The 128684-nt window shown below is 31.8% G+C and overlaps 8 protein-coding genes, 1 non-coding gene and 2 pseudogenes across 20 annotated transcripts; 3 read left to right on the forward strand and 8 right to left on the reverse strand.

The window, feature by feature from the left end:
* Positions 1–6569: 6569 nt before the first annotated feature.
* Positions 6570–7995, forward strand: LOC107614151 (uncharacterized). Its single transcript, XM_016316379.3, has 2 exons — positions 6570–7159; positions 7253–7995. Exons 1-2 carry the CDS (start codon positions 6617–6619, stop codon positions 7385–7387), a joined length of 678 nt encoding a protein of 225 aa, XP_016171865.1. The 5' UTR covers positions 6570–6616; the 3' UTR covers positions 7388–7995.
* Positions 7996–19195: 11200 nt separating this feature from the next.
* On the reverse strand, positions 19196–55560 carry LOC148547422 (purple acid phosphatase 3-like; annotated as a pseudogene).
* Positions 22087–24104, reverse strand: LOC148547423 (uncharacterized). Its single transcript, XM_088496629.1, has 4 exons — positions 24021–24104; positions 23842–23899; positions 22664–22749; positions 22087–22293 (listed from the first exon to the last, which is right to left on the reverse strand). Exons 1-4 carry the CDS (start codon positions 24102–24104, stop codon positions 22087–22089), a joined length of 435 nt encoding a protein of 144 aa, XP_088352755.1.
* Positions 37275–40571, reverse strand: LOC110262480 (universal stress protein PHOS34). The gene is made up of 3 exons (XM_088496812.1): positions 39741–40571; positions 37915–37958; positions 37275–37591 (listed from the first exon to the last, which is right to left on the reverse strand). The coding sequence occupies exons 1-2, from the start codon at positions 40480–40482 to the stop codon at positions 37951–37953; spliced, it is 750 nt and encodes a 249-aa protein (XP_088352938.1). The 5' UTR covers positions 40483–40571; the 3' UTR covers positions 37275–37591; positions 37915–37950.
* On the forward strand, positions 40933–43424 carry LOC148547424 (uncharacterized). 2 transcript variants are annotated; one of them, XM_088496814.1, is made up of 2 exons: positions 40933–41073; positions 41440–43424. In XM_088496814.1, exon 2 carries the CDS (start codon positions 41507–41509, stop codon positions 41942–41944), a length of 438 nt encoding a protein of 145 aa, XP_088352940.1. In that variant the 5' UTR covers positions 40933–41073; positions 41440–41506; the 3' UTR covers positions 41945–43424. The 2 variants fall into 2 exon arrangements, with proteins under 2 accessions (XP_088352940.1, XP_088352939.1); XM_088496813.1 differs by having other exon boundaries at positions 40937–41077.
* Positions 43595–43668, reverse strand: TRNAT-AGU (transfer RNA threonine (anticodon AGU)). The gene has a single exon. It is a non-coding gene; the product is annotated as a tRNA-Thr (tRNA).
* Positions 46060–53182, reverse strand: LOC107612568 (uncharacterized). 11 transcript variants are annotated; one of them, XR_015896288.1, is made up of 15 exons: positions 52590–53161; positions 51977–52046; positions 51624–51894; positions 51098–51159; positions 50483–50762; positions 50319–50380; positions 50122–50175; positions 49868–49985; positions 49315–49361; positions 49145–49171; positions 48844–48919; positions 48609–48742; positions 48256–48513; positions 47296–47925; positions 46060–46474 (listed from the first exon to the last, which is right to left on the reverse strand). XR_015896288.1 is itself a non-coding variant. In XM_088496626.1 (13 exons), exons 2-13 carry the CDS (start codon positions 52022–52024, stop codon positions 48400–48402), a joined length of 1305 nt encoding a protein of 434 aa, XP_088352752.1. In that variant the 5' UTR covers positions 52025–52046; positions 52590–53182; the 3' UTR covers positions 48026–48399. The 11 variants fall into 11 exon arrangements, 4 of the variants coding, with proteins under 4 accessions (XP_088352752.1, XP_088352753.1, XP_088352751.1 ...); XR_015896285.1 differs by lacking the exons at positions 46060–46474; positions 52590–53161 and adding an exon at positions 46533–47192 and having other exon boundaries at positions 47296–47584; positions 47804–47925; positions 48256–48525; positions 51977–52064; XR_015896283.1 differs by lacking the exon at positions 52590–53161 and having other exon boundaries at positions 48256–48525; positions 51977–52064.
* LOC107610249 (pathogenesis-related protein 5) lies at positions 46751–48390 on the forward strand. Its single transcript, XM_088496628.1, has 3 exons — positions 46751–47222; positions 47329–47590; positions 47718–48390. Exons 1-3 carry the CDS (start codon positions 46751–46753, stop codon positions 47851–47853), a joined length of 870 nt encoding a protein of 289 aa, XP_088352754.1. The 3' UTR covers positions 47854–48390.
* LOC107612569 (universal stress protein PHOS34) lies at positions 55218–58841 on the reverse strand. Its single transcript, XM_016314251.3, has 3 exons — positions 57887–58841; positions 55834–55877; positions 55218–55527 (listed from the first exon to the last, which is right to left on the reverse strand). The coding sequence occupies exons 1-2, from the start codon at positions 58635–58637 to the stop codon at positions 55870–55872; spliced, it is 759 nt and encodes a 252-aa protein (XP_016169737.1). The 5' UTR covers positions 58638–58841; the 3' UTR covers positions 55218–55527; positions 55834–55869.
* Positions 58842–71318: 12477 nt separating this feature from the next.
* Positions 71319–80184, reverse strand: LOC107612912 (Met-10+ like family protein). Its single transcript, XM_016314697.3, has 11 exons — positions 79733–80184; positions 78999–79097; positions 75530–76458; positions 74603–74701; positions 74122–74241; positions 73857–74023; positions 73645–73715; positions 72690–72832; positions 72211–72322; positions 71913–72025; positions 71319–71702 (listed from the first exon to the last, which is right to left on the reverse strand). Exons 3-11 carry the CDS (start codon positions 76352–76354, stop codon positions 71559–71561), a joined length of 1794 nt encoding a protein of 597 aa, XP_016170183.1. The 5' UTR covers positions 76355–76458; positions 78999–79097; positions 79733–80184; the 3' UTR covers positions 71319–71558.
* Positions 80185–98040: 17856 nt separating this feature from the next.
* Positions 98041–102001, reverse strand: LOC107610696 (uncharacterized; annotated as a pseudogene).
* Between the last annotated feature and the right edge of the window lie 26683 nt (positions 102002–128684).

A 128684-nucleotide genomic window follows, 5' to 3' on the forward strand; every position in this document is an offset into this window, starting at 1 on the left:
TACCGATTAATAAAAATTGATAATTAAGTAGATAGATAAATGATGAACAAAAAATGATAAAAAAATTGATAATAAAAAAGATTGATAAACAATTACAATTATAGAATTGGATAATTAGAAAATAAATTAATAATAGATTATGAGCTAATTATTAATCTTAGTATTAAAAAAATAAAATTAGGATATCTAAATTAAAATAAAATTAAAAAAATTAAAGATAAAATTCTAAAAATAAAATAGATAAAAAATAAAATAAAAATTAAATTTTATAATTAAATAATAAATAAAAATTAATTTATAATAAAATTAAATAATAATTATTTAATAATTATTAAAAAATAAAAAAAATATATTTTATTATTAAAACTATTTAATAATCCAAACATTATTAGAGCATTAAATCCTTTCTCCACTTAATATCCTTTTCGCAATCTTCTTTAACAGTATCATAAAAAAACTACCAAGAGATTACACTTAGTTTGGCTTTCGCTAAATTTTGAATAAAATATTACTTAAAAAATCCTCCTACCTTTAAAATATGGATAAATATGATTTAAAAAATAAAAAAATGTAAAAAATAATCAACTAACATAAATTTTGAATATGTAATTTTAAATGAATAATATTAGAGAGCTAATTCTTTTAATAAATATCAGTTAATTTATTTTATTTATTTTAAATTTTAAATTTTAAACCCTTTAAAAAATTATAATTTTTAAAATTAAAAATTAATTTCTTTTACTTTCTCCTTTTTAATGTACGAAATTTTTTTATTCGTTGATTACTAGTAATTTATGGTGTCTCCTTAATAATACTATCAAAATAAATGCAACCAAGTTTTATATCTTTATCATTAATATTTTTACTCTTTTATCTTTTTTTTAAATTTTAAGATAACTAAATAATTAATAATAGAAAAATATAGGGTAAAAAACGTAAATAAGTCCAGGAAGCTGAGAAATTACGCAAATCCGCAAAACTGAAAATTGCTTCACAAATGAGCCAAAGCATATTACTATATAATTCGAACCAGGTTGGTTCGAACTACAAAAACACATAATTCGAACCAAGGTAGCTCGAATATTGATGGAACAAGTGATGCATGTAATTCGAACAAGTGATGCATGTAATTCGAACCTAGTTGATTCGAACTAGGATTGAGAGTAATTCGAACTAGGTGAGTTCGAATTACACGTTTGGATGCTTTAGCAAGTAATTCGAACCTAGTTGGTTCGAATTAGTCAAAGTTTGCCTCGAATAGTAATTCGAACTATGCTGTTAAAAAATTAATAATTTATTAAAAAAATTAATAATTTAAAAATTAAAAAAATATATTTTTTATTCCATACAAAATAATTAAAAAATATATTTTATTCTATACAAAATAATTTTAAAAAATAGCTTAAAAGATGTTATGAGTACTATAAAAGTTTGTAATATTCTATTGATTTAGGTAAATACATGATAAAAATATTTTTCTTTAATTTCTAAATTATTAGTAACTATGTGGAGTATTTCTTTAATGTCCTAAATCATTAGGACATTACAAATTTAATAGTACTTCTAACATTTTTTAAGCCATTTTTTAAATTATTTTGCATAGAATAAAATATTTTTTGTGGTATAATTTAAATAAATTTATTAAAAAATATTCATGATAATTTTTTAATAAAATTATTTAAATTATATGGTGAGATATTACATGATTTGAATTACGCATGTGGAAGTTCGAATCACTCTTATTCAAATTATATGGTGAAAAATTCGAATTCTATACAATACTCTTCTGTCCATTCTTAATAGCTAATGAATATTTTTTAATAAATTTATTTAAATTATATCACAAAAAAATATTTTATTCTATGCAAAATAATTTAAAAAATGGCTTAAAAAATTTTAGAAGTACTATAAAAATATGTAATGTCCTAATGACTTAGGACATTAAAGAAATACTCTACATAGTCACTAATAATTTATAAATTAAAGAAAAAAAAATTTTATCATGTAGAATATTACAAACTTTTATAGTACTCATAACATCTTTTAAGCTATTTTTTAAAATTATTTTGTATAGAATAAAATATATTTTTTAATTATTTTATATGGAATAAAATATTTTCTTTTATTTCTAAATTATTATTGACTATATAGAATATTTTATTTAAAATTTGAATACATTCATGTATTTACTTAAGTTATTAGAACATTACAAATTTTTATAGTACTTCTAACATTTTTAAGCCATTTTTTAAATTATTTTGCATAGGATAAAATATTATTTGTAGTATAATTTAAAAAAATTTATTAAAAAAATTTATTAAAAAATATTCATTAGCTATTAAAAATGGAAAGAAAAGTATTGTATGGAATTCGAATTGATAGCTCATTAATATTTTAAAAAAGTCTCGTAATTAAATATTTTGTTAGCTTTTTTTTAACGAGACTTTTTTAAAATATTAATGAGCTATCAATTCGAATTCCATACAATATTTTTTTTTCCATTTTTAATAGCTCATGAATGTTTTTTACTAAATTTTTTTAATAAATTTTTTTAAATTATACTACAAATAATATTTTATCCTATGCAAAATAATTTAAAAAACATGGCTTAAAAAATATTAGGAGTACTATAAAAATTTGTAATGTTCTAATAACTTAGGTAAATACATGAATATACTCAAATTTTAAATAAAATATTCTACATAGTAAATAATAATTTAGAAATGAAAGAAAATATTTTATTCCATACAAAATAATTAAAAAATATATTTTATTCTATACAAAATAATTTTAAAAAATGGCTTAAAAGATGTTATGAGTGCTATAAAAGTTTGTAATATTCTAGTGATTTAGGTAAATACATGATAAAAATATTTTTTCTTTAATTTCTAAATTATTAGTGACTATGTAGAGTATTTCTTTAATGTCCTAAGTCATTAGGACATTACATATTTTTATAGTACTTCTAAAATTTTTTAAGCCATTTTTTAAATTATTTTGCATAGAATAAAATATTTTTTGTGTCATAATTTAAATAAATTTATTAAAAAATATTCCTTAGCTATCAAGAATGGGCAGAAGAGTATTGTATAGAATTCGAATTGCTCACCATATAATTTGAATCAGAGTTATTCGAACTTCCAGATGCGTAATTCGAATCATATAATATCTCACCATATAATTTAAATAATTTTATTAAAAAATTATCATGAATATTTTTTAATAAATTTATTTAAATTATACCACAAAAAAATATTTTATTCTATGCAAAATAATTTAAAAAATAGCTTAAAAAATGTTAGAAGTACTATTAAATTTGTAATATCCTAATGACTTAGGACATTAAAGAAATACTCCACATAGTCACTAATAATTTAGAAATTAAAGAAAAAATATTTTTATCATGTATTTACCTAAATTAATAGAATATTATAAACTTTTATAGTACTCATAACATCTTTTAAGCTATTTTTTAAAATTATTTTGTATAGAATAAAATATATTTTTTAATTATTTTGCATGGGATAAAAAATATAATTTTTTAATTTTTAAATTATTATTTTTTAATAAATTTTTTAACAGCATAGTTTGAATTACTATTCGAGGCAAACTTGCTCTAATTCGAACCAATTAGGTTCGAATTACTTGCTGAAGCGTCCAAACGTGTAATTCAAACTCACCTAGTTCGAATTACTCTCAATTCTAGTTCGAACCAACTAGGTTCGAATTACATGCATCACTTGTTCCATCAATATTCGAGCTACCTTAGTTCGAATTATGTGTTTTTGTAGTTCGAACCAACCTGATTCGAATTATATAGTAATGTGTTTTGGCTATTCATGAAGCAATTTTCAGTTTAGCGGATTTGCGTAATTTCTCAGCTCCCTTGGCTTATTTACGTTTTTTACCCAAAAATATAAATATAAGAATGCAAATTTATGAGAATATACTAATCATGAGAGGATTTATTTATATCCAAATAATCTAAAAAATATAAACACATATGACATATCCTATTTTTTTTTTTGGTGACTATATCCTAATTTTGTTTTAAAAATATCATTTATATATTAAAATTAATTATTAATATATTTATATATAAATATATATATAATTTATTTTATTTTTAATATATATTTATATTATATATATACTAATAAGATATAACATAATCATCGATTATTTTCCATCGTACAAACTACAAATTACATTAAGGCTATTGTAGCAAGTGATAAGAATAGTAGAATATAATAATGTAGATTTAAGGAGTAAGAACTAAGGACCCTATGACTCATCATCTGGTTTTTGCAATCCATGGTTGGTAACAGTGGTAGTTGGCCCATGGTTTTTAGATGAATGGGACAAATTAATGTGGATCACAAAATGATTGGATTGCTCCTAGGGTTGGAACTTGGAAATGCAATGGGTTAACAATACGTGGAGCTCAAATTAGAATCATAAGTATTTTTTTCTTTCCTTAATTAATAATATCATAATCGAATTATGCGTATAAATAAAGATTGTAATAGTTAAATAATTAAATTATATTCTTTACAAAATTTTAAATATTTGAATAAAATTGTATTTCTAATAAAAAGATATATGTAGCTTTTTACTAAAAATTAGAACTGGGACAAAAGCATGTAACATGCAAGTATGCAACAACTCTTCCCAAAAAAAAAAAAAAAAAAAAAGAAAAGTCTCAATTCATTGAACCATAGTAATCACTCATCACCGTCTCTTCTTTCTATCCACTCATTGAATTCACAATGTAACATTATAATTGATTTATATAAATATCATGATCTTAGTAGTAGTATTCAAAACTCCACCTAAGCAATGATCAAGATTTGGATGCCACGTTTGACGCAAACCCATGTGAGATCTTGAGTGGTTTGCTATGAGCCCATAAAAAGATTGCTTTTCCCTTTGAAATATGCAATCCAATCAAAATCATAAATGCTTAGCTATTTGTGTGGTGAATCTAAAGTCTAAAATAAACCAAATAAAATTATTAACAATATATATGGTTCTCCATTCTCACCCCTTTGGAGGTAACCAAAGCACCATCCCACAAACTTCGGGCTTCCTTACATACCATATGGCCATATTATTATAATAACCTATTTAGAATATCCAAAATTGATTTAAACAAAGGAAAAAGAAAATAAGTGGTGTAGAGAATTTTGCTTTTGTACATGAATTTTATTTCTTTAAGGGAAAAATATTCTAAAGGATTTTTCGAACTTTATAAAACCGCTTATTATCCACAATTCCACAACTCTAGGAATTTTTATGAATAATAAATTTACTATCTTATTAGATGAGGTGGTGAGTAGTAGATTATAAAATTAGGTACAGACATGATAACATGATATGAATGTTTACGTGGGCTTAATTTAGGAAATAAAAGATTGTCTCTGCCCAGGTGATTATCACGTGCGTGGGCTCAGACACTAGATATAAACCAACCACGTAGGAAAAAGTATACCCAAAAAAAAAAAAGGAAAACTAATGTCCCTTAAAAAGAAAATTTTAATTAGTTACAATTTTTTTTAAACTATTATATAAATGATGATGAGAAATTGTTTTGCATTTTTTAATATTTTAATTTTATACAAGATAAAAAAAATAAATACTCATATACAATTGTATTTATCTGAAGTTAATAATTAGAAAACGTTATATAATTTAATAGATTTAAATTAAATTATCATCTAACGATTCTCAATTATTAATTTTACATGAAAATAACTGTGTATGTGAGTTTTTATTAATAAAAAATATTTTGTATAAAAAAATGAAGTATCTTGAGCCTTAATTTATAACTGTTATTTAACCCTGATAGTTGTTTGAATAAAATACCATGTTATTATAATAAAATGTGGCGTTGGATGATTTAAGTTCTGTGTCAAGTGTCAACCATGAAATCACTAGGATATAATAACCAAACAAGAAAATGATTTATATATATTTAGAGACATTATGTATTTATTTTTTATTCAGCCTATTTTTTGTACTCCATTAAAAGAATTTTATATAATTTTGATAAAGCGAGAGAACAGAAAAAAAAAAACAATAAAATAGTAGATAGATATAGAAAGATAATAAATGTTTAATACCATAAAATAAATAAAATTAGACTCAAAAAAATAATTTTATATAATTATATATGTTCAATCATGTATATATATAATAGTTAGAATTTCATTTAATTTTTAAAATTTTTTTATATTAAAAAATTTATACTAAATTTAATAATTTTATAATTTAAATTTTATTAAGATTTTATGTTTTATATATTTAATTTATTTTTTCAATTTCACGTAAAATTTTAATTTTTTTACCGAATAAGAAGATAAACAAGTTGAAATTATGAAACAAGAATGGGTCTTAACCTTGGACCATAGTGAACAGTCAAACAAAATATAGTTTTAGAGAACTGAATTCCCACAGTTTCTAAATCCACACACATTTAACTACTTGCCTACCCGTCAGTTGTGATTGTGATTGTAATTGTAATTATCTATTTATATTTAATTATTTATACATACATATATATAGTAGTTGCTAGTTATTTGGTAACAAGAAATAGAAAGAAAGAAAGAAAGAAGGAATGGAAGAGGGGAATGAGTGTTTGTGCGCGCTGTGTGGGAAGAGCGCTCAGATGCTGTGCGAGTCAGACCAGGCTAAGCTATGCTGGGACTGCGATCGCACCGTTCACGGCGCCAACTTCCTTGTCGCCAAGCACGTCAGAGTGCTCCTCTGCCGCCACTGCCACCGCCCTACTCCCTGGAAGGCTTCTGGTCCCTCCCTCACCGTAACCTCCTCTCTCTGCCACCCTTGCTCTTCTTCTTCTTCTCTTCCCATCACCACCGCCATTCATGATCATGAATCTGAAGACGATGAATCTGAGGATGATGAAGACGAGGAAGAGGAAGAGGAAGAGGAAGATGAATATGAAGCAGAGGAGGAGGAGGGGGAGAATCAGGTGGTGCCTTTGTCTTCCGCTTCCGGCGGCGGTGGTGGTAATACTAATGGCTACGATGACGGAGACATGTCTAGCAACACTGCTTCTTCTTTTCGATTCAACAACTTGAAGCGCTTTCAACATAATAATCATCACAACATCCACCATTCTTCTATTTCTGATGAAGATGTAAGTTTTTCATAATATATACTCTGTTAATTTTATTAAATAAACATTTATTTTATAAGAATAACTGATTTGGTGATGAATTTTCCATGACAGGACGACGATGTAGGTTGTTGCTCGTCTGAAAGATTAGGAGGAGATAACGATGATGAAGATTATATGAGGCCATTCAAGCACCGTAGAATCTTCAATCACAGGGATGATATACATTGCCACAATCATAGACGGTGATGAACATATTTGAACATTAATTAAGATATCATCCTCATGAGAACAATTATGAAAGATGTATGATTATGATGCTGTTCACCAACCACCATGATCAAAACTCGCCCACTAACCACCCCAATTGATGATCACCACCTAAACTTCACACTTCAAGGGTGGATTTTGTTCATGTTAGGGGAAAGTGAAGCCTTAATTTCCCATTTTAATTTTTATCATGTATTTTGATATTTTTTGTTTTATTTAAAGTGAAATCCATTGGTAAAAATGACTGTAGTTGATGACTTGATGTGAATAGTAGCATGGTCCATAGAAGGTAGTAGGTATTTCAAATCATATGCACTCCCTCTTGGCCAGTTATTTCATTATGCAAGGTTAATTACTTTCGTTGAAACGTCTCATTCAATTCAATTAAAGTGTTGTGTATTGAAATCATCTTGTCATCAATGGTTTCCATCTTCTAGATAGTGTAATTGTGTTCGTCTATTAAGTTTGGAAGTGGAAGGGGAAGGTGTAGATATTAGTGGTGGTTGTGAAGAAGGACAAATACACTGTACTTACTACTTACACGACTTATGAGTTATGTCTTATCACAACTTGCCATGTTGGATGAATTTGTCTCCTCCACTTATGGATGTGGTCTAAACTGCTTTCTTTCTCTTTTTTTTTTTTTTTTTATGGGATGACCTTGAAAATATAAGAATTTTTTTAATAAGGAGTGAATATTATAAGTTTATAACTAAATTTTTTAGAAGAGTGTATATTGTCGGAATAAATTATTTTATTAACTCAAATTATCCATATTGAATCATTAAAATTATATCATAATGCGAAAGCGTATTTTTATTCATAGAAATCAGGAATTGATGGAAGGATTTAGATCTTGTGGTTCTTTAGATTTTTCTCAACCAAAGCCTTCTATATTTCTAGGCGGTTGAATTGCAACTCTTTTGATGGGAAAGAGCAACAAAGGCGGCTTTGATATATTGGGAACCGAAACCCTGAAAGCACTATTTATATTTGAGCATGGCACTCATTCAACCCTAAAACCCAAATAAAAATAGTATCTAAAGTCCAAAAGATAATATATCTAAAATTCAAAAGATAATTATCTAAAGAAGAAAAGATAATATCTGGTTTTATTCTCATTAAATGCCAAATAAAAAATAATAATGACTTATTCAATTTAGTATTTATAACAATAAATGAGATCACCATTATATAAGTCATTTAATTTGAAATAACATAATTTGTGATTATAATTAATATATATATTGTCCACAAACAAATAAGGTAATTAAAATAATTTCCTAACATATATTACACTTAATGTTCATATTTTTTTATATTTTATTATAAAAAATAATCTTTTTTTTCACTTAATTTTATTTTTTCTTATAGTATTCTCTTTATATTTTTTTTTCGGTGACTTCTTTATATTAAATCTAGAGTATATATTTAAATAGGTTCTTAAAAAATTTTATAGCGAACATCCTTTGTTTTTAAAAGTTTTATTAGATTGAGGTCTTTGAATTTTATAAAAGTAAGACATATAAATTTCTACTTTAGTTAAATTTATTGTTTTTACTTAAATAAATAGATCTTTAAAAATGTGATAAAATAATTTATATATCTTATTTTTATAAAATTTATAGATCTCAATATAATAAAATTTTTTGAAGACAAAAATATCTGTCGTAAAATTTTGTAAAGACCAATTTGAATATATACTCCTAAATCTTACATATAGAAGATTTAAGTAGTATAGTTTGAATGTGGACCAGTGATATATAAAATGTAGGGTTAAGTAAGTAGTTGTTACATTCTAATGTATTGGATGACTTCACTTTTTTAAAAAGAGTTGAAACATGATTGTTTTAAAATTATAAAAGGTACAAACTCTGTTTTTTCATTTTTCTTAATGCTTACAAAGGACTTTTCTCAATTTTTATACTGAAAAAAAAAAATCACATCCCCAAAAAGAGAAAGCTATAGTGGATAAAGTTTGATCTAGACGTTGAAATATGAGCACTTTGCCCTTTTATTATTTGGTAAAGTACTAATTTTTTGGAAGAAGTTGAGCATGTTGGACATTATAAGGAGACGATGGGGTGTTTGAAGTTTGAACTTCTTTCAACTTATTTAATCATACAAGCATGCTTATTTAATCATTGAGGTTTAGGTTAATTTAGATATTTCGTTTTCCTCTTGTTGAAGTCGGTTATATATACTAGCGGCTAATCACGTCGGTTTTTTATTGTTTTTAAGAAATTAATTTTATTTTTTGTTAATATATTATTTTTTTTTAAATTTATTAGATAAGTATTTTTTATTTTAATATTAATATGACTTTATTTATATTATATTTTATTAAAATTAAAGTTATTATAAATTTTTTTTTAAAATATTAAATTATAAAAGCACATAATAAAGAAGTATATATATTATCAGAAATAATATAGTTCAAAAAATAATGATAATAATATTTAGAAACATTATTTACAAATTTAACTATTTATAATTATTATTAAGTTTAATTATTTATTTTTAATAGTATTTAATTTAGAACCGAGATAAAAAATTATATTCAAAGCACACTCTATTTTCATGCATAATTTTAATTGATAAAAAATATTTTTTTTTAATTTTATATGTAGTTTTTTAAATTTTGTTTAATTTCATTATCTATAACAATATATAAAGTCAATACAAAAGGTTGACTATGACTTTAGTGTCTAATTTTTTTGAACTATATTAACCTTATAACAAACAATTTTATAAAGCAAATTATAAGGACAAAATAATCATACAATTTGTTTTGAAAAATCCAATAATTTTTCATTAAAATAAAAACCGTTTTGTTACTCCTATAATTATAATAACACATCTCCAAAAAAAAAAAAATTACAGACAGTCTGCAAATTGCTAATAAATCAAAAAATGGACAAAAATGAATATCAATATTTTCACATTTCTCACCATCTTCATGCTTTATTGTTTAATTTTATCTATAACAATATATAAAGTCAATACAAAAGGTTGACTATGACTTTAGTGTCCAATTTTTTTGGATTATATTAACCTTATAACAAACCATTTCATAAAACAAATTATAAGGACAAAATAACCATAAAATTTGTTTTGAAAAATCTAATAACTTCTCATTAAAATAAAAACCGTTTTGTTACTCCTGTAACTATAATAACACATCTCCAAAAAAAATGCAGACAGTCTGCAAATTGCAAATAAATCAAAAAATGGACAAAAATGAATATCAATATTTTCACATTTCTCACCATCTTCATGATTTATTGTTTAATTTTATATTAGTTTGGTTTCTACTTTTTTTGTATTTTTCTTGCTGTTGTTCTTCTCTTTTCTTCAATACCCTCGCCTCAATCATCTTCCATTGCCTTCAGTTGCAAATTTTGGACGATTTTGCAGTATTTACTACTTTTACATGCATAACATCCACTTATATTTTTTTTCTTTAATTTACTTATCTAATCTATTTTTTTAGTAAAATTTCTCTGTCTTTTTAATTTATTCTAAATTTTTTACGTATAAAAATTAGCACTATGTCTGTTTTTTTTATCAAATTAATGTAAAAAAAAACAATTTTTTATCTTATCAATTTGATGTAGAAAGAAAACGATTTTTTTTATTTGATATGTGTTTTTATTTTTTAATATATCTTTACTTATTAATAGTTGAATGAAAAAAAGTCTCATAAATATTTTGTTAACTTATTTTTTTTAAATTACTTTATAATAATTTTTTTTTCAAAAATATTGATTATGTAGAGTATTATATTTGATATTTGAGTGCATAAATATTTATTTCGAAACTAAATTAAATTATTAATTTTGTCTACTACTGTAATATTTGTTTTGAATATTGGCAAATTTATTTGATTGGCATGTATATAAGACGCAAGAAAGTTCGTTTAAAAACATTAATATGTTAATTTTCTAAACTATCTAAACTATTAATTATGTAGAGTATTGAATTTGATATTTAATTATATAGAGTACTTGATTTGACATTTATTAATTTTTTAAATTATATTACAAAAAATTATTAATTTAATATTATTCGTTTGTCACATGATTAACATATAAAAGATAAAAAAAGTCTACACCTACCAATGATAGAATAAAAAATTTTCACGCATATTTTGTTAATTTCTTTTTTATTATTTGTAATCTATTTTATATTAGATAATATTATTTTTTATTGATTATTAGTTTGACATATAACACAATAAATATAGCAATATAAAAACTTTGTTAATTGATTTTTCAAATAATATGGTGACCTAAGATAAGAAATTTGTTACTTGATTTTATTAATTTCTTTTTTATTTTTAATCTATTTTATATTAAATAATATTATTTTTTATTGATTATTAGATTAACATAAAATATTTAAATGTGATAAAATAAGAACCGTGTTATACATCTTGTATTGTTTCAACCTTAATGATTATTTTCTTCTCTTTATTTTTCTATCTCATGGACTATGCAATAAGTTTTTAATTTATTATTTTTCCTATATATATATATATATATATATATATTCTATTTTTTAAACCATTTTATTCTATTAGGTTTTCTAATTTATTTTATTATATTTTTTATTTTAAAAATTTTAATATCTAAAGATCTCCTGTATAAACAATTCCAATTATATAATCATCAAGAAGTAGTTCAAGAGAGTATGTTTGAATTTTGGTAATTTATTAAGTCTAATTATTATATAAGAAGTTAAAAATATTTTAAACTTAAAAAATTTTTTACTAATAAAATTGACTTTGTCCAAAATTGTAGAGAGAAACAGAGAGAGAAAGTTGAAGTTTTTTAACTAATTACAAAAATTTACCACCATCAAAGCTATTAAACTTGAGTATATTAAGTGAGGATTAATAAGAAACAAACTAAAACGATCAATCTAAAAATTTTTTTATCTCTCTTTATTATGGCTGGAAGTGAGCCGAGTTGAGCCGAGCTAGACCAAGCTCAAGCTCGGCTCACGAAAATTGAGCTTGGCTCACGGCTCGACTCATTAACAATCGAGCTTATTTCTTAAGCTCAAGCTCGGCTCACCAAAAACTCACGAGCTGGCTCGAGCTCACGAGCTGGCTCAAATAAGAGAAACATAAATACATAATCTATAATTCTATATCAATAAATTATAACTTATATATTTTAAAAAATATTTTAAAAGATCAATTTTATATATTGTTTATCTATCAATAAATTATAAATTTTTTATTTATGTCCTATATTAAAATTATATGTAAAAAATAAATATAAATATTAAATAATTAAGATTGTTATAATATATATATATATAATCGAACCAGCTCACGAGCTAATGAGCTGAGCTTATCCAAGCTCAAGCTCGGCTCATTTAATTTATGAGCTCAATTCCAGGCTCAAGCTTGGCTCACTAGCTCACGAGCTTAGCTTATCGAGCTGTTAACGAGTCGAGCTCGAGCTGGCTCATGAGCTGGCTTGACTCACTTCCAGGTTCCAGCCCTACTCTTTATATAGTATTTCACTTTTAAGTAACTATTTTTTATGGATAGTATTTAAATGATAAACAAAAAAATAAAAAGATTCCCATTAGATTATAAAAATTAATCTCATCCTTATAATACAATGGCATTATTTTAAAACATGTAAAATAAAATAATAAAGTACATTCTAATTAATGTGCACAGTAAAATAAATGTGAAACTTACATAGTAGCAGTCAAATATAGATAGCAATGGTTGTCTTCTGTCCCAAGTTACTATATTAAATTACAACTTACATTTATAATTATTAGTTAAAAAACTTACAATTATGTATCATTTTAGTTTAAAATAATATATTTTGATATTTTTTTTAGGATTATTGACATCGAATTTTGATAATTGGAAAAAAAATTAAACGTTTTATGTCTTACTTCTTTTAATAAAACTTCAACTACTCATAAAAGTTAACAGAATAGATGGTTATATGAAAAAATGAGAAAGGAGAACAATATCTATATCTATAACAATATATAATGCCAATACTGAATTTTTGGTGTCCAAATTTATGTTTCAATATTGCCCTTAATGATAGAAGTTCTTCGTACATGCATGGGTCAATTACTTTAAATAAAAAAAAACTTCCACCGTTAACAACAACACATATTCTTCTATCTCATTTTTATTATGTGTTTTCACTAATAACAGTAGAAATGCGTAACCTCTTCTTAAAATTGTCCTCTTAAAATTTGGTCGAAAATGTAATTATTAGTTAATTTTTTTTATTCTTTATGCAGTTACTTTTTTTTATTCTATACGTAATTTCTACCCATATTTTTCTTATTGCTACATTTATTGTGTTATATGTCAAACTAATAATCAATAAAAAATAATATTATCTAATATAAAATAGATTACAAATAATAAAAAAGAAATTAACAAAATATGCTTGAAAATTTTTTATTCTACCATTGATAGGTGTAGACTTTTTTTTATCTTTTATATGTTAATAATGTGACAAACGAATAATATTAAATTAATAATTTTTTTGTAATATAATTTAAAAAATTAATAAATGTCAAATCAAGTACTCTATATAATTAAATATCAAATTCAATACTCTACATAATTAATAGTTTAGATAGTTTAGGAAATTAACATATTAATGTTTTTAAACGAACTTTTTTGCGTCTTATATACATGCCAATCAAATAAATTTGCCAATATTCAAAACAAATATTACAGTAGTAGACAAAATTAATAATTTAATTTAGTTTCGAAATAAATATTTATATACTCAAATATCAAATATAATACTCTACATAATCAATATTTTTGAAAAAAATTATTATAAAGTAATTTTAAAAAAATAAATTAACAAAATATTGATGGGACTTTTTTTCATTCAACTGTTAATCAGTAAAGACATATCAAAAAAATAAAAACACATATCAAATAAAAAAAATCATTTTCTTTCTACATCAAATTGATAAGATAAAAAATTGTTTTTTTTACATTAATTTGATAAAAAAACAGACATAGTGCTAATTTTTATACGTAAAAAGTTTAGAATAAATTAAAAAGACAGAGAAATTTTACTGAGAAAATAGATTAGATAAGTAAATTAAAGAAAAAAAATATAAGTGGATGTTATGCGAGTAAAAGTAGTAACTACTGCAAAATCGTCCAAAATTTGCACCTGAAGGCAATGGAAGATGATTGAGGCGAGGGTATTGAAGAAAATAGAAGAACAACAGCAAGAAAAATACAAAAAAGTAGAAACCAAACTAATATAAAATTAAACAATAAATCATGAAGATGGTGAGAAATGTGAAAATATTGATATTCATTTTTGTCTATTTTTTGATTTATTTGTAATTTGCAGACTGTCTGCATTTTTTTTTGGAGATGTGTTATTATAGTTATAGGAGTAACAAAACGGTTTTTATTTTAATGGGAAGTTATTAGATTTTTCAAAACAAATTTTATGGTTATTTTGTCCTTATAATTTGTTTTATGAAATGGTTTGTTATAAGGTTAATATAATCCAAAAAAATTGGACACTAAAGTCATAGTCAACCTTTTGTATTGACTTTATATATTGTTATAGATAAAATTAAACAATAAAGCATGAAGATGGTGAGGAATGTGAAAATATTGATATTCATTTTCGTCCATTTTTTGATTTATTAGCAATTTGCAGACTGTCTGCAATTTTTTTTGGAGATGTGTTATTATAATTATAGGAGTAACAAAACGGTTTTTATTTTAATGGAAAATTATTGGATTTTTCAAAACAAATTTTATGATTATTTTGTCCTTATAATTTGCTTTATGAAATGATTTGTTATAAGGTTAATATAGTCCAAAAAAATTGGACACTAAAGTCATAGTCAACCTTTTGTATTGACTTTATATATTGTGATAGATAATAAATTAATAATCAACAATGCTAAGGAATTAAGAGGGTATTAGCCAAAAACCAGCCAAATACCTTTGGATGAATCTAAAATCTCTACGAGTTAATATATATGGATGTTTCTTCTGCTAAGTATCAGAATATTTTTTTTTCATATTAAATGGATATTTTTTTATATATTTTTCGAATTTTTTTGTATTGCAAATGTGAATATCTCTATTTCTTTAAGATTTTCATATTTTTTTTAAATTTTATAGATATTTAATTATTTTTGTTAAAATATAACTGGATATTTTTTTTTTGTTAAGTATTAGATTTTTTTTTCATATTAAATGAATGTTTTTTTTATATTTCTTTCCAAGAAGATCAATTAGGCATGCATAGTGCTCTAAGGTTAATTGAATTTTACAATCTGTACTCGCTTGTTTGAATACCAGTTGCGCCTCGGTTACAAGATCGGCATGATTAGTTGATTACAAGCAGATAATACGGCGAGTAAGGTAATTGCGTCTGACTTCACTCCTCTCTCTTGCATTTCATGAAAAAGTTGCAATGCTTGGTCACCACATCCATGAAGATCGTAGGCACTGATCAAAGTGCTCCATGAAATGGACAACCATATTTCAGTGAAGATAAGTTTTTGCGGCTCCGGTAACATATCTGGTTCACGAAAGGGAAGTGGTTTTTGTCGACGGTGCCGAATCCGACGAGCCAGATGTCGGTGATAGAAGAGGAGTGGGTCGCGGTGGAGAGGCAGAGAGGGCCTGACGGTGAGAGAGAGGTCTGTGTGTGTGATTGTTGGAGGTGGGTAGGTTAATGTGAGAGAGAAGAGGAAGATTTTTATAGGTTTTAACTACGTTTACTTAATCAAATTTAAATTTTTTAAATTTTAAATTTAAAAAATTAAAAATTAATTATTAATATAAATTAATGTAATTTTATTTAGTTTTTGGCTGATAACCTCTTGGTTCATATACTTTTCCATTAATAATATAACAATAATAACAACAATAAAGGAAGAAAAATAACATTTTAATCAAAATGGGCCACTAGCAATTGCCTTTGGTTGCTTAATTTTCATTTCTAAATGGACATATGTGGGGATAGGGATAGGCTCATAGGCATACGCATAGATTCGGGATTAATTCATTTGGAATAAACAGGTACAAGCGGGTACAAATTTGCAAAAATAAGATACATTACAGGCATATAAATACAATTTTATATATGATATGATATGATACATTGATAGGGGAAAAAAAAAGGGGGGGGGGGGGAAGGCAATAATTACAAAGATAATAATTAGAAAAGGATAATGAATCAATTCAATGAATAGAGACCAAGAAATAAAAAAATGGAGAAAGACAGGGACCCATATTTTTACCCATACTTCACGCTGTTGTCTTTCCAGGAAAATGTTTGTGAAAAAACACACACAGATACATACATATATTATATATATATATATAAGAATACTGAGTTTTTTCATAAACAGAATGTTTAGGATTTAGGTGAATTCCAACGATGGAAAGGATAAAGCATTTAGAAAATTAGAACCGATAGTTTTTGGATTTTAATGTGTTCCAGCACATGAAAATAATTCCCAATATGAAAATGAGTTTCAAGTATATAGGAAAGAATCTCAGTGCAAGGATGAATCTTTTGAAATCCAATATTTTTTTTAAACTAAAATTAATACTAAAACTTATATATAGTACATTAAATTAAGTACAGCCATACTGCAGGTACTTAGCCTCACTATGTTCATTATAAATCCCTTAAAATATTGCCACCAGTTATTAATGTTTAAGAATTTATTTGCAATCAAAGCAAAACTGGTACATTCAAAGGTTATAAAAGAAATTTTGGTGTCCATTCAAACCACTTGAAATCTTTCCATGAATAAAATACCTATATCCATATGGAAAATTGTAAGGGCTAACTCTCCTATAACTCAACTCATTCAACTCCTCTCTAAATCTAATTTTGAAATTACAAAATTAAGTTTTGCACTTTTTATATACCCACACAACACCAAACCATAAATCAATTACTATATGCACTTTTATTTTTTCTCTTCCACTCCTCCTCTCGTCCATTATACTGTTGACATCTGCCTCCCATCCCCTATCATGCCGTTGTCGTCCACGTGCCTTATCTCCGTCCTTGCGTTGCACTCCTTCATCATGCCACAGCACTTGCATCCTTCCTCGCGTCGTGCCCTCAGCCTCTTGCTTCTTCTTTTAATGTGATTTAGATTTTTTTTTATATAATTTGAATATTTTTTCATGTAATTTAAATTTTTTTTTATATAATTTGAATATTTTTTTGGCATATTATGAATATTTTTTCATTTCTTAGCTAAGAAGTATATTGAGTTTAGAATGTGATGATTCTTTTACAAAAAAAGAAACATTCACAATCTCTAAATAATTAATTTAATGTGATCTGAATTTTTTCGATGTGATTTGAATATTTTTTTTATGTAATTTAGATTTTTTTATATAATTTGATTTTTTTTTTTTTTTTGTATATTGTGGTTGTTTTTCGTTTCTTATTAAAAAATGTATTAGAATTTAGAATGTAAATCCAATTACAAAGAAATATCTAATTACAAAAAAAAGATATCTATATTCTATAACCCCTTCTTCAGCTCATAAATCCTAACAAATAAAAAAAAATCCAATATTTACATAATGGAATATTCAATTACTAAAAAAAAACATCTACATCCCCATCTACATCCATTTGAGAATAAATTTCTAACTCCCAAATTTTAATAAATAAACAAAAGTTTAATTACTTTGGTAATCCTTATAGTTTTATTAAATTTTTAGTTGAATCTTTATATTTTTTTTTTAATTAAATTTTTATACTGCCTTTAATTTTATAATTAGGTCATTTTTAATATAAAAAATGTTCAAATTAACTGAATATTTTTTTGCAAATTGAAGGTATTTATAAAAAAAATTTAACTAGATCTTTGACTGCATATATTTTGAAAAAAATATTCTGTTAATTTTAACGTTTTTAATATAAAAATGACTTAATTATAAAATTAAAAGTAGTGTACGAGACTCAATTAAAAAATATATATAAAAACTTAATTGAAAATTTGGTAAAATTATAAAGATTACAGAGTAATTAAACCTAAAAAAATCTAATCTTTATAGAATGAAACATCCAATTATTAAAAAAGAAACATCTACAATCCTTGCATTTTTTTTGTCCAAATAGGAGTTGGCTGAAGTTAAGACACTTCTTATTACCTAGCAAAGTTGTATATATTCAAGTAAATAAAGTGAAATTTGTAACCTAACTCAATAAAAAAGAAAGGAGAAAACAATAATTAAGAAACAAATCTTAACACATAAAAAATCACTAAAAGAATGATGCAGCAGTGAACAACACTATTTGTATTACGACCTAATTTCCACGCTAGTTTAGAATGTGCGTAAGCGACCTATTTAAAGGTCACACACGCAAATCAGGATCATATCCCGCAAAATAGGATAGAATCAGACATAAATTGTTTTCAAATTTTTAGTCACCAAAAACTGTAAATTCTAAAACATGACTTTTTGAGATATATTTTCTAACTCTCATTTTTGTATCGACTTGATTGTTAGAATCTTTGCACATACGTCACCCTCATCTAATTTCAATGTGACGACTGACTAGTGAGTAGGGACTCCTCATTTCATTCCCCTTTTATCACTGTAAATAGTTAACAATTTGTTAACAGATTCAATGCAAGAGAGCAATAGACAATGTCCTTAACTAAAATATATTCCACCTTATAGTAAAGCACAAGTCACATTAAAAATTTTCGCTACACGTAACTAATTTATTTACTCTATTGTACAGGGCTAATCTTCTAAACACTTAGAACAGTTGGTTTGAAACAAGAGAAAGTGTCAAGTGGGAAGTAATTCATCACATGACATAGTAGTAGTTTAAGTTTGGAGTTGTTCGTGTTGTGGAGGACATTGCCAAAAACATCATAGAAAAAAGCTACTTGAATCTGAGTTTGATGGATTTGTACTGACATGAATCCTAGGCTATTGTAGTAAAACTTCATCTCCTCCGGATTCATCATCCTTTTCACATCTCCTCTCCATGCCTTGGACCCACCACCACTTGTCAAATATTGAATTGATCTGATGCATGCATTATTGTTATTGCCAACACAAACATTTATATTATTAGAACAAATTAGCTACTTATGTGTTCCAAGCAATGCACAAATCAACATTATTTTCCTGAAGAAGTGGAAGGAGATGTTTAAGAAGTTCTTGGGTGGGTCCATGATGGCCAACACTTTTGATTGTATGATGTCCAATCACTATCTTCCAAATCCAAATCCTTTAGAAGCTTAGCAAGGTAACGCTTCCTTGGTAACGCACCTCACCAATTATAAAGGATTTGTGTCTACAAAGAAAAAATCTACATTTTCTGCCAACACAAATAATATACACGATGAACCGTGTTTAAAATGGCTAAATGATGCGACAATGTTTAAATTATGACCCATTGTGGTCTCTGATGACCCTTTTGTAACCCTAGCTGAAGTGTTACCAAATTTAGGGTTATAAAGAAAAACAATGCAATATAAAAACTGAGAGAAAAGTGGTGGAGACTACTTCATCAACGACACAAGTTGATGATGAGTATATTAAGAATTAATATTCAGCCAATCAAATTCACTGTGATGATGCAAAGATGGAGAAGTGGGATGGTCCCAAGAGAATCGAATGTAGAGATATTGGACTATATAAATGTTTGCTTACTTTTGATTATGAGGAATTTAGAGATAGGGTAATGCAGTGCCCTATTTTGAATTCAATGTTTGACGAGCTGAAACCACATTGGGGATCGGGAATGTGGAGGTGATGGCACTACCGATACAGTTGTGGTCTGAGAATGCGTTCTATAAAATTGGGAAAATTTTAAAAATATGGTCATGCTACTGGATGATGTCTCGAAATGGAGTATATTATTTTTGCAAGAGTGCTCATTAATTGCTATCAATGGGAAATAGTGCAAGAAATATATGGATTACACTGAAGGCACAAAATTTGGTGTTTGAAGTCTATGTTAAGGAGTTTGAAAAGGAAATATATGGTGCCCAATAAATTGAAGAAGGTAATTATTAGGGTTAAGTATGATTTTGGTCTCTAAGATAAGGGACTGAAATTTTTTTTCGTTTCGGCTTTTTTTTGTCTATAAAATGGTCCTTAATGTTTAATGTAGTTTTAAAATCGTTATTTTCACCAAATTTTTTATTTTTATTCCGAAAATATCCCTAATTAAAAAAATGGGTTAAACGGAGAAGGGGAAAGATTATCACGAGGGTGTTTGGTTTGGTGAAGAAAAGGGGGAGGAGAAGGGAAGGGAAGGGAAGGGAAGGGAAGGGAAGGGGGAAGAGGGAAGAGAGAAGGGGAAGGGCCATCGCTGTTGCTCTTCGCTGTCGTCGCTCCTGCTCTTCGTCATTCGTCATTTCTGCTCTTCCTCTTCGCCCTCGCCGTCGTCGTTGTCGTTGCCCTCGTCTCGCCGCACCTCGACCTTGCAGCACCGCGCCCTTGTCTGGCTCGCGCCCTCGTGTTCGTCGTCATCGAAGAGGTGGTGGTGGTGGTTGTGTGCGAAATCTGAGTTCTAAATTTTGAGTTCTGCATCTGGGTTCTTGTTTTTATGGGTTCTTGATGATGATGATGATGATTTTCTGCTGCATCTGGGTTCTTGTTTTTCTGGGTTCTTGACGATGATGATGATGATTTTCTGATGTTTCTTCTTAATATTTTTATTATTCATTATTGTTGTTGTTCTTCTGCTTCTAGTTTCTTTTGTTGTTGTTCTTTTGATTCTATTATCCATTGTTGTTGTTGTTGTTGTTGTTGTTTCATTGGTGTTTCTTCTGTTTCTGCTTCTGCTTCAGCTTCTGGATTCGTTGGAGTAAATATGCTTCGTGTGTGAAAAAATTTAGGAGAAATATGTTTCGTTCGGTCACATTTAATGTATCCACTTTTGAGTTGAGCGATACATGTACTACAACAAATAAGGGTTTTCGTAACAGTCAAAAACCGTTGCCGTAGATTGAAAAACCGTTCCCAAAACTTTAGGCAACACTTTGGCAACGTTTTTTGACCTGTGGTATATGTGGCCGATGCCAATGTTCAAAGGCAACGGTTTTTTACCTAAGACAACGGTAACAAAAAAAACCGTTGCCAAAGTTACTGGTATAGACAACGGTTTTGAAAGAAAATTTTAAACAACGGTTTCGAACCGTTACTCGATAAGGAACGGTTTTAAACTGTTCTCTTTCATGATCCAACGGTTTAAAACCATAACTGAATAGGCAACGGTTTTAAACTGTTGTAGTTTATTATTCACAAAGCCAACGGTTTTAAAGCGTTACCGTTGGTGTCGTTTTTTGGCAACGGTTTTAATACCATCGCCATTTAATAGTCGTCTAAGACAACGATTTTAAAGCGTTACCATTGGTGTCATTTTTGGACAACGATTTTAAAACCATTACTTTTGTGACTTTTGACAACGGTTTTTTATAGTTATATATTTTTTTTATTTACAATAATTTTCTCATGTTGCATTAAAATTAATATTCCAACTATTTTTTAATTTAGTGTCAATAAATAACCTTAATTATTTGAATCAAATTACTAAAGAAAACTAATTGAATATTTACCATCAAATTTGATTTTTAAAGTATTCTATAACATTCATACATATTTGTGACTTATAAAAAAGATTTTAGAAGTCAAATAAACTAAGATACTTTAAAATCACATAAGAAGAGTCTAAGTCGTAACCATATCTAATCATAAAGAAAACAGATTGATATATTACAATAGCAAATATATTCTTCATCATCTTCACAAATTGGTGATTTTTACTCTCTAGTATTTGATCTTCACAATTTGTGTGATTAAGTTCCTTCTCTCCTTCATAATGATTTTCCTATGAACAAAAAAATTAGCAAATTAAATATAATGCTAAGCCTAATGCTAATAATTGAAGGAATGGAAGTTTGATTTAGGCTTATCAATAGTAGTAGTTATGTTGGATGTGGTTAGGATTATCACATTTGGAGATGATTTTAACTTGTCAATCTGAGTTAGTAATGCATTTACAACTTGAAATATTCATATTTAAGGATTACTAACACATTACGCAAATACCCAAGAAAATTCAACATCTCTCGGTTGTATTTTTTTAAAATGATATTTAACATTCTCACACACTATTCAAAAAAAGATAGGAAAAAAAAGGAATAATGGGGAAGAAAAGGGGTATTTTCCTGCAGGAAGGACCAGAGAGATTGGTATACCCGAATAGAATCTGAAGGATCTGAACCAGATATAGCAGCTTTCTTGGCCGCAGCAAGGCTTTCGACTTCATCTGCATGACCACACACTTAACCCAAAGTGGATACATGACAAGCATATAGCAATAAGTTAAATTTTGTTCTGCGTCACCAATCAAAACAAATACTAGATTGCTTTCTTCTTTACCATTTCTTGAATCTTTTAAAAAATTTTGCAACCTAAACAACAAGAAAACACAATTGTGCATTTAGTGCAACAATAAAAATACAACATAATAACAGTTCATCTATTAATAACCTCTGAAGTGATAACAAATTGAAAATTCATCAACTACAAAGTATTGGTACTTCTAATAACAATTGTACATGCATACCAGCTTGCCATTTTCAGAAAATCATTTACTGAATAAAGAATGTACATTCACTTCAATAAGCTGGCACTATGGGAATCTGAGTACAAAAATAAACTGGTGAGTTTTTGTTCATTTATTTACTTGTCTCATTGGAAAATGTTGTATTAAAATTTTAACAGTGTTGTCAGTGCACCTTGAATTAAATCGAATCGATAATTTCTGAGCTAATGCTTTACATAACGAAGTCTTTCTAGTCCTAGGGGGTCCATGTGGAAGAATTATGCTATAAATATCCAAAAATGCCAAGATATATTCCTGATTCAGTCCTCTAAAAAAAACTTATATATCAATTTCATAGTTTTTTTCTTCTTTAATTCTATTTTTCTAGATAGAACTCATTATTGTTTGTTATGAATCTATCCAATAATTTTACTTGCATTAGTAAAACTAGATTCAAATAAATAAAGTTAAACATGATTAGCTTAAAACACATCCAAAATGATATTATTTGTGCGAGTTCTATGCTATTAGCTTTTAGTTCACTGTCTAATGAACACAATAAGTATGGTTCCACCATCAGCAAGTTTTTGGTCTCCTTCTTTTATCTGTTGAGTCTCCTTCTCTTTCATGGTTTGCAAGAGTTAGCTATAGTCCCTCAAACTGCAAGCTTTTCTTTTAAAGGAACTCTATAGAATCTTAACAAATTTACTGAGTTATTTTACAGATGTCCCAAAACCAAAGTATGCATGTTGTAAATTTACATTCAGAATTGAAGACCATACAAACAAACAAGGCATTCCCAAGTAAACAATTTTTTTCAGTGCTTACCGATTCCATGAAACAAGAAATGGATCAACACCCTTTTCAGTAAAGAGCAAAGCACTAGCTGCATAACGTAACAACCTTTGCTTTAGACAAGATTCGAATATTAAACAGCAAAAGCAATGATTGGTAGTTCATTTAGGAATTTGTTTACCAAACTAAAATTACTGAAGGGGTTAGTTTACCTTGGGCAGCTCCAGTGTTGGTTCCCAGCGGCAGAGGACTCCAGCAACATGCAGAACCCAGAGGCAGAGGCAGAACGGGGCCATTCTCTCCAAACCCCCAGTAGCAGCGCCAGCAAGGAGCGTCTCTCACAGCGGCGACGGTGAGCTTCAACAATTGCGACGGTGACGGCAAGGAAAACACCCACCACGATGCGTTCTTCTTCTTCCCCTTTCTCTGATCGTTCGCATTCCTCTTTGTCCTGTCCTAATTGACGGTGCACTTTCAGCGACGACGACAAGGCTGGCTTCAACAGCAGCGAAGGAACGGCGACGAGGACGAAGCTTCCTCTCGCTCACTGCTCGCGTCTCCCTTTCGTTTGTGTGCTCAATGGTGACGCACGATGATGGCAACGACGTTCCCTCTGGTTCTCCCTGTCTCGGACGCAGCTCTTCCCCTCTCTCCCGGCGATAGCGATGGTGGCGATCCTAGGCGGTGTCGCCCCTTCTTTCTTCCCTCTCCTTCTTCCCCGAGCCCCCACTTCTCTCTTTCCCTTTCTTTCTTTCGTTTCCCCTCTCTGTATTCACGAGTGTAATTAGTGTTGGATTAGGTTTCTGATTTAAAAATTAGGATTTTGTAAAGGTTTAAGGATAAAATAATTTTTTTGATAAAATTAAAGGGTAAAATAATCATTTTTAAAATTAAATGTATTTTATTAAAATTATTTAAAAATATTATTTATTAATATATCGTTGAGTTTAAATAATTATTTTTAATTTAAATTATAAAATAAACAGATTAATTATCTAAATTAAATTATTTAACTCTTTATTATTTTTTATTACCAAAATTTTAATTTCAAATTATATAAATAATCTTACAATAAAAATATACAAAAATATTAATTAATTTAAACTTAAAGTATTTATAAAATCAATTTAATCATTCTTAATAGATTATTTTCTAAAAATAAGGAACTCGAATTAAATCATAAATTATTCATAATAGAAATTACTTAAATTAAATTATACAATTCTTTTTTATTTTTCAATGATCGAAATTATAATTTTCATTTTCCAAAAATTTAATTATAATAAAAATTATATAAAAATCCTAATTAATTTAAACTCCAACTATTATAAAAATTATATGTAATTTTTAATTATTTTTAAATTTAAAGTATCATAAAATTTTATTTAACTACTTTTAGTGAAATAATTTTCTTAAAATAAAATTATCAACAAATATAATAAATCATAAATAAATTATTATTTAATTTTTCAAAAACTTGGTTGTTACAAGTTTGGCATTGTTCAATGATTGCTCTAATGATGAGTGGTGTGGGTTATGGAGCACTAGGGCTAGTAGATGGAGGAAAAATTAACAAGTCTCTATGTTTTGTTTTGAAGAGAGGTTGTTGAAATTTTTTTGAAGTGTTAAAAAAATATTATCTTAAATTTTAGAGCGGGAATGAAACCAAAAATATATAATTGTTATAAATTTATTTTAAATTTATTTCTTCTATAAGTAATATTTGTAATATATTTATAACAATAATTTTGAGTGTTCTACAAATTTAAAATTTCTAGAGAAAATTATTTAAATTTGTATAATTATTTAAATAATATTAGAAAATTAGTGTTTGATAAAAAATTATTGTAATGGTTATAAAACCGTTCTTTAAAATAGTCAAAGAGAACGGTTTTATTTTGTTGAATAACGTAATGAAAAATTGAACTTCAACAGCAACACTGTAAAAACCGTTGTCTAAGACCATCTAATAGAATGGTTTTATTTTTATGCGTTTTTTTGTACAATTATTTAAACAACAATAAAAAACCGTTGCTTAAAACCAAATCATGGTAACGGTTATAAAACCGTTCTTTAAAATAGTCAAAGAGAACGGTTTTAGTTTGTTGCTATAAAATAATGAAAAATTGAATTCAACAATAACACTATAGAAAACCGTTGTCTAAAACTATCTAAGAGAATGGTTTTAAGGCGTTACAAAATTTGGCGTTGCTAAAGCCCATACTTGTTGTAGTGATGCCGGATTATATTTATACAATTTTGTAAGGACTATATTCTTATCAAACAACCCATATGATAATGGAATATATTTGTTACGGACCTAGCCTCTCAACCTTAGAGGCTCAACGAAGATCCGATCTTTGGGCCAACTCGTCCCCCTCGAGGACCCTCCGGTTCACCACAAATCATTCCATCAATCATGTTCGGATACAAAATTGTATTTTCTCATATAAAGATGATCTCGCAATCTTGAAATGATCCATAAAAAGGGAGTCTTGGATTCCTCCAGTGTGACACACAAAATTCCTAAGCCTTAATCTTGGGAGATTCTCTCTGGCTTGGGCATTAGAGTGTCTTTGCAGGTTTTACCACCCACCGCTTGTACGAAGTCCCGAAAACCGCGAGGCCCGACAACCTTGCTAAGTCACGGATCCCACTATTTAAGGTTAGTTCTGAACATTGTCGCCATCTGTGGGGATCTTCTAATTAAAGAAGCCAATGGCTTTCAGGCTGGTGGCCAACTAGAACCCAATGGAAACCTTTGACGAGTATAACCCCCTGGAGAATCTCGCACCAACCTGAGCCCGAGTGCCAAGCGTGGTCCAGTGATGCCAAGTCACCAGCCATGTAATATCTCAAACTCAAACCGGAGACTAGTTCACGCCCTTTCGGGGGGACATGCACCGATAATTCTTGAACCATCCAAGAGCTACGCCACAGGCTGCAGAACTTGGAAAGAGAAGTCACATCCAGAGATCGTTCTCAACTATCTGCTGAGGGACACTCGGGAACACAACCCTAAGAAAGACGTCTCTTCGACTCACCAAAACGGAAAAATGGAAGATGGCGAGGCAGAACTAACATGGGTCACTCTCATAACAACAGCTCACATTCCCCTAACAATGAACGGCACGAGCGCCGAGGCCAAGAACTTGAGAGGTCCCTAACAGGAAAAAGGAGGCGATAGAACGAGCCTATAGTCATGGGCGCGACCCCCTTTGCCTGTAAGATCCTTTGGGTTCGCCTCCCGAAGCATTTTGACAAACCAATAGACATGAGATACGATGGAACCAAGAATACGAGGCCGTCATGGCGGGACTCACCCTAGCCAAAGAACTGTGGGTAAAGGATTTTGTGGTCAAGGCGATTCCTAAGTCATCACATCGCAAATCAACAGCATGTATCAAGCCTGAGATCCTCTGCTCCAGAAATATCTGGAGAAGGCCAAGGAGTTGTGTATGCAAGTTTTGACAGTGTGGTAATCCAGCATATTCCCCGGAAAAGAAACACTAGGGCAGACTTACTATCGAAATTGGCTAGCACAAAGTCCTTAGGAGGAACCACTCCCTCATCCATGAGGCAATTAGATGGCCATCGGTGGCTCTAGTCCTAGACATTCAGGAAACCCCCGGCTGGACAACCCCGATCAGATGATACTTAGAAGAAGGCGAACTCCCCGATAAGTTGGTGGAACAGAAACGAATAAAGAGAAAAGCAGCCAAGTACATCATAGTCCAGGGGACTTTATATCGAAAAGGAACCTCTCAACTACTTCTGATGTGACTTTGCCCTGATCAAACGGACTACGTATTGAGGGAAGTCCAGGAGGAAAAGGTTTGGCCCAAAAAATAAAAAGAGCAGATTACTAGTGGCCAACGATAATCCACGACTCAATACGGCTCGTCAGGACGTGTGTCAAGAGCCAAGAGAACGATAATTTTCACAAAGTCCTTGCAGAGAAACTATCTCCCATCACGGCTTCCTGACCATTTGCAGTATGGGGAATCGACCTCATGGGCCCCTTTCCTACAGCCCCTGGGTAGCTCAAGTACCTTATAATAACCACTGAATACTTCACTAAGTAAACCAAGGTCGATTCTGTGGCCACCATAACGGCAATGCAATGCAGGAAATTCTTTTGGAGGCAGATAATTGACCGCTTTGGCATCCCTGAAGTCGTTATCTCCGACAACGGGACCCATTTTACCGGTGAAAATTTTCACGGCTTTCTCGAAGGGTTGGAGATTCAGCAAAGTTTCTCCTCTGACGAGCATCCCCATCCCAATGACCAAGTCGAAGCCACCAACAAAATGATCCTAAAAAGCATCAAGAAGAGGTTGGAATATAAAAAGGACGACTGGACAGATGAACTCGGCTCAGTTCTTTGGTCGTGTCACACCAGCCCATAATCAGCAATTAGAGAATTTCCTTTCCGCCTAACTTATGGCACGAAGGCAGTAATCCTCGTGGAAATCAGAGAACCCTGTCCTAGATTCCTTATCGGGACCATTGACTGAGAAGCAGAGATATATTTGCTGGACAAAGTTCGAGAATTAGCTTATTTAAGGGAGACAGCCCTCAAACAGTGGCTAGCACTCAGGTATAACCGAGTCATCAAGAAGCAAATCTTCAAAAAAGGGGATTTGGTACTGCAGCGAAACAATATAGGGACTCGAAAGCCCGGCGAAGGGAAGTTAGCGGCAAATTGGAAAGGTCCCTACCATATTCGTGAAGTATATAGAAAAGGAGCTTATCAGCTAGAATGACTCAATGGTTCCATGGTTTCTAGAGCTTGGAACGTCGTTAGGCATAAATACAGTTTCATTACAAGCTCGGCCCTTAGGCATCCTCTTCCCAGGGTTGAGATCAACGATGGTAGTAGAGATGCCTCTTTCGCATTCCTTATTATATCTCTATTCTTCTTTTTAAGGCATCCACCAATCCTCGGCGGCTTTCGCCCACTTCTCCGCCTCTTCTGCTCGACACAACGTTTAGAGGCCTCCACCTTCAGAGAGGTTTCCAAATCAGAAAGACGTTGAATCTTACTGGCCCATCCGGGAGGTTAATATTAAACCACTTTTCCACCTTAGCCCATGACAACAATAAAGACGTCTCACGGCCCACAAATTCAGCCCAACAGAATACACAAATTAAATGATAATTTAGTCTTTATCTTATCTTATAGTTATCTTTATCTTTATCTCTATATCTTATCTTTATCTACTTTTATCTTTCATAGGCCAATACTCTATATATACTTAATTTTACTTTCATAGTTTACAATTCATTCAATCAACAATCAATAAAATTTCTTCATCTTTTTCTTTCACAATTCTTTTATTTTCCTATTCTTTCACAATTTTATTATGGTATCAGAGCTCCTCTTGAGCTCTGCTGACATCCATGGATCAAGGAGAAATGGCACACCAGCAACTTCATCCGGAGTCTCTTTTGGACCTTTCGTCAGCCCAACACTTTTCTTTCATGGCACTTCCTTTCAATGAAGAAGCTCGTCCTTCAAACCAACTTGAGCTTCTGCCAAGTCCAACTACTCATTATCTTTGTTCTTTCAATACCTTTTCTACTGTTAACAATTCTTCAAATCGAGATTCATTCTTGAATACTTGGATCATTGATTCTGGTGCCACAGATCACATTGCATCAAATTTGTCTTGGTTTATTTCTTACACACAAATTTCTCCTATTATTGTTCATTTACCAAAGGGTTCTCGAACTACTGTTTCTTATAAAGGCATCGTTCAATTTTCACCATCCTTGGTTCTTCATGATGTTCTTTATTTACTCATTTCAACTTTAATATTATCTCTGTTTCAAAAATTACTTCAGCACTCATATGTGAACTCACTTTTTCATCTTCTTCTTGCACTCTACTGAGCAATAATTTGGGGACAATTGATTTGGCCAGAATGAGAGAGGGATTATATGTCTTTGAACCTAATTTCGGTAAAAATTCATCCACTACACACTCCATAAATTCCATCCAATCTCTACCCATTACACCTTCCAATATATGGCATTTTCGTTTAGGACACCTTTCTGGGCAAAGACTTAATCATTTACATAAACAATTTTCTTTTATCTCTATGCATCATGATGAGGCTTGTGACATTTGTCATCTTTCTAAACAAAAGAAACTTTCATTTTCTCAAAGTTTTAACAAAGCCAATGCAAGTTTTTATTTATTACACTTTGATATTTGGGGTCCGTTTCGACAAAATTCTATTCATAATCATAAATATTTTTTTACTATTGTTGATGATTTTAGCCGCTTTACATGGGTTACTTTATTAAAATCAAAAGGAGAAGTACAGAATCAAATAAAAAATTTTATTACTTTAATTGAAACACAATTCAACTCCAAAGTCAAAACTATTCGTTCCGATAATGGACCAGAATTTATTTTACCTGATTTTTATGCTTCAAAGGGCATTATTCATCAACGTAGTTGTGTTGAAACTCCTCAACAAAATGGAAGGGTAGAACGCAAGTATCAACATATTTTGAATATAGCTCGTGCTCTTATGTTTCAATCTAATTTACCATCATCTTTTTGGTCTTATGTTGTTAGACATGCTGTTTATTTACTTAATAGAGTTCCATCATCCGCAATTAATTTTAAAACACCATTTGAGATTTTATTCAATCATCCACCAAATTATCATGACATTAAAGTTTTTGGATGCTTATGTTTTGTTTCTACCCAAATGGCAAATAGATCAAAATTTGATCCAAGAGCCAAAAAGGCTGTATTTATTGGCTTTCAATCTGGTTTTAAAGGGTATATTGTTTATGTTTTAGAAGATAAAAGAATTGAGATTTCTAGAAACATGATTTTTTATGAAAAGATCTTGCCCTTAGTCACAAAAAATGTCCAATTCTAAACACTCAGCCCAACATTGCCAAACACACCTTCTCAAAAACAAGATTCAGTTAGTCTTCTAGTTGAACCCTCACCTATACCCATTGACCCAACTCCACCTAGTTCTTTATTTTCTCTAACAACCTCTCCTTCTTCCCCACTATCGTTTCCTAACCAAGTTGAACCCATGACCATCGAATCACTTTCAACACTAGACACCAGTCCACCATCACCTTCTCATCCCCCGTCACCTTCTTCACCACCTGAGCAACCCCATCCTCGTCATTCCGACCGGCCTCACCGACCTCCAGCATATCTCTCTGATTACTTGTGTAATTCCTCTCTCATCTCTACAAATCAATCTCCCTCAAAGTGCAAGTATCCTTTATCTTCAGTCATGTCTTTTTCTTCTCTTCCATCTTCACATAAAAAGTTTCTTTTATCTCTACATTCTGACGTTGAGCCAAAGTCTTTTAAGGACGTCAATCAACACTCTAATTGGCGTAGTGCTATGAAAGATGAGTTGGATGCTCTTGAGCTGAACAAAACTTGGCGTCTTGTTGATTGTCCTGCAGGGGTTAAGCCAGTTGGCTGTAAATGGGTCTATCACATCAAACGCAAGCCTGATGGTTCAGTTGATCGATATAAAGCACGCCTTGTGGCTAAAGGGTTCACTCAAACTGAAGGTGTTGATTTCTTGGAAACTTTCTCCCCTGTTGTCAAGCCTGCCACTATCAGATTAGTTTTGGCATTGGCCTCTATGAAGCATTGGCCTATACATCAGTTGAATGTCAATAATGCTTTCTTACATGGGGATCTTTCTGAGGATATTTATATGACTCTGCCACCCGGATTTATATCTCCTCAACCGAATCAATGCTGTAAGCTACTAAAGTCACTGTATGGTTTACGACAATCTAGTCGTATGTGGTATGACAAACTTTCTCATCTTTTGCTATCTCATGGATATCAGCAGACCTCATCTGATTATAGTTTATTTGTCAAATTCATTGGTGATCAAATTTCTATCCTTTTAGTCTATGTTGACGACATTGTTCTCACTGGTAATTCCATTTCTGAACTTGCTGCCATTAAGTCTATTTTACACCAACACTTCCGAATTAAAGACTTGGGCCCATTAAAATATTTTTTGAGTATTGAAGTTGCTCAATCAGAGAAGGAAATTTGCTTATCTCAGAGAAAATATTGTCTTGATCTTTTAGATGATTCTGGTTTATTAGGTGCTAAACCTGCCTCTGTTCCAATGGATAGTACCACAAGACTATATCAAGACAAAAGTCCCTTGCTATTCGACCATTTTGTATATCGTCGTTTGGTTGGCCGTCTTATCTATCTCACCACTACTCGACCGGACATTATGTATGCCACTCAATAATTAAGTCAATTCATGGCATCTCCTACTGAATCTCATCTTCAAGCTGCCAAGCATGTGTTACGATATCTGAAAACTAGTCCCGGCAAAGGACTTTTCTTTCCAAGGGAATCAAAAATTCAGCTTCTCGGCTTCAGTAACTCTGATTGGGCCGGATGTCCTGACACTCGGTGATCTTTAACAGGTTATTGTTTCTTCTTAGGCAGTTCTTTAGTCTCTTGGAAGACCAAGAAACAAACCACCGTTGTCCGCTCTTCCACGGAAGCAGAATATCGTGCACTTGCCAACACAACTTGTGAACTTCAATGGATATTAAATGTGTTACAATTTTTACGCATCTCTCCTATGCGCCCACCAGTTTTATATTGTGATAATCAGAGTGCTCTTCATATTGCTGCTAACCCGGTTTTTCATGAACGGACCAAACATTTAAAGGTTGATTGTCACTTGGTTCGACAAAAAGCTCAAGCTGGAGTGATGAAATTTCTCCCAATTCCCTCTTCTGGGCAACTAGCTGACATCTTCACCAAGCCTTTGTCTCCTCAACCCTTCCATCTTAATCTGAATAAGCTTAGTGTTCTTGACATCTTTCATCCTCCAGCTTGCGGGGGCGTATTAAACCACTCTTCCACCTTAGCCCGCTGCTAACCCGGTTTTTCATGAACGGACCAAACATTTAGAGGTTGATTGTCACTTGGTTCGACAAAAAGCTCAAGCTGGAGTGATGAAATTTCTCCCAATTCCCTCTTCTGGGCAACTAGCTGACATCTTCACCAAGCCTTTGTCTCCTCAACCCTTCCATCTTAATCTGAATAAGCTTAGTGTTCTTGACATCGTCTCACGGCCCACAAATTCAGCCCAACAGAATACACAAATTAAATGATAATTTAGTCTTTATCTTATCTTATAGTTATCTTTATCTTTATCTCTATATCTTATCTTTATCTACTTTTATCTTTCATAGGCCAATACTCTATATATACTTAATTTTACTTTCATAGTTTACAATTCATTCAATCAACAATCAATAAAATTTCTTACCAAAGATATGAGACTCGAACCCGCAACTTCTTAATTGAGTATGGGAAGACTATGCCATTTGAGCTATTACTCGTTGGCACCTCCTTCATTTTTCTAAGTATTTATTAACAAAAACTTTTATAATAATAACTATTTTTTCTTATTATGATATTGAGTATTGGACATTTTTTATTTTCAATAAATTATACAAAAGTCACCTTTTATTTCTTTAACTTTGTTTCTACATTCTTTTGAAAAAATGTTATTCCTTTTTCATGGGTAAAACAGATTGAATATTTAGAAATTGTGTATTTTACTTGAGAGAACTTACTGGAAGAAAAAAGAAGGCATAAATTCCTTCACTTGAAGAGTTTTGTTGCTTGGTTAAGAGTACATCCTAACAGTAAAATTGGAAAGTGGACTAAATGTCCTAAAAACATTTTTGGCTTTGAATCTTTATTTGAAATGTAAAAACTTTTATTTTTGCATCGTCAATACTAAAATATTTTGTTAGTTTTTTTGTTTCTACAATTAATTCAAAAATTATTTTTTTTTAAAATAAAGAATTTAACACAATACAGTAGAGCAGTTAAACAAAATCCAGAGCCAAAATAAAAAAATGTAACAACATTAATTCAAAAATTATTTTTTATACTAATAAAAAATTTTAAAATTTATGATTATTATATTATAAAAACATAAATAACATACACATTATTATTTTAATAAAATACTTTAGATATCTCGCTTAATAATGTTCCAACACTAAATTCAGAGAGCTGAAAAGAAAGGAATATGCAGTGAGAGTTCGCATGACATTGTTAATGTTTTAGTGCATTTGAATTAACTTGGTAGTAGGTAGTGAGAGTTCGCATTACATTTGTGTTTTGATTTGTATTCTTTTTCTATCAGATGTGGAACCATACCATGCGGATTGCATATTGAGAAAATTCAACCGAAAAATTATATAAAAGTTTCTACTTATTTTCACTATAGATATGGTTCTGTGTGATGATTTGACATAAAAAAAATTTAATACATAGTAAATTTAAACAACACCTGAAAATTTATATGTGTAGCTGGCATATTTAACCATTATATTCACACACATATTAAATTATATTAACACAAAATAAAAAAGGACAGTAAAATTTTTCTTTTGTAGGAAAAGAATTTAATGATAAACTTTTTTTAAATAAATACAAATAAGAATTAAGAATCAAGAATTAAGAACTATGTAAAAAAATTGAATATTTTTTAAAAAGAACTTTTTTTTTAAATCAATGAACATTTTAAAAATTAAGAATTACTTAAAAAAAATTCTTACAGATTATTTTACATCATTTTATTAATAACAAATAAAAAAATAAAAGAACATGATAGCTAATAGAAAAATGATTAACGGGATATTTATCATATTTTATATATCATGATATCATTACTTATGTATGTATAAGTAGTTAAAGTTATAAGTTGATAAAATTTATTTTTTTTACTACTTAAATGTAAATAATAATAACATACTTGAATGTAAATGATAATAGCTAGTAATATAAATAAAATTTGACGCTCATATTACATACGATGTGAGCAAAAATAAATAAAAAAGAAAAAATTTTTAAATAGACAATAATATGGTATAAAAAATATTATTTTTGGTGACAAAATTTGATCCACATATAATATACCTATTTAGATTTTCATATAATATATCAATAACTTAATGAATCAGCTTGGGACTAGAATAAAGAAAATAAAATCTAACATAACATTATCAATCGTGAACACTAAAACGTATGTTTTCTTTAAAATTCCTACTCAAATCTAATAGTAAAGAGAATAGAATTAAAAAAATAAAAAATAAGAAAACATTTTAGGGCATTGAAATAAAAGAAATGGACATTAGTAATATTATTCTATAAATATTACTTAAAAGTATTTTAAAAATACTTATTAAACAATTTAAAATTTTATTTTTAAAATATTTGTAAATGTCAAAATCTTATTTTTTCATAATTTTTAAAATCTAATCATTGATGAATCCTAAATGTAAAAATAATTTTACATATATATCCAATTATATATTGTTAAGACAATAAAAATTATTTATTTATATTTATTGCGTGGATAAACATAAAAAAACAAAAGAATAAACTAATTTATCTTTCTACTTTTTTACTATTTATAGAAAAGTAAAAAATTTTTTAAATTTAGATTTATATTTTGACCTAACACTTTTAAAAGATGAACTAATATGTATTTTATGACATTTAAGTATAATTTATCTTTTGTAAATAACTAATATGTATTTTGTTTTATATTTATTTTTTATCAAAATAATATATAACCATTAATTTTTGAATTATTTATTTTTCAATAAGATAGATATGTTTATTGTGTACTTAATTTAGTATTTTAAAGGTGTTTAATTTTTAGTGATTTTATTTTTAAAAAAATAATAGAAAAACAGTTGAAAGTGTCTATTAAGCCGTTAGTTATATATAAAAAGATAGAAAAGAAAGGAAATCTTAATTTATAAATCAATAATATTTTTAAAATTCAAATATAAGATTTCTTAATTTGAGTATAAAATATTTAGAGTAAAGTATTGTTTTTGTCTCTAACATTTGGAGTAAGTCTCAAAATTGTCCCCAACGTTTCAATCGTCCTATTTAAGTCCCTAATGTTTCAAAATTCACTCAATATTGTCCTGCCGTTAGGGATCTGTTAACATAATTGACGGCGGGACAAAATTGAGACGATTTTGAAACGTTATGAACTTAAATAGGACGAAAACGTTAGGGACAAAAACGATACATAAAAATAAATTTTAATTTAATTTTATCTTTTAATAATATTAATTTTTTTCTGTACATGGTATTTAATTATTTTTTAATTATATCTAAATAAATTACACTTAATCACATTACTTTCATTTTAAATAAATTTATTTTTTTATAATTTTAAAGAATTTTGATACATTAGAGATAAAAGGTATAATTTATATATATATATATATATATATTATGCAAGTTTATATACTAGTTATTCTATAAACATTTCATGATAACTAAAAATTTTTAAGAGTAAAATTATAAAAAATTAATTTATTTAAAATGAAAGTAATATGATTAAGTGTAATTTACTTAGATGTGATTAAAAAATAATTGAACACTGTGTATAGTAAAAAATTGATATTATTAAAGGATAAAATTAAAATTTATTTCTACGTTTTTGTCCTATTTAAGTCCCTAACGTTTCAAAATCGTCTCAATTTTGTCCCGCCGTCAATTCTGTTAACGGATCCCTAACGGCAGGACAATACTGAGTCAGTTTTAAAACGTTAGGGACTTAAATAGGACGATTGAAACGTTAGGGTCAACTTTGAGACTTACCCCAAACATTGGAACAAAAACAATACTTTACACAAATATTTATCACCTTTAATTATTCTCATATAATAATATATTAATAGGCACTTTCATTATATACATTTAATACGTAATTTATTTTTGGCTTGGGCAAGTTAAATTAAACAAGCTCACCACTACAATAGGTAGCAACAACAATGCAACAGGACCGTGCATTTGGCACTTTCATATTCCATTATATTCAAAAGATAATAGATAATATATATAATACTTGGTAAATATTTTTGGAGTCCCCCAAATTAGACAAGCCCATTGTAGCAACAATAATGCAACAGGACAAATCAATTTAAATTAGTCTAGTGATTAGCTTATTAGTCTAACCAGTAACAAACTCTTAAATAAAATTCAAATTTACAACGGATTAATCTACGATCTATCGAGCTAGTGAATACCGTGAAAATAAAAAAAATAAAAAAAAACAATGCAGTACGACAGAATCAATCAAATAATTAGCTCAGACGTTTATTTAAGCCAATATCAAATGTTCGAATCAACCCTTATATGATACATTCCTAAATGGAACTCAAGATTTGGAATGATAGTAGTTCCCAAACAGTTGAATTGGATACTTGATGAACACCAAGGTAATGCCTCAAATCTTATTGCCATTTTTCCTTGATTGACATTTTTCTCTATTTTGCTTATACAAATTCATTAAATTTTACAGTATATCATATTTCATCTCATATTTTATTATTAGTTCAGCACATGCAATTTTTACCATCATTGCAATTCGTTGATATAATCTAGCTAAATAGGGAGTACTCATTATATTATATAATATGATATCCCACATGCAGAATGAGAACAATTACCCATAAACTGTCCAAAGGCAGAGACATTTTACATCTACAACATCAGCGAGTATATACCGTTTCGGAAGAGAAAACAAATCCTCTAAGCCTAAACCAACCAAGATCACAACAAGCACAACGAAGCTATCCTTAATCTTTTCCAGAGTTCATATGCAGGATATGTTCTAAGCACAAGGTGACAGGAAAAGAAAGAGAGCACTCCACAAACGTTTTGTGAATCCCTTCTAGAATCAGATGATACATTCTGCAATGAAAAACAAATGCAAAAAAGGGGAACATAGTCAGGAATTAAAAGGCCAAGATATATGAGACTCGAAGAAATTTAATAGAAGAGGCTGAAAAATGAAGTGAAGAGAGTAATGACAATGGTTATGTCTAAGATATCTAATAAGTACTTGAATGAGCAAGAGGAATACTTTGTACAAGCGCGTTGCCGGTGCAAGCGCAAACAGAACCATGAAGAGCAGAAGATGATACATTGATAACTTAAAACACTATATTTCTTTTAACATCTAGAGACACAGCAGGAACATCAAAAGAAAGAATTAAAAATGTTGAAGTGCACACCTCAAGAGACAGGATCAAGCAATGACTTGGCTCCAGCTAATCCTCTGTTCCAAACCAACCAACAATTAGGAGGCCAAATTTCAATTTTGCAACCAGTGTACGTATACAAACAAAGGAAATATCAACATTCAATATATGGCACATTCACTAATAATAGAGGTTTCACATAACATAGTTCAATGAATCAACACTCATCCAGGCAATGCCTCTGTTTAATATAAGAATGCCAAGTGTTCACCAATGATCAGTAGTTGAATGAATAGAAACAAGAGCATATTGAGCCATGCAGTTAACATTTGTGGGGAAAGAGATCATTGCGTACATTTACTGTTTACATTCATTAAGAAAATGATAAAATCCTTTGGAAATACTTTCTATGTGGCACCTTATGTGAATCAACATTGCAGCAACAAATCTAGCTAGTCAAGGATGTATATGTAAATGGAGACTATGGAGCTAAATAAACATCAATGACCAGCTAAACGAAACATGTATACTTATTTGCAACTTAATATCTGATTTCAGAATTCAGAAACTGTGACGTACAATAGAGGTTCAAGAAGAACCACAGCATTATACAGCATAATGGTCCTCATCAATAATAGCCGATCCCTGGCCGGCTGTCCCTAATGTTTAGAATTATCACAAACCATGTGGAATGCAAATATGCAATATCAAGGCAACTTTGTCCCTAGGTCATAAGCCCGTAACATCTAAATTAATATTTACATAAAACCATGTCTTATCAAATTTGGGATTAGCCAAAGTCTGTGTATGCACAACGCAGCACCACACTACATATTTGAAATTTGCAGCGGCAAGCATAGTAGATATGCTTTGGGGATCAAATACAATGACTAGTTTCTTCACATGCTGTAGAAAAAGATGCACAGATAGGTACTAGGCAGATTTAAAATCAACAACTCACAGATCTAACATTCAAAACCTTAGTTTTGATTCACCGTTGATATATATTAGTCGTAAATAACATGATTGAGAGCAATGTAACACTGATTATTACAACATCCATCAATTAGGGGTTTGCTAACAAGCGCCCTAGAGACACTTATTAAGCTTTTCAATATGACAAATTCTTAGGGTTCTTAATGCATTGAATGCCTTCGGAGTTTCAGAAGTTTATTTCTTTCATAAAAACTCACCAATTTTGAAACCTTATCAAACTATCCTTAGAGCACTCATTAGAAAACTTATAACTAATCACAAAATCAACAATACTAATCTGTAGAATAATAGCAACCCTGCCTCAGAGCATTCCACTACTAAATTACCAGGATCAAAACCAAAAGCTAAATATAACACAGCATTAATCTCATGATTTACAGCTATCGAACCAACTATGTGTCCAGATCCCAATCACAATCCATAACATCAGCGAAGAACAATAGGTTTGATACAGAAAAGGAAACATTTAAATCCTCAAGCACGGGCAATTATTTCTGCAATTCACAAAATCAACAACAAAAGTTGCTTCTTACTATAACTGCAATAAATTCCATAACCTAATCCAAGAACAAAAGCACCCACAGCTTAGTTTGGTTCATAGTTTAGGGTTGCAAACAAATAAACAATAACTGAATAACATGCTCTAAGCGGAAAGCAACTTCTTAGTTATGAGCTTATGATCAAACCATGACTTTGCAGATCATGTTGAAACTCAATATGCACACTTCAAATCATTAGCATAAACTAAATAAAAGGTTCAATCAGAAAAATCAATCAATTGCATAATTCACAAAAGCAAAATCAAAATAAAAATCAACAAGTCGTTGGGAAAAAAAAATGAAACAAACGAACAAATTCAACACCTTTTTTATGTTCATGCGGAACCGGCTTGATCACCGCCTCGCCTTCCTTAACCGCCGCGACTGCAGCAGGAGCACCGCTTCCAGCAGCAGCGCTACCAGCAACCTCAGCGTCCTTATCATCGGGATACCGTACAACGACGACAGGACAGACGCAGTGATGAACACAATAATCACTGACGCTGCCTAGCTTCCCATCGCTGCCGCGTCTGACTGCGCCAAATCCCCTGCTTCCCATGATGACGGCGCTGAGCCCTAACCGCTCAACCTCGAGACACAGCCTCTCCTTCATGTCATGATCCTTCACAATGTGTATCTTGTAAGGAATCTGCGCCTCTCTAAGCGGTCGAGCCAGATCCGCCGCCTTCGACGCCGTGAACGCGTCGAAGTCGTCCTCCAGCTTCCGGCGATTGTCTCCGCCGCCATGGTTAGCGGCAGCGACGGCCTCCTCCTCGGAGACGGGATCAGTGTTGATCGAGAGGTCGATGGAGCCCCAATCGGCGCCGAATAGGACGTTGGTAGGGCTGACGTGGAGGAGCACGACCGCGTCTCCAGGGCGGATGTAGTGGTGGACCGCCCAGCGGACGGCGTGGGCGCTCTCATCAGAGAGGTCGACTGCTACGCCGATCTTGCGGCGGGCGCCGGCAGTGGGCGTCGGGGTGGATGCGGCGACTGCGGCGGAAGGATGGTGGATTTTGATTTCGGGGAGCTGAGGGTCAATATCGACATTTTGGTTGTGCTGCATTTTCTTTTTTTAATTTTTTTTTCTTGAAAGTGTGGTAGTGTTGTTTTTGAAGACGACTTTGGACTTTGGAGTAGTTTTGCTTAGTTCTTGCATTGTTCTGAAAATCGAACCGGACCGGCCGGTTCGATCGGATTAATCAGAAACCGATCATTTGTTCGGTTCGATTTCTGTAAAAAACCGTTCTGCAAAAAATCGGTTTAAAAACCGGTCAAACCAACAGTTAACCGGTGAACCGTCAAAACCGCTCGGTTTTTTTATGGTTCAGTGATATATATATTGTTTAAAAAAAAAAAAAACGTTCAGAACCCCTCAGGCCCTCACCCACCCCTGCCCCTTTCTCTCTCTCTCTCTCTCTCTCTGGGCAAACTCAAACCCTAACGGCGGTAGGAACCCAACCCCATCGCATCGCCGAGCTCTTCTCTTCCGATAGACGGTGTTGTCGCCGCCGGCAGAGACAGACTTGGGTGCCGTCTTCGCTCGTGGAAGGTCTGCTCGCTTCTCGATCCTCTTCTCCTCAACGTCGAGTGCTTGTTCGGAACTGTTGGCGACGCCGCCGCGAAGGGCTTCTCCATTGTCGTCTGTGCTCGATTTGTTGGTGCCCATCTCTCTCTTCGAGTTCTAGATTAAACAATAATTATTTGTCATCTAATGATCTAATTAAACAATAATTACATGAGTGGGATTCTAGATTTAGGTTTTATAATAATCCGTTCTGTTTTTGAAACTCGATCTTTCTATTGTGATAGGTGATAGGATTTTGAGTTGAATTCCATTATTTTTCAAATGTAGAAGAATGGGAATAATAGATTATTGAAAGTCCTTATAGAAGAAAAGGTTAAGTGAAATCACTAAACGGGATAATTAAAGGTTACTTATTGGAAAGTGTAAATCCTTAGGTATCTTTCCACTTGAGTATGACTGAAATCTGTGTTGTTGTGGTGGCTGTGTGACCTGCAGAGGATTAGGGCAAGGCATTGAAGTTGAAGTGTGGAAGAGTTCTTAAGAGGTTGTTTCCACTAAAGGAATGGAGGTATATGGAAAATCTATGGTTGCAGCTCCTGCAAATGTTATTTATATGTCGAGTATTTTGGGCCGTGATGGACCAAATCCTGTGCATAAGTGCGACTGGAAATGTGAAAACGAAAATGTTTGTGGGAACATGTATCGCTGCAAGCTAACAGGGCTAACTCACATCTGTGATAAAAACTGTAACCAGAGAATTTTGTATGATAACCACAGCTCGCTTTGTAGAGCAAGTGGTCAAATTTTCCCCCTTACACCAGCAGAGGAACAAGCAGTGAGGGGTGTTCGAAGAAAGCTCGATGCGGATAATTCATCGTCTGATGGCTGTGGTTTTAAGCGTAGACAGGATGCACAATTCCATACTTCTCCTTTTGAGAGATCTTTTTCTGCTGTCAGTCCTATCTGCAGCCAAGTTGGAGATGGCATGGATATGAGCTAGATACATATTTCCTTCCTTTTTGGATCTTTTTTTCTTTTTCCCTTTTACTATCAGATGAGTATCAATTACAGCACTTGAATAAATGGACTACCTATTGGTGGACAACATGTATGTCCATCCACTTTGAGAACTCCTTATATTTCCAGTAATAATGTAATGTGGCACTTAAAGTAGCTTGACTGGTTTAGTATTCAGATGACTTTAGTTTCTTGCTTACCTTGGTGGGAAGCAGACATTTAGCTGGCTACAAGATGAAACTCAGACTTTATGATGCCTGGATTTGATTTAGGACCTGAAATGATGTACTATGTATCAGCATTCAACAATTTACTTAACTGTAACCCTTTTCTAGCTGGCTGTTTTGTAGTTTCTAGCGAATATCTAATTGCAATGCATAACTTTCCAAGAGTTGGTGCGTTAATTACTAATACTACTGCTGTGAGTGGCACTATTTTATTTTAGATCTTTTTTATCTTAATTCCATTAGAATAGTGCACCATTGGCAGTCATGTCTATTAGGCTGATAATTCTAATCAGGGTAATTTTTGATAACCTTGATCAATGCAGGTAAGGTTCCTAATATGCTCAAAATAGTCAAGTATGAAGTATGTGAAAAACACTACTCTTTCTTTTTTTTTTTTTCATTTTTCCTTCCTGAATGTCTTCCTACTTTTGCAGACTCACCAGAGATGGAATAGCTTACATTTTTAAAATTGTCATTCTATTATCTTTTCTTTACATCCTCTGATTAATTGCTGGCTGTCTGAGTTTAATGTAACTTGTGCAGGTTCAGAAGCATGTACTATCAAGGAGCTTTATAAACATTTGTATTGCAGATAAATATAGAATTGGTTTATATTAGAAAATAAAATATTGATACCTATCTGCTTATTTTCTAGATGTAGGAACAAGCATTGCCACTTATGCTAAAGTTTGCATCTACTGGAGTTTGGGTAGGAGGATGGTTATGGGGTTGTGAAGAATCTTGAGATTCCACAGGTGCTTCAGACAGGAAGTGACAGACAGATGGTTACGATGTCCTCGCTTTGCAAGTTTTAATGAATCTGTTAAGATTTGAAAAGCTTGGAAAGTATATACCCAGTTACATGTTAAATTGAGACCACATTTCTTTATCCACCAAATCAGATTATCATCTATTGGGCGTGACATTTATTGGGCTAAAAGAGAAGGACTTGATCAAGGCAGACCTAGTTATTTGCAAGTATGAGCACAGTGTATATATCAAACTTGCATTTCCTCTGTACATTTAAGTATTGAAAAAGATTTACCCTGTATTTGAGCCTTAGGATATTTTCTTGCAAGTTTTTCATTGTCGTCTGGGCAGATTCAACTTTGTATTGAATGATATTATGTATTTTGAAATTTTGATGCCATAAATTTGTAATGGTCATGGCTGTTGCTTTTACTCTATCATTTTTGTAACATACCATTAATATTAATTAGTGGAACATTTAGAACAGTTGAGTTTCACTTGTGTATACAAAGTATTTTTATGTTATAAAGATAGAAAATTTATTAAGCCAAGGAAGCCAAAGCAAGTTGCCAGAATAAATCTTAGCAAAAAGGTTTACCTAAATAACAAGTTTTTGAATCCACCATAGACCAAAGATAGGTAAAATCTTATACAATTGCTCTCGTTGAGAGTTGAACTCAAGACCTCCCGCTTACTAAACGGGTGCTCTAACCAACTGAGCTACAAGAGCTTGTTAATATTTTTGTTTTGGAAATCCTATTTAATGTATTTAAAGGATTTTGAATATTTGCTTTGGAATTTGTTTTATGAATCAATTTAAGGACAAGTTACATAATTAAAATGAATTGGTTTTGAATTTATTCAATTGCAACTTTTTTAAACGAAAGACATGTTTGTAACTTTTTTTTTACCCTATGTAAACCGCTATTAGCTGTAGCAGTTTTAATTTAAATATAATCTACTACAAGCTAGCACAAATTATGTGAGAAAAGGTATTGAACAGAAATTGTTAGAGACTATAGTGGTTTCTGAAAAAATCTGTGGGAGGTTCTAGCAATTTACGTGAAGCTGGTTATTCTCAGGTGAATTCTAATGTGTGAAATTTTTTATAATCTTTAGATGTGACTGAATTGACATTTGGATCTTCCATTATAAATATAAATAGTAAGATTAAATTGACTAATTCCATTTTAAATAAGCTATTAAGATACGAGAATGTTTGGAATAATAAAATAATTCTAATTGACATAATTAGAAAATAAATTATTATTATTATTATTATTATTATTATTATTATTATTATTATTATTATTATGAGAGTTTAAGAAATAATGCTAAATAATTATCCTGTGATGATGATTTATTTGGAGCTTGAATAAGCAAAGTAACTAACTGTTATAATGATCTTTATCATTCTACACTAAACATGTATATTTTTTTTAAAAAATTAATAAAAAAATTGTTATAAAATATTTAAACAAATTATTCTATATTTCATTTATTTGTAAATTTTTTTTTATCCCAAAAGACATGCACAAATATATCACTATTATATAATGTTTTTTTTTTAACTTAATTTGTTTGACTTTGTTTTTATATGTGTATACACAATATATTGATATGAGATTAGATCTGATTCGCACACTAATGAAATCGAATTGCGAATTTTAGGTAGATTTTCGCATATCCTATGAATCTGCAAAATATAAATAAATAAGTAATTTTTTTTATATTTTATTTCAAATAATAATTATTATATATGTTGTATTATTTTATTTTTATTATTTAGAAAAAGTATGTTTAATAATATTTTAGAAGTTAAAAGAGTGAAAAAAATATTGATTTTTTAATAAAAATAAGTTTTTTAAAAATATTTTATATTTTGCAAATATATTCGATTTGCAAATGTGCGGATCAGATCCAAACTAAAAAGACGTATATATTGGATCCGATCCGATGATTTTAGTGCAGACTGAATTGAAATTTTGACGATCTGATTCACATTGCCTAGCTATTTGCATCTAATGCAGTTCTTATCTATTTAATAAATCCTTTTTTTAACTTAAGTTATCATAGATAGTATTTTAATTTATGTTCTATTAATCAGATCTCTAAATATCTCCACTTCTTTTCAATTGTCTTGCACTTGTATTTATAGAGAAACCAGCTTCACAAAAACCGCTAGAACCTCCCACAGATTGAACATGCCAACGTTTCTTCATAAATCGATATCAGTAGCAGTTCATGCATTGCTTGAATCCTTTAGAAACCGCTACAACCTCTACAGCCTCCAGCGATTTCTATTCAACACCTTTTCCCTTGTAAAAAAATTACAAACATGTCTTCCGTTTCATAAAGTTGCAATTGGATAAATTCCAAACTAATTCATTTAATTATGTAACTTGCCCTAAATTTAATAGATAAAATTACATACAAAATAAATTCATAAAAATTCTCACTTCATTTTTACTTCTCAATCAAAATATCACTTAGAAAAATGGATTTCTTCCAGGCAAGCTTTTAAATTTGTTTATAATAAGTTTGCGCAAAATTTACTATCAAAACTCCAAGTTTTCTCGAAAAGTTTAGGGTTAAGTACGATTTTGGTCATAAGATATAGATTGAAAATTTTTTTCATTTCCAACTTTTTTTTGTATATAAAATGGTCTCTAAGGTTTAATTTGAATTTAAAATCGTCCCTAAGATTTAACTTGGTTTTAAATATTTAGCTGTGAAAGCAGAGGCAGAGGTGAATTATGACCAGCTTTTTCTTCTTCCCTTCTCCCTTGTTCTTCTTCTCTTCCCCTTCGCAGGAGAAGAAACACTCTCCTTCTCTTATTTTTCTTTTTTTTTTTAATTTTATAATTTTTTGTTATGGGTAATTTGGTCCAAAATTTTAAGATTTAAGTAAAAAAAGACGATTTTAAAATTTGATTTAAACCTTAGGGACAATTTTGTATATAAAAAAAGATTAGGCACGAAAAAAATTTTCAATCTATTCCTTAGAGACAAAAATCGTACTTAACCCAAAAAGTTTAAGATATATAAGATTGTCTTGGGGAAGATCCTCTCGCAGCCTTAGTCTTCGCGGTGGATAACTGCTTAATTTGCATACTCGAGGTTAAGGGAGGTTGAGGTCAATTTTTATTTTTCACCATTGAAAAGTAATTTTGCTTCCTATAAGACCTTGGTAAAAGTAAAAGTTCTATTTCTACCTTTGGACTTGGAAACACACCGAATAATCCATGCAAATTTTTACAAGGTTCAACCTAAGAAGTTCTATACACGATTCTACGAGGAAATCCGTGATTTCCAAAAGTTTGTGAAATTTCCCATGCAACAGCAAAAGCAAAGAATTGCTACCAACGCAAGTTAGCACAAATGGATGAGGGTCTGTGTCCCTTAACCATTTCTCCCGGGTTCGATACTCACTGGAGAATGGGAATGGAGCTTGCTTGCTTGGGAGGGTCGCCTACTTTGTGTGCCTCTGCAGTACCCGAGGGATTAGTTATTGGGCTTCCGGCCTAATGGATACCCTGGTGCAAACCAAAAAAAAAAGCAAAGAATTGCTTTCAACAGAGGCCATCCACAATAAAAGAAATGCAAAATCCATAATATTGGTTTAAGCAACGTAACGATTTGGTTCTACATTGCATAACGGATACGGTAATACCATACAATTACCTCCTTCAACATCCTTATAAATATCAAATCGGGGGGCCATTGACTACTCCCTTTCTCGCACCAATTCCCTAGGTACCCCCTTAGGACTCAACTTTTACTACCAAATATAATCCTTCAAATACACAACTATGGCACCCTGGCCTAGGTTACTTATTCTCTTAACATTTTTCTCTAACACTTTCTCTTACACATTCACCATAATCAACAACTGCCCTCATACTATATGGCCTGGTACACTTGCTGGTTCAGGGAGCCCTAAACTATCAACGACTGGATTCCAGTTGGACTCAGGCCAAAGTGTCAGACTAACCACGGTACCAGGATGGTCGGGACGAATATGGGCAAGGACGGGTTGCAAATTTGATGTCACAGGAGCTGGCAAATGCCTAACTGGTGACTGTGGGGGAAAACTGGAATGTGATGGAAATGGTGCAGCACCTCCTACCTCACTGTTTGAGATAACACTCAACGGAGCCAATGGACAAGATTTCTACGATGTCAGCATGGTAGATGGCTACAATTTGCCGTTAGTGGCTCTACCACGAGGTGTATCTGGTGGAGCCTGTAATGCTACAGGATGCGTGACTGATATCAACAGAGGTAAGAGTTCAAAAGTACATAAAGAAAATAAACTATACAGCTGAAAGCTAACATGCGAGAATAAAAAGGGTACCTTATAGAATTATAAAAAAATGCAATGGTATAGGTTGCCCTAGAGAACTTCAAGTGCTTGGTGAAGAAGGAAACCAGCGTGGTGTAGTAGGGTGCAGAAGTGCTTGTGAGGCATTCAAGTCGGATCGGTACTGCTGCGCTGGACAATATGCTAACCCAAAGAGTTGCCAGCCTACATTTTATTCAACTATCTTCAAGAAGGCGTGTCCTAGAGCTTATAGTTATGCATTTGATGATGGAACCAGCACTTTCACTTGCAAAGCTAGTGAATATGAGATTGTTTTTTGTCCCTACAGGTTTACAACTATGCATCATCTTCCACAACTGTGATTTGTTTCCCTTCTCTTTTTGTTTATTGCCACATTTTCATGATAAACCCATCCAATAACTAACTAACATTTTACATTACAATTTACAACACAGGATGAAAAACCAAAATCATACACCACCACCTAGAAAGCCCAAGCGTAAGCAAGTTACTTCCTCATCAAATACTCTCTTGCCCTTACCAGCGCCTATCGTTCTCTTGATTCTCGATCTTCTTTCTCAGTGTTTCTAAGACACGAACATTATTGATATGGAATGACAAGAAACTCCACGAGTGCTTCTCAAAAGAGGGAGAAAAGAATCCCTGCTCGTGAGATTGAAATGAACAAGCAAGAATAATATTAGCAATCAGCGAACAAGATTTACAATCTTGCAAGACATTCTTTGGAGGGGAACAAGCATAGTCAATGTAATCAGGAAAATTAGAATCCTGAAATTCATTCTCCCATGTTTGGCAGAATTTAGTTAACAAAGTAATATTTCAAAAATTATATTAGCCAGCTAATACAAGTCAACTAAAAGCAGAGATAACAAATAATAATTCACTGGAAAAGAAACTACAATGTGAGTATTATGGAAACAGGAACATGTAAGAAGGATTTGATAAGAACTCATTCACCAATCATAAAAGTACCAATTCTTCTGGGGTGGATTTGTTGCTGCTGTAATGTTATTATCTCTGACATGGGCAAAGTATTTCATCAACTAGTACTTTTAACCCAAGGATTGAGTATAAGTTTACAACATACACAATGGAACACTTCTTCGACTCAATTCTTCAATTCTTCGTCTTTGCCTTCTTAGAATTTGGAGCTTTTTTTGGAGCTTTTTTCTTTACTGTCTTAGGTTGTGGTTTTCCTCCAGTACTTCTACCTCTTTTCTTTTCAGCACCCTGTATCCAAATCTTATACAATTTAGTATGTATGCAGCAGCATTTTCATTTATAAAGGGAGAATCTGAAACCAAGAAAACTTTTTAGGAACTTACTGTTTTCTTGTCACCCTTCCCTTTGGATTTACTGTGAGTTTCTTCCTCAGCATGCTCATTTTGATCAGTTTGGGTGGCCTTTGGCATCTTGCCAGCTTCCTCATCTGAATCGAAGGCAAAACCATCCAGTGTCCCTTCTCACATGAAAGGTTAAGATGTGAGTAAAGGAGTTTATTCATAATATAAAGGAAAAACTACCAGAAATAAAAGCCTCAATTTGGTAGATGCAAATAACCTTCAACCATAGTTTCAGCTTCATATACATTAGATTGTGGCTCCAGCTGTATGAAGTCATTCATAATGGCCTCTATCTGATGAAGAAATATTAAGAATAGCATCAAAATATCAGTTAAACATAATGACAGCAGATATTTATCATAATCCTTGTCAGGGCTGATACTGATGAATAACACAAATAAAAAGTAGAAGAGAAACCTTGACAATAAATACAGATTTATAACTCAGGATAGTAATAATTGCGTCAAACAATTTTCAAATATGTGAGTAAATACGAAAATATTAGATAATCAACAGACCTTTGCCTCGGACTGTCCAAAGCTAACCTGAACAAATAACAAGCTCGTATCAGTGTTTGAAAAATACAAGCAGGAAAGGTTTGATATAACTCGATCATGAAGGTAACTAGCCACAAGGACATTACAAATAAAAATTTTAAATGCAGATTACATCCAACTTAATTACTTACCACACAAAATGTCCGGCAAGGAACTATAGATGTTTTGTACATAGTTCCTGAAATGATGCCAACAATACAAACAATCAGAAACAGCTTGTCACTGCCTAAAACTAACACAGAAAACGGAATATACTTATAATGAACATATTATAAAGGCATATAACTTAGGAAAGGAATGAAAATATATTACGAGAAGTTTTTTCTTTCTTTTTTCTCTCTTTTTAAGCTAAAAAACTGAGGTAATATTTATGATGATTTTTATTTAAATAAAAAAAAAACAATATAATATGTCATTAAGAAGAAAAGAAAGTACTGTGCTTATGATTCCGATATTCCTATTTTTAAAATACGAAGCATGAGTCCTTTTGTATTTTGGGAACTCCACATGTAATAATTTTGCCATAAGAAGTAAGTTGACATTACTAAACTGTACTCTGTTTTTTCTTCACATACTCACGCTACAATATTATGATTAAGAAAATATTTGTCCATGTCTTTATATTGATGAAACTCTCTGATTTCTTTGGGAATCAGAAAATATATGAGCTAAAACAAAAAGTACCTTTCAAGTCTAAGTGCATTTCCTGATCTCTGGATGCAGAATCTGAAATTATAACCCGGCCTACAGCTCCCACATCACCACTGAGATCTATGGAGTCACCTTGGCACTCAACAAGAGCCTGCAAAACCAAAGCTCCTCCTCAGGTACCCTTTCCATTCTCATGAATTAAGAAGAGAACATAACAACATGGCCCTTCCAATTACAAACACAACATACAGCAAAGAAAAATCCATAACATATAGTTGCTATCCTACCTTTGTGCGTTGAACTTTCTCAGAAAGCACCAAAGGCAGCCTTGAAGAGGAGACCTGCAAATTACAAATAGCACGCAAAATCAGGATGCTGGACTAGATAACAAGATAGCTTATGATGGCTATCACTTATTTCAGTTTCAAAGTCATGGGAGTGTGGTGAGTCATTATAATTAATTAATTATTGTAGTCATTCTTACATTTGTCTCAATGAGCTTTTCACAAGTTTCTTCCTCCTCAGCCTCCAGATCTCCACCACTACCTGTCCCATTTGTAGAAACCACAAGCACATGGTCAGAAATCCATAAAAAGAGAATGGAGTGATATCTTACAACTTATATGCCCATACTAACCCATTCCATACCTCTCTCCTTTGCACTGCCCTTTGTTTTCTTCCCTTTCACTGGTGAATGATCTTCTTCTACATGAATTGGTTTCTGAGAAGACTTTCCTTTGGAACCCTTTCTGGATGGAGACTTTCCATCATTGCCAAGGATAATTTTATCCTTAGCTTCTTCACTAATCAATTGAGGTATTTGTTGCTGAGAAGCTTCCACCTGATTGTTACGAATTTCTTTTTTGGGGCTATGATCAAGGCACGACTCAGAATTCGATGATAGACTCAAAATTGGATAAACAGATTCCTATGCAAAAACATTTGACTAATCAGCAACCAGAAAGTAATCGCAGCCAAGCGTTAGCTAGCCAAACACATTTTTCTTATAAAATACAAGGGAAAATATGCTTCCTTTTTTCTGATGATATATCATTCTTAATCCTTTACCTATCCGACCCTGCAATGCTCATATTGGTGTTGTAGTAGGAAACAGAATTATTCTAAGGACGAGAAAAAATGGTATACTGGTTAGATATTCTATGCTTGATGGATTAGAATCCTCTTGATGTTCAAGGATGAAATATCAATAGCTTCTCTAAAACTATTGATCCCACCTAAGAATTAATGGGGCAAGGTTCTTACTTTATGCTCGACATGCATGTCATTGTTTGAATCAATGCCAATCTTCCTTTCCTCTATGTCTCCTGCATCATAAGAGACCAAACGACAATTCAATAAAGTAGCAAATTGTAAAATGATTGTTGCATGCTATCACTAGATAGAAACAAAGCCTGATATGTTAATGATATCATGTTTTTAGGGGGGAAATAAAACTATATGCAGATTGGTTTTAAATTAGAAGTACAAAAAAATAATAGCTCCAATGTGTGTAAGTTATGGGTCTTTTGTGTTTAATTGATTCCAAAAAAAATCCCCTAGATTTTACTTATATTGAGAGTAAAATTTGGAAAATTTTAGAAATATAGAGAAGGCATCAAACGCGGGAGACTCTCTCAGCAATTAGTATAGATAATCTATACAGCCTTTTTTCTGTTCTGTTAATAAACAATTAATTAGGATTGCATCACTCATGTCCTAGACCTCTGAACTTAAATGTTCTATTTACTCATCAATACAGAACTCTAAACACAAATACAAATCAGTATACCTTCTGCATTTTGCTTCTCTGATTTCTTTCTTCTAGATGACGTAGTACAACCTTCTATTTCAACAGCAGCTACTTCTAATGTCTTTCTAGGTGAAGACTTATAACGGCTTTTGCCAAGACCAGTGCTCCTGCTCTTACTCTTATTCTTACTCTTACACTTGCTGATCTCCAGAGATGATCCTTCAGCATCAGTCTCATCCCCAATTGACAGGCTATCGTCATGTAAGGACTTGGAATCAGATGACAGTATCAATGGCGAATGCGATGGCACCTAGTCAATAATAATAAAATTTATCTGAGGATGTAAAGCATGGTAACTCATCATCTATCCCAATGGAAACTGATCAAATTACCTGAAAAGAACGCAACCAATCTGGGGAGCTCTCCCTTGAATCACTCATTGCTGTTTCTCTGTGTTGATTGCTAAAAGTAATATATACATGTATAACATTAAAGTCAGTTGCATGATATAGGAGGTGGCAAACAGGCATGTACGCCCCACCCCACCCCTCCCCAGCCCACCGTGCCGAAGCCCGCCACTAAACCGGGCAGGCCAGCAGTCTGAAAATCTTAGCCTGCCCCGCGCCATAAAGCTTTTTTCCTTTTGTAAAATTTGAGACAAAATTGTTATACTGTTAATTAAATGAAAAATAATCTAACCAATTAACCATAATATATACTTGATTAAAATTACTGCAACAAAAAATGACCAACTTAAACTTCATATTCACAAAGAACATGTTTCATTTTTAACAGAAAATAAAAAATACAGCAGCTCACAATTATATATGATATACAAGATCAAATTGAACTTCCAATTCATCTGATTTCCAAACCCTAAATTTTAAGGATTAAATTATATACTTTCCACTTCATCTGATATCTCAAAATAACCTCCAATTCATAAGTGAGCTTTCTCAAAATTAAAAAGAATGGGTCAGAATGAAAGTGGTAAAAAATGCAAACCTCAAAGGCTGAGACAGCTGGGGAGGCAGAGGCAGGGAAACACTGGATCAAGGAGGCTGGTGTCTGGAGCAGGAAGTCAGAGGCAGGGGACCGCTGGAGGCAGAGGCAGGATCGCAGCAAGGCAGTGGCGCCGCAAAATACGGAGGCCAGGCACTCGCCACTCGGGCAGGCAGCGGAATGCAAGCTGTGCAGCGAGGGGGTAGGAGAGGACTGGGAGGAGCAAGTGGGTACTTAGAGCTAAGAAAAGAGGCTAGTGATAGGCTGGTGGCACTTCGCAGGTCGGAGAGGAAGAGTGCGAGATGGATGGGTGGGCGGGCCGGTGGGGCAGGTGAGTTCAAGCCTAAAGTTATACTTCACAAGTCACAAGTAAATCACCAACTGCGCGTCTCCCACAAAATTATTAGTAAATACTTCTTGCATTACCTGAATTGAGAATATATGATATTATGATCTGAAGTATATCCATCTGTTGTCTGTGTATCTAATGACGGGGATTAATTGTGCCTTGCATTTCCTCTGTAGTCATGATTTCCCAAAACTATACAAGGAAAAAGAATTGTTAGTTACGTATTTTTTATTTAATCCTAATTTGAAAAGTTTGTTCATTCATTGTTAGATTTTGGTGAATGATTCTTGAAAGGCTGGATCATGCACTCCACTTAAGTTATCCCCATTGAGATCACAAATCTATTATATATTTCTAATTTTACAACTAGAATATGTCACATGTCACTCTTTTATTATAATTAAAATCAAATTTTTTTTCTAAAATTAAAGAATTTTCTTTTATTCCTTGCTAATTTTACAATCAAAATATGTCACATATCACTTTTTTATTATAATTAAAATCAAATTTTTTTCTCTAAAATTAAAGAATTCTCTTTTATTCCTTGCTAATTTTACTAAAATTAAATCTTTCCATTTATAAGGAGAATTCTTCTTTCCTCCATACTAATTTTACAACAAATATGTGCCACATATCGCTCCCTCATTGCAATTGAAATCAAATATTTTTCTCTAAAATTAAAGAGTTCTCCCCTCCTCCTTCTTCCTTTTTCTATCTCTCTCATTCATTCAACCACTCTATCTATTTTAAATATCATTATCAATATTAATGACTAATACTAATTTGATAATCAAAATATGCAATGACTAATACTAATTTGGTAATCAAAATATGCAACATCACATTCTTTAATTGTATTAAAATTAAAATTAAAATATTAAAATTGAAATTAAAATATATCTATATTATGTATCATATATTACTATCTAATTTAATAATCAAATGTGTCACATGACACTCTCTTATTAAAATTGAGAGAAAATATTTTTTTCCAAAATTAATAAACTCCTTTCCTAAATTCTCTCATTTACCTCTCTCCATTTTTCTATTTCTCTCTACCATTTTCACTCTATATATATATATTAGTAATTTGACAAATCAAAATATGTCATCTGATATTTTTTTATTACAATTAAAATAAAATTTTCTTTCTAAAATTAACAAACTCCCACTCGCATTCTTCATCTTTTTCTCTCTTTTCTCTCATTTTTCTATTTTTTCTACCTTTTTGTTCTACAAAAAATAAAATTAATAAAATAATATAATTCAAATAAAAAAATTAGACTTTTTCATATAAAAATAATAACTAAAAATTTTGAATTTTTTATCTACAGAAATCATGGTCTTCTTAACCAGAGACTTTTGTCAACCTACGACTTTTTTTTGTAAAATTAGTTTGATTTTATAAATCTTTTGTGTCATGCATAATCTATACTATCAGAACAAAGTGGACCGTTAATTTTAAAAAATTTATATTTCTCTCCAATTACGTCGTTCCATATATTTTTAATAGGTAAAAATTTAAGGGAAGTCGATTTCACGTTCCATATATTTTTAATAGGTGAAAATTCAAGTGCAGTCGATTTCACGTGAAATAAGCATGTCACTTGTATGTCATCTTTATAAATAACTCAAATAGCTGAATTTTATAAGGCGGCTCAATTTAGTGTCTGAAATTAAAGCTTATAAATCAAATTATTCGTCGAACCAATCTTTTTTTATAAATTTAAAATTTTTAATATTTTAAAATTTATTTTTTTTACTATTGTTCACGAATTGCTTAAATTTAAATTTTTTTATAAATATTTGTATGTCTTAAATTTTAATCGTACAATTTTTTTATATAATATTAATAAATTTGTCAATATATAATTATGTTTTTCAATAAAGAGAAATTATATGCCAATGTCCCTCATTTAGTAGTTCCTCCTCAAAATCAAACTTCAGAATAAAATTTTACATCACCTGATATGCAGGACATATGATCAACTTTTTAACATTTTCATTTCCAGTTTTATAGGGCGAAAATGACTCATAAATTATGCCATTTCTTTAAATGAAATTCGCATACTATTGCACACAAACCTGATTAATAATTGGCAAGGAAAAAAATTAAAAAGAAAAAACCACTACATTTACGGAATTATACATTTTCCTTGATCGACATTTTTATCTCTTATGCTTATACAAATTCATTAAATTTACAGTATATCACATTTCATCTCACATTTTATTACTAGTTAATCATATGCAATTTTTACCATCATTGCAATTCGTTGATATAATCTAGCTAAATAGGGAGTGCTCATTATATGATATAATATGATATCCCACATACAGAATGAGAACAATTACCCCATAAACTGTCCAAAGGCAGAGACATTTTACATCTACAACATCAGAAAGTATATACCGTTTCGGAAGAGAAAACAAAACCTCTCAGAGCCTAAACGAACCAAGATCACAACAAACAAGCACAACAAAGCTATCCTTAATCTTTTCTCAGGAAATGCTCTAAGCACAAGGTGACAGGAAAAGCAAGAGAGCACTCCACAAATGTTTTGTGAACCTTCTAGAATCAGGTGATACATTCTGCAACGAAACAAATGCGAAAACAGGGAACATAGTCAGGACTTAAAAGGCCAAGATATATGAGACTCAAAAGAAATTTAATAGAAGAGGCTGAAACATGAAGTAAGGAGGGTAATGAAAATGGTTATGTCTAACACATAATAAGTGCTTGAATGAGCAAGAGGAATACTTTGAACATGCGCATTACTGGCAAAAACAGAACCGTGAAGAGCAGAAGATGATAAGTTAATAACTTAAAAAACTATATTTCTTTTATTACACAGCAGGAACAACAAAAGAAAGAACTAAAAAAGTTCAAGTGCACACCTCAAGAGACAGGATCAAGCAATGTCTTGGCACCAGCTAATCCTCTGCTCCAAAGCAACCAACAGTTAGGAGGACAAATTTCAATTTCACAAACAGTGTATGTATACAAACAGAGGAATATATATAGCACATTCACTAATAACAGATGTTTTACATTACACGGTTCAATGACTCAACACTCATCGAAGTAATGCATCAGTTACATATAAGAATTGCTAGTGTTCACCAATGATCAGTAGTTGAATTAATAGAAACAAGAGCATATTGATCCATGCAGTTAACTTTTCTCCGTTTTTTGTTTGTTGTTTGTTTGTGGTGGGGGGGGGGGGGGGTTTCACTATTTACATTCATTAAGAAGATCCTTTGGAAATACTCTCCACGTGGCACCTAATGTGTGAATCAACAGGTACAACATCGCAGCAACAAATTTAGCTAGCCAAGAATGTATATGTAAATGTGGCCCATGAAGCTACATAAACATCAATGAGCAGCTAAACAAAGCATTTATAACTATTTGCAACTCAATATCTGTTTTCAGAAATCAGAAACTGCAAAGCATAATAAAGAGAGGTTCAAGAAGGACCACAGCCTTATACACCATAACCGTCCTCATCAATAATAGCTGATGCCTTGCCCTAATGTTTACAATTATGACAAACCATGTGGAATGCAAATATGCAATGCAAATGTACCTTTTCCCTAGGCCCAAATCCCATAACATCTAAATTAATATTTACATGAAACCATGTCTTCTCTAATTTGGGATTAGCTAAAGTCCTTGAGCATGCACAATGCAGCACCACACCACATAATTGGAAATTTGCAGGGGTAAGCATAGTAGGTATGTTTTGGAGATCAAGTACAATGACTAGTTTCTTACTTTCTTCACATGCTTTAGAGAAAGATTGCACAGGTAGTAGTAGGCAGATTCAAAATCAACAACTCAGAGAGCTAACAATCAACACCTTGGTTTTGACACACCGTTGATATATATATATTAGTCACAAATAACATGATTGAGAGCAATGCAATACTGATTATTCCAACATCCATCGATTAGGGATTTGCAAACAAGGGCCCTAGATAGGGGTGGCAACAGGGCGGGTAGGAGCGGGTTTTTGCTCTACCCGACCCTGTCCCGCCCTACAATAACCCGCATAGAACCCGCCCCGCTGCTACTGCGGGTAGTAAAAAGTTGAACCCTAACCCCCCCCTGCGGGTACCCGCCCCGCCTTTACCCGCCCCTATAATTATTAAAATCCAATCAATATAATTAAATTTCAAAATTTATATAACCCGCCCCTAGAGACACTTATTAAGCTTTTCCAATTTGACAAATTCTTGGGTTCTTAATGCATGGAATGCTTTCATAAAAACTTACAAATTTTGAAACCTTAACAAACTATTCTTAGAGGACTCATTAGAAAACTTATAACTAATCACATAATCAACAATACTAATCCGTACAATAATGGCAACCCTGCTTCAGAGCTTTCCACTACTAAATTACCAGGATCAAAATCAAAACCAAAACCTAAATATAACACAGCATTACTCTCACGATTCACAGCTATCAAGCCAACTATGTATCCATATCCCAATCCCAATCCGTAACATCAGTGAAGAACAATATGTTACATACAGAAAAGCGAAACATTTAAATACTCAAGCACGGGAAATTATTTCTTCAGTTCACAAAATCAACAACAAAAGTTGCCCCTTACTATAACTGCAACAAATTCCATAACCAAATATAAGAACAAAAACACCCACACCTTAGGGCTAGTTTGGTTCATAGTTTAAGTTTGCAAACAAATAACCAATAACTGAATAACATGCTAAGCTGAAAGCAACTTCATAGTTATGAGTTTATGATCAAACCATGACTTTGAAGATCATGCTGAAACTCAATACGCGCACTTCAAATCATTAGCATAAACTAAATAAAAGGTTCAATCAGAAAAATCAATCAATTGCTCAATTGGCAAAAGCAAAATCAAAATCAAAATCAACAACTGGAAAAAAAAAAGAAACAAACCAACAAATTCAACACCTTTTTTATGTTCATGCGGAACCGGCTTGATCACCGCCTCGCCATCCTCGCCTTCCTTAACCGCCACAACCGCAGCAGGAGCACGGCTTCCAGCAGCAGCGTTACCAGCAACCTCAGCGTCTTTATCATCAGGATACCGTACAACGACGACAGGACAGACGCAGTGATGAACACAGTAATCACTGACGCTGCCAAGCTTGCCGTCGCTGCCGCGCCTGACGGCGCCAAATCCCCTGCTTCCCATGATGACGGCGCTGAGTCCTAACCGCTCAACCTCGAGACACAGCCTCTCCTTCATATCATGATCCTTCACAATGTGGATCTTGTAAGGAATCTGCGCCTCCCTAAGTGGCCGAGCCAGATCCGCTGCCTTCGACGCCGTGAACGCGTCGAAGTCGTCCTCCAGCTTCCGGCGATTGTCTCCGCTTCCTTGGTTAGCGGCAGCGACGGCCTCCTCCTCGGAGACGGGATCAGTGTTGATGGAGAGGTCGATGGAGCCCCAATCGGCGCCGAATAGGACGTTGGTAGGGCTGACGTGGAGGAGCACGACGGCATCTCCAGGGCGGATGTAGTGGTGGACCGCCCAGCGGACGGCGTGGGCGCTCTCATCGGAGAGGTCGACGGCTACACCGATCTTGCGGCGGGCGCCGGCAGTGGGCGTCGGGGTGGATGCGGCGGATGCGGCGGAGGGGTGGTGGATTTTGATTTCGGGGAGCTGATGGTCAATATCGACATTTTGGTTCTGCTGCATTTTCTTTGTTTCTTGAAAGTGTGGTGGTGTTGTTTTTGAAAGAATCTGGAGTAGTTTTGCTTAGTTTAGCTTATGCGTGAGAGTTTAAGACTGAAATAGTGAATATGCTTTGCTTTTCTTTCTTGAGTTGATGATGATGCTGCCACATTCTTCTACCTTTTTCATCTTGTGAATATATTTAAAATAATATATTTTTCTTTTTCTATCAATATTGTCTAATATTTTTCAATTTTAAGAAAAAGCAAATTTTCTTGGGTCAAGAATCAACATAGTTGAGAAAATGTGAGCGGATTTGTCAAGGTTGGTGTGGTGGGCTTGGGTTCAATGGACCTACATTTGTGCATGGCCCACAAGTTCAGTGGATAAGGTTTAAAATGGAAGTATTAGGTGGCCCGATTTTATGTTACTTGTCTCACTCTGACCCATTGTCTTTTCGGCTGGAGACAGTGGGCGAGAGATCATGTAAAATATTTTGGAGAAATGCTTTTTTTTTATAGTGCCTATTTTATAATAAAAACTGAGTATATTCGTACAATTCAAATATTTGAAAAGTCTCTAGTTATGAAACAAAAAATGGTCGATTCTATTTCTAGGATAGTTCAGACTTAACTGGGGACCAAATTGGAGAGGTAGTCAGAAAGTATTTGATGGTTTTCTGGGTCTGAATCGTTTGTTGTGGTTGGGTGCAAGGGGGAAAGTACTTGCCAAATTTTGGAACATGAAAAAGGATGGTCCATACTCCATACCCATTACTAATAATATATTACACGATGCTTTATTTACACTAAAAATTAATTACTAAATCGGTTACTTTTATAAAATATATATTAAAAATAATTTAAATAATACATGATAATTAATTTAATAACTTTTATTTTGTACATGTAGCATTTTTGGATCACTATATTCCACTTTATTTATTCTTTATAATCTTCTGGTGATTTAACATATATCTCAGCCGAAGGAGAGTCAAATATAATAGTATAGCAATATTATAGTGATCTATAAATTAAAGTCTCCATTTTTTTCTATTCGTAACCATTACCTGTCTGTTGTCTGATGGAAACTATGTGCCGATCATATATGATAATGATCAGAGTATATAATTCAGTTTTCTTATTGTGAATTTGTCAACATCATTATTTTTATACTTTGCTAAAATATATGGATTCAACCATTGGTCCAATTTTTACTGTTTCTAATGATTTCCCCTTTATATTATCTATAAGGATAAAATTTCCGGTTAGAACTTATTATAGTTACAGGTGTATAGATAAAATTGCCGTTTCACATGAATAAAGCCCCACAAATAAAAATAAAAATGTGCTGCTAGTAATAAGAGTTACATTCGGGAGTAGAAAATCCAAATTTTTTATGGTGTATGTGAGAACATACATTTGGATCCTTAAATGGTTGAATAATAAAATATGTTTTTTTAAGTTTTTTAATAATTATTAAATAATTTATTTAATTTTAATGATAATTTAATTTTTATATATTATTTAATTATTAAATTTATCTTTTATTTTATAAATTATTATTTTATTATTTATTTATGTTTATTAATAATTAAAAATAAAAAGTCAAAAACAATAACAAAATAGATCTTTTATTAATTGTGACTTTCATAAATATTTTGACAATGCAATTATATGAACCAACGACTATTTAAATTAAATAACGATTATTTAACAATTATTAAAAGACTTAAAAAAATATTTTACTATTGAACTATTTAATGGTCCAAATATTATGGGATCTCGAATTCAATGCCTACTTAGTATATTAATTCCCTCACTAATATATAGTTAGTTGGAATGATACATGTTCTTTTTTCTTAACTAGTAGTAATTCTAAATTTGCGTTATGAGTATATTTCTAATAAATAGATACTTTTGGTTCTCTATTAAATGAAAAAATATATATATAAAACCTTACTGCATATATATAAAAATATAAAATATATATTAAAAATAAATTAAATAATACTTATATACAAATATAAAATGAAGATTTTAGCGGCTGATTTTTGTTTTTCGCAATATATATATATATACTTTTGGAGAACTCATGGTCATAGATATACCCTTACCTAGCATTTTGAGACACTCACATCATGTCATGCTTATATTCTCCTTTCTTTATTTTCTCTCATCTAAATGCTGCATATGCAATAATGCAAGTAGTAAAATTCATATTTGATTCCATTTCATCATATTTTGCTGATATCATGTTATATATGCCCATGCATTAGTTAGTCATTTTTGAAATAGTTCCAATTAATTCTCAATAAAACGCTAGCTAGCTGAGGTTTTGTAAATGCTATAATGAGTATTCAGTATTCAGATATACACTTAGCATCCTCTCATCAATTGATAGAATAAATATTAATAACTAATTAATTATATAGTTTTATCACAATATTAAAAAAGATGCAGTCTTTTTTTATAGTAATTAATAATTAAGTACTACCCTACAAAAACTTCTAATATATATATGTGTGTTTAGAAGGAAGGGAAAAGAAAAAGCTGGGCATAGGTTAAAGACAAGATGTTGATGCTGATGATGATGATAAAGGCACATATCATAAAACACACACAAAAACTAACAGAGTCCAAAAAAGAAAAAGGTTTAATTTCCACAACCTTATATATATATATACACACACATTTGTTACTGACAGTGTGACCTGCCTTATTGCCTGAACATATTTATACTCATCACAGAGTTATCAGTCCTAATTAGCCTGCTGCTGCTGCACACAGTGTAGTAGTGTATGTAGTACTACATTCTACTACTACTTTGGCAAAAGGAAACTATCCTCTTCAAATGTTAACCCCCAATAATAACATGCTCATTCTTTAGTATATAGTATTGCTAGATGCTCCCTTTAATTTGTTTTATCACAAAGTATAACAACAACGTTTATAATCAAACATTTGTAATTTATGATTTAGAATTTAAAATAATTTTTAAAAATTAATTAATATTAGCTAAAAAATAAATATTCTATTATTCCTCCTCTTTTATATATTTGAATTAATTTTTTTAGATTTTGTGTTTAGAGTCAAATTAAATGAAATTATATATTAAGGAGAAGCAATAGTAGTTGAACAATTTTCATGTACATTCTTTATTCTTTGTATTAAAATTGATTAATGAGAAGTAAGAGAATATAAAAAAATTGCTTTTAATATTGTAAAAAAAAAATTTGGAACAACATTGAGTTGTTTTTGTTTGACTTTAAAGACTTTTTAATGGATTTTGTGTTAACTCAAAATATTTGTACCCCATATTTATTCTTTGTATTAAAAAAAATTTGTTTATACAAAAAGTAAATACTAATTTTTGACATTAAGGAGTTCAGTATTGTTTTGCCTCTATTGTGATGAATCCTTTTCATGTGTTTAGAAGCAGCAGTACTCTTATCAAAAGGCATTATATATACACTTCAATCTCCGTAAAGGGCAAAGCAGAATGTACAGCCATGTGTTTCAGCACATAAAAGATGCAAACTTAGCTCTATAACAGAAACCCTTTAATAATAATAATAATAATAAAGTAAAACAAAATAGAGAGAGAAGCAAGTGGCTGTACATTGTGCAAAGTGTTTTAAAGTTCAAAGACTAAACAGTAAGAGCAGTTGCTAGGGTTTTGAATCACATAAAAAAAAAAAAAAAAATTAGCCAAAATCTATACATACATGTAATAGAAGCTGTTCATTTGTTCAGAGTCTATATAAAGAGTTATTCTTTTGTGTCTATATCTTGTTTTAGTCTCTTAAATAATATAGACTTGTAATTATCATGCACATAAATATATGTAAAATTTGTAATCTATCTGTGTTATAATTAATGAGGATACTTTATAATGCAGTATCAATAATTAACTAACATTAATTAATTAAAAATATATAACATGAATCAAGTAAAGAGGAGACAAATTAAAATACCTGAGACTATATTAAATGACATAATCTTGTGAAGGATATATGGAGATAGAGATAGTGATGATGATGATTTTCCTAACAAGGTCATACATATAGAACTGCTTTGCTAGGTATTAGGCTACCAAATAAAAGTTCAAAAATTAAAGAAAGACTACTATTGTACTTGGAGAATGCAAAGAACAATGCAGCAGAAACAACAAGAAAGACAAAAGTAGTGACCCCCTTTATGATGAAGGTTTCTTTTCTAGCGAGAAAGCTTGAGAGACAAATCAATGTTGTTGTTGGTGTTGGAATTGGAAGAAGGAGGAGGAAGTTTTCTATAGGGTGTAGAAGTAGGAGGAGGAGGAACAGTGATAGGGGAAGCTTCAGCTTCAGCAGCAGCAATTGTGGGAAATTCCAGCTCCTTGGAAGAAGTGCCTCTGCCATCTTTTCCTGGGAAAAACTCATATTCCATGAAAACTCTGCCACACACTGAGTTTCCCTTCCTGTGAACAGCAACAACTTCCACACCCTACAATAAAACACAAACATGCCCCTTTATTCAATCATTTATTAACCAAATTCCTACTATCATCTATACATCAAATTTAATTATTAATTAATTAATCCACCTCATCAGCACCAGCTTCATCATTCTTAATAATCTCAGTGACTTCTTCCCCATCATCAAGGTTTGGGGCTTCATATCCAACAAAATTAGGACCATTGTTCCATATAATCAAAGAGTTCTCCTTCCTTGCTTTTGATCCATTCACATTCTCCTCATTATTGAACCTTGTTTTCTGAGATAAATCATGGCAATAAATAAATATAAACAAAAAGCTAGGGCAGTAGATTATTTAATCAACACAAAACAATGAACAATTAAATAAGCCATCTGATACCTACCAATGATGTTCAATTCATTAATTCATGAAACGAGAATCACATTGAAATGGAGATTAATTAATTAATTAGTTAGTTAGTTAGTTAGAAGAGTTATTAACAATTAGAGTACCTTAAGGCAAAAATCAAGAGGTTGATGAAGGTGAGAATGGTGGTGAAGATTTGGTATTGAAGTGAGCTCTGATCTCGAGGTCTCAACCAAAGGGGTTCCAAGCAAAGGGTTAAAAACTGGCGCCATTGCCACAGATCCAAACGAGGAACAAGAAGAAGAAGAAGAAGAACCGCCACTAAAGCCACTCCTATTATTCCCCATGAAATGACCAACAGCACTTCCATGAAAAACTTGTTGAGGGATGAATTGAAACCCACCACCATGGACATGGCTTCTTGGTGCTGATGGTGCTGCAGAAGCACCATACTTCATAGTAACACCACCATTGTTACCACCAAAAGTAGCTACCATGTTAGGGTAGTGATGATGATTATGATGATGATGATAATAGTCAGCAGTTGTCGAAGTTGTTGTTGGAAGAACAACCCCAGAGGAAGATGAAGATGAGGGTGAAGAAGAAGATGAAGATGAAGAGTCGTTCATCATCATCATCTTCTTCCAACACTCTTGCATTCTTAACCTTTCAAGCTGTTCAACACCTAAGCCTCTTTGTGGCGGTTTCTTTGGTTTGACACGAGCACCTTTATTCCTTCCTGATCTGATGATTCTTCCTCCATGTTCATTAGAACTCCTTGTTCTTGTTGTTTCCTCACTGAGAACAGGATTGTTATCCATCATGGGTTGTTGATCTTCATGGTTGTTGTTGTTGTTGTTATCAGTAACCATAAGATGCAGAAATGAAGTAGTAGTAGCCATGGGTGAAGGGGTAATGGTGGTTGTTGTCTTAATTTGTTGAAGAGAAAAAAAAGGAATGAAACAGAAAGTTGGAATCTTTTCAGAGAGAATTGAAATGGGTCTAAATGATCTTTTTCATATATATACTCAGTAGAAAGAATTCGACTGTGTTTAAATGCTGAAATGACATGGCCATACGTGTGTTCCTTCGTGTTCTTCTCCTTCATCTTCTAAAATATATAATATTTCATACTATATTCATCTTAAAATTATGAATTATATATCAAATATATCTTAGATATTTATTAAACAACAAAACTTTTATTAGTAATAAGTATAATATATAAGTAGGATAAACCCTAAAATTATATTCTGAACTTGTCAAATTAAATAATAATATACAATGTAATTATAGACGTATTAATTTCCATAGTTTGTTTTATATATACAAGAGGATTAAACAATATGGTATTTTGGTGTAGATCAATGCATTAATATTATGTGATCCTTGCATAACCCTATGATTACGTCACATGTGTTAGTTGCATAAGTTTGATTGGTGGTGAAAGGCAAGGTCCTCTACATTAGAGTGGGGTTTTTTAGTAGTTGTGATGAGGTGATAATCGTGTGACACGTGTCAAACTTTGAGGAATGTGGGCCAAATATGTGTTTAGTTGTATTTGTGGCATTCTCACTCTGTCAGTTTTATAACAAATTTATATGGCAACATATCATTAGGCTTTACATTATCATGCATATTGTTCGTTTTTCAGAAAGTTACATTATTCTTTTGCATTTGGTATGTTAAATATAAGAATAAATTCAATATGTGACACTAATTTTTAATGTGTTAATTAATATTGTCATTATAAAATTAACTTTTTAATTTTTGTTCTTTTAAAAGATTTAGAATTTATGATTTAAGAACTAAAATGTAGACTAAAAAATAATTAATTTTTCATATGATGGTGTTTTGCAATGGGCATATGATGATATAGTTATATGGAATTGAAAGATACGCACGTAATGTTGGTCGGTTCTAAGTGGTAAATCATTTAAAAGATGGAGCCTTTTGGCAATCATAAGGAAGAAGATATAATTGATCATGAATTATGAGAATCTCTGCCTATAGAAATAGACTTGCAATGATGGCTTTCATATTTGAGTAACAAGAAAAAGTTGAACCACGCACATGTAAAGAAGCATATATGGTTCTCTCATCATTCCATGGACCTTAACAACTTAGCTTCAACGTCATATATATATAATGTGAAAATTTTATACCCCAATTATACAAAAATATACATTATATAGGATGGAAAGAAAAGTAACCTTTTGGGTTTTTTTTTTTTTACTTTATTATATTTATATTTCTCATTATAAAATAAAATAAATAATACTTTAAGAAAAATAATTATCCTGCTATATTTGTATACATAAAAAATCAGTTATAAAATCAATCGTTATATATTTATATATAAAAATACATATATTATTTTATATATTTTAATATATATATATATTTAAATATATATTCTATACAAATAATTGATCAATAGTTAATTTTTCTGTGTGCACATAATACGTTAATTGATATATAATATAGTACAAGTTAATTTGAACATGCAAGCCAACATACATTAGCTCATTACTATTGTATCTAATTTGGGTTGATCTATTAGTTAGTTTATTGATTTATTTAAGTAAGTGTCAGATATTCGAATTTTGTTTTGTACATGTAAAAATTTATTAGCCAAGAATAAATTCTTAAATTGAGTTTTAATTCATGATAGATTAGTCATTTATCTATTGTGTTGAAGAATACCGAAAAAAAAAAAAAATAACTAACTTCTGTTGCATTTATTAGGGGTGATCACGGGTAGGGTTTGTTTAGATTTGAGGTGAAATTAGAACCGAACTAATTGAATTGTAATTAGTTCGATTTAGTTTGAATTTATGTTTTTTGTGTATGTATCCAAACAAAACCGATTAAGAACGGATTGGTTCAGTTTGGATAATTGGGTACCTGACTATCCGATAAAACAGAAATTCATAAAAAAAATAAAAAAAAAATTTATCTTAAGAATTCTGTAAATATAATAAACATGTAAAATCAATAATAGAAATAATTAAAAAATGTTAAACACTAAATACATTAAAAACTAAATACATTAAAATTTAAACATATTAAAAGGCATATATATTTTAAATTTTTATTTTTTTTATTTAATTAACACATGGTCGGATCCACGAATTAATTTGGATTCCCAGACAAGTTTTTTTTTTTTGTTTACCCAAACGGTATCCCCCAACCCGACAGATTAAGGACTAATTTGTCGCGGATCTGAGCTCCATTTAAAGGTCTGCCACTGGCCAATGAGTTGCTGCATGCACAAGGGAGGCGGGGTTCGAACTCCCGACACTTGCTTAAGCGGACGAGTGACCCAGACAAGTTATTAGAAAGAGTTATTGATTTGATTTGATTTGAGTTGGACCTAATTATCCGTTGATTTCAGAACAAATTTAATTAGTTCGGTTCGAATTTAAATAAATAATCGAATACTCAATACTCGTGTCACCCCTAGCATTCATACATTGTGAAATTAATGAAGACTCCTAAGTTGTGATAACATGAATGCAAGTAGTCATATATATGATGCCCTACTTTTGCAAACCTTAGTGAAGACGGGCTTTAATTTGGGGACCCCAAAATGCAAACCATGTGTGTGAGGGTTGCAAAGAATTTTCATTTATTTTGTAAAAGGATAATAATGGTGAAGCTAAGAGTTGAAGTAGGACCAAATATCATGAAATCAAAGGTCATGTATAAGTAACAATCACCATCCCACAATCACAATCAAAATCACAATCACAACATCAAGCACAGGATTATACTAGCGCCGCTTCTTGGAGAATAGCTAGGTTGGTCCCAACAACCTTGAAGATCACAAACTGATCCCCATCCATGCATTTGCTTTTGTGCTTTCATTAATTTCCTTGTTTTATTGTTTTTTATATTCATTTTCAAATGTATTATTATAGTTCATAATTGATTTACTTTTAGAGTAGATTGGATTGGGAGTTTAAGATGGGGAAAAAATTTTATGGATGAATTTTGTTTGTATTCCTACTTAAGAAATTGAATTAAAAAAGTTTTACCCTATTTTCTCCCTAAAGTGAACCTACCCTGAGTGTTATTATGTTTCACTTTTACCACACTTTAATGTAACAGGGTTAAACAATAATATTATTATTTGTCTTGAAGGGGGACCACCTTGACACACCTATTATTAACCTTCGAAAATGCAATCATCTCCTATATATGCTTTCTTCTTCTGCAAATACCTACTTCATCATTATTACTTAGATCATAGGGGGAGGCCAAAATAACAAATTAAAACAACACCAAAACATTCCCAATATTTCTATTTCGATCATTCCTAATTATACATCTTCACATGCTAGTTTCAAATTATTTTTCGTGTATAACCATTAACCAATTAAAATCTAATCTATATATATATATTTACAAATACAATCAGTTAATGCTTATACAATTAACAATATAAACAAGTGAATAATAATAATAATGAGATTCGAACTGAAACTGTTTGTTGTTAGTGAATTTGTCTAAACTTGATAAGTTGATTGAATCGATTTATTTTTTAATGGTTAACTAATTTAAAATAATAAAATATAAAAGTACGTTTAAGTTTTAAATATATTTTATATATAAATATTATTTTATTATATCTAATTTAACTTTAATTAAATCTTTGAAATTTTTAATTTTAGTAGTTCGATTAATAATAATAATAATAAGGGCGGGTGAAGAGGAAAAGCAGGACCCCACAAACAGCTGTTTTATATGAATGCATGTCATACAAATATAACACACTTCATGTTTCATAAATATGGAGGAATCCACCGCCCAAGACGAAGGTTTCACTTCTTGTTTTGTAGCAGCAAAAAGGGGTGGTTTAATGAGTGTGACAATGCAATTAAGTTGTGGGGAAGAGGAGTTAGGACCTAAATCAACTAATACATTATTTTAGGAGGAGGATTCATAATAAAACATAAAAATTATACACAACCAAAAACATCGTAGCACATGTCCTGAACCTGATCATAAGAGAAGCGTTGTTATTAAAAATACCAAAACTAAAAAAAAAAAAAAGAAAATTAAAGAAAAGTAATAGAAAATTGTTTTGTTTGTTGAGAGAATTGCCATAAAAGAATAGTGTTGTTAGAGTAACTGTTGGTTGTAACTTTATGCAACTAGTGAAGGAGCATAACTATTTCTATACAAAACAGCCAAAGATACCTCTCTCCCCTTTCTCTCACACATACATACCAATAAGACAATAAAATCAAAGAAGGACCACACTCACCTCCCCAGATCATTATTTAGATCTCAATCTGAACTGAGATTTCCTCTGCTACTATACTATACTCCACTTTTACCTTTCTGCCCTTACCTACCGTCCTAAGAAGACCCTTTTGCCCCCTCTCCCATCTTATATGCCATAAACTCTCCACTTTTGTTTCACAAAATAATATGAATTATTTTAAATTGTATATCTAATAAATAATATTATATTAATAAAAAAATTATATAAAACATTAGATGCAATCCAAAGATTTTATAAAATATTACTCAGGTAATATGATGAAAAAAGAATAACATCATATATATAAGGATAGATGAAGTAGATGGATCAAAGAAGATTTTGATGAAAGCAACATATATATACCATAGTCCTTAGGGTAGTGAGTGTTATATGGAGCGTGGAGGGATTCCAGGATGGATCGTAGAAACTGCTTGTGTGGGTGTGTTGTTGATACATATAGAGAGCATTGATTAAATTGCAGAGAGAGAAGAAAAAGGGCATGTTTAAGGGTCACCATCACCTGGTAGTTGTGTTGGTCCTGCCAAAAGGAAAACAATTAGAAAACAAAATGAACAGACATAAAAGCAAACATGTTTCTCGTACATGTCCCACACTCCCACCTTAGTAAACACACACCTCTCTCAGCTGTCCTCCAACTCTGTCACCTATCTATCGCATTTTTCACAAATCATCATAATATTATTCCTATAATTCTATCTTCTCATTACAATTATGCACTTGAGTTACTTATCATACAGAGAAAAAAAAAAAAAAAAAAAAAAAAAAAACCTAACCACCAATGCACTTCTCGTTTATCTTAAAGTTGGGCAGAATTGACCACCTGCGAGTTAAAAACAAGGTTTCGAAAATCAGACCGATAGAGTTAAAGATTCAAAGATTCAACTAAGTTCAACCGAAATTAATTTGGATATAATAAAATAATAAAAATGTTAGATGAACAAGTATTTTATAATTAAGTACACAACCAAGTCTTATTATACTTTAATGAACATTTCAATATATTTTTACTTTCATCTTATTTAGGACGTTAATATACATATTTATTTAGAGTTTTTGTTGTGCCAATAAACTATTGAACAAACTTGATTAAATTTGATTATAAAAAAGATTTGATTATGTAATATCTCTCATAAAATAATATATTTATGTATGAAATATATATTTTTTATAAAATAATTTTTTTGTGTTTTATTATTTTAAGTTAATTGATTGCTAAAAATTAAACTCATTTAATCAATTTACTGATTCGCTCATAACTAATTTTTAACTTAAACCAAACAACGTTGTGATCGATTTTCCGTTAAGGAAAATACTATTTGTACATAAAAATTAGTCACTAAAATCAGTCATCAATGTATTTGTATATAAATATATGTATGGTTTAATTTATTTTTAATGTGTATTTATATTTCAACATATATTTTATACCGATGGCTGATTTTAGTGGCTGATTTTGGTGTACACATAGCATAACTTGTCAGTTAATTCAATTGAAGCGACTAATTTGGTCCGATTTCTAAAAGCATGGTTAAAAACACACACAAAGATAAATGAATACTCATATCATATATTGATATTACTCATATTAGAATTGAGTAAGCATAATGCACAATTACTTAGAGAGTATCTTTATTACCTTTTTGTGAATGTATGGTGTGGATATATATATTTTGTTATTTGAGAAACACCAAGCAGACAAGGAACTTATAAGTCATATTCAAAATACAAAAGCAGATTAATTACTTGTCATATTTGTAGTGTCCCTTTTTATGTCTCTCCAATTAAATAATATAATACATTTGTCAAATTTATTGATAAAGGTAAAATTAATTTCTTTCATTAATTTAAATGTCATAAATATGTTAGTGAATACATATATTGACACATTAATATTGTGAGAACATTTCGAAATCCAGATAGTACTAAGAAAAATTTGAGTTGGGAGGCAAGTTCAGTTTGGTGATTAAGAGGAAGCATACCAAACTGAAACGTGTCACAGCCCATACAAGAGATGAAGTGGACCCCGTGGGGATATGCACGAAGACAACCCAACAAGAAGTTAGGAGTCACTGGTACCGTGGTACTAGAATTCAAGGGCTTCTACATGTGACATCAAAGTTCAAACCATCTTTTGCTCATACTATGAAGTATGAACCTTCAAAGATCAACATTGTTGGATTTGTTGTAAAGACATTTTACTCTCTTGTAGTTATGTTATTTTGGCCCCATGACTGGGTCCTCGAGATCTTGTTTTCTGTCTGATGTGTAAGGCTGTAACTGTAAGCCATAAATCGCAGGTATGTTTGGATAACAGATCCTGAAAGAAAAAAGGATTAAAAAATAAATGGCCAATTTTGTTGGAACAGTATTTTATATTTGAAAAATACTCTTGATTATTGGGATTTCTCGTGATTCAGCTTAGATAAAAGAAGAGGACAATTATTAATAAAGGAAAAAGTACTTTTGCAGTTTTGCCCATCTTTTATTAAATTTATTTTCATTAGAAACATAAAAATACGCCAAAAAAATGATGTTATTTACGAGGAACTGACAGTATCAGCATTTGGGTCGATCATGGAACCACTCTTGATTCTTGAATAAGATAAATCAACTTCAACTCGAAAAGAACCCACCGGCAGCTCTTACAATTCAATAAATGCATGTTATTGGACTTTTATTTCAAACATCCTAAGAAAATAAATAAACAAAGCTATGCGCTGGTATGGATTTTGATAAATACATGTTACAACATATGTACATTATTCGCTCTGGGCATGGGGTAACTAATGTAATGCAACAAAACTTTGCTAAGTGACAGTAAAAAATATTTAAGTATCAATTGCAGTATTAGCAAATGCGACACTTCTAGGGAGAACGAATGATGCACACAACATCCATTTTCCGGGCGCCACAAGTCGTACACGTCGCATTTCTACGTTGACTGCGACCTCTAGCAGGGCAATTCTTATTCTCTGCACCACAAGAGTTTCTTCGTTAACATGCTTTTATGTTTGTTGCAAGGTATATGTATGACTAAATAAACAAAAGGAAGCATAGGGAAAAGAAGAAACAGGTCACACGCATTCAAGAGTGACACAATGGTAAAATTCCCAGTCATTTGGTGTTGAGTCTGATCCAATGACTGCACAAAAATATATACAGATAAAATACCAGCAACTTACCTCGTGAAAATCAAATTCCGGATCTTGCGCTTTGGAGAATCCATAAACATGGATCGTTGGCAAGTTACATTCCGTGTCCTTGGGTCTGTCTTTGTATATTCCCCTAAATGCATCTGCAGTAGAAGAAAAGCATCTAGAAGTTAATCAAGGTGTAAAGAGTTAACCAGATTTAAGTTATAACACTTACATACAAAGTAGGGTCGATCAAATTAGATGAGTGACATATATTTGGATAGATTAAAGGAACATGAGATATATATATATAAAAAGTCACAGTGATCCAGTCATGAAAGGCAACCTAGAAATTCTGCAGCTTCATTTGGCAAGTTCATAACCACTTGCGTGATTGATTGAGCTTTATCACTGGCATACATAGCCCTAATGAACCTTCTCCCATCCATGTTAAAGACCTAGAACAACAGATTAAGAAAAATATTGTTACTGTACGCTGATTCAAGTGTAACTTCTGCCTTGTTTATTAATCAACATGTGAAAGTACACTAATAATGGGTATAGTGCATAGTTTTTAATCATCACTCAGTCACATCATTGTGTAGCACACAAATAATACTTCAAATCCTAAATAGACACTTTGAAAATTCCTGCTTATGTCCGCACTTCTTACCTGCTAATCCATATATAAATATTTTCAGCACTTCTACATTAACCAAGAAATGGCATCTATATATTCCATGGAGCTGCTTCCTTTTTATCATTTCGTGTGTAAAAGTTCATGAAACATATTCGAGAAGATAACCACTTAACAAGCAAGCTTACCTCAATCTTCCTTTCAAGTTTGTTTAGAACACTATTTCTTTCCAGATACTCCACTGCAAATGGGTTTAGATCATTAGCGAAAACATGCTTAACTATCTTTGCTGCAGATATGGCCAAGGGACCAACTCCAGAAAAAACATCACCTGTCAATATGATTTTATAACGTTATTATTATTATTAAGTAGTCATGAATTTTATCCAAAAAAAAAAAACCCTATCATTAAGTCAACATACAGAGAATGCTCTAACAAGTCACCAACTAAAGATAAAAAGAGAAGTTATTGCATGGAAAAGGACAAAGAAAAGGAAAGTCTTTGAAGCAACAGCAACACTTTTGTGCTGTCTGTTTTATGCAGGTCCACTAATTGTTGCTTAGTTTTTATTTTCCTTGAGACTTTCAATGTCATAAAGACTTCAAAGTAATTTTACTGTTCCCATTTTCCAGGAAATCATAAATTCAAGCAAATGTCATTTAAAAAATTAATTGATCTCTTAAATATTAGAAGCTGCTTGACTACACACTATCCAGCTACCAACAACGGGCTGTCTAGCCATCCAAGACTTCTACACCCACTCACAAAATAAATCAGTTCTTCATATGCTTAAATCTATGTAAACCAGCATGTAGCACTAAAATAACCTGAGCCCATAAGTTGTGAAAAGGTTAAATCTCACAGACAAAATTCAATTCCAAGACTTTCTCACTGATCTCATTCTCACAGCCATACTGTTTAGCAAATCTGCACCAAGACCCAAGTAGCACTATCTAATTGTGTCACCGTTAAGCACTTTTGATATTCAAACATTTGTTACAAACAATCAAATTTCATCATTGGTAGCTGACATCAGATTACGCTGAACAGCCAAATTTGTTCAAAACATAGGATCAAATGATACAGAAACTGAAATATAACATAAGTAGGCTGGTATATAATCTAAAGAAATAGATACATACAGACAACATCTTTCCGTGTAAAACCACTCAGAAGCCTTTGTCTTTCAGTTGCAAGCCTAGAACTCCAGTATCTGCATAGTAAAAAAGAAGCAAATTCCAGGTGTTTACTATGTTAGGAGATAGAGAGCTATTACATTGACATGAATTGAACAATTTTTAAAGCAAGTCTTCCAAAATATTCTGTACTGGTCAGTGATGGAAATAGAGCATACACTGTTGCTAAGTCAACCTGAAAGCGTATTCCGTTCTCAACAACTGTGGTAACTAGAGAGTGGTTTCCTGCTAGAACCTCAAGCTGCATGGTCCTGTATTCATTATGAATGGAATCAATCTTGTTCACAACTGTTTGTATCTTTGGCTTATTTTTATCCAGCACAACCTGAATATGATAGTATGTGTTAACATGATTAAGAAATTTTATGATGTTCTAGGTTACACATTTAACTTGATTGGCAAAGATATTTCTATACAAAGAACCTTTGCTATGAGTGTTTTGTATGGTAAATGTTCCTCTCTCAAATTCAGGTGTGCAATGTGACCAACGGTCTCAAAAGCTGAAGGAACAACCACACCATCAGGTAGCAAGACCTCCAGGATCTGCAACAATAATACAGGACTGACTGACTGAGAATTTCTTTTTTCACTCACAATTTGAAGTTGAATAAAGAAATTCAATAGTTTCTTTTTTAAAAGAACATATCTTCTAGAGATCATAATACAAATTTGAAATTAAAAAGTAAACATCGTATGGAACACAGGGCAAAACATATTATTTTATTTTTGAAGCACAGATATCATTTATGTAAACCATGAGGGTGAAAAGAGAATTTCATCTCCCACGACAAGAGAAAGAGAAAAATATTTACATATGAAAAACTGAACACAGATACACACAGCACAGGCTAAAAGATATTTATATTTACAACAGTGGATAACTGGATATCCTTGGTCTAATTACCTCATTCATCTGCCAATAATCATAAAACAGAGTCAACTTGCACCTAACTAGCTCAAAAGTCAAATTTGCACTCTTTTCGGCATACTCCTTTAATACGGCCTGAAGACAGGAAACGTAAACCATGTCAAAAGTGAATGGGTAAAATGTCAGAAACAAAATGTAATAATAATACACAAAAGACAGATATGAATCTACATATGATTATCCCATTTAAAACTACGAATAGCAAGATGGAAAAGTTTGACCAATATCAGGTAACAAATATCCAAACATTAATGTAATTTTTCAACTGTTTTGTATTCACTTTCATGCTAGCACAATTAAACTGAACTGGCGTAAATAACATCGACACTAAGGTCCTCAAGGATTAACAGTATAAATTCCCCACATCAGCATGAAGCTAAAATTGCACGAAGGACTAGATGGCTTGTACAATCGTACAAAGCATACCAAACACAAAACATCATATGAGATTAACATACATGCTTTCAGATGCCTAGTACCATAGCATCACAATGCTATGCCTAAAGCCCTGTTTGTTATGTTGTATAAGTATATACTACATAACTCATTTTTATTATATCTTGTTTGGTGTGAGGTGTGATATATGTGATAGGATTAAGTTACTCGGCTAACCTATTCGGCTGGTATCAATTTACAAGAAGCAATGCATACCAAAGCATAGCATCAATAAACTACTACAAAGACCAACATCACTTGGTAAGAACCAACATATCAACAATCATATTCAAGTCTTCTGAAACAGGTAAGAACTAGTGCCAGAGCTTTCTTTCTGTAATGCTCAAACCGAATTAGTTAGATTGCAGATACTAATAATAATATGAACAAAATCAGATATAAAAAGCAGTTGCAAAATGCTTGTTTGTCACAGAACTCACAGAAACAAAAGAGCCACACACACACCACCTTGATAGCCTCAGGCAAGTCTTGGACGCCGCGACCGGCGTACCGTTCATCCAGCAACAGCAACCTCGTGGAGCCCCTCCACTTCTCCCTCCCAAACTCCTCCTCAACCAAATTCCCCAAAATACCCCCTCCATTATCGTCCTCTTCAACAACCTCCACCGTAGCAAAACCGTTCTTCCCCGTGCGCCTCTCGACTTTCACCTCCTCCTCCTCCTCCTCCTCCTTCTTCTTCTTCTTCCTCTTCGGCGGCCTCGATATCTTCGCCAGGTTCCTGAACTTCACGAAGCCGCGCGTATTGAACGTCCTTGCGAGCTTCTCTCTGTACAGAACGGGGCTCAAAACGTCGCCGTCTCCCTCGGCTTGGCCGTAAATCCGTCGCTGCAACGACACGTGTCCTTCTTCTCCTCCTCCTGATTCTCCGGAGGTAACTAGCGAAGCAAGGTCGGGATCGAGGTCATCACCGGGGACGCGAGCGATGTTGCGAACACGAGGCCAGTTGAGGAGGTGGCCGCGGAGGCGAGTCTCTAAGGCGGAGCAGTGGGCGGAGGGGACGCGGAGGGCGGAGAGGTGGAAGACGCGAGTGAAGGCATCTTCACGGAGGGTGAGAAGGGCATCGTTTTGGGGGCATTGAAGCGTTGGAACGGTTCCTTTGTGGAGGGAAGGTCCGTATAAGATTGGATTGGGATTGGTGGATGAGAAGCGGGTGAAGGATATGGAAATGGGAATTAGGGAGAGGGAGTGTTTGGGATTTGTAAGAGGAAGGAAAAGGAGCTTAGTTGGAGGGGGGAAGTGAGTCCTTAGGAATATGCTCCCTGCTGTCTTCATTCAGAATCAACTGCGTCTGTGTTTCTGTTACTACTCCCGATTCTATGAGCCTATGAATATGGTTGTAGTTTCAGCCCAAGTGAGGATGATGTTGCGGTCAAGTTCTGAAAATCGAATTGGTCATCGAACCACTTTAGTTACTGATTTATTGGTTTATTGATTCAATCGGTTCAATCGTGATTCAATCAAAATAATTATTTGATAATAAAATAATAAATAAAATATAAATAAACACATTAAAACATAATTATAATTTACTTTATATATATATATATATATATATATATCAACAAAATGTTAGTGATAGCTAAATTCATTGTTTGCATTCTCTTACAGATTATATAACTTGGTTTATTGTACAAACAAGAAAACCTCATTTCAAAACATATGCACAGAATAACGGAAGGATAGGACAATGCTAATACAAACTGGAATTTTTGCACTAAAAGGCCTCTTCAAACCCACACATTCAACACATTATTAAAAAAAACACATACCTTGCATTAAATCAAGCAAACATTTCAATTTGTCTTGATATAAGTTCACTCAGTTCTAAGAATACAGTCAAATTCTTCAGAAACATATTTTTAACAAAAGAAACATAAACCAAATAAGCTCTTTTACAAAATTAGCATAAACTCACAAGCTCTAATTTAATAAGATGATCACATGGGTAAAACCAAGGTTCTGAAAACCGGACCGGTCATCAAACCGCTTTAATCACTAGTTCACTGGTTCATTGGTCCAACCAGTCCAACCGGTGGTTCAACTGGAGAAACCGTTTTAGAATAAAATAAATAAATTATAAAGGACCAAAGATGAGGGTACTCCAAGAACTCCTATTAGATGCAACAGCATTCAACATTATCACATATTCTCACACACACATACAAAGCCTTAACTCAAAGAACAACCACAGCAAGTGACTTGGAAAGAAAATGTAAACACCGAAACAATCCCAAGCATACAGAACATGTGAATATTATTATAGCAAACATAATAATAAAATAGCTCTTCTAATGCGTCTCCGAAAATATCCCAAATCAAGAAAACTACATAATCTGATCCACTTGATTCAGAAAGCTACATATATTAGAAAAATTAAGAATCAACTAAAAGAAAAAGAAAAGGAAGGCCTGGTTGATTCGATTCAATTGCCTGAGATGAAGAATCAAACAGGGCTGAGAAGCTCAAGAGTTTAAATGTTAAACCTCAATATTCAAATAACATGACTCCATTATTGTTATTATTACACCCTTCTAATGTCACAAACTCAATATATATTATAGTCCGTTGACACTTGTGTATTCACAACTTGGCCCCATCATTCTGATTCATACCTTAAGTAGAAGAAAAAGTCCCAATAAGCTTTCGCTACAATTTTATCCAGAGAGTTGGGGTTTTGGTTCGGAGTTCATGCCAATGATAATGACGAGAGGGATGAATCCGTGAATCAGTAACATAGGCAGTGCAAATTTTAACAAAGTTCACCACAATGATTAACAACAACAAAAAGCACTGAAGGAACACTCAGTAATATAGACAGTGCAAATTTTAACAAAGCTCATCACAATTATTAACAACAACAAAAAGCACTGAAAGAACAGTGAATCAGTAACATGGGCAGTGCAAAGTTAAAATTTAAAAGTTATCAATTTAAAATTTACCATCAAATACAATTAGTGAGCAAAGCCAATCAATCAAGCACTGACTAAGCATTCTGTTCTGATTCTGTGACTGGGAAGCAACAAATTCAGCAACAAATTCAAGTTACAGCAACAAATTTAACAAATCCTAGTAAAGTCCCGATTTAAAGCAAAAAGGCAAATTTATTTATTACCAATTCAGCAACATGCAGAAATACAGGGACAAGGGAAATCTGGAAAAGAGAGAACACTAAACCAAAACATTAACCAATAATCACAAAACACTAAACCTTCACCCAGCAATTACAAACAAAGCCAGCAATTACAAACATTAGCACATTATAAAACAATCCAAAACACTAAACCTTCACCCAGCAAAACCAGCAACTACAAACAAAGTCATCAGTAAATTTGAACAAAAAAATTAAAAGCCATCAGCAACTAACCAAGGTTCTGAAAACCGGACCGGTCATCAAACCGCTCTAGTCACTGGTTCACTGGTTTATTGGTCCAACCGGTCAAACCATGGTTCAACCGGAAAAACCGTTTCATGATAAAATAATAAGTAAATTATAAATAAACATCATAAAATATCTTTCAAATTTAAAACCCTACACAAACTATCACCAACTAAATGTAATTAATCATCAAAATATGCAAAATAATTGCAGTGCACAAGTTAAAGATAGACAATATTACCTTAATGTAATTGAGTCAAAAAGTAAAACAAAACAGGCTCTTTTAATTCTTTTATGCTTGTAGGCTTTAATATAATCATTAATATAATCATTATCATACAGAGGAAATTTCTTGAAGGAATTTATGGCAACCAAAATAGGCCCTGCTTTTGTCTGAATTGTACAAGATATGATTAACAAGGTTAAATATTGAAGTTAGTTAATCAAACCAAACAAGAATATTTCCCAGTTGTCTCACTAAGTCCAGCCAAATGGAAAAAACATCAGTGTGTACTATCGTAATTCTAGATCATATCTTACTTTCGCATCAGGCAGTGAAACAACAGACTCAGTTCCAGAAGATGTTGTTATCGTCACCAGCTCCTAATTCCCATTTGAAAGTTGAAGCCAACACCGAACCTTTTGAAATAACGAACTTCAGAAGTAAGGCAAAGAAATAGAAAATTCTAAACTATCCATGTCTTACTAATAATGAGAACAGAAAAACTCAATCTCTTAAACTCAATAATTACATCAGTTATCCAACTAAATAATTGGATCACAGTTATCATAAACTGATTTCAAAGCCTAGAAGCAGAGTGAAATTAAAAACATGAAGCATATAATAAATCAAAAGATCACCAATTGCAATTTTTTTAATAAGAACAGAAGTTAAGAACAATGAAAAATGAAGAAAGATTAACATTTTTCAACCCAATTTTAACAAAGCTCATCACAATGATTAACAACAACAAAAAACACTGAAGGAACAGTGAATCAGTAACATGGGCAGTGCAAATTTAAAATTTAAAAGTTATCAATTTAAAATCTATCATCAAATACAATCAGTGAGCAAAGCCAATCAACCAAGCACTGACTGAGCATTCTGTTATGATTCTGTGACTAGGAAGCAACAAATTCAGCAACAAATTCAAGTTACAGCAACAAATTTAACAAATCTTAGTAAAGTCCCGATTTACAGCAACATGCAAAAATACAGGGAGAAGGGAAATCTGGAGAAGAGAGAACAGGGAAGCGATGGTGCAGGGACTCACCAACGGTCGACGGCGAGTCAGCGACCACCCCACGGAAGGCGACGAAGCAAGAGACAACCCCACGAGTTGCTTCGGCCGCCGGCGACGAGACAGGCGAACCACGAGATGCCAGTGACTGAGACGAGACTCGAGTAACACTAGGAGGCAGAATCGAGCAGAGACAACCACGGACGACGAGCAGCAACCAACGCGCACAGCTCGAGCACTCACTGGCGGAGGGAGACGGGAGCAGCCGAGCATAGAGGAGAGAGGTGAGATGCGAGCACACGACGCGGAGGATCCGGCGAGAGGCCCGAGAGCACGAAGACGGTAGTTCTTGAGTGCGACGGACCGCGGCAGCAATCTCCCACTCCGACAGACGGCGACGACGATTGGTGGAGGCTGCTAGGGTTTGCTTTCTTTGGTGGAGGCGAGGGCATTTGCTGTAGGAAAGAGTTGGAGAAGTGGGGGATAAGTGGATAACACGTGCAATCTTTTCCCTTTCAACAAAGGAAACGACGTCGTTTTTGTAAACCGGCTGGCTTCCGGTCCGGTCTGACTGACCGGTTACCGGCCGGTTTAGCGGTTCTCGAGCGGTTTTACATATTCGACCGAATCGTTTTCTTTGTCGGTTCCCGGTTGAACTGGTTCGACTGGCCGGTCTGGTCTGGTTTTTAAAACATTGCAACTAACAGAGCCATCGAGCCATCAGTAACAGAGCAAAGAATTGAAAGCAACAGACTAATAGAGCCATCGAGCCATCAGTAAATTTGAAAAAAAAAATTTACAGCCATCAGTAGCAGACAATTAAAATTTACAACACATTACAAAAAAAAATGGAACAAAAATTGAATAACAATTTCAGAACTTCAAACGAAGAAGAAGACCGAACATTCAGAAATTAAAAGGAAGAAGCGGAGGCGAAGAATTGAAAGCAAGGCCACTAACCTGGGTTCCGTGCCGAGAAGCTAGCGAAGATAAAAACGACGTGCCGAGCTACCTGGGGAAGAGGAAGATGAAAACGACATGCCAGCGAAGATGAAAACGACATGGGGAAGAGGAAGCAACGGCGGCGCTGAGGACCTGGGGACGGTGGCGGCGATGAAGGGCTAGGGTTTTCCTTGGCTTCAGAGGTCTCCAGGGAGTGCACGAATGATTGGGGAAGAAAGGGGGGAGGGTTGGTTCACGAATGGTTCTGCTTTTGTTTTTTTTTTTCTTTTTTTTTATTTGCGTCGTTTTATTCGAACCGGCCAGTTCAGTGGTTTTCAAGCGGTTTTCTTTCCAACGGTTATAAGTATTGGACCGGATCATTTTATTGCCGGTTCCAGGTTGAACTAGTTCGACCGGCCGGTCCGCTCCGATTTTCAAGACCATGGGTAAAACCCGCGACACTTCAAATTCACTGTAGACAACAACAACAATAAAAGAGTGCATAAAAGATATCATCTTAGTCCAATTTACTTCGTACAAAGGAATAAAATGTAACAAGCATAACTTTGACATTAACCTGGAGACGGTCTCAAGAAACATGCCAGGACGTACTGGATGTGACTTCCTTCCTGTCGCACTCACCTGATTATAAGGAAAGTTATACATGTTATGTCGCTATAATTTGCATTCATGCATAAAACTTAGGGTGAGTATGTTAACAGAATCAAGATGGGGGAGAATGTTTCATAGATGAGATTTGTGTATAAAATTTTAAATAAGTTCTCACACAGAAAGAGTATATAATCCGAAGGGCTGACCGGTAGAACAGAGTTGGCGCTAGCAGAACAGTAGCTGCGGGATGGAGGTAGGAGGCGAGACCGGTGACAGTGGTTTTGAAGCTCAAATGATGGTTGCACGATGGAGGGAAAGAAAGTTGCGACGGTGACTTCAAAGCTCGAAGTTGCGATGGCAGCAGTAGCAAGCCGGTGGTTGGACGGAAGTCAGGGAGTGAGGGAGGAGCTTGATGACGATGAGAGGAAGGAGCAACTCAAGGTCAAGGGTGATGGGGGAGTGCTGCGCATTTTGCCGTTTTGGAGTGAGGGTTGGGTAATGCCGTAATGGTTAGGGTTCCTCAATCCAAGTGGCGCCGTTTTGGCAAAAATTCAGAAAATCAGCCGGATTCGGTTCGGTTCGACCGACCGATTCGATGGTCTAATACCGATTTTTGAAACTGTCGGTTTTAGCATTTGTCCGAGTCGTTTTTTCCATCGGTTTGCGGTTCGATCGGTTTGACCAACCGATTCGAACTGGTTTTCAAAATCTTGGTTATGGTAGTGCGGTTTCTAAACTTTCTATACAGAGTAATTTTTCATAACTCTTAATATTTGTATTAAATAAATAATTTTTTAATAATTAAATCTTAAAAAATCTTATTATAAAATAAATTTATCTTTCTTGTAAAGAGATTAATTAATAATACTTTTAAAATAATAAAAATTTATTAGAACTAAAATACTTAATTTAGATTTTTGGGACAGATGTGGTATTTATTTTTTTTATTTTTGCTTTTTAAGAAAGTAGTCAAAATTTTATGATATTAAATAGTAAATTTTAATTAAAATTATCAAAAAAGTATTATTGAAAAATTCTGATTGACAACTTTTTACATTTAATTAAAATTTTTCTTAGTAGAAATAGGTTTTTTTATTAAATAAAAAAATCCATTTTCAAAAAATGTCTAATTTTTTCTGATAGAAGAGCACGCAGTTAAAAGATTAAAATATTTTTTATTTTAACCATTTTTGTATTTATTAGTATTACATCTATCTATTAAAATTATATAAGTAGACAAAAAAATCTCCTTTATATATAAAAGGAGAAGTCCCAATAATCGACAAGTGCCATATTTCAATGGTTGACACATGTACAAAATATTTTTTTTTTTTTATCTCAAATGCACTCAAATGAGGACAACTAACACAAAATTTGATGGATAAAAAATTTCTAGTTGTCAACAACGTTTTCTTTCAAATGTGCTTATATTTTTTTGGTGACTTTCAAATGTGCTTATATATATACACGCATACATTCACTTTGATTTGTTTACAAAAAAATTAGATCCTTTGTCGGAGTAAGAGAGAGTATATCATTTGGTGATCTAAAAACAAAAATCTCATTAAGATGACGGAATTTTATGACTATCTAGGTGATATTAATACAAAGAAGTTTTGGTGGAGCTTCAAAATTTATGTCATTAGGATATGAAAACTTCCAAGCAAGTTTAACGAGAAAGAAGTGCAAAGTATTGAGATGATCTTGCAAGATAGTAAGGTAAGTATTTTACATATGTAGAGCATTTAAAAAAATAAAAATTATTTACCTAGAGTGTCTTATTCATACCGTTTTTTGTATTTTTGTAAAATGCTAGGGGAATAGGATGATTACTTCAATACCTAAGGCACTGGTCCAAAAGTGGAGTGGTTTGATTGTTCAGTTCCAAATGTATGCCATGAACAATTTTATTGTTGTAAAGAACACAGAATAGCACAAACAATCCCAAATTAGTGGATACTGACATTTTCACATAGGACAACAGTAAATCATATTCAAGAACTAAGCTTTTCGCTAGAAGCCTTTAGATTCAGAACCATAGTTGAGATTCTCAACACTGATAAGAATCAACAGAGCGATTTATTTGGTATGTTCCACTCCTAATCGATATAAATAATCTTTCTATTTATACAGTTGGAATGTTCAGGGTACATTTTAATGTTCCTTTCCTTTTTTTTTTTTGAAGATGTGATTGCGGAGGTGGTTAGTAAAGAGGACTCCAGGGACTTGCTTATCACTAAGGGAAAAGAGACTAAACATTTGATAGTTGTTTTGGAAGACTTAGAGTATATATTACATACATTAACTTTGCTATATTCTTATTACAATTTTTTTGGTGATTTTTTTTTTCATTTGCAAAACACTTGGGATGCATCTCTCACCTGATTTGGTAATTTTTTTTATAGGCACAACAAGATTGACTGCATTTTGTTCGGAAAGATGGTTAATCAAATACTCCCACATCTTGAGGCTGGAACAGGGGAACCTGTGATTGTTCTGCTACAATTCATCAAGGCTATACGGTGGAATTGTAACGATCTACAATTTTGAAAATATAAATATAAATAAGTCTATGTATATAAAGCTATGTGAATATATACTTTTATGGTTAAATGATTTAAAACAAAGTCTCTTTTTGATTTCTTAATTAAAGTATCAGTTCGTATTCACGAAGGCTCAATATTAAATAAAGATAGTATTGAATAAAAAGGTTTAGAAGTAAGTAACGCCTGAGCTTTTAGTGCGATCATGAGGTACTAAAAGTTAGGGTGTTACAGGAATGGTATATCCTGCATGATTGTTTTACATTAATCTGTGTTATGAAAATATTTGTTCAAGTATGTTTTTTACCAATATATCATAATGTCAAAATACAGGATAAACTTCTCTACAAAGCCACTTTGAGGTGTCAAAGATTCACATTAACTCACAGCTAAAAGAGATTGAGACTTTTAGGAGCAGGTTCGTAGAGCCATAATTCTGTTATGTATTTTTAATGCTTGCCATTTTGTTGTGGTGCTTGAGGCTCATAAAAAAAAAAGAAACTATATGCAAGTTCATAAGCATGAGTTGTACCAAAAGGGTTTATACATACATATGTGGACCGATTGATAGATAGATAAAGTGAATTAAAAAGGTTCCATCAATATAAAAAAATATATGCATATTCATATAATAATTAGTTACTGGAATATTCAATTTCTTATAATAAAATAATTAAATCAAGGAAACTAATTTTTTAAATCTGTTCTAGGTTATTTAGTGATGCACCAGCAACTTCTTCAGTCAGGATTAGCCAGAACTCATCACAAAGCGGATGGTCTGCTGTTGATGAACTAACACAAGGTGATATAGCAATGAAAACTATTGAACAAGTGCTTAACTGTGAAAAGGTAAATACTTTCACTATGTGATGCTATTTTCAAGATTTAGGAAGATAGTTTTTTTTTCATAAACTAATATTTTGTAGGAAGGACCCGCTTGAATTGCTGGAACCATTGTTGCTATTAACGTTGGTAAGAAAGATTGGTATTACAAGTCATGTAGAAACTGTCTGAAGAAAGTGGATACTCCCATTGGAGATAAATATGAGGAGTGTGGCAAGTGTGGCCACATCCATGGAAGTGATGCACTCAGGTGACATTTATGGCTATGTTCCTACAAACCATTCTCATCCTAAAAGTGTTAATTAATTATGAATATATAATCAGATTCAAGCAAATAATGGCTAACTTAAATTATATATTATTTGTTTCCTTATTGCTGAGGATGAATAACAGGTTCAAGATTGAAGTGATGGTGTATAATGGTACTGGAAGCATTAGTTTACTACTTTGGGATAGAGAAATGGTGCAGTTGTGCAGTATGCAAGCAGAGTAGATTAGGGAGCAAGAGGTACATCTTGCTTAATTCGAAATAGTTAGTCAAAATAGTATATAAAAAGTTTGGCTGAGTAATGTATATTTGTGCAGTCCGACGGTGATAATGAGTATCCATCCACTCTTAATAACATAATAGACAAAAAACTGCTACTTAAGCTAAATGTAAAGTTTGCGAATATAAAACAGTTTGTCCATATTTATACTGTGATGAAAATATGTGATGATGAAGAGATTATTGAAAAGAACACGCAAAGTGTGCTATCAACTGAACCATTCACTAACAACACTGTATGTCCAATTATTGTTTATTTGCTAAACTATTTTATATTGCTTTCCATTTGAGATTATGCTTATAATCTATAACTAAGAAATATGGTGGATTTTGGGTAGGAAGGTGGGTGTAGCAACTTGGTGCATGTTTCAGGGGATGTTGTTAATCTCGAGAATGATTGTGATCCTGAGTATAATCTGGTATGTGGTGGAGTATTCGTCGCTTTTCAAAAATAGCTTATGCCTTCATGATATGTTTACATAAAAATTATGCATGTATGTGTTGATGTTTATGGTCTGTTATATCTATCTTTATCTAGGATGTTATAGAGGAATCTATTTCAAGCCTCAAGTGTAAAACACCAGCAAAAAGAACTTCCCAACAGCTTGAAGTGTGTCTCCCAATTTGTGAATGAGACTGATGAAGATGGTCAGTTATCAACTAACAAATTCAGCAGGAAAGGATGGAAGCGACAAAAGGTTCAGACGGGGGATGGAGAATATTGATTGTTTGACAGTATTTGCTGGAAATATTTTGTACTTTGGTTATTTTGAATGACTAATTTGATTGGTAGAGAGCTTTGAACTTATGGTATGTATTTGGATTTCATTAGTTAGTTACTAAGGCTAGAAAGCTTTGCATATTGTCTATGTTTTGGATTAGTATTTTGGTATTAAACGTGTTGCCTTGGAATATCATCGCTATTGATTATTACATGAATAGCTAGTTATATGATTGTGATATTTTGACTTACCAAAAAAGAGTAGGAATTAACTAGCATATATATTAATAATATTAGAAAGATATTAATAATAATATCAATATTAGATGGATATTAATAATAATCTCAAGATATAGAATCAAATAGCATATATATACCATATTGTATATACACGGGTCTGAATTTGAATTTGACAAAATTTGGTAGTGAATTGGTATTATTCACGAACATAGAAAAGGTAAAATAATTTTGAAAGGAATGAATTCAATTTGTATTATATTAAAATATATTTTATACACTTCTTTCTATGGTATGGATTCAATGTGATATACAGTTGTATGGGATCAACTAAGGATTAAAATCAATGTGCATTTATATAAAAAAAGTTTAAATATGAGTGGAAGAAAGTACGTCTTGAGTCATTATGGAGCTCTAACTTTTTTTGAGCCAGTCCTAACTATTCTGATGATATGCATTGACAAATTATATTGGATATGTTAGAAAGTTAAAAAAAATCAAATATTGTCCTGAAAAAATTTTATGAGACCTCAAAGCAATAGAGTATATAAGAGAGAGATATGTAATAGAAAATTTGACATCTAGGATACAAGAGTGACTGTATTTGGTGATGAAGGAATGTCACGTTAGAGGAAAAATTCCAATAGCCAAAATGAGTCGTGAAGAGACTAGAGAATTCAGTGTATCATAATAGTGTGGAAGTGGACATTACTTGCAAATGTTGAAAACAGAATAAATATGATTATAGATCTAAATATGGATTTCATTTGCTAACAATAAAAAAAAAGTTTCTTTTTAATAGATGTCTGTGCCGATAATCAAAAGTGATAAAAAAAAAAAGCAAATAAGAGTCTGCAACACATAGTGCAGAAGAGGAAAGAAATATATATTTAAGAGAGTTATTGAAAAAATTTAGATCATTATCGAGCCCTTAAAGATGCATTGGAATTGTATAATAATTTAAATTATAGGATATATAATCGCTAAATGCAACAGAGAAAGCTTATTTTAAAATCTTAAAATTTCAAAGTTTGAAAAGGTTGAAGTTGACAATGTCATTATGTATATAAGACAAATTTTCTTATTTAGTATAAGCAAGAAGTATTCAATCTGAGAAAAATAAAGCCTAAAGCAAAGATGAGTCCTAAGAAGGCTATAAAATTGGTTATACAATAATATTATTGAAGCAAGAATTACTTCCAAAATACGAATAGATATTATAGATGATTAAATGTATACATTTGGGGTTGTTTTATATGAAAATATTTAACTAGATTGCAGTAAAAACTATCAAATGACCAATTAAAAAATTTATTGTGTTGTCTAATGTGAAAAGATGGATTGTCTATCTTTAAAAAATATCATTATCACGTTTGGTTATTAATATAGAGCCAAATGTGATAACATAGATTGAGCTAGATCAAATGGATACTTTTGTCATTATCGGCAAATTGAAAAACAAGTGAAGAATTAGGGTCTAAATATGGAGTTTTTTTTGTAAAAAAAAAAAGAGAGTCTACTCTCACATAAATGTCTGTGCAGATAAGCAAAAGTGATAAAAAGCAAATAAGAATATGCAAGACAAGATGCAGGAGAGGCAAGAAATAATTTAGTTATTGAAAAAATATGGATCATGATCGAATCTCTATAGATGCATTTGAATTATATAATATTTTGAATCATAGGAGAGATAATTGCTGAGTGCAAGAGAAGGTAAGAGAGAAAGCTTATTTTAAAATTTGGACATTTTTTAGTTCAAAAATGTTGAAGTTGACAATGTCATTATGGATACAAGGCAAATTTTTTTATTTATTATAAGTAAGAAGTATTCAACTTAAGAAAGATAAAGGCTGAAGTAAGGATGAGTCTTAAGAAGGCTATAGAATTTGTTATACTATAATAGTATTGGAACAGAGATTACTTGTAAAATAAAAATAGCAAGTATAGATGATTAAAGGTGTATATTTTGGATTATTTTATATGAAAATACTTAATTAGCGTGCAATAGAAACTGTCAAATGACCAGTTAAAAAAGTAATTTTGTTGTGTCTAATGTGCAAAATGATGGATTGTTTGCCTTTTTAAAAAAGATCATGGTCACGTTTAGTTATTAATATAGAGTCAAATGTGATAACATAGACTGGACTAGATCAGAGGGGTACTTTTGCCATTATTGGCAAATTAAAAAATAAAGAAAAAATTAAGGTCTGGACATTAGGAAGAAACACCGCACATGTTGAGAGACTAAAAAACGATTCAAATAGATTTGGTCAAAACATTACTAGTAAGTTGATCCTCTAAATATGATTCTGAAACTTCTTTTTAATTTAAATTATAGGAGACATAAACCCTAAAGTCAATAGAAGGATAAAAAAAGCTTATATTAAAAATTGGACAACTCTGAAATGAAAAAGATTGAACTTGACAATGCCATTGTAGAAACATGTTATATTATTATAAGAGAAAAATTGACTAATTTTTAACAAAGTATATATGAGTGAAGGTGCACATTTTGGGTTATTGTACATAAACTTTCTTCGATGATCTATAATAGAAACTGTATAATCACATAAAGACGTATAATGTGTGTCCCAATAGAAGTATGTAGATTGTTTGATGACCAGCAATAAAAGACTATATTAAAGTCAATATTTTTTAAAACTAATTTAAAAACTTAATAGATAAGAAACGGAAAAGTCTAAAACCAAACCAAATAAATATGTTTTTGAAAATTAGGTGATATATAAAATTAGAAGTTTGAATATGAAACATTGCCATTATATGATGCCAATATATTTGTGAGTGTACAAGCAAATGCTTAAAAATTTAAAAAACTGTGAAAAAATTATTGAAAATATCTATAATTAACTAAAGATATACTTAACTACTTTCATTTTATAGTTATTGGATAATTCTTCATACTATCAAAATAATTAAAAAATACTTAAAAAATATTAAAAGACTTTTTTGCCATCAAAAGGTAAACTTAGGTACTATTATATTATGGTTACTCTATAAGTTTTGTTTAATTCAAAGTTGAACTATGATAGGAAAGATATTGCAACCGAAGACAAGATGAGTCAAGAAGATTCTGTCGAATTTGTTATATCATAATAGTTTGAGAACAGGCATTACTTACAGAACTATTCAAGAGTTTACATAATTATAGATATAGATTTGGGGTTATTGTATAGGCCTATAGGATATTAGCTTATAATGGTAACTGTGTGACGAGCAAAAAGAAAAAGTTAGTGTTTTTCATTAAAATTATTGAAATTATTTTGATGGTCATAAGTATGAATTTGTGTCCAATTAAATATGTTAATAAACTCTAAGGATTAAGTTGAATAAAGATTGAATAAATTTTAGATACAAGTGATAAATAAAAAAGCTAATAATAAAGTTGGGCAGAATACTTCTAAGAAATAGGAAGGATCGCATTATGGGAGCCTAGTAGCTGAAACTTAATAAGATGATAAGGATACAAAAATAAAAGTTAGTGTAGTACAACTATAAATTGGTTATAATGACCATTGTCATTTTAAATCCCTTTAAAAAGTTATATATAACCGATATATATGTAGAAAATTTTATATATCTAAAAGAAATAGAACTAAGTCCATATTATGATATAGATAAGATATACAAATATGAAATATTAGCAAAAATAAAAAATTAATTAAGACAGTTCCACCAGACCAAATGTTATATTTTAAGTGACTATCTAAGTATATCTTACCATTCGTAAATAAAACTTCAAATAGAATAGTTATGCTAAGTGACTGAAATTCAGCATCTAACAAAAAGATAGGTTTTGCAAAGATATTCAGTATATACTTAGATATACCTCTCCAAGATAGGTTTCACCATCTAAAAAACGTAATGTTAACAATTTTATAATTGTCCATCATTCAACAACCTATTTAAATCTATTAACTTCATATTATACAATAGTCTGTATTCTTTAGAACATGGTTAGATTAAACAAGTATTTGATTAGTAAGTTAAGTGTATTTCTTATTTGAAATATATCAGAATTAATAAGACAAAAGGATTCTACACGATCAAAACATTACTTTTTCAAGTGATATTTATATCATATATATGAATGGGATATATACCAGATTTTTTAATATGTTGTCCATCAAGCGTGAAACTCTGCAAAAATATGAATGGTATTATAAAGACAGAACTTTACATTGATGATTAAAAACAAATAAATCATATATATCATAATATAAAATGTGGATAGTTGTGCAAGAACAAAGCTAATCTTTTGATTACAGAGGAAAATACTATAGTAGAGACTTTACCATTAATGGTTTTAAAAGGGATGCATATATAGAAATATAATAACCCTGATACAACTCTAATAAAATTGACATGGAAGATATAAATGCTAATGAGAGATATCGGTGTCCTAAAACTATTGCTTCAATAAGTTTTGTGTCATGTCAGAAAAAGTAACAATATTTCACTAATACTAGTGAGCTGCCCGCGCTTCGCGCGGGATGCTTTGTTAATTACTTAATTGTATATACTGTTGTATAATTCATATGAGTTTGAATTGTTTTGGAATCATATTTACTATTAACTAAATCACTTGATATATATTGACTTTGAATATAATGTAATGTGTCCCAATTAAATACGAAAAAGTAGAACGATAATGTTTCTTTTTTTTTGGTATAGGATATATATTCCCTCGGTCGATATTTTTTTTTCACTACTCACTCGATATGACATTGAGGCCTCCTATAATAATAATAATAATAATAATAATAATAATAATAATAATAATAATAATAAATTTCATTCTCCTTCTTTAAGAGATGTAAAAATAATATTCTTCTATCTTCTATTTGTAAAATATATATTTTCTTTTTATATATTTTTTAAAAAACCTCCTCTTTAATCTATTTAAAATTTTTTTATTAACTACCATTAAAAAACCTCATCTTTTTCATTAATTTATTTATCCTTGAAAAATAGGTAAAATTAGTGTTAGTTAATACAAAAAAAAATTAAAATATATTAAAAATGAAGTATTTTTAAAGTTATAAAAAAAAGTATATATTTTATAAATAAATTTTAGCATTTCTTAAAAAAAATGGAATTTTTTCTAATAATAATAATAATAGCGCCGATGATGCATGTTCCCATAATCCCATTAACTAAATCACCGCAATGCTTTATTCAGTCATAGTATGTGGAACATGTTTTTATTTATCCATAGGAAAAGAACAGTAAATAGCATTACATTACCAAAGTGTTGGGTTTAATTTTATTTTTGCAAGCAGAATACTCGTGGTTTAAATTTGGGGTAAATATGTCACTTTTGAAGATAAATTTTGAATTTGAATACTTGCAATCAATTAATAAATTTCTCACCGCCAAAACTTTTTCCCTCTCCAACTCCCCAAGACACATGCATGACACATGACATCTTCTTCATCCATTTTTTTGGCATTTAGCAATTATTACCACCAACCCACATCAATAAGGATTTATTATCACCCACTCCTCTCTATTCCATTAAACACCCTCTTTTTGAAAAACAGATCTGACACTTATAAAAACAATTGACAAGTGATAAATAAAAAGGCTAATAATAAAGTTGGGCAGAATACTTCTAAGAAATAGGAAGGATCGCATTATGGGAGCCTAGTAGCTGAAACTTAATAAGATGATAAGGATACAAAAATAAAAGTTAGTGTAGTACAACTATAAATTGGTTATAATGACCATTGTCATTTTAAATCCCTTTAAAAAGTTATATATAACCGATATATATGTAGAAAATTTTATATATCTAAAAGAAATAGAACTAAGTCCATATTATGATATAGATAAGATATACAAATATAAAATATTAGCAAAAATAAAAAATTAATTAAGACAGTTCCACCAGACCAAATGTTATATTTTAAGTGACTATCTACGTATATCTTACCATTCGTAAATAAAACTTCAAATAGAATAGTTATGCTGAGTGACTGAAATTCAGCATCTAACAAAAAGATAGGTTTTGCAAAGATATTCAGTATATACTTAGATATACCTCTCCAAGATAGGTTTCACCATCTAAAAAACGTAATGTTAACAATTTTATAATTGTCCATCATTCAACAACCTATTTAAATCTATTAACTTCATATTATACAATAGTCTGTATTCTTTAGAACATGGTTAGATTAAACAAGTATTTGATTAGTAAGTTAAGTGTATTTCTTATTTGAAATATATCAGAATTAATAAGACAAAAGGATTCTACACGATCAAAACATTACTTTTTCAAGTGATATTTATATCATATATATGAATGGGATATATACCAGATTTTTTAATATGTTGTCCATCAAGCGTGAAACTCTGCAAAAGTATGAATGGTATTATAAAGACAGAACTTTACATTGATGATTAAAAACAAATAAATCATATATATCATAATATAAAATGTGGATAGTTGTGCAAGAACAAAGCTAATCTTTTGATTACAGAGGAAAATACTATAGTAGAGACTTTACCATTAATGGTTTTAAAAGGGATGCATATATAGAAATATAATAACCCTGATACAACTCTAATAAAATTGACATGTAAGATATAAATGCTAATGAGAGATATCGGTGTCCTAAAACTATTGCTTCAATAAGTTTTGTGTCATGTCAGAAAAAGTAACAATATTTCACTAATACTAGTGAGCTGCCCGCGCTTCGCGCGGGATGCTTTGTTAATTACTTAATTGTATATACTGTTGTATAATTCATATGAGTTTGCATTGTTTTGGAATCATATTTACTATTAACTAAATCATTTGATATATATTGACTTTGAGTATAATGTAATGTGTCCCAATTAAATACGAAAAAGTAGAACGATAATATTTCTTTTTTTTTTGTATAGGATATATATTCCCTCGGTTGATATTTTTTTTTTCACTACTCACTCGATATGACATTGAGGCCTCCTATAATAATAATAATAATAATAATAATAATAATAATAATAATAATAATAATAATAATAAATTTCATTCTCCTTCTTTAAGAGATGTAAAAATAATATTCTTCTATCTTCTATTTGTAAAATATATATTTTCTTTTTATATATTTTTTAAAAAACCTCCTCTTTAATCTATTTAAAATTTTTTTATTAACTACCATTAAAAAACCTCCTCTTTTTCATTAATTTATTTATCCTTGAAAAATAGGTAAAATTAGTGTTAGTTAATACAAAAAAAATTAAAATATATTAAAAATGAAGTATTTTTAAAGTTATAAAAAAGAAAAGTATATATTTTATAAATAAATTTTAGCATTTCTTAAAAAAAATGGAATTTTTTCTAATAATAATAATAATAATAGCGCCGATGATGCATGTTCCCATAATCCCATTAACTAAATCACCGCAATGCTTTATTCAGTCATAGTATGTGGAACATGTTTTTATTTATCCATAGGAAAAGAACGGTAAATAGCATTACATTACCAAAGTGTTGGGTTTAATTTTATTTTTGCAAGCAGAATACTCGTGGTTTAAATTTGGGGTAAATATGTCACTTTTGAAGATAAATTTTGAATTTGAATACTTGCAATCAATTAATAAATTTCTCACCGCCAAAACTTTTTCCCTCTCCAACTCCCCAAGACACATGCATGACACATGACATCTTCTTCATCCATTTTTTTGGCATTTAGCAATTATTACCACCAACCCACATCAATAAGGATTTATTATCACCCACTCCTCTATATTCCATTAAACACCCTCTTTTTGAAAAACAGATCTGACACTTATAAAAACAATTGACAAGTGATAAATAAAAAGGCTAATAATAAAGTTGGGCAGAATACTTCTAAGAAATAGGAAGGATCGCATTATGGGAGCCTAGTAGCTGAAACTTAATAAGATGATAAGGATACAAAAATAAAAGTTAGTGTAGTACAACTATAAATTGGTTATAATGACCATTGTCATTTTAAATCCCTTTAAAAAGTTATATATAACCGATATATATGTAGAAAATTTTATATATATAAAAGAAATAGAACTAAGTCCATATTATGATATAGATAAGATATACAAATATGAAATATTAGCAAAAATAAAAAATTAATTAAGACAGTTCCACCAGACCAAATGTTATATTTTAAGTGACTATCTAAGTATATCTTACCATTCGTAAATAAAATTTCAAATAGAATAGTTATGCTGAGTGACTGAAATTCAGCATCTAACAAAAAGATAGGTTTTGCAAAGATATTCAGTATATACTTAGATATACCTCTCCAAGATAGGTTTCACCATCTAAAAAACGTAATGTTAACAATTTTATAATTGTCCATCATTCAACAACCTATTTAAATCTATTAACTTCATATTATACAATAGTCTGTATTCTTTAGAACATGGTTAGATTAAACAAGTATTTGATTAGTAAGTTAAGTGTATTTCTTATTTGAAATATATCTGAATTAATAAGACAAAAGGATTCTACACGATCAAAACATTACTTTTTCAAGTGATATTTATATCATATATATGAATGGGATATATACCAGATTTTTTAATATGTTGTCCATCAAGCGTGAAACTCTGCAAAAGTATGAATGGTATTATAAAGACAGAACTTTACATTGATGATTAAAAACAAATAAATCATATATATCATAATATAAAATGTGGATAGTTGTGCAAGAACAAAGCTAATCTTTTGATTACAGAGGAAAATACTATAGTAGAGACTTTACCATTAATGGTTTTAAAAGGGATGCATATATAGAAATATAATAACCCTGATACAACTCTAATAAAATTGACATGTAAGATATAAATGCTAATGAGAGATATCGGCGTCCTAAAACTATTGCTTCAATAAGTTTTGTGTCATGTCAGAAAAAGTAACAATATTTCACTAATACTAGTGAGCTGCCCGCGCTTCGCGCGGGATGCTTTGTTAATTACTTAATTGTATATACTGTTGTATAATTCATATGAGTTTGCATTGTTTTGGAATCATATTTACTATTAACTAAATCACTTGATATATATTGACTTTGAGTATAATGTAATGTGTCCCAATTAAATACGAAAAAGTAGAACGATAATGTTTCTTTTTTTTTGGTATAGGATATATATTCCCTCGGTCGATATTTTTTTTTTCACTACTCACTCGATATGACATTGAGGCCTCCTATAATAATAATAATAATAATAATAATAATAATAATAATAATAAATTTCATTCTCCTTCTTTAAGAGATGTAAAAATAATATTCTTCTATCTTCTATTTGTAAAATATATATTTTCTTTTTATATATTTTTTAAAAAACCTCCTCTTTAATCTATTTAAATTTTTTTTATTAACTACCATTAAAAAACCTCCTCTTTTCCATTAATTTATTTATCCTTGAAAAATAGGTAAAATTAGTGTTAGTTAATACAAAAAAAATTAAAATATATTAAAAATGAAGTATTTTTAAAGTTATAAAAAAGAAAAGTATATATTTTATAAATAAATTTTAGCATTTCTTAAAAAAAATGGAATTTTTTCTAATAATAATAATAATAATAATAATAGCGCCGATGATGCATGTTCCCATAATCCCATTAACTAAATCACCGCAATGCTTTATTCAGTCATAGTATGTGTAACATGTTTTTATTTATCCATAGGAAAAGAACAGTAAATAGCATTACATTACCAAAGTGTTGGGTTTAATTTTATTTTTGCAAGCAGAATACTCGTGGTTTAAATTTGGGGTAAATATGTCACTTTTGAAGATATATTTTGAATTTGAATACTTGCAATCAATTAATAAATTTCTCACCGCCAAAACTTTTTCCCTCCCCAACTCCCCAAGACACATGCATGACACATGACATCTTCTTCATCCATTTTTTTGGCATTTAGCAATTATTACCACCAACCCACATCAATGAGGATTTATTATCACCCACTCCTCCTCTCTATTCCATTAAACACCCTCTTTTTGAAAAACAGATCTGGCACTTATAAGAACAATTGCCGCTGGCAGCAGAGCAATTGTTTGCAAACTGATTGAGTTGATGGTGTATATATTGTTGACTTCTGAAGTTACACTTGATATGAAATTCGATCTTTTGCACTCGTATGAATCCAGGAGAGAGTATGGATCCAGGAGAGTGTAGTAGAAATCAGTTTTTTCCTCCACATCTTTTGGCCAAAAAGCTAATTTGAAGCGTAATAGAATTTTTCTGGAAGATGTGTTCTGCACTACTTATATGGTATTTTAAATTTTTATTTTTAATTTAATGTTATTATGTAAATTGTATGTTGTAATTACAACTGGAAGATTGATTTGTAATCTGGATGCATTTCTGTATAATCAATACTTAAAATTTAGGCTTGTGTTTAGTAGAATAATTAAATAAATCAAAATCTAACATGATAATATGGAAGATGTGTTCTGCACTTCTTATTTGGTATTTTAAATTTTTATTTTTAATTTAATGTTATTATGTAAATTGTATGTTGTAATTATAATTGGAAGATTGATCTGTAATCTGGATGCATTTCTGTATAACCAATACTTAAAATTTAGGCTTGTGTTTAGTAGAATAATTAAATAAATCAAAATCTAACATGATAATGTGTCTACATCCCCTTAATTAAGATATGTTGATAAAAGATACACTGAAAAAAAACTCCTTTGAGTTAACTTGTTGATTTGTTTTGACTGATCTGACTAGCCTATTCTTCTTGTGGCAAAAATATGCTACTTACCTATAAGCCGTAGTGAATTCCTTGTTCTTATTCTCCAGTTCTTGCCAAGGACTACAGTTGAAACCTCACGACAAAAGTTGGTGTTTAGGTCAATAACCATCCACTTCCGTACACATCAGAATCCTGTTAATCAAACTATTTGCAAATGTATGCTTATTTGTTGAATACTATTCATTAATCAGACATTCATATGTTTTCCTAACTTTAATTTTTCCAGATGCAGTGTGTGCCTGCAATATCAATGGTTTATATATCAAATAAATATGCTGGGATGGACAATGCATTATTATTTCCATGGTTGGACACACAGCGTGTTGTTTCAGGTATATTTTTAGACTTTTAATTTGGCATGGTGACTACCTGTGACAAAAGTTCCTGAGTCAATAGGCTAATATGTTCTATACATTGGCATCATGATAGTTTGTACTATACAACTTATTTTGGATTTAAAAATTCCTTGTAATGTAAGCGATATAAATAATAAACAAAAGAGTAAAGTATCGTTTTTGTCCCCAATGTTTGGGGTAAATCCTATTTGTGTCCCTAACGTTTAAATCGTTCTATTTGTATCCCTAACATTTAAATCGTTCTATTTGTATCCCTAATGTTTGTAAAAGTAATTCAATGATATCCTGCCGTCAATTACACATCATGAGCGCTTTAGTTTGAGTTTTAAAAATCTCTTCTTGAAGTTAGAATACAAATGTCTGGGATTGAATCGATGATCTACTCCGAAAAATAGCTCATCAAATGTTGAAACAAATTCCTACAACATTTACATAATTCACTTTTCTAGGGACATAATTGAATCTAAACACAAATAGTGGGTATAATATTAAAATCGAACATATCCAAGTGAGACCTAATTGAGAATGAATACATCCAAGTGAGAATAATTGAAAAATATAATCTGATTTGTTAGTATAATTGATAGTAGGATAACATTGAATCACTTTTATAAACGTTAAGGATACAAATAGGACGATTTAAACGTTAGGGACATAAATAGAACTTACCCCAAACGTTGGGGGCAAAAATGATACTTTACTCTAAACAAAATTAACTATTAGTTACATAGAATGTACCTGCCATTGTATGCATTGGTAAATTAGAGCACTTGTGATTTCTTATTCAAGATTTCTGAAGACCTCTTTGTAAACCACGTTGTCAGTCTCCCTAACTCTATCATCATCATGACATAGAAGTATCTTTAGACCTTTTTTATTTGTAACCCTTGAAACGGCAACATACAATTGTCCATGGGTAAAAACAGGCTTTTTTAATATCAAACCAACTTTCGATAACGATTGACCTTGACTTTTATTAATAGTCATTGCATAGGATACCATGATAGGGAATTGTGTGCGTTGGAATTTGAACGGTATCCTATGGTCGGATGGGCTTAAAGTCATCCTTGGAATGAACACCTTTTGACTTGCGTTTTTTCCTAAGATGCTTTTAGCTTCTAATATGTGTTTTCCAAGCTTTGTGAGAACCATCCGGGTCCCATTGCACAAACCTATAGAGTGATCGATGTTTCGAAGTAACATGACGGGAGTACCTACCTTAAGTGTTAAGTCGTGGTTTGGCACCCCAGAGCACCTAATTGTGTTTAGGAGTTCAGGAGTGTGGACAAAAGCTAATATGTCATTATTGTTCTCCGTAGGGCATGCTTTGTCACTGCTGAAATATGTTTGTGCTTCAATTGGGTTTAAACTCATCATGTACCTATTGATTTCATCAACCAACTCCAATGTGGGTGCGAGAATAGCTCGATCTTCAACTTGCATATCACAGTTCATTCCGCTCATCATTTCTGGGTAAATTTCTCTACAAATAGCAACTATGGGATCATCCCACTCCTTTATGAGGATGTCATCTGGAATTTCAACATTGTCCGCTCCATCCATAGATCTTCCACATCTCCCATCTCCAATGCTTAAAATCCAATCTGCAAACTCCTTTAGTTCTCTACAACTTTGATCGCCATTTGCCCCTTGTAGGCGCATGTTCTTGGTAAGTGTCATCAACTTACATCTATTCCAAATGTATGATGAATTAATTGTTGCATTTACAATCTCCTGTCTAGTCCCTTTGGGTATCACGGGTAATATTTGTCTAAAATCTCCTCCAAACACAATTGTCTTCCCTCCAAATAGTTGTTCCTCGCTTCTTGAGTTGTTAAACCTCAAAATATCTCGCATTGTCCTATCAAGAGCTTCTATACAATATCTGTTCACCATAGGAGCTTCATCCCATATTATTAGCTTCGTCTTAATCAGCAAATCAGCTAATGGACTTCCTTGTTTTATGTTGCATGTTGAAAACTCATCAAGATTTAGGGGGATTGCAAAACGTGCATGAGTTGTCCTTCCACCAGGTAGTAGCAAAGATGCTATTCCGCTTGATGCTACAGTCAATACTATTTGACCTTTGGATCTTAACCCAGATGCTAAAGTCTTCCAAAAAAATGTCTTTCCTGTACCACCATATCCATATAAGAAGAAAACTCCACCTTCCTTTTTGTTAACAGCATCCATAACTTGTTTGTATACACCTTTCTGCTCATCAGTTAGCTGTGATAGTTGAATGTTGTGTTCATATGAGAGTCTACGTCTATCATAACAAAGCTCATCACATATTAGCCGATTCACTCCTATTGTCATCAAATCAGTTGAATATGCATCCAAATCGGGATACGACATAGATTGAAAATCTTTAAGACTCTTATTGTGACTTTTCAACTTGTTCTCAATGTCTATAAGGGTGAAATCCTTAAGCTCTTCGTCGGACAAAGTAAGGTCTGTGCAAGTAAGATAAATTTATCAAGTGCATCGCAAAAATGTATAGCTTATCAACTTAGTATATAGAATAATCAAACTAATATTTGTAGTTACCTGGGTTGTCAAGAATTCTTCTTTGGCGATGTAATATGTCATCGAAAAGCAAAGTCCATGTATTTTCCCATACATGTTCAGGTCTTGCCATTGAATTTGAAAATAGTAGTGTTGCAAATAACTTTCGCAAATAATCTCCAGATCCCCAACTGCTTGCTTCCTCGATTGCATCAATGTATTCTTTGTCATCATCCAATAGACCACGTGCGTAGCATGCATCCCTGAATGTTTCGTACAAAACATCATCCACGGTTCTGATCTCTTCGTAGGAAATAGGACCTCTCACAAAGTTTAAGAGTAGTCTTAATAATAAATTTCACCAGACCCCGGTGGCACAAAAAAAATCCTACCAATAACCGATGTGATTTCCGTGGTGCCCAAACCCTTTCTTGTGCCTTCCAAACAAACTTTGTAGGAAACTCTGCATAAGTTAGAGAACGGGCTTCTTGGTATTCTTTGTTTGCCTCAAACCATCCCAAAAACATCGACTCCTTCGTAGAAGCTTGTCTAGCAACCTCATCAAGGTTCTCATGGTCTTTGAATATCACTGGTTGCTCATTGGGCAAATGAAATCCGAGCCTAATTACAGATGGATCTCTGTAATGAATATTATATCCAAAAATTCTCCACGCTGCCTCACATGGAGATATGTACCTACAGTCATAATACATGCTAACTTCATCAACTTCATCCTCCTCGGCATTTCCGTTTGCAGTTTTGTAGAAAGTCGCTGTGACACGATCATTTCCTTTGTTCACGTATTTGAATAAATACTTGATTGATCTTGATTGGTTACACCACTCAACATTTATGTGTGCCCCATATCTCAATAGTAAGAACCTATTGTGTGGAACCACATATCTATTGTCAAGGTCAACACCTATTTTGGTGATTACCTTTCCGTCATCTTTACGTCTATATATTGGATAACCATCGTCATCAATTGAGGTTGTCTCAACAAATCTTTTTAGGAAATGTCAGATACATTTGCCATTTTCCATGCAAGGCGAGTCTTTTCTAGCAGAACCGCATGGGCCATGCATCATGTGCTTTTTCACAGCATCATAATATTCTGGGTCTTTATCCTTATCTGAAATTTCTGCAGATATAATTCGATCAATGTCCTCTCCAGTAGGATATTTATCATCACGATGTAAGAATACCAGTATGTGAACGTGAGGAAGTCCACATTTTTGAAACTCAATAGTATATAACACTGCAAAAAAGATTAAAATAAAAGTCATTTGGTTAGACCTTATTAATCCTATTTTGAGTATAGTGTTGGAGTAATGTCTTAAGAGGCTATGTAAAGTTTCTTTTTTAATATGCCTATTAAAATAATAAAATATAGATTCAATCCCTACTAAAATGACTTTTCAGCAAATTTCAAACAAAAGTAATAGTTTTACTATCTTCCACACCTTAACATATGTGTTCTAATACTATAATAAATATGTTCGTGCATGGTGCATCCAATGGTGATTTAAGTCACTGAGCACGTGAATTGAAACATGGCATGATACTAAGGTCCTCCCTATATATGTTCTAATGCTTTCTCAGATATAATCAGCAACCATTATTTCTCTAAATAAAAATTATTTGAATAATTAAACTTTTACATGCACAATATTCGAATCTGCCTACAATATTTCTTGGTATGCCTAAATCACATATGAATGAATAATTTACCTGCAATGACTCTTCCAAAAATTTTTTTCGTCTTGATTTCTTTGATTAGTTGATCTAATTTCACTTTAAAAGCTCTACAAACCATGTCTGGTCGGTCCTCTGCATTTAATTCTCTGTTCCTTAAAAAATCTTCAAGCTCTGGCCATTTTGGATTGCATGTAAATGTTATGAATAAGTCTGGGTATCCCACAACTTTACAAATAGCCATTGCATCTTGATAATTTTGTATCATATACCTAGGACCTCCCGTAAATGATGATGGTAAGATAATATGCTTCCCTCGAGATGACGGGGTGGTTTCCCCATTGAGAACTGCTTCTTTTAAACCCTTGTACAATTCACATCTTAATTTTTCTTGCTCAAGACGTATGAAATTGAGTCTCGCAGACTCAATCATCGAATAGCTGTCGACTAAAAACTGTTGGAATTATCTCCTTGAATACAACAATGGTGATCCATCGGCCAATCTTTCTTGTATCCGAAATGCAAAGAATTCTTTCATTGTAACTTCTTTTCTACCTTTGCCACCATTTGTAAATCTCTTGTTAAGCATTATATCCTCCTTATAGCCATCCTCACCGTATGGAAACAACAATGGATATTGTAATCCCAAGTAAGCTGGATTAAGTTGATTGATGCGTTGTAATCTTCCTCCTTTTGTCTCAACAACAATGTCACGGTCAGTCCTATCCATATCGAAATCTCCTACGATTAGTGCAGCTACCTCATTGGTTGTAGGTAAGTTATATCTTCTACCATCCCTCCCTCTTTTACCCAACAATCTAAGCTTTACATTGCATGTTGAATCAGCAGCCATTGACTCCCTAACCATTTGAAATGCCTTTACCAAGACATTGTTCTCATCCAGCATATCCTTTAAGTCTTTAACAATGTCTTTGTGTATACTGTTCTTTTCTTCTCCACTGAAAGCAATTTTTTTTGTTAATGAGCAGTATCTAATAAAGCCAGGATGCAATAAATTAAATATTGAGAGAGATTTCTATTGGCGTAGGATACAATAAATTCAAATAAAAAATATTTACTTAAATAGTTTGATATTTATACCAAAATTAATTTGTATCTATCTAATAATTTATTGGCCAAATAGTTTTTACAGCATATGTGAAATAATAAGAAAACTAAATAAGTAAATAAATTTTCTTTTGTGTATATAAGTAAAATTAACTATTGAGAGAGATTTTTATTTAGCGTAGGATTGAGTAAATTTAAATAAAAATATTAGTTAAATAAATCAATAACCAAATTAGCAAATTAATCTATAAATGGTTGATAATTATGTATTCCTTAAAGATTAGTTATGTACCTCACAATAGATATGCGATTTTGTATCTCATTTTAGGTATCAAAGACAGAGCTGTGCGAATTTAGCATTGCTGCCTTCTGGTGGTATTAGGCTACCCATCAGATGATAATTTTCCCCACACAAAATGAAAGTAGGAGGACCCCGTGAACAATTAATTCTGCGATCAATCTTTGCCCCCATTGACGTGAATTGAAACATACTATTGTATGCTCTTATGTTTTCACGAAAATGTTTGCTCTTGACACCATTCCCATATAATAAATCGTATAAGACCTTAGGAGCTTGTTGTAGTTGTGGTATTTGAACTTGTCCTCCTCTATAGCATGTTGTATACTTTGGTGCACTTGTATTATAATGCTTCTTTGATCTTTCATCATACAAAAAAAGAGTATGCCAGTGTTCACACTTGTGAATTACATACCCCATGTGCAAATAATCTGTTGAGGCCCAAAAATTAATTATTTATATGTAGTTGCAAATGTTGAATTGGAGATGCAGACCTAATAACACTAATTATTCTACAAATAGCTCCTCTAATATACCTTTGTTAACATGGGTTTGACTTGGTTCTCCATCGCATGCTATATGTGATGTGGAATCTATTTCTCCAACTATTTTACAAACATTATCTCAAATTAGTAGTAAAATGTACAATTTTTTAACCTAGCCAATTGAAATGAAAATATCCTGATCCAACATAACTTTGAGAATTACCTTTAGTAGAGTGAGAAAAGTTACCTTCTTTTCTATCTTGTGATTTGGTTCTTTTGTCTCTTCGCTCCTTTGTTGTTTGCTCTATCATTATGAGACTCTATTGTTCAAGTATCTTAAATAACCCATTAATGATAATCCATGAAGTTAAAACATTTCATTGGCTTACCTGTATTTAGACTATTCTCACCACATGGGTCCCGTGTGTGGACCATGTCTTTGTTGATCATGTTTGGCATCGTGGTTCCAGATGAAGTTGTATTATTTATAATTGTCGATGAGCTGTTGATTAGGATCCATTCAATCTTGGTCATAGACATAGCATTATGGCATAGCATTTTTATTTCTCTAGCTACTAAACACATTTGATAAAAGTTGACATTGCAAACCTGATCCAGAGTTGGCTGTGTTTGTGACATGATACTGGTCTTTAGAAACTTTACCTGCAGATCAATGGGCTAAAATCATCTCCTTTTCCTTTAGCACAAATGAAACAGTGCTATGCATTTAATAAATTATTAATCCGATTCTATTTTATAAACATGTTACCATTAAATATGTTTTACACTCGTACATTTTTTTGCTCATTTTATAAAACATTTAAAAATCTTTAATCAAATCTATATTATAATTTTTTTGTGATATATCAGCATGTAAATAAAAATAGTTCTATTAGGTGACTATAAAGGAATTTAGCATTCATTTAAGCATTATCAAGCTTACCAAAAGGGATGACATTCAGTTCTTGAATCCTTTTGCTAGCAAGTTTTGTTGTCTTGACTCTCCTAGCATTTTTTGATTGCTCGATATCTAAAAATAAAAACATTCATGATTTTATATATATAAAAAATCATAACATGAAGTTATACTAAAAAACTAAGGAATTGTGCAATAAATAGTTTGTTAATTTAGTCTTTTGCACTACTGCACAATTATAGAATAAAGGTTTAATATGTATATGCATTCTATTAAGAGTCGATGTGTTACTGTAGTCACTTTTATTAACGTGTAATTGAAACAACAGTCATGTAAAATTCAACTCAATTTACTGTTTTGAATTAATAAATTTGTTGGTTTGGCATGGCAATTGACTATCGTAGTAGATTGGACATGATAATAGTATAAGCTTTTTTATTACTTATGCTCTTTGGGTTAAATTTCACAACATAAAAAGCTCTCTATTAAGAAATAGTACATTAAACATACCCATCACATTTTTTTATGATAGATTTTGATATTTTTTGATAGGAAATTCAATTGAGTTTTGATTATGCAAATTTAAATTTCAAAGAATAACAATTTAATTATCCATTTGTAGAATAATTTGTTAATTAGGTTGTACGCGAATATACTATGAATGAAAAAGAGCTTAATAGGTGCAACTTAATATACACCATTCTAAATTTCACATACTTATTAATAAATAGATTATTAATATCTATATAATACAAAGTTCTTAATAACTTAATTCATTTAACGTGCAAACAAATTTGTTATTTATATATTTTCATTTGCTATTTGAATTTCCCATAATAAAAAGCTCTATTTATTAAGAAATAGTACATAGAACTTATCTGATATATATTCTTTTATGATAAATTTTGATTTTTTTTAACAGAACAATCAATTGATTGTTTCATAATGTGCAAATTAAAAATTGAAATAACAATTTATTTATCCATTTGTAGAATAATTTGATAATTGGGTCATACACGAATACACCATAGATGAAGAAGAGCTGAATAAAAGCTAGAGTATTAACGTATTTTCTTGAATGAATGTTTTTTATTTAAATTTATTGTTTGATTGTTTTCTAAAGGTTTAATTATTCTGTTGGTTCCTATAGTTTTGCAAAATTTTTAATTAGGTCTTTAAACTTTTTTTCCTTTTAATTGAGTTCTTACACCAAATTTGTTTTTTAATTGAGTCCCTACACTTTTTTTTTCTTTTATTTGAGTCCCTGCACTAATTTTTTAGTTAGTCCCTATACAATTAAGCCAATTACTACCAAGAGGGACCTAATTGAAAAAAAAATTAGTACAAGGACCCAATTAAAAGGGAAAAAAAGTGTAGAGATTTAATTAAAAATTTCATAAAACTATAGGGACCAACATAATAATTAAACCTTTTCTAAATCCTATATTCTCATTCATCATGAAAGGAGTTTTGTTTAATTGGGCTAAAAATATATTGATTAGATATCTACTAAATATTAAGTTTGTATAATTTTACAAATAAAAAAAAAAACCCAAATAGTAAATGAGTATGGTCTATTAATGTATAAGTAGGAATCTCACTCAATACTTGATTTTACTTTTATACACAAAAAAAAATATTTACTTTTACTATGGTGAAATAGATACAAATTTATATTAACCATTCTAAATTGTACATACTACCTTTTTATTGGGTTATTAATAGCAATACAATAAAAAAAGATTAATCACTTAATTCATTTAACATGTAAAAAGATTGTTAATTATATATGAAATATTCCTAAGAAAAAATAAATTAAAGTATGAATCAATTCTTGCAAATAACCCATTCTATAAGTCATTATATGAAAATTTAATGAAAATTGTTAACGTAATTCACCTTGTATGCAAATGCTTTGGCAGCTAGCAATATCCTCTGTTGTGTCCACATTGTTTGCTTCATATACTATTGGGTCTAATATTTCCATATTATAACAGCATCCAAAACCACCGTAGTTACATTTTTTGATGATGGAAGATTCTGAGCCTGTAAAATTGCTTCAAACTAATCATTGTAGAGAAGCAAGTTTATACTTATTATAAATACAAATTATTATTGCTGTTCTCACTTGTTATATATTTTAATCACTCAATCTTGTGCATAACTATAAATGTAAGCAATGTACAAAAAAAAAAAATCATAGAACATATCATATGAAGTCATATGTATTTTGGATTGTCTTTTTTCAGCGAGCTTGAGTGCCCTTTCCCTCCTACAATTCTTTGTCTCCTCTGTCAAAGACAAAATTTATCTAAAAAAACTATATACAAAGGTCATAGTAAATAAATCATATAACAGCATAAGCTCAATCCACCATAAATTTATTTAATATCAGATTGTAGTTAAAATTGTAGTTACTTAATGCTCCAGAAGTGAGCTCCAGCTGATGATTTTGTTCTCCATTTGTTCTGTCGTTTATTGTTGCAGATTTGTTTATCCAGCTGTGTGCATTTTTTAATAACTCATCCATCTTTCTCTTATTCTTGCAATTTCTCCCTTCTACATCTGCATAAATTTATTTTCAAAACATAGAATTCCCTAATTTTTTTATATAAGTATGTGAAACTAATTGAGGTAATTGTCTCTCCTGCTAAATGAAGTAAGAATTTTTTCAAAAAAATGTATTGTAAGCTTCAGAAACATATTTAAGAAATGACTCCATGAGGTATATTACTTATAAGTACATACCTGCAATATTTGGCAGTGAGTTTAGACTGATACTTTGAAGAGGTAGTCTAATTGTGCCTTCATTATCTGTGCTCATTGTTGCCATCCATTGTCTCTTTCTCTTTACATTTAGATACTCTCTTCTTTGTTTCCTTGCCATGGCAGCAGTTGCTCTGTCCATTCTTCACTTGAAGGTTTTTGTCACAACCCAGATAGTTTTTTCAATATGCTATTGTCCATTACTTTCATCCCAATCTCAATTGTACTAATGTGATAAATATACAACATTTACTCTTTCTAATTAGACATGTCTTCTTTTATCATTTAAATTGTTATGTTTCTTATAAATGAAAGCAAGTTTCTTATAGTTTATCAGTCTTTTACATAGGGTTCCTATAGAAATTCCAAAATAATATAACTATTATAGACTACTTTTAACTTTATTGCCCCTAGAGATAGTTTTCTTAATGCTTTAATGGCAATGAATCTTGATCATATCTGGATAAGCTTACTTGTCAGTCAAGCCTGACTTTTCTGCTTACAACAATTCATATAGAGCACAGACTGCCCTTTTCATCCCAAACTAACATACTAAATGGCAATAGCTCTATGATGAACATATTTAATTATTTTATTAGACATTGTTTATGGTAACTTTGACCTTCTTTGTTTTCTAGATTTTAAAAAGGTGATTTTGGTCTATTATTGACTTTTTTGTTGGTTTAATTGTCTTATTTCACTGAAATTGCTCACGTAATTTGAAAACATATTCTGCCCAGAAAGATAATGCTTGACTTTTTTTGTGTTATGGTCAATTGAGTATCTAAAAAATCTTATAAATGATAAACCAATTCTTTTTTATAAGATAACACAACAAACATGTTAATGTTACACTTTTAAAATTAGGGGATGCATCTGCATTGGATTCTTGTACATCTATGGGCAAAAAAAGCTTAGAATTTCTGTTATTACCATTCTCATGATTCACCTTTCCAAAATAAGAACTGCTTCTATATTATTTTTCTCACTTAATAGGATTTGAATTACTATATCATCCAATATCTCTGTTTTCAGATATTTTTCATATTATGTTTTCATGTTAATCACTTATAACTATATATTGATATTAAAGCTGGAAGCTAATAACATGCTCACATATTTCTTATGGCTCTGTATTACTTTGAAATAACATGGGATTACTGTCCTGTGTCATTGTTGGTAAAGATTTCTTTTTACATAATGCAGAGTTTATATTTGATCAATCCTTTTTATTGTAGGATCAGAATGAAAGCATGAATCCTGTTATGGGAGTTGTCCTCAATTTATATACATTGAATTTTGTTCTACTCTAAACTAACTATAAGTAGTGCGCTGACACATTTTAGGTGATATTATATAATTACATATATGTTTCTTTAGCAGCATTCATAAAAGATATGCTTTGCATACATACTTTTGATCTGATTTGGTTAAGCACAATGTATACACTGTTAAATATATAACTGCCCACTTTTATAATATATGTATGCTGATTTTTTTTTTTGGATTTCACAATAAAGTGTGATTATTCGGTCTTTATTGCATGTTTATTTTGCCTCTTGGTCTTACTATCATATGTTGTCACATTTGGGTAGTTCACGTGTTATTAGTTTACTTACATTATTTTTAGTCAATTAAGTTCAAGCTAATTGGTTGTTTTAGACTTAATGTGATAGATCATTTGTATAGTTGAAAATATAACATTATCAATGTAAATATAAATAGCAAAACACAAAATATTCATAATATCACATCATAAGAACACCACACTACATATTATAATAAAAGAAACATATTCATGCTGCATACCTCTCAATACCAAACAGCAACTACTGATCACATAGCAGCAAGTAGTTCATTAACAAAAAGATATTAGGACTAAGCAAAGATAGACTAAACATAACAATAACGATTTACCTACAAACATAAATTATAACAACACAACTTAGAAACATCATAAGCATTTAGTCCTTGCTTTAACATCGGTTTCATCAAACCATATAGAGTCCTTCGGAGTGTAGAGTGTAAGATTTGATATTAACATTCTCATCCCAACTGTGATGCAGTATATGATCCCTTCTAGATATCATGTATTTTAGTTTTGAAACCAAGATATCAGTCCTCTCCGCATCATTTGAACCACAAAAAGAACTCCGGTACTCTAGGACAGAAATGATATCCTTCCCTAGAAATAGTGTAGGTTGATATGGCATTGCAATACATGAAACCTTTAACATTCTATGCCACCCTAGCTCATTGTCATCAACATGGCTCAGCTGCCACATTACAACCTGCCTGGTGAAGCCTATGTTTGAATAGGACATCAAGCCTACTCCATTGTTATAATGTGTAAGAGAATGGTAGAGTGACTTTGCATGAGATGGGATCTTTCCTTCATATGTGAACTTTTTTTGCAGGGAGAAAATGACAATGCTACTTGGCTCCATATAGTTAACTCCTTCCCAACCAATCCAATAGATTGATCCCTTGTCGACAACTGAGTTGGGACCAAATTTTTTAACATCACTGTGAAATGATCCACAATCTTTCCAAGCAGCATCAAATGAATTGTACAATGTCCATGACATGGACTTGTGGAAAAAATGCTTTTTGTAGACATGTAGAATTTGATACTCAATGGTATCAAACAAATACCCAAAAGCATATAGGGAGACCGCATGGCAACAGTGTTTTTTTGCCTCATCCGAGACATAGTTCACATTGCGGGTAAGCGGATTCCAGATGAGCAACATAGAGTTTAAGCCATCTTGGGAAAACCTAATACATAGGTTCCCATTATCAGACCCTATCATTGAGTAAAATCCAAAATGGTTTATATTGACAGGTAAATTAAGCTGAACTTGCTCTCCATTTTGTGGATTTGTCCTCAAAAGCCATTGGAAGTTGTCATTAGTTGGAGGGTATCCAACACCAATGATAAGTGTGGTGCTCCTCTTCTTATTTTCTTGGTAGTTCAGCTTCACAAATAATGTTGTGGAGAGCTTGTACCTCCATGCTTTATTAAGAGTCCTACACCTTCCAGCCATTTTTGGGTTGGTCTTTACCAAGATCTTCCACAACAGGTCGTCATTGAGGTGTGGAAGGGGCACTCTCCTTGGTGGTATATCACTTATTCTTTTGATTAAGGACCTGAATTTTGTAGATAATAATTTGGATATAGTATAAGCTTTCTTATTGGTGTTTGTTTCCATACTCACAGCAGGTTTATATATACATCCGTTGTCAAGCACTTTGTACATCATACCATTTTTAAAATAGTTGAATCTTAATGATGGGATTGTGATCCAAAGGATGGAAACAATGGTCATTTAAAAAAAAAAATCATAAACCCTGTATGATTCCCAATGTAAAGGGCTAAAAGAAAATATCTCTACATAGGGCAGAGTAAAAGCTATATTACCTTGCATGTTTCTATGATTTGTATGATATTTACATATTTTCTAGTAATATAATTTTTTCATTTTTTTATGTTTGGTTTAAAGATATCACTCCAAAGCAAATAAATACCTGATATTGAAAAAATAAGTATAAAAAAAATGTGTGTTTAATAATATCCAAGCTTTATCTGGGCAATATCAGTCTTTCACTCTTTTTCTTAAGTTTGACCTTTACCTTATTATGTTACACTTAATCACTGCATTTTCAGGTTCAGATACCAATAAGATTTGATTTGTATCCCCTTTAGTTCCATGCTAAAGCAAACGTCTTTATCCCCGAAAATATGAAAGTATTGTTAATCTTTCCAATTACACTTATGATAGCTAGCCTATCTATCACTTATTTAACTTTCTTTGTTCCTAAGTAGTGAAACATTTTCATGCTATACTAATTTTTTATTCATCTATCAGTTAATATCCATTGGTTTGATATTTTATTCCCTTCAATTACAACATGTCGTACAATGTAAATCCTCTTCATAGGTATTTCCTTTTGCAACTTGCTTATTTGGCATTGAGCTATTTACATGTTAACAATTCATTATTTTGGACTTTGACTATGTATAAAAAACTTTTTTCATTTGATATATATAAAAATATTTTTTTTTAATCTTCTCTGTGTGTGAGCAAACAAAAGAGGGAATTGCAGGAACATTGCAAATGTAATTAAATTTTTTAAAATGGTTTATTTTTATCCAAATGTCTTGCTTTTATAATGGACAATTTGAATATTATTCATAATTTGTTTCCTTTTCCTTTTTCCATATATGTTTATTTCTAACTCAAAACAAATTAGTACTACAATATATTGAAAGTATTTTATTTGAAGGAAAGGATTTAGTTCTAAAAATATCTAAAAAATTTCTATGATCAATTATTTCAACTGGAACCAACAGATAAATTTAAAAAAAATTATATTTTTTGTTATGATTTTTATTTCCTATATTTAATATGCTACATTGTCAGTCACTTAAAACTATTTCATGGGTAACTTTATTTTTTTAATTATGTTTTTCATATCATCAATTGATTATAGATCTCTATATTTTTTTTAAATTTCTGTTAGTCTATAGCCCAATTGGGCCAGCTAAACCCAAAACCCAATAGTATATGTATCTTTAGACTGTAATTCCATGGGAGCAAAACCAATGTTTACTTAATCTATGTATATAGCACAGGATTTTGTATTTATTTCCATGTTATAGTCAGAATTAATCCATCTTTACTCTTCTGAAACACTCGATAACGATTAGACATTAATAAAGGTAATTTTTACCTTCTCAATAAAGTGAATGATATCTAATTATAATTGGTCAACGGTAGCATAACTCATCACTTCAATGGTATGATATCACCATGCTTGTCCTATTATATTGATATGTGCTTAACCCCAATTGACAAATTAATTATTAAATAGATATAATTTAATATTAACTACTCTAAATTTCACATGTTTTTTTTTTGTTTCTTAATATCTATATAATAAAAAATTAGCCACTTAATTCATTTAACCTGTGTTCTAAAAGAGCTCAATAGCTATTGTCATTTTAATTACTAAATTTGAGTTGAAGTTAAATTAAAACTAAATATTCACATCAACTGAAATGGAAATGAGTATAAAAAAGAATGTGTGTTTCACAACATCCAAACTTTATCTGGGCAATATTAGTCCTTTATTCTTTTTTTTTTTTGAAGTTTGACCTTTACCTTATTATGTTACACTTAATTATTGCATTTTTAGGTTCGGGTAGATTAAGATTTAATTCGTATCCCCTTTAATTCCATAATAAAGCAAACGTCTTTATCCCAGAAAATATAAAGGTAATTATTGTCAATCTTTTCGATTACACCTATGATAGCTATCCTATCGTATCACTCATTTAACTTTCTTTAACCCTAAGTAGTGAAACTTTTTTGTGCCAGACTAACTTTTTATTCATCTATCCGTTAATATCCATTGGTCTAATATTTTATCCCCTTCAATTACAACATGTCGTACAATGTAAATCCTCTTCATATGTACTTCCTTTTGCAACTTGCTTATTTGACGGTGAGGTATTTGACAATTCATTATTTTGGATTTGGACTGAATTCACCCTTATTCACATTGGATTCTTATACAAATTCCAAAATAATGTAACTAATATAGGCTACTTTTAACTTTATTGTCCCTAGAGAAAACTTTTTTAATGATTTAATGGCAATGAATCTTGATCGTATCTAAATAGGTTTGCTTGTCAATTTAGCCAGCCTTTTCTACTTACCCAAAAAAAGATAGAGCACAATCCATCTTTTTCATCCCAATCTAACATACTAAATGGCAATAGCTTTATGATGTATCTATTTAGGGCCATATTAGACATTGTTTATGGTAGCTTTGACCTTCTTTGTTTTCTGAATTTTAAAAAGGTAGGTTTGATCTATTCTTGACTTCCTTCTCAATTCAATTGTCTCATTTCACTGAGATTGCTCATGAAATTTGAAATTGTATTATGCCTAGAAACATAATGCCTGGCTTTCTTTATGTGTTATGGTCAATTGAGTATCTAAAAAAACTTGTAAATCTTTGTAACTGATAAACCAAACTTTTTTTTATTATAAGACAATACAACAAACATGTTACTGGTACACTTTTAAAATTGGGGGATGCATTTGCACTGCATCCTTTTATATCTATGGACACAAATGCATGTGTTATCACAATGCTGATAGTTCACTTTTCCAAAATAAGAACTATTTTTATTCATTTTTTCTAACTTAATAGGATATGAATTACTATATTTCTTTTTTGGTTAAATTTTACATATTAAAAAGCTCTATTTTGCCACCAATAAAGGAGCTCACATATTGTCCATTATTTTCATCCCAATCTCAATTGTACTAATATTATAAATATACAACATTTACTCTTTCTAATTAGACATGTCTTCTTTTATCATTTAAATTGTTATGTTTCTTATAAATGAAAGCAAGTTTCTTATAGTTTATCAGTCTTTTACATAGGGTTCCTATAGAAATTCCAAAATAATATAACTATTATAGACTACTTTTAACTTTATTGCCCCTAGAGATAGTTTTCTTAATGCTTTAATGGCAATGAATCTTGATCATATCTGGATAAGCTTACTTGTCAGTCAAGCCTGACTTTTCTGCTTACAACAATTCATATAGAGCACAGACTACCCTTTTCATCCCAAACTAACATACTAAATGGCAATAGCTCTATGATGAACATATTTAATTATTTTATTAGACATTGTTTATGGTAACTTTGACCTTCTTTGTTTTCTGGATTTTAAAAAGGTGATTTTGGTCTATTATTCACTTTTTTGTTGGTTTAATTGTCTCATTTCACTGAAATTGCTCATGAAATTTGAAAACATGTTCTGCCCAGAAAGATAATGCTTGACTTTTTTTGTGTTATGGTCAATTGAGTATCTAAAAAATCTTATAAATTATAAACCAATTTTTTTTTTGATAAGATAACACAACAAACATGTTAATGTTACACTTTCAAAATTAGGGGATGCATCTGCATTGGATTCTTGTACATCTATGGGCAAAAAAAGCTTAGAATTTCTGTTATTACCATGCTCATGATTCACCTTTCCAAAATAAGAACTGCTTCTATATTATTTTTCTCACTTAATAGGATTTGAATTACTATATCATCCAATATCTCCGTTTTCAGATATTTTCCATATTATGTTTTCATGTTAATCACTTATAACTATATATTGATATTAAAGCTGGAAGCTAATAACATGTTCACATATTTCTTATGGCTCTGTATTACTTTGAAATAACATGGGATTACTGTCCTGTGTCATTGTTGGTAAAGATTTCTTTTTACATAATGCAGAGTTTATATTTGGTCAATCCTTTTTATTGTAGGATCATAATGAAAGCATGAATCCTGTTATGGGAGTTGTCCTCAGTTTATATACATTGAATTTTGTTCTACTCTAAACTAACTATAAGTAGTGCGCTGACACATTTTAGGTGATATTATATAATTACATATATGTCTCTTTAGCAGCGTTCATAAAAGATATGCTTTGCATACATACTTTTGATTTGATTTGGTTAAGCACAATGTATACACTGCTAAATATATAAGTTCCCACTCTTACTTTAATATGATAACTCTTGTGCCTGTTAAATAAATTTAATCGTTTCTTTTCGAACTTGTTTCGATCTGGATATACTTAACTATATTCATCTTGGGTGTAAGTGGTAAAAACAGAATGATAACAACAATATATATGTAAAAGAAAAAATTAGATATCATTTTAGTGGTCAATTAAACTAATGAACTGGCAATCCAAAATGTAATACAAAATCTAAAATCAAAGTCAACATAATTCACTAACAAAAAGCGATAAAGTTAACTGATAATTAGAAACTAACATCACATAGTCTAACAATCACAACATTCCACATCTTAGATTTAGATTTTTTGTCTCTTATTAGTCTTTCTGGTGAATTTGTTGGTTGAGAATTGTCCTTCCTCATCATTTATGTTGGTGCTTGAGAAGCCATATTTCATATCATTGGAAGTTCCTTTAATTGGGGTTTTGCTTTTGAGACTTGATACAGAAGCCTCCATAGGATCCTTTTAAACCAAATAAACAACAAAATGAGTTAATCAATCTGTGTCTTGTTTTTAATAGTCTTTAAACTATTTTTAAAGACAGCAAAGATGTTTTTTATTGAATCCATACCATATTAAACTGATTATCACTATCGGTCTTGATATTAATAATATTTTCTGAAATATCAATTGAGTTGCTACAACCCATCTCCTGCGAACAGGGAAAGTATAGTTCTATTTAGAATTAACACCAACTAACTCAGAAAAAACAAAAATGTAGACACAATTAAAGAAATGAACCACTACCCAACTTATAGACGGGTTTGCAGATACGTTGGAATGCTCTTCTTTTTACAAGTATTTATCTATCAGATGCTCATCATCACATATTTTAATGACAGGATAAACTTGGTCAAAATGCTTGATATTTCCAGATTTAATATTAATTTTAAATAAAGCTTTTTTATCCATCATATTGTCCAAGGAGGAGGGGTATTCTCCCTCACCGGTATCCTGCAATAAAAAACGCTTCTCTAGTTTAGTTTAAAAATGTTGAATTGGATATATTTTCTTTGAAAACCTAACTCAGTATGCACTAACCTCTTCTTCCCTAACTTGGTCTGCTCTCTTTCTACAGAGTTGTGTTGTTTCCCTGTCCCAAAGCAGTAGGCTGATGCTCCCAATACCATCATACACCATCACTTCGACCTTGAACCTGCCAATAGCCAAAAACTCCCACAACTAAGTCATTCCAATTTTTTTATTTTTCTAGACTTACTATACTAAATTGTCTATGTAGAGAATAGTTCCAAACCTAATAGATGCAGATCCATGTGTGTGTCCACATTTAGTACATTCATACCTATCTCTAATAGGAGTCTCAACTTTCTTCGGATATTTTCTACATGACTTATAAAACCAATCATTTTTACCTACATTTATAGCAACAATGGTGCCAACAATCCAGCACGTCCCTTCCTGAAAAATGTTAATTAAAATTGGTGATTGTTTGAACCCATGGTATGGCAACATATCAAGAATATTTCACATGTACATATGTATTACCTCTTTTGAATTTAGAGTCTGTTCAACAGTCTTCACGACAACGACACCATTGTTCAGCTCATCAGTCGCGGACCATGCCCCTTGGGTTGTAACTTGACTAATCCTAGATGTACTTGCAGGTGCAATATTAAGCAGTCTGAACAATACATTGTATTTGTAAGAATGAAGTTGCCCTTATGAACATTAACTTCAAGGTGCGAAAGGTTAATAACAACAAATGCGCAAGAACTGGTACTAACCTGTTTCTAAAACCAAGTACCTCTTCTAACTCTAAGTCAACATGGACCTTAGATATGGAAAAGTTGCTCTTGACAGATGTCTTTCCATTCCAACTTGATGCCTTGAAGTATTGCAACACAACAATAAGTGTAACACCCTCACTACCAAAGCTCACGCTTCCGGCTGTGTGACTCTGATAGCTCGGACATTACGACAACACTTATACTATTTAATACTAAAATATGAGCCTGTTTAAAACTTTAAACCGCAAAGCCGCTACAAAAACACGCGAGGCTCCTCCTCCACTGACTCTTGCACGGGTCTTCCTTCTGATCGCGATGAAGATGAACAGCAACTGACGGCGAGGCGCGGTGGTTGGACAGCGGCGCGGAGCTTCAGCGACAGTGATGCGGATGGCATCTCGCAGTGTTGACGGTGACGACGCGACGGTGGCGGTGGAGCCCAGCACGCTGGCGCGAATCTCCTTCTCTCCTCCTCCCTTCTCCCGCGGCCCTATCTTCCCTATTTCCCCATCTTTCTTTCTTTCTTCTTTCTTTCACGGTGGAGAAAACTATGGGGGTGTGGGCTGTTTGGTGAAAGGTGAGGCGCTGAGGAGAGTGGGGAAGGCTAGGGTTTAGATAAATTAGGTTTAGGGGCAATATAGTAATTTCACATAAAATTGGGAATAATATAGTAATTGAAACCCAAATTAAATCCAACACTATTTGTACATAGAAAATACTATTTGCTCATCAACTTTACAAATTATTTTCAATAAAATGCCCAAATCTAAAAATTAGAAATAATATAATTAATTTCTCTATTTTCCAAAATAGCAGTATTAATATTTAAAATATTAATTATTTAATCCAAATCATATAGAAATCCTTATTATTTCACAACTACCAACTTTATAATTTGAATATAGAAAATAATCCAATAATTGTAAAATTGGATAATAATCTCAATTTATTTCAAATTCAATAAATCAAAACTTGCTTTAATTTTCTTTAATAGAGAAATTTCTGAAATTAAAGCTACAGAAACACTGAATTTGAAATTAGCTAATGATAGCCCTTTTTCAAAGATTTTGGGTCTTACATTCTACCCACCTTATAAAAATTTTCGTCCTCGAAAATTGATACAAAACGAAGGAAATTTCATAACAGTTCACCCTTGAACATATTTAAGGAAGAAGCAAAATATCTCAACATATAAACATATATACAGTTTTCAAATACTTGGATGGTCGTATACATAAAGATACAAAGGTAGGAGTGAGATTGCAAAGCAAACGTTACAAGATAGGCTCAATGCACAAGGTCATATGATCTCAAAGCTTTACAAAAACTTGAGGTGCCAAAATAGGGTGCAAATCAAGATAGGCGTTCACAAAGCAAAGTGGTAATTAGTGTGGTAAAAGGCTGCAAAGCATGTTGGTATTTAAACAGCGGCATAACGTTCGCTGACAATTCTCGTTCCCGCTTCAGAACTTCAATTTCCCAACTCCCCCAATCATTTTATAACCTCATAGCCAATCATAAGCCTAACAATCGCAAACCCGTTCGCAAGGAATAGAACACCCACAACTCATAACGTTTTACACCTACCACTTCACCTTCCATACACACATATCACGTCTTAAAGAACTAACGCATCGCGCTACTACGTCTACAATTTGCACGTGATATCAGAACAATTCTCGAGTCTACTCAGAAGGATACAAGATTTAGAAAGGAGAGTCAAATGTCAAGGGTAGTACTCATAGATTTGAGAGAATGTATCCAATTCTAGATAAACAAGGATACTCAAGTAATGAAGTCTGCTAGACACAATTCCATTGACAACTTCAAAAATAACCCTTGGATCAAGAAAATTCAACAGGACAAATAAGAAGAAAGTCAACGCATTAGCTTGATACCAATTCAAGCTGAGCCAAAGAAGTATGAGATTTACAGAAAAGAATATCTCAAACCCAAGACAAAACTCACAGAACTTAAGAGCATGATTAAAAATACTTCCAAATACATTGTTCTTAAAAGAATCGAAAACTTGCAGAAAAATCACTTCGCAGTTTAAAAGAAAAGTTAAGCAACAAGCCTCCTTCAAGAGAAAAATAAAAGCATAAACGTGGCTTTGCTTTTAATACGCTTTCATGTTGAAGTAGATCATGTAGAGTTTTAAAAACAAAATGCACCTAGATTTGGCTAAGAGCAAAAATATTTTCATCAAATATTTCAGAAAGTTAGTTGGGTGCACAATCTTAACCAAAAGTAGTCACAAAAAAACTCGGAAGAGAAATCAAATGCTTGTTTAAAAATTCCTAAAGTTCATATTCAAACAAGCGTGTATAAAAATTATAGCAAAGATGAAAGAGAAAATTAAACTCTTTTTAGAAAGGAAATTCCGAGGTAAAAATTTGCTTACAATCTGGTAAGGAAATAAGTGGTGCGTTACAAACAAACCGGTTTCCACTGAACAAGGAAGCTTTTCAAAACTTCATTTAAAATAGTGCATGCCAACTTTAAATTAACTTTGTCAAAATTGAACAATAGTTTCAATCTAAATCAAGCAACAGAAAATAAATTCCGTTTAAAACTTCTTACAAGAGAATTCAAAACTTCTTTAAAAGGTTCAAAACAAGACTCCAAAAGTGTTCTTGAAATCACCATCTCAGAAGAACATTCAAGAAGTTTAAGATGTACTAAAAAGAAGTCAAGTCATGCAAGAAAGGATCTTAAACCAAGATAGCTCAAACAAGATCCACTAGGCATGAGATATCAAACAAGCTTTCAATTGATTCAAAAGAATGCAAAAGTCATAGAAAAAGACAACTCAACCATTAGTAATTTCTCATGGATAAATTTTTGACTAAAAACTCTTGTAGAGATAATGAGAGGATAGACGATGCACGAAATTGAAACAAATCAAGCTGACTCACATAAGAGTGAGATTCACAAAAGAGGAAAAACCAAGATCAATGGAAATGTTCACAAAATGTGAAAGATTAGTTAAAAACAAAGTCAAGTATGACATTCATAGAGATGGAAGATTTGATAGAGAATTTAGTCCGTTCATAGGAAGAAAGCTATGAGTCCAACACTTTCGAAAGAACAACAATGGCATAAACCATGTAGTATGCTAAATCAAACTCAAATCAAAATGAATTAAGTAAAGTTTACCAAACGAAACTCAACCTAAGTAAAAGCGAAAAATTCTTTCTTTCCGGAATTTTGAAAAATACCCAAATACATAATCAAATGAAGATGTGCATTGGAACCATAGTAAAATTACTAGAAAGTCAAATTGTAGTTAAAAACAAGTGTAGTTCCGTAAACTAGTAAAAGCACAGACGAGGTATTTGAAATAAATAGTTGTTAAACTGTATAAGAAATCTTCAAAGTTCATATATAGATAAGTATGTATCTAATCAACAGCAATTTTTATAAAATCTCAAAATTGGCTGTGATCACCGTTAAATAAGAGAAAAAACTGAATCAACAATTCCTTTAAGAGTGGAGTTGGAATCCAGAGTAAAATGCACAGTGCATTAGGACAAGTTCAAAGCCATATCAAAGGATACATTAATCAAGAGGAACTCAAACAGAGAAAGATAGATACAACAAGGATTTCAAACAAGCATATGCACTTAAGATCAAATAAGAATGCATATGAATAGAGGAATAGAGTTGGAAAATCAAACTACTTCTCAAGAGGATTAGCAAACAAGAACTTCATGTTAGGATATGAAAGAACAGGTCGATTCAAACAGAATTCAAGACACAACTGAATAGCCTCGAGAAATAGTTTCTAACGTTCCCAAAACCTGCGATTCGCCTTACTCAAAACTCGTATATCATCTATGATAACCCATTAGTACTCTCATATACATAATTCACTAGTATTAAGCCGGCCAAACTTAATACCAAGAATTATGCAATGCAAGACTAACGGCGTCAATCAATAGATCGTCATGTGCATAAAGCTCTAATTCTCGTCATTCGACAAGACCTATTACATGACAAATACTCAGAGTATGCAACTGAAGCATAGTCGGTCCATTCCTCAGGCTCTACATGAAGGACTACTCTGATACCATAATGTAACACCCTCACTACCAAAGCTCACGCTTCCGGCTGCGTGACTCTGATAGCTCGGACATTACGATGACACTTATACTATTTAATACTAAAATATGAGCCTGTTTAAAACTTTAAACCGCAAAGCCGCTCCAAAAATACTTTTGTTCAATAACGTACATCCATAAATACCATACAACTTACAAAGACTCATAAAGGGTACATCCATATATATATATATATATATATATATATATATATATATATATATATATATATATATATATATATATATATATATATATATAAATAACATTACAAGCAGTAACCAATACAATTCCTATCCCTCTTACAGAATATATCAAGATAAAGGCAAGGGTACAACAAGTAGTAATCTAAAGCAATACAGAGCATTTCAACAACTAAATAAACTCTTCATGACTTCTGTGCCCTGGTGCGGTATTTATAACCCACAAACTTACCGGCAAGTGCACCGGGTCGTACCAAGTAATACCTTACGTGAGTAAGGGTCGATCTCACGAGGATTGATGGATTAAGCAACAATAGCGTTTGATAGGATTAGTTAGACAAATAGAAAATAGTGTTGGAAGTTCAAAAGCATTAAAAAGTAAATTCAAAGTTTAAAGACAGGCAAGTAAATAAGTTGGGAAGAAAATATGGAGAAAATAGTTAAGGCTTCAGAGTTATCTATTTTTCCGGATTAACTTTTCTTACTAACTATTTTAAACATGTAGGATTTAATTTATGCCAACTATATGTGACTAGACCCTAATTCCTTAGAACTTTCTAGTCTCCTCTAAAATTCATCAACAGCCAATTCCTTGGTCAATTAATTCCAATTAGAGGGTGATGATCAATTTCCAGTTTATATGCCACACAAACTCTAATTACCCAAAAATAAAAGGATTATATGTCATGTATCCCGTTAAATCCAGATAATTAAAATTTAGGAGAATATGTTTTCAAGCTGTTGTTCAAGTAAAGAGCTTTTCCAAGTTTTACAAGAACTCAAATAGAAAAAGGGTCATACTTCCGTTCCACCCAAATTCATAAAATAAAGAGCGAAAACAATTCTTAAATTATAAATCCACACATAAATTAAAATAGAAAAAGCAATAAAATTAATCCATAGAAATAGACAGAGCTCCTAACCTTAACAGTGGAGGATTAGTTTCTCATAGTTCAGAGTAGAAAACTAGGATTGTAAATTGGGATGGAATGGGATCCTCCCCAGGACCTCTAAAGGAAAGAAAGCTTCCTCCTTTTATAACTAATCCTAATAAATTTAAAATCTAATATCTAAAACTGAAAATTAAAATAATATCTTTTCCTAATTTAAGATTTGAATTTAAATTTGAATTAATTAACAGATCTTCAGTTGATGGGTGGGGACCACTTGTTCTATCCATTCTGCAGCTTCTAATCTGTGTTTTCTGGGCTAAAAATTGAGTTAAAATAGCCCAGAAATCGCCCCCAGCATTTTTCTGCGTTTTCTGCCCGTGGCGCATGTGACGCGTCCGCATCGTCCATGCATTCGCGTCATTTGTGCAGATTCCAGTCCACGCGTTCGCGTCAGGCATGCGATCGCGTCATTGCGATCTCCTCCATTCCGCGCGGTCGTGTGAGCCATGCGTCCGCGTCGGTATTCGCTGGTCATCTCCCTGGTTTCTTCTCTTTCTCTGCAGAAACTTCATCAAATCCATTCGAATGCTACCTAAAATAAATAAAATTGCACAAAACTCAAAATAGCATCCATAGTGGCTAAAATATAATTAATTCTTAATTAAACTCAACAAATTAGATGCAAATTCACTAGGAAAAGATAGGAAAGATGCTCACGCATCACGCCCATATCCTAAAAGGGGAAAAATGTAGGGGGGTGAGAACATCATCCTCGAAAGGGTTCTCAGTAGAGGGTTTTTGGGAATTACTGTAATAGGATACGTGAAGATAAACCGTACCAGTGATTAATAACCGTCTTATGTCCCTTTTTAAAAACAAAGGTTTAGAATAAAAGAGAAATCTGAAATCCTTTTCTAAAAGAGGAAACTGTTTATTTAAAACAATATTCAAAAGCATTTCAAAAGGGTTTATCTATGCTGAACCAAATTAGCCTTTCACACATTTTCAAACCATAACCACAAAACCGAAACCAACCATCGGTCCATCTCAATTCAACCACGGCCCTAGGCCCAAACAATCCAACCAACAACCAATCATCACAATCCAACAGAGTCCCAGTTGCAAACACAGATAGGAAGTTCAAGCACAAACAAACAGTTACAGCAAGTAGAATAAGTAGCAGTTAATCTCAAGTAATCACATAGGCAAACCAAGTACAATATGCACACGCAAACAATGTCACATAGATGCATATGATGCATGCCTGTCCCTAGTGGCTGATGATATCATCTGTCGGTTATAGAGCCAACCCGACAAGTCCTGGTAGCTAACCATTGGACTGTCCATCTGTCGTGTCTCTCCAACTCGAGTTATACTCAATATAAACTTGATCATAATCATGATCCATATCCATCACCCTCACTGGTGAATATTTATTGGGGTGAGCTCATCCGGGGCTTTCACAGTGCCCGGCCACCCTGACGACATAGGGTCAAAAGAGCTTCGAGTCTCAACTTGGAGCACGTGGTGGCTAGCCACTGCTTTCTCCCAGGGAAACTCTTATTTCCGATAGTGGAAGTGCAACATTCACATTTATCAATGATTCAGCATATACATGCATTCAATCTCATCCATGGATCAACATCCATCTCAGCCATTCGACTCACGGTTCAGTCCAGAACCAGCCAATATTCATATCATACTCAGCCATTCTGGCTCACGGTTCAATCCAGAACCAACCAATATTTATAATCATACACAGCCATTCCGGCTCACAACAAAACAGCACTTCCACATTCAACATCATCAATTCATAAAATCAGCATTTAAGCCATAAATCACTTTTTCCCAAATCATTTCACTTTGAAATCAAGTGCCAACTCTTTTCAGCCTTGGCTTTAAAGATCTCATTTCTCAAATCATCTCAGGCTCATAAGCCACTTTTACTCAAGGTAAATTTCCCTTTTAAAACCATGCCACTCTCGGCATCCTCTTTTCAAAACTTCCATAACCATGGAAAGTTAAAGATTCATTTTGAAACATTCAAAATCATCCATCCAACAATGGGATTTTATAACAAAGTTTCTCGGCAAGGTCCCAAGTCCTTAGGGGAGAATAGCATAACTCATTTCGCCAAATTCATTTAAAATCATTAAAACATTGGCTTTCTGATTTGAGTAATAAAATAGGATCTAAGCCAAACCGAGTCACGTAATGATTTACTTCTTTCAAGCCATTTTCTTTACTTAGGCAAAACCAACTTCAACCCCCATGATAAATTCTAGAACGTTTCAACTGTTCAAAATTGTTTTAGTCTTGCAAGAATTCAGAGTTCAAAGAGTACTTAAAACCTTTCTCAAAACATTTCAAAATGAAACTTGTCAATAGACATTTAGGTTCTTTCAACATCATTGAAACTCCTCTAATTGAAACCCTCAAGTCAAATTAAAGGCATTGCCCTTGTCACATTAAAACAGCTTTAAAACATGAGTTTCATCTAAATAACTTTCTCCTGAAAAAGATACAATGTCTTTCTTAAGAAGCAAGACTAAATCACAATTCCCTCTTTAATAATTCATTTCAAAAGCATGAATCATCCTTTTCTTGATATTTCAACTAAAATAGTAGAAGCCTTCAGCTCATCATTTTTCCCAGACAACATTTCAATAAAGACTCGGATTTTATAGAAATTTCGGCAGCATCTCCCCTAAAACTTGGACTTTGCCACCTGGTCCGAGTCCCAACAAAGCCACTCTACAATCCTTTTCCAACAGCCCAAAATCCAAAATCAATTCAAAGGCAAGCCAAAATCCAATAGTTAATCTCAATACCATATTTCAAGAAAACCATTTCAAAAATCAAATAATTATTATCAGCCGAATAAACTCATTTCTAAAGTTTCAAAGAAACGGTTCAGTAACAATCATTCATCAAAAATCAGATCATTTAAAGCAAGTTAGGCTGAATTCAAGAGTGGATTCTATTTTTTCACATTCTCAATAAAATTAACTCAATTCAATTCTCAACGGATTAAACTCGATCTCAAAGCTTTAAAAGAATCAACTTGAAAAGCATTTCATTTCACAAAACCACACAACAATTCAACCAACAGACGTTCATAATCAACCAAGGCAAATCAAGCCATACATAAGGCCGATACAATCACCAAATACACATTCTCTCACATCAGTATCCATATGTAATAATTCCAATATATAAGAATATAGTTTTTGGAAAGTGCCCCTACCTCAAAATGCAAATTCCATAATCCAAACGTCTCACAGAGTCCTTTCTGCCTCAACCCGAACTGACGGCAACCAAAACCTCAGCTCCCAGTCACGTTCGTAATAACCAAAAGCAACACTAATCGCAACATATAATAATCAGGACTCGATCCCACGTTACCAAGACTCATATTCATTAACCAAACACAACAGAATACTAACGCGAGATCATTCGAAACATAATTTCTTATCAAAGTAACACAATGAGGCAGCTGCGATTTCGAACCGGCCCGGCAACAGCTCCGGCGGCGGCCAGAAGCTTCGGTGGATCAACTATAAAAATCGTGCAGCGTTAAAACCTTCTCGAATTCTAAAAAGGCAGAAACCTCAATTAAAACCCTTACCGACAAACTTTTCCGGCGACGGCAGCAGGGTCTCAAGTGGCAGAAGCTCAGTCCGGAGCTCCGGCGGCGATTCCAGAAGTCACAGAACCACTCCCGACGACCAGAATCACAGAGATGCAGCTCCCTTCTCTGGCAGCGACACCTGCGGTGGTGGCTGGTGCAGAAGCTCACAACGCAAGTAGCAACGGCGGCCTGCACCTCTTCCTTTCCTTCAGACCAGATCGAGCGGATCTCTAGCAGTGGCGGCACAGGGACGACAGCGACAGTCCGAGGCGACGGCGACAGCACACGGCGGCGCAGCTCCGCGCGGTGAGTCACACTCCTCCTCGCACGATTCCGACAGCAGCTTGTGGCTGGGCCGAACGGCGGCGAAGCTCAGCCCTTTGAACGGCAGTCGCGCGGAACTCAGCCCCTCTTCTTCAAGCTTGACGGTGACACGCGAGGCTCCTCCTCCACTGACTCTTGCGCGGGTCTTCCTTCTGATCGCGATGAAGATGAACAGCAACTGACGGCGAGGCGCGGTGGTTGGACAGCGGCGCGGAGCTTCAGCGACAGTGATGCGGATGGCATCTCGCAGTGTTGACGGCGACGACGCGACGGCGGCGGTGGAGCCCAGCACGCCGGCGCGAATCTCCTTCCTCTCCTCCTCCCTTCTCCCGCGGCCCTATCTTCCCTATTTCCCCATCTTTCTTTCTTTCTTCTTTCTTTCACGGTGGAGAAAACTATGGGGGTGTGGGCTGTTTGGTGAAAGGTGAGGCGCTGAGGAGAGTGGGGAAGGCTAGGGTTTAGATAAATTAGGTTTAGGGGCAATATAGTAATTTCACATAAAATTGGGAATAATATAGTAATTGAAACCCAAATTAAATCCAACACTATTTGTACATAGAAAATACTATTTGCTCATCAACTTTACAAATTATTTTCAGTAAAATGCCCAAATCTAAAAATTAGAAATAATATAATTAATTTCTCTATTTTCCAAAATAGCAGTATTAATATTTAAAATATTAATTATTTTATCCAAATCATATAGAAATCTTTATTATTTCACAACTACCAACTTTATAATTTGAATATGGAAAATAATCCAATAATTGTAAAATTGGATAATAATCTCAATTTATTTCAAATTCAATAAATTAAAACTTGCTTTAATTTTCTTTAATAGAGAAATTTCTGAAATTAAAGCTACAAAAACACTGAATTTGAAATTAGCTAATGATAGCCCTTTTTCAAAGATTTTGGGTCTTACAATAAGGGGTTCTTCCCTTACATCTTCTAAGTGTGGAAGGAGGTGATCAACCATTTCTCCGAATAGAGTACAACCAATCTTGTTGCCCTTGTTAAAGAAACCAAAATGAAAAAAGATTATAAATTTGACTATTTTCATCATATGATATATATTTATTTAATAGTAATATATCTTTGGGTTTGGGATCATACTCTAAATCTTCCAAAACAACTGCCAATCGCCTAGTTTCTTTTCCTTTGCTGGTAACCAACTCTCATGGATCTTCTTTCCCAACAACCTCTGCAATCATGTCTAGAAAGAAAACACATTGAGTATAGTCAAAATCTGGGGATGGAAACATTTAAGTAATAAACACCAAGATAACTTCCAAATTTTTTGCCAACAATATAGTATACACATATTAAGATAGCTTTCAGTAACGCATTTCGAACTAACCAAACAGTTCGGTATTGTCAAGCTTTTTAGCATTTAGTAACTCAGGAATAGTCTTCAATCGAAATGCTTCAAGGGAATAGCTTGGATTTTCAACTGGACTTACAATGGTCCTATGGGAGAAAGTGAGGACCCACTTTACTGAAGTTACCCGAGACTTGATCTTGTTATCAACAACTGTGAAGTTACTCATCACATACATGCAGAACTCTCGGATGTTACCCAACCACTTTTTCAAAACCGGGTTAGGAATTGAAGCATGAATCCTATCACCCTGAAAGATGTTTAGTTGGAATAGTCAATAATCAAAAGAGGGTCAAAAAATATAAATACCATTACAAAGGATTTTTTTTAATAACATACCTTAATATCCTGAAGAATCATCTCAATTGATCCCACTTCTTTCTCATTGAACTTGCTAGGACTCTCCCAGAGTCTTACCACGTATACCTTGAAATTCCAGGTTAATTTTTTTGCATTGACATCACATAGGTAATCATAACATTCAGCCATTTTTGTGATTTGTACCAAAGAGAAAGATGAAACTATTTCTATTTTTCAAGAGATGGGAACAAAATATTTTAAAGAGGGGTAAAATGTGGGTTTGCATCAAACAGCTCTATTTATATTGATGTCCCACTTATTATTTTATTTGAAATTAATTTTTTTATTTTTATTTTTATATTATACATTTGCCAAGAATATGCTATTGCCACTTGGCATGTATTGGCCACTAACATTTGTCAAACAAATAACTGCTCCACTTGTCAAATACTTAATCATCTAATGCTCTCCTATTATATATAGGAAGATAAGAGCATACAGTTAACATAAAATGGCGGAGTATTACTAATATCATACTACAATTTTAAAAATCTGCATGACGATCAAGATAGGAACAACCAAAGTAAACATGCATAGTAACCAATGATAAAATAGGCCTTTAACTTACAGCTAATTCAATAGTTAGTTGTGATAGACTATACAAATATTTTTAATTATTCAATATCAAATACACATCATAGTTCTTTTATTGTATAATAAATAAACAATTATATTATTTGGTAATGTGCAAGTTATCGACAAACTAATTCTATAAAGGTAGAGACCATTGTCAAAACATGTAAAGAAATTTATAAAAGCATACTATGCAAGCATTAGACCTAAAACATAAACCTTCATTTCTCAAACACTTAAGTGAAGTTGTTGTGTGTTGCCTGTCAAAAATGAGTGAATATCTCCCAAACGAATTCCTCTCCCACACCTCAATGATGACATTGTCTGAAAATTTTTTGTCAAGGCAGACCCCAAAACAGTTGGCAAATGCAGAACTTTGAGCAAGATATGGTGCCACCGACTCTCGATGTCATTGTTCATCAAGCAAAATTTTCAGGCGAACAAGAATAAGTACAGGAGTATTATTGTTGGAGTTGGGTATCCCCCAAATGACGAGAGATGTCATTAGTTTCTAATGGCCAATTTAGATGATGGTGCGCAGTCTCAACTCAATATACACATTAATATCAACCATTTCGGATTCTGTACACCAATACGTATAGGATCTCTGTAGCATCTTCAATAAAGAAAAAGTCTCATACACCAACCTTTGGTGACGTATATCCACTCTTAAGAAAAGAATGCACTAGGTTATCCATCAGGCGTGAAACTCTGCAAAAGTATGAATAGTATTATAAAGACAGAACTTTACATTGATGATTAAAAACAAAATAAATCATATATATCATAATGTAAAACATGGATAGTTGTGCAAGAAAAAAACTAATCTTTTGATTGCAGAGGGAAATTACTATAGTAGAG

The sequence above is a fragment of the Arachis ipaensis genome, chromosome B8 (assembly GCF_059453495.1).
Source record: "Arachis ipaensis isolate K30076 ecotype BB chromosome B8, ASM5945349v1, whole genome shotgun sequence".
Taxonomy (NCBI): Eukaryota; Viridiplantae; Streptophyta; class Magnoliopsida; order Fabales; family Fabaceae; genus Arachis; species Arachis ipaensis.

Excerpts from the sequence above, each read along its gene's own strand:
- LOC107614151 (XM_016316379.3), top strand. The coding sequence starts at position 6,617 with ATGGAAGAGGGGAATGAGTGTTTGTGCGCGCTGTGTGGGAAGAGCGCT. Across the intron at positions 7,160-7,252 it reads CTTCTATTTCTGATGAAGAT|GACGACGATGTAGGTTGTTG; the intron begins GTAAGTTTTTCA and ends TTTCCATGACAG.
- LOC148547423 (XM_088496629.1), bottom strand. The coding sequence starts at position 24,104 with ATGGCCCCGTTCTGCCTCTGCCTCTGGGTTCTGCATGTTGCTGGAGTC. Across the intron at positions 23,900-24,020 it reads CAACACTGGAGCTGCCCAAG|CTAGTGCTTTGCTCTTTACT; the intron begins GTAAACTAACCC and ends TACGTTATGCAG. Across the intron at positions 22,294-22,663 it reads ATCCTTCAGATTCTATTCGG|GAAAATCATTATGAAGGAGA; the intron begins GTATACCAATCT and ends TTTTGTTCATAG.
- LOC110262480 (XM_088496812.1), bottom strand. The coding sequence starts at position 40,482 with ATGCAGCACAACCAAAATGTCGATATTGACCCTCAGCTCCCCGAAATC.
- LOC148547424 (XM_088496814.1), top strand. The coding sequence starts at position 41,507 with ATGGAGGTATATGGAAAATCTATGGTTGCAGCTCCTGCAAATGTTATT.
- LOC107610249 (XM_088496628.1), top strand. The coding sequence starts at position 46,751 with ATGGCACCCTGGCCTAGGTTACTTATTCTCTTAACATTTTTCTCTAAC. Across the intron at positions 47,223-47,328 it reads CGTGACTGATATCAACAGAG|GTTGCCCTAGAGAACTTCAA; the intron begins GTAAGAGTTCAA and ends GCAATGGTATAG. Across the intron at positions 47,591-47,717 it reads ATTGTTTTTTGTCCCTACAG|GATGAAAAACCAAAATCATA; the intron begins GTTTACAACTAT and ends TTTACAACACAG.
- LOC107612568 (XM_088496626.1), bottom strand. The coding sequence starts at position 52,024 with ATGAGTGATTCAAGGGAGAGCTCCCCAGATTGGTTGCGTTCTTTTCAG. Across the intron at positions 50,381-50,482 it reads GGGCAGTGCAAAGGAGAGAG|GTAGTGGTGGAGATCTGGAG; the intron begins GTATGGAATGGG and ends CAAATGGGACAG. Across the intron at positions 48,743-48,843 it reads AGCTGAAACTATGGTTGAAG|GGACACTGGATGGTTTTGCC; the intron begins GTTATTTGCATC and ends TCATGTGAGAAG.
- LOC107612569 (XM_016314251.3), bottom strand. The coding sequence starts at position 58,637 with ATGCAGCAGAACCAAAATGTCGATATTGACCATCAGCTCCCCGAAATC.
- LOC107612912 (XM_016314697.3), bottom strand. The coding sequence starts at position 76,354 with ATGAAGACAGCAGGGAGCATATTCCTAAGGACTCACTTCCCCCCTCCA. Across the intron at positions 74,702-75,529 it reads ACTTGCCTGAGGCTATCAAG|GCCGTATTAAAGGAGTATGC; the intron begins GTGGTGTGTGTG and ends TCCTGTCTTCAG. Across the intron at positions 74,242-74,602 it reads ATTATTGGCAGATGAATGAG|ATCCTGGAGGTCTTGCTACC; the intron begins GTAATTAGACCA and ends TTATTGTTGCAG.